The following is a 137554-nucleotide window of genomic DNA, read 5'->3' as shown; positions in this document are numbered from 1 at the left end:
AGGATATTGCAATGTCAGCCACAAATCAGTATATTTAACAAGGCAAAAGAAACAGAACATTAAAATGTGATTTTAGATTAAAGTACACCATTGTTAGAAGTGCCATATGTTTTTCTGGAAGCGTTTCTCAGAAAACAGTCTTTATCGCAACGTGAAATAAGCATAATTTACAACGTTCTTCAGATAAGAGTCAATCACAGCTAATAACGCTTATCACTTTCTGTCAGTACAGTATTTTAGTCAGGCAGGAATTTGCGTTTGTAACTTTTGCGTTTGTACACTTCATCTGGGCAATCTCGTTTAATACTCCAGCAGTAGTCGGCCATCATACATAGCGACCTTGGTAGCGTTCTTCCATGATCTTTAGGTCTTGGTGGAACCGCTCTCCTTGTTCGTCACTCACAGCCCCCAGGTTTTCAGGGAACTGGTCAAGGTGGCTGTTCAAGAAATGAAGCTTGATGCTCATGTTGCACCTGAGAGCACGAAAAGCGAGGAGCATTCTGTTCACAAGTTCATTGTAGTTCTCTGCCTTGTTGTTTCCAAGGAAGTTCTAAGCGACTGCCACAAAGGATAACCATGCTGCCCTCTCCAAGGCGGTCATCTTGGCAACAAACTGATCATCACGAATGAGGGTTCGAATCTGTGGGCCATCAAACACACCTGCTTTGATCTTGTCGAACGACAACATTCACCTTCGGTATCCAGTGCCTTGACAAATTGTTTCATCAAACCTAGTTTGATGTGCAGAGGAGGAAAGATGATCCTATCTCTGTCAACAATTGGGTCATGTGTGATATTTGGCATGCCTGCTTCAAGGGTTTCACGAACAGGCCAGTCCTTCTGGACCCAGTGTCTGTCTCGTGCTCGACTGTCCCACATGCAGAGGAAACATGGAAACTTGGTGAAACCTTTCTGTTGACCAAGAAGGAAGTTTACCATTTTCAAGTCTACACAAATGATCCAGTTGTGCTCACGATATTTTAAGAATTCCATGACCATTCTGATGTCATCATAGTCTTCCCGCAGATGAACTGAATGACCTACAGGCACTGCCCCGTAAACATTGCCATTATGCAAAAGAACACACTTGAGACTGCGTTTAGAACTGTCTATAAAGAGCCGCCATTCAGTTGGATCATAGTGAGGAACACCCAGTTCTTTGAGAAGACCTGGGATATCATGGCAGTAAACAAACTGTCTGTCTTCAGAAAAGAAGGTCACAAAAAGCTGGTCGCGCTTTCTGTAATATGACACTTTAACAGTGTGATCAACAAGATTTTTGCCTTGTAATCTTGATGCCAAAAGCTCAGCTGCTTTCTTTGAAAGACCTAAATCCCGAACTAAGTCATTCAGTTCAGTTTGGTGAAGAGGCTTGGGGACTGGGGGAGATTCAGTCTCTGAAGAACATTCCTCGGATTGTTCCCACTCAGTTTCTGGCAATTCATTGTCACAACTGTCTTCCTCGTTCGTATCATGTCCAATGTCTTTATCGTTTAATGAAGGCAAACCTTTGAAAACTGGAACAGGAATGGAATCTATGTATATAATCTCAAAACGCATAGATTTGGGTTACGTAAGTTCATATATTTAGACTATTTCATCTATCTCAAATTGCATGAAAACTAGAGCTTATGGAGAAAAACTAATTTCAGATTTGAAATCAGCACCTAAAAATCATTCAGAATCAGTTAAAAAATCCAATGCAACAGAAAGTTGAAAAAATATTGTTCCCCAGTGTAGTCTGTCTGCGTCCATGACAAAATATTACAGGTGTGCATTACAGTAAAAACAGACTTGTTCACTATTTAACAGACTACACCTTGAATGGAAATGATACACCTCGGCGCGATGATGCTGCAAAAACGGCAAGGTTTTCTATTCCCAGAATAACAGGTCAGAGGGTTAGCGTCTAACGTGAGTGACGACACGAGCCCAGGGAAGCAGCAAGGGTCCAGTCATTCCCATCTGGTGTGGTGGCCGGGCTCTCGTGTCTGAGGAATGCTCAGCTGCAGACGTTGGCGAGAGTGAGGAATGTTCACAATTACGGCTTGGTCCACCTCCAGTGTGTGTGATGTTTTTTTTCACAGCGCTGAAACTATTCAGGGACAACAGAGGGAAAACTGTGTGTGTGTGTGTGTGTGTGTGTGTGTGTGTGTGTGTGTGTGTGTGTGTGGATGCAGGGATTACATAAGACTACGACTGATTGGCTCCTTGTAAACGAGACAACTGGGCTAGGTTGGATTATGGGTAGTATTGGGAGGCTGCAGCGAGGACAGTCTGTCTGTGTTGTCAGGCTTTATTGATAATAATATTCCTGCTAATACCACAGCTTAAGCTATGTTTGTGCAGCCAACTTCAACATAACAGTCCGTCACTGGTTCAGGGTTTTTGGTTATTTTCACGACACCCCCCTGACATGACTGGCTGTATTTACCTCATCCCACCCACAACTCAGAACCATGACCCCGGTGATAGTTTCCTCTTTTTTCCCCAACAATCAACAACACAGGCGAACCCAAACAGCGTGCCTTGGGACTCATGCAAATCTGTAGATCAACTCGTTTGAGTCACAGCCATCGATTCCGACAGCCATCTGCTCCTTTCTGGCTGTGATGGCCGTTTCCATGACAACCCCATGTTGATAAATAGAGAATTTTATTTAACCCTGTGCTGAAGTTCGCATCACTCTCGTGTACTTGCATCATCTCTGTTGCAGAAAATGGCTGCAACGCTATAGGACCTGTCTTGTCGTTGCTTTCCCCACTTACTGTTTTGTCAAATGAACAACTCCGGTTGTGCATTTCCCATGAAAGCCGCAGATCTTTTTTCCTGTGACCTTTAACCACAAGCTTTTCATTCCTCAGGGTTGGGTTGCTTTCCGACTATAACCCTCAGCCACCTGTAATTGTGTCACACACACCAAACTGGAATTGTTAGATGTTGTTTATCCGGAGGGAAGACCCCCCAGAAAGACTTGAAAATACTGCATTTGTGTTCATTGGTTCATGCAGGTCATATTGGTGAGCTGCCAGTCTGGTATATGCGTTTGACCTTATGAGTGACAGTTTCACTAAAATGTTCATGTCTTCTATGCTGCTTATCCTTGCGGGTATGTCGGAGCCTATCCCAGCTAACTTGTGACGAGAGGGAGGCTACACCCTGGACTGGTCCCCAGCCAATCACAGGGCACATATAGCTTTCACACGCACATTCATACCTATGGATAATCTGGAGTGTCCAATTAACCCAACATGCGTATTTTTGGGACAATGGAACACGCACGCGGAGAACAAGCACTCCACAGGATGTCCAAATGGCGATTCGAACCCTTCCTGATTTTTAATTTTTTTCTACAAAGTGTCACAGGCCAATAAAAAAATGAACTGCGGCCTGCACTTAGACCGTCCATTCATGAACCCATCTGTGTGACAGCCTGTCAGTTACATAAGCGGCTGTCTGACATGGACACACACACACAAGCCCCCCCCCCGGCCTGTCTGGACCTGCACATATATGTGAAGCATCTTACAACACTCCCGTCTATCTGATCAGCATCCTGTCACTAATGTTTCTATGCACGTGTGTTTTTATTATAGCCCTTGATGCTTCATGATTACACAGCATCACTCATCATACTCAATAAAGCCATGTTTTTACGCTAGTCTGTTGAGCTCAGAAATATGCATTAGCGCGTCCCTCCTCCTGAGAGCAATGAGGGCAAGATCCCCAAAGATCCCAGATTGCGCTAGCCAGGAGCTCACGTCATCCTGCTTATCAGCACCGAGCCCAGACTTGCACTCCAACCATTTTCACGCCCATGGCAGCACTTGTACAATGACATACATTCATTAATCAATTGAGCAGTGCTCTCCTGTCACCATGCTATTTGATTCTCTTCTAATGGCTCTGACTCGCTCCTGTGTTTGGCGGATGCAGGAATGCGGTGTTCCGAACATCGTGTCTATTGTTCCCGTATGGAACCCTGCTGGGAATCATAAAGCAGGAAAACTTGTGGTTTGACTCAACTACTATCTAATCTCATCACCCTGTCAGTCTGAATGGAATGTAATTAGCTGCAGGCGACATCTATTCTGCTCTGTTTTGACTAAAAAAGGCCTGCTTGTACTGCAACTATGTCTATTTTTTTTAATTGTTGTCTTGTTTTAATTAGTGAGTGTAATGCCATTCATCTCTGTGTTTGCTAGCCTTCAGCAAAGCTGAAAGTCATGTTAAAGGTTTAAGGTTTCATGTATTTCAAGAATTTTGCATGTAAACCTATAAGTAGTCTATGGAAGCCTGTTTCCGCCACTGAAAGTAAACAAATGTTCCATTGGTAAGTCAAGATTTTTGAGATGAAAAGTCAAAATGATGTGCCACAAACTGCACCGAGTGCCGTCCGACGAACATTGCACAGGCATAGTTTCTGTTTCGTAATTCCAACTTTTACTTCTCATGAATTGACATTGTTGTTTCAACTTTTTTCATAATTTCGATTTCGAATTATGACTTACCATATTTTTTAATGTTCAGTGGCAGAAACAGGCTTTCCATAGTTTTCTGCATGTAATAGTAAAATGAAAGCCGGCGAGGTGTTAGCATGCTAATGTTAGCATGTTATCATTACTAGCATGCCTACATTAGCATACTAGGATTTTTTTATATTCATGGGTAGACACATATACAAACGCTTGCCACTATCATGCTCGGTGTTAGTATGCCCTTAGTATGTTAGCATTGCTAGCATGCTAATATTATCATAGTAGCATTTTCAGGCGTTGGTTCTCATACCTTACCTTTTGGAACATATTAATGACCAGAACCGTTTCAGATGTGTATGGTGTGTATGTACATCAATTGCATTTGCATTCCATGAGTATCAGAGCTCACACAAAACAATGCTAGAAATGCAAAAAGGGCGTGTCATATCGGCTGATGGTGATGAAAGACGTACAGCTGCAGAGTGATTATGGCTGCATTATAGATCCACTACTTTTTATGCCATGCTCGGAACAGAAACAACAGGTGTCACCCAGGAGACAATTTGAATGAAAGAAAAGTAAGAAACATTAAACATGTCCAAGTAATTACCATGACAAGCCAGGACCACACACACAGAAAAGCACATGAGAGTTGTGTGCCTCTTGAGTTTGGGAGATTTGTTATGGCAAGGGAGCGATTGTTTCTGGGAAATAGCCCCGCTCTGACCTCTGAGATGGAGAAGCAGGAGGAGGAAGGGGGAGGAGGTTGGGCTTTTTTGGTGGATAGAGGCAGCCATTCTTTCATCACAACAAGCTTTCTACTAACAGTCCTGATGTGTTCTGTCTCCCGAATAACATTCATAATGCTGCCTTTTCATCACATAAAAACCGATTGAGCTCACCTGACCACCCCCCCCCCCCCCTCCACTTCACATATTCCCACCTACAGACATCAAGGAACATCCCAGCAACATCCCAACATTGACGCATTGCACGGGCAGGAAGCGGGATGTAACTTGGATAAAACGCATTGCTAATGTAAACAGGCGAGCATGTTATTGCTGAGGCTTGCAGGACTCGTCCGCATCAGGATTGTAATGTTTGTTTCTTATCAGACGATAAAAAGAACCACTGCAGTGTGCAAAGTGCTAATGAAGGGATTTGGGGGGTTATTTAATTCTTAGAGATAAAGCATGTTGGAATAAAATCCTGCACACCTGCTTGGAGCACAGAAACTTCAGGTCAAATACCTCAAGAGGTCATACAAGTTGGATTTTGACCAAGATATACATGGGGTGTAATGTTACATTACAGTATTTGTTGTTAGCATACAATGTATAGGTACTCAACACGAATGAATGACAATGCAAGATGCAGATGGAATCGGGGTCACTAATTAATCCATTTTAAAAAATAATATTTTATAGTCATCCATCCATTTGTCATCACTAGGGTTGCAGGTTATTTTCTATAGTAGGAAAGCTTCATTAGTCTTAATTCCTCCATGCTGTGAAAGCAACGCCATGCCAAAGCGTGCCCGTCTGCCTTGTGCCCGCCTGTGCACACTCATTACACGGCCATTCTTGTGACGGTGCCCGCCTTGGCGCCGTGCCTACGCTGGGGTCCAAAATGGGGCAGAGGAACAATGACGGCGTGAGGGAAGTCCTTTGCCAGTTTTGCAGACAAAGATGTTGTGTTGCTGCTCGACCGCCGCTTTAGCCCGATTTGAATTGGGATGCTGCAGATGGAGGGGTGGCGAGGGAATGTCGGCACACGTCAAACCAAAGCTTTTATATAAGGGGGGGGGGGGGGGGGGGGGGTTCTCGGTGGACACAAAGACACAGAGACCGTTTGTCTCCCGTTGCAAAGACAGCAGGGCATTCAGGCATCTGGGACTCTATTCATCCAGCGACAGTTGAAATCTTTTGAGTGTACAGGCCGACTTGTGGCTAGACGCTGATTGGCCATAAAGAAATAAAGAAGCGTACTTGTACAGCTTCGTCGTTGTGTAACTTTCCACGGGCCACAAGTATACGCTGCGGCTGTAAACCCTCTATAATTCATTAATCCAACATATCGTCACCTTTGACACTTGGCAGAAAAAAGACAAAGCTTGAAACCCAAAAACAGGAAGCGCCTTGACTTCCTTGTGCAGCAGCTGAAATAGACTAGCAGGTTTTTTACTGCAGCACTGAAGAGATTACTATTACGCTATTAATGTTGAACCAGGTTACGGCGAGTATCAGACTGAGAAGTCCAATACAATACTAGCAACTATACTACATGTCATTGGATCAATAAGTAACTTGACCTGCATATGATAACTGCAAGCTTCCCCTTGAATGAACACATTAGGTGCAATGCTGCAGAGTTTTCCGTTTGTTGCCATGGAGACAGCTTACTACAAGGTGCGCACACTGGAGCTGCATGTTAAACTGTCATATATAAGACACTTCTGAACTTAGATTTTACACTCAATCACCTTTCACATCTCTGTTTCTGGTCAATTAAGAAGTGAAACGTTCCTCGTTTTTCCCCACTTACAACTGATTCTGAAACTTTGATGCAGTGTGAGAGGAAGTCCAGTCAGACTTCTCCTTTTGAGCCGAGAACACATGAAATGGCTTTTATGGTTTACGGTGCAAATGCATGCTGGGAGGCACGTGGACCAACTCACCCCAGCCTGACACTGTTGATGTGTTCAAGCTCTTGTAGCATGTACACTATTTAGATAGCATGCAACTTTTTTAGGTAATGAAGATATAATGGTAACAAGATATATATAATAACATCAGAAGTGTAAGTTGGGCTCAAAGAAGTGGTGTGCTTAATGAAAACTCAAAGACGGTATCCGAGTGCAAAACAGTGAATGTATTACATGATCCCCATAATCATATAATATATACAATATATACAAATGTGCACATTCAAAATTATTGCCGATAATTGTGACAAAATGAAGGAAGTTATACACTTGGCAGCTGTCCCATCGTCCACATAAAGTTCAAGGAAGTCTGACTGGCATTGAACGTGTGGGCGGTTGCTCCTACCTCACCCAGATCCCTCCTTTCCACCTTGTGGCCTAGCGGCATTTCAACAGGACTTCCAACTTGAGCGGAACTTAACCCGGGACCTGCATGAGATGGGCCACCTGGCCTACATTAACAGGACCAAGAAATCAATCATCATTTTGTAATAAAACAGCATTATATGACAGCATAAATATTTCTACATGTGATATTTTATAAAAACAAGAGTACTCTATAGAAACTGCATAAAAAGGAAATACCATTTCAATACTTCATAACAATCTGCATAAGAACAGATCATTACTGCAGCTAAATACAAATGTCCACACATCACTTGTTGCTCTCGGCATAGCAATGGTTAATACTCATCGACGTAAACATGACTGAACGTGTACAAACAATATGAACGGACGCCAGCGCCGACAGGCTAGCTGACGCCATCCATCATCTACCCAAAAAAGTTCCCCGTCTCAGAAATATTTGCAACCAAGTCCTCCACAAACGCGGCAATTCGGGGTCTGTTGGACATAACTGGTGCCGACATGGACCACCGCGAACCCGGAAGTAGCCATCGAACTCTTTTACGCAAATCTCGCGTTTTTTATACCACAGACGTCACGTGGGAACGACGTGAGGTCTCCCGATGGTAAACGGTTTTATATTGACAAGAATTACAATAAATATACTATAGAGAATATACATATGAAATGTGCAATATAGAAATGTAAATATAACATAAGTGTATCATGAATAAATACCCCTGGGTTACAGTCTAATTTTCTTATTTTTTTACTATGTATGTTCAAACAGCACGTCGCCGAGCGGTTAGCATGCAGGTCTCACAGCTAGGCCTTCGCTAAGGCTGCCCTTTGTCACCGATTCTGTTAATAACATTTCAGGACAGAATTTCAAGTGGGTCCAGTTGGGGGGCCTTAGGAGGTCTTCTGTGCTATTCACAGACAATGTGGTCCTGGAGGCTTCGTCAGGCTGTGACCTTCAGCGTTTACTGGGGTGGTTTGCAGCTGAGTGTGAAGCTTCTGGGATGAGACTCAACACCTCCAAATCAGAGGCCATGGTTTTCAGTCATAAAAGGGTGGATTGGACCCTCTGGGTTGGGAGCGAGGCCTTGGCCCAGTTGGAGGAGTTGGAGTATTATGGGGTTATGTTCACGATTGGTACAGCGTCTGCAGTAATGTGGTCACTGTACCGGAACGTCGTGGTGAGGAGAGAGCTGAGCCGGAAGGCAAAGCTCTCAATTCACCGGTCGCTCTACGGCCCCACCGTCACCCATGGTCATGAGCATCGGGTCGTGACCGAAAGAACGAGATCGTGGATACAAATACAAGCAGCTGAAAGAGGTTGAGGGGCTCGGAGTAGATCTGCTGCGCCTTCACATCGAGAGGAGCCAGTTGAGGTGGTTCGGGCGTCTAGCCCAGGTGCCTCCCGGATACCTCGCTGGTGAGGTGTTCCAGGCATGCCCAGCCCGGAGAAGACCCTGGGAAAGACCTACGACATGCTAGAGGGATGATGTCTCACAGCTGGCCTGGGAATGCCTTGGGGTCCTCCTTGTGGAACTGGAAGAGGTGGCAGGGGACCGGGAAGTCTGTACTTCCCTACTGAGACAGCTGCCCCCGCGACCTGGGCCCATTTATGTGGAAGAAAATGGAATGGACGGACCATATGGAACCTCTGATGAATCAGCGACACTATAACACACATAAAGATACACAAATGCATAAGTAATAGGCTTATAGGCCTAGTATAGTTGTCCCAGTTAGTGTACTAAGTATGTACTTGGTTATTGCTAATCCGTTCCAGAAAGAAGTTGTAGTTTTACATGCACAAAACACTTTGGGAATGCATATAAACACGTATAAATGATGAGTGAAAGGGATAAATTAATATTTAAGGTGACATGATTGTTGCCAAAGACAGAGAGCGAGAGAGAGAGAGAGAGAGAGAGAGAGAGAGAGAGATCGCCACCTTCATGTTTTGCCATGAGTTATTTTTGGAATTCAGTAGTTTCTCACCTCCAGTTGAAGTGATTTTGATTTGGATGTATTTGGTGTATCATGTATCCCTTTCATTCCTTATTTGTTTAGAGTTGTTTCATGCATCTAAAACTGTAAAAATGTTCCTTTTGGGTTTGATTCCCGACCAGGGTCCCGACCCCAAGCTGAACGGTGCCCAGCAGCGGTCCCAAGACTGGATGAATGGGAGGTTTCTGTCAGGAAGGGCAATCCAAACTGGGATGAAAATAAAAAATGGCCCCCAAGTTGAAGGATCCCTGCTGTTCTAACACAAACATCCAGATGCTATTGAAAGAATGTGGACACTAAAGGGTTACTCATCTTAACCGGCACCATAACATTTGTGTTTTGCCAAATGTGGGAAGACTGTGTGTTGTGGACTGGAGTATTGAGTTCCTGAGACAAAACAACATGTGGTCCTGAATTTGGCGTCAGCTGCGACGTCCTTGACTGTGCTGGAGTTTTGACAGGCGAAAAAACAAAAAGAGCTGTTCTCCAAAGGTCACGTCATGACTTTTTGCTGCTTCTTTCACATCAACTTCACTACTGGAGAGAAAACACGGCTATCTCAACCGTTTCTTTTAGTCGAGCTTCCTTGTTGTCTTCCCTGTAACCTTGGCCCGAGTCTTTCTATGTGGCCTTATCAGCGCTGCACCAGCCACACCCACAGGATACATAAAAAAATTATATTTGATGATGATGGTGAAGGGGCGTTAAAAACAAAAGTATGTACTGTATGTGTATGATCTCTCCATCAAACATGGTTTTTATCACCTCGGGCTCAAGTCCAGCTGATTAACTCATGACTTGTTTAAGCGGTGTCTGGCGCATTTAAGGTCCCAGAGGCGTGTTGCACAATGATGCTCTTGAGTAGTGTTGCAATTGGTCATACATCTCATATGCAGAGACAGAGGGGGGGTCTGGTAGTATTTGAATCATATAATAAGTCAGAAATGAGGGAATATTTTCCTCATAAAGCACATCTTATTCTCATTCAAATTGATAATAATTTACAAGGATGTGATAATACAGGTAAAATGTCCATATGCATGTCCTACTGTTAAAAGAATGTTTAGGCTTCCCTTTTTCGCCAAGCGTCTTTGAATGCACCGTAGTCGTGAGCACAAGTTAAGTCGTTACTGAAATGACACCAGGCGAGCAGCAACCAGGCTCAAGGCCACACCGTGACTCCAATTCCATCTGCTTATATACATTACATAATCATTCATTAGTGGGGAGTACCAACATATTTTTGTACTTTAAATGTGTTTAAGATGTGTAGGATGCATATTTAGGCCTTAAACAAGGATTGTGTTACGAGTGAATAACAATTGCAGTCACTTTTATTGCAAATGCCGATCCGAAATGAGAACAAAAATGAAAAAAAAAAAATTTGTATGAGACAAAAAATATATACATTTATATAAACATTTCGACTTTCTTCATCTAATATTTTCTCGTTATTCTGATAAAATGACTTTTAGAACATTCATTCATTCATTTTGTACCGCTTTTCCTCACGAGGGTCGCGGGGGTGCTGGAGCCTATCCCAGCTGTCTTCGTACACCCTGGATTGGTCGCCAGCCAATCACAGGGCACATATAGACAAACAACCATTCACACTCACATTCATACCTATGGACAATTTGGAGTTGCCAACTAACCTAGCATGTTTTTGGAATGTGGGAGGAAACCGGAGTACCCGGAGAAAACCCACGCATGCACGGGAGAACCTGCAAACTCCACACAGAGATGGCCGAGGGTGGAATTGACCCTGGTCTCCTGGCTGTGAGGTCTGCGCGCTAACCACTAGACCGCCGTGCCGCCACTTTAAGAACATAATAATAAAAAATGTAAGTTGAAGCATGCTGTTAGCCTCCAGGACTAAACACATTCCTGTCAGTCGTTTCAAACAGAAGAGAGGAAATTAAAGGGACCGTATGAAAATAAGTGCAGATGCAAACATTTGTGAGGAAACCTGGGTACTTCCTGGTTTCATCTGTTAGGGCGCATGCGACCCGCCACATGCTGTATGTTGCCAGAAAGTCTTGGCGTCCCATTAGCATTTATAAACATAAGCCTAGTATTAATTATTCTATTATCAAGAAATCTCAGACATGCACAGGTCCACACTGGCATGGATCAGTCCATCAAAGAGACGCTAATGTTGATGCATTGATTGTGAGCAGTGCATCAGCTAGTGTAAGCGCCTTTTAAATGATATCGATCCAAACCCACCTGAGCCAGAACTAAGAGAGCACGTCTGGGCTAATCAGCACAAGCACTGTGTAGGGCGACGCCCACTTCCTTGTTTTACAAGTTGGTGGCTCAGTGCATTTATCGCAATTAGCGATCTGTGTAACAAGCTTTCACCTGTCTGTCATATTTTATAGCTCGTTTTTTCCTGTTTGTTGCTTGGCTAAGAGCAGGGGTGATTCAGCCATCGGGAGTAGCGAGATTCTTGGGGGTGGGTGATCAATAATGGGCCGACTGATGACTGTTTTTTGCATGAAGGGCCGCATTCTGGGCCCAGGCCAAATGTTTATCCGGGTTCACCCTGAGTGCTTTGCTTGCTGTACTCTGACCTCATGAAAAAATGCTTTAGAAGTATTCTCTGACATAGCCAGTACTGGAAACTCCCACCGTTACACAAACATTTTGTATTGGTATAAGTATTAGTGCTGGGTGGGCAGCAGGCACATCCTGATTCACTGCTTGTGACTGGGTGGGTGGTTGTCATGGTGATGCACAGCAGAACCGGTGTTTGTCTCAGCATCCAGCGACCTAATCGACTCTGTGTACACGCGGATAATTTTATAACATGCTGACTGCTTGTGCAATCGTCTCGCCTCTTTTCACAAAATAGAGTCTTCTCTCCATGGCAGAGAATCCCCCCCTACCCCCGCCTACCCCGCCCCCCTCCAGAAGACAACTGAGCCGCATGTGCTGCATTCCTAATCTCCTGAGTATTCAAACCATCCCATCCAGCGCCCGAGACAAAGACGTGACTCAGCAGCAGTTGTTGCCACGGGTTACCAGGCCGACATGTGTGACCCATCAGGCCCGGCCTAAGTGCCCTTGAGTACCGTCGGCCTCGGTGGAAGCCACGCCTGGGAGGCGTTAATCCGGGCGGTGAGGCTCAGGCCACACATGCTTACTGCCCCCCCGCCAACCCCCTCCTCTTAGATGCAGATTAATAGCTTATCAAGAGAAACTGACTTAACTGCAATCCACTTACACTGACAAATAAGACAACATCAGAACGGGGGGGACAGTCCGCTGTCGGTGGCGCTTTTGCTGAGCTAACAGGCGTTTCCTTCCTGTTGCCACATGATTGCGACACGGCTAGGCTACGCTGTTATGCTAATGACATTAAGGCTTTGTAGGCGGTGGCTAATTTAGGACGAAGGCCGTTTTAGGAAGGCGGAGCATGGGTCACGGCGGCCTGGAAGATGGAGAGATGAGTTGTTCATGAACGATCCAGGCTCTCAGTGTTGGCCGGCTCTTTGAAGTGAAGGTGACGGCTCCCCCCTAATTAAAGCTGCACACGATTGGTCGGTGACACTGAACAGAAAAGGGGATGTAGGGGGGCCTTTTTCCACCAAGGGTGGCATACTGAAAAAAAAAAAAAATTTTTTAATGTCTTATCATAATATTCTAACTTAATCATAATATAACATTGATCCAAGCTAATGTTCCAAAAATGTTTATTCTCATAAAAATGATTTTTGCTATTCTTATGTTTCACTCTGAATAGTTGGAGATTTATCGTCAAAGTGAGATAGGTCTGTTTAGCGTTCTTGTAGAAATCTGCTCAATTTTTAGATTCAAAATTCATTTTATGAATCATTTGGATTTGAGATTGTCACATTTGGGACATCTTAGCTTGGATCATTTATGAAACTCCCACCCTCCGTGATGATCAAGAGGTGGATGAAAGCATCCAGATAGTCTATGATATATTCAGCACGGAGGTTGCTTTGAGATGTTCGGTGGAAGGATAGCAAACACTTTACAGCAGACAACTTAGTAACAAATCTTTTTTTATTACAACATTTCACGGTTTTCCATTTCTTGCAATGGTTTGTGGCAAAGAAGTGTGATTCAAACGCCAAAGACCAATCAATCTAAACGCACATGGAACCAATTGACTTTTCTTTTGACTCGCCTCGACACCAAACCCTGACTCAGACAAAAGGGGCCAAAGTGCAATTTAACCGCCAACAAGGTCCATTGTTGCCACATCGAGTTGGAATCCATTTTTAATCCTCACGTTTATACAAAAAAAATTAAGAAAACATACAACTATCATTTTTCAGGGGGTTCAATCACATTTTTGGCCGGCATGTTTCCGAAAAGACAATATAACAAGAAAAAGCTCATCAGCTTCCACACCAAAGCAGCCACGCAGGAAGTTGTGGTGTTGGGTCAACGTGGGGCGGGGTGGTTGAGACAGACACTTCCTGGGACGCAGCCCGGGCCCCGCCCCTCTCTGTTTCGGCCTCATTGGTGGGTCAAACAAGTGCCTTCTTTATCCCACCAAACAGGAAGGTGGTGCGTGTCGACGGGACCGGGGGTGGGTGGGGGGGGAAGCCATCATCCACCCGTGAGAGAGACTGTGCAGCTTGGTTACCGTTGTCGTTTCATCGTTTCGGTTACAGAGTTAAACAGCGAGAAGTGACTGAAAACAAGGCAATGCAGGAGGAGGGGGTGTGTGGTGTGTGGGGGGGTCAGGAGGGGTGGGGTCGCAGAGGTCATGGCAAGGGGCTTCACGACGTTGCCGCCGCCGCCTTCTCCTGTTCGATGGCTGTAGAAGAGAAAAGATGTAGCGTTGGTCAACACAACAAAACCCATATAATTGTTTTTATTTTTAGATTAAGCATTTTTTTAAATGATTTTCAGTGTTGCCCAAACCATTCTTATTCTTATTACAGGATATACGAAAACACCCTTACTTTCTTTTGAGGGCAGGGGATTCTTCTCCTGCGTCTCAGTCTTCTTCAGCTTGTTCTTGTCAAAGCTGGTCACCTCCGAGATGTCGGGTTTGTCGCTCATGATGACGGAAGGTCTGCAGGATTCCAAAAACAAGAAGTGCATCAAAAAAAACGCAAGGGTTTGTGATCTCATACAGTCTTACAGTCATTGTTTTGCACACTTCAGTGCAAAGGAAAAGCACCTGAGCATGAAGATTGTACCCCCCCCCCCACCCCCCCACTGTCAAATCAGGGCGTTGTCTCATTGTGTTGGCCAAATATCATTACGCACATTACTTTTCCCTCTTCTGGGCACGTCTGCCTTCTTTGTTCGCCTCAGGCTGTGCCCGCTGTGATTTGACTGACATCCATCTTCATCATCCACCATGATGAAGTCCAGGCGGTGAAGGCGTACATTTACATAACAATGGCGGTGCTCAAGCAGACGCGGAGGATCAATGCACGTTTGCGTGCCACTGCGACTTTAAACATCTGATTCAACTGTTTGTTAATCATCGACTGTCCTCTTTTGTTTGCACTCATGGCCAAATTCACGTTGTCACTTCCTCCCTTTGCTGCCCCCCCCCCTCACTCTTCCCCCTGCGGTGCAACATGAAGGAACCACCGCCCATGTCGCTCATTTCTTAAGTCCAAATCGCCGTGTGCTACACATATGCGTGGACGCCGAACACGAACGCCAACAAAGGAAACACACTTGGTCGTGTGTGCGTGCGCCATTCGGACAAAGGACAGAGCGCGCGCGCGCACACACACACACAAAAGCCTGCCATGCTGACTCTCCCCTATTGGCCATTCGAGTCAAATTAATTATTCTATTGTTCTACTTATAAAACACAACTAGTGGAAACGTGTGTGTTTAATGCGCATAGCACCCACGACACAAACGTGAATAAACGTGCCTCAGAGATTAAGTTATGGTCTTACCGAGGAGTGGTCTGATGCAGACAAGAGTTCTGGTCAATTGCGTTGCAGCAGTAAAAGGCGCGTCCCGGCGCAAGCATTACATATAGTCACCAATATGCTAATGAGCTCATGACATCACCGACTCGTGCTCTGCGTGTCCCCCTGCTGGTGAATCAACAAAACTACACTTTTCCGCCCAAATCGACCTGGCCGAAATTCACGAAGCAGAACGACGTTCCTCAAACGTCTTTATATTTCTCACACATGTGTTAACATTCACTTCGTCCTTGTGTTACTTGAGTGTGTCAGGCAGGGTTTCAGTAGGCGCACTTTACACTTACCTCCCGAGGGCGCGAATTTTGAGTGTTTTGGACTGACCGGAAATGACGATCCCAATATATATCGCTTCCGCTTCATCTTTCTTTTTATTGGTGAATTGGACGCTCAAGTCCCTCCTTTCCGCTACCTAGCTAACATGGTGATGATTGAGTTTGGTTAGCTAACCACTTACCATTCGGGGCATCTATTCATCTTCTTTCCATCCCTTTGTCATGTCTTTGGTATTCGTACTTCCTGTGCATTTATTGTCCTGATGTGTTATATGTTTGGAGTGTATTGTTGATTTCAATAAAAATACTTAAAATTTTAGCAACATCCGGCCACTGATACACTGCCACTCAAAACGTTATGACCGCGTTTATGTGAGGTAAGCGCCCTCTGGTGGTGATAGTCGCAGCGTAATACAACTTCTCTCGGAAAGTCACATACTGTACCTTTTTCTGAAATTGTAGAAATATTGTAAAAATGTTATATTATACATAATATTATAAAAAGTTTCACTCTAGTTTTGCCTTCTCTGTAAAAAAACCCACTTAGCTAAAATGGGGCTAAAATTTAGCACATCGTTTCAAGATTCCTGCCAGTTTTTAACACACAACTGACTGACACAAAGGTGGACAAGGCAGTTTGAAAGCAGTTGTCAAAGCTTTATTGTCAAAAGAAACTGAATTGTTACGATACAAAAAACAAACAAACAAAGGGACCAATTACTGGTGCAAAAAATAATTGTGACAAGATTATTATTAACACCATCACAAAATTGTGGATTCAATTCGATTCCATGACCTTTTGGAGCATTTTGACACACAAGTAATGTGTGTGGATTGTTGGAACGAGGAGGTTTTAGCAGCAACTTAGGTGAATTGTTGGGGGTGGGGGGGTTTGCTGATGGGGGCAAAGGTGCACATTCATATTTTTCTGTACAATTTCTTTCTTCTTTAAGTAAAAAGCCCAACAAATGTTTCAAATGGTGTGACATAGTGGAATGCTTCATCGAACATGAGGTACAAGACATGACAGGAACACTGTTGAAAAAAAAAAGGGGGGGGGGGGGGGTGCAGAGAGGAAGTGATGTTTTGCTCCATCTCAGTGAAAACATTCAAAAGACAATCTTCTAGGTTTTAGCCAACTCGACCCTTTTGACACTTGGAAGCCTTTCGGGAAGACGTGTGCTGGCAGCAGATGGCTTTCATGGGGAGGACGGAAGGGGCCAAAGGGACCCCTCCCCAAGTCGCCTTTACAAGGGCACATGGCTAAACAGGTAGGACACCGATTCACCATTGTGGGTTCTCCTGATGGCCTCAGCTAGGATCATGGAAATGTCGATGACCTAGAAGATGGACAGGCGTCACGGTAGAAGTGTAAAGGATGCATTAACAACACATTCAACACTTTATAGTGTAGACTCAGTATGAGTACGTTCCATAGCACTGATTTACATGTATGTCCCCTTTTGGTGCAAGAGTACTTTCTGCCTCACTGTAACATCTCTGCGCCACCCACTGGCAACAGGAAATGGAATGCGCCTGCCTTCAGACTCAATTGAACCTGAGTTGCGTGGGGAGCGAAGACCCATTCAACGCTGCTTGCCGCTTTAATTATTTTATGCAGTTATTTTTCTTTTTTCCATGATGACCCATGATCACCAGTTGATGCTCACCTGTATTTTTGGGCACGCCTTCATCTTCTCTTCCTGCGGGATGGTGTTGGTCACCACCACCGCCTCAAACGGTGCGTTGTTGATACGCGAGATGGCGGGACCAGAGAAAATGCCGTGTGTGAGGATGGCGTAGACTTTCACGGCACCGGCATCAATCAGCCTAAAAAGAGGGGAAAGACTTGTCAGAATACTTTTCAAACAGAAATCCCTGGGGTGGGGTGAAGCGTACTTGTCAGCAGCATGGCAGATGGTGCCGCAGGTGTCGGCCATGTCGTCCACCAGGATGGCCACACGGTCCTTGACGTCGCCCACCAGAACCATGCGGTCCACTTCGTTGGCCTTCTTCCTCTCTTTGTGGATGAGGGCAAAGTCCACATTGAGTCGGTCGGCGATGGACGTCACGCTGCACGGACGACGGGGGAGCGTCACATGTCACGACTCCGGCAGCAAAACTTACCGGTTTGACCTCAGAAACTTACCGCTTTGCGCCGCCAGCGTCAGGAGACACAATGATGCAGTTTTTCCACTCTGGGATATTCTCCCGGATCCACTGCAGGACAGCAGGCTCTGCATAAAGATTGTCCACAGCGATGTCGAAAAAGCCCTTTAACGACAAAGACCTTGTTGGTTCACAATGACAAATTTAGCATGCAGTTACTGCTTCCAAAGCCACCGAGACCCAGACCAACATATTGTTTGTTTTGGTTCTCTTTTGCATGTTTGTGATGTCACTCAAGAGTCAATCTGATCCATTATCGGTTTCCGATACAAGCGTAATTCCCGTCTGGGAAATTTCTGGACAATTTCCAATCCGTGAGCCATGTCTGTGCGCCCTGTCAAAGTGTATCAGTGTATGATGTCAAAAGAGTGGCAGTGCTCTGCAAAACGAGTGGATATCACAAACTTTAGGGTCCGTGTTTTGATTCATTCTGTGTGCCTTGGAAAATCAGTCAAAATCGTCTAAAATGACCGGTACTGAATTTGTTAATATTTCATTGGTATTATTGTAACATTTTGTCCCATTCTTACTATTTTTTGTCTTTTAATCCTATTCTAATCCAATGAAAAAACACTTTGGACACAGTAACCATTGGAGAGGACAAGTGTGTGTGTTCACCTGGATTTGTGAAGCGTGAAGGTCCATGGTGATAATGTGGTCGGCGCCAGCCACAGACAACATGTTTGCCACCAGCTTGGCTGATATGGGGGCCCGGCTCTGGGACAAGCATGCACACACAGGCGCTTGAGGGAAATTGACATTTGAAAGCAAACAATCACAGGAAGCGTTCCTTGCACTTCTTGTGCAACAAATCATTCTGAGATTCCTACTTTAGCACGCAGACGCTGAGATGATTGATGTGCACACTTGATTCGCATGCCTAGCTAAACTGGAATGCTAAAAAGAACCCCTTGGTATTTGTTGCCAAAACACTGGAGTAGGTGCTGGTGACCACAACATTAAAACACACAGAGAGAAGCTTCGGCATGGATGCACTTGGAATAATGTGCATTTAGGGGAAATCAATTGTTGCAAAGACGTCCATATTGTTGCTGCTTCAGCATTGGTATATTCTACCTTGTCCTTCTTGTCCTGCCGGGCGTAGGGGAAGCAGGGGATGACGGCGGTGACACGAGACGACGATGCAATCTTGCAGGCGTTGATCATAATCAGCAGCTCCATCAGGTTGTCGTTTATCTCGCCGCAACCGCTCTGCACAATGTACACGTCCTCACCGCGGACGCTCTCCCCGATTTCCACGCTATCGAGGCAAACGGGTGGGAGAAAAAGAAAAAAACGTCATGTCACAGGCAATCCATAGGGTGGGACATATGATTCACAAGTTATGAGAAGAAAATTTACAAGGAGAAAGTTAAAATGAATCAAAAATGCATAAAGGGAAAACAGCTGCAATTTTTATGGGAATAAAGTCAAAATATTAAGACACAAAAGTCACAACTTTTACAAAAATAAACTCATAATATGAAGAGGAAAAAATATGAAACAAAAAGTCAAAAATCATTTTTCAAACACTTTAATAATATAAAAAAAATTAAATTTAGTTGGGGAAAAAATGATGAGGGAATAAAGAAGACAGCCGAGATAGGCTCCAGCATGCCCGCTACCCTCGTGGGGATAAACAGTACAGAAAATGGAGGGATGAAGTCACAACATTACAAGACGAAAATTTACAAAAATTATTGAGAAAGTGGGCTGCATGGCGGTCGAGTGGACCTCAAAGCTAGGAGACCAGGGTTCAATTCCACCCTCGGCCATCTCCGTGTGGAGTTTGCATGTTCTCCACGTGCATGCGTGGGTTTTCTCCGGGTACTCCGGTTTCCTACCACATTCCAAAAACATGCTAGGTTAATTGGTGACTCCAAATTGTCCATAGGTATGAATGTGAGTGTGAATGGTTGTTTTGTCTATATGTGCCCTGTGATTGGCTGGCGACCTGCCTCTCTCCCGAAGACACCCCAGCACCCCCTGCGACCCACGTGAGGATAAGCTGTAGAAAATGAATTAATTAATTATTGAGAAAGTAGTCAAAATGTAAAAAACGGGGGAAAAAGAAGAGAAGAAAAAAAATGCAGTTTTGTCTTGACATATACAGTATATAACTCTTAGCATACTGTACAAAATATCAAAGTGGCCCTTGCATCCTTTGTTTTTTCAATATATTTTAACACCCCCGGTGTAACCAGTGGTCATAACATTAGGAGTGTGTGAAAAATTCCTGCTTGGGACAAGACGATCCAGCCTCATGCCGCCGTGGCCTCAGTCGTGTGACCCACGCCTGCTTTTCACACTCACACACTGAAATCCGGATGCACGGAGTGGCGTCCAACCCGAACACGGTGCGTTTAAGTGTCTGTTGGCATACTACACTTGACTGGCATAGGTCAGCTGACAACAGCTTTTGCAGAAAGAAACTTCTCACATTTGTTGGCCAAGAAGCAACATGTACAGTACTGCTTAAAGACCCTCAGCAGCAATAAGTCAACCGCTGTAAGAGAAGCGTGCCTTCACTGATTCCATTAGTCAGGCCTACAAACCAAGTGCATGTGATTTCACCACCAGACTAAAGGGATGCTGCAAGTTACGCACTAAGCGCTGACCCAAAACCCAACAGTACATTGCCTATTACCATGATAGGGTGACTAAAGTTATCAAATTCCATGTGGAAGCGGTAGGGTTTTGCCTTCTAGTAAATTCAAGGCTCGCTAGCTTGTTTGCAAAGTGATGTAAACAATGAATAAAAGGAGTGTCAAGGTGACTATTTCGGCAGGCTATTCCATGTCTACATGGTTCTAATAATGTTATAACCCCCATATAGAAAGTCAAACCGGTTTTTCATGTTCCAACTACGAAAATATTCAATTTAACACTGAATTCTATACCGCGGATGTTCGTTTATAGCGGTCGGGCCTGGAACTAATTCGCCGCTGTAAACGAGGGACGACTGTGCAACCCTTTGAGCACGAAAGCGACCAAACTTCGACCAGAATACACAATAATATACCGAGAGTCGTATGAAAAGTTACTACACAATACCGTAACGACTGCTGTAGTAGTTTGGGGACACTTGGCACCTACCACCGGGAAACATGCTACCTAGCATCATTTGCATCCACACACGCGCTAACGTATTATACTATGTGTAATTCACAACCACGCGTGCGCCATCTTTTTTATTTGATCACCGTTAACAGCTGTGCTAAATTACTGTGGCGACAACAATAATGCGAAATCCAAACGACTAGCAACGTAGTGTCCGGTAATGGACGCACGAGCGTTAGCTTGCTAGCCCGGTGGTGTGTTTACATGAAGCTAGCTCGTCACGTGTGGAGCGCGTAGTGAACTATTGTTAGCTTCGAGCTAACGCTTCCGCGTGTGTTATTGCGGGGCAACCCTCCACTTCGCAACAAACATTTCCATGCGCTTAGTTGTCAAACAAAGTAGGACTATACTCGCCATGTTTCCTGATTGCTGAATTTCTTGGTTATCACTTTGCCCAGATCCAGTCCGAGCCGATCCGCCACTTTCTGGGACAGGTCGTGGTGTGAGCTCCCGCTGAAGAGGACGATGTTCGGCATGTTTGAGGAGGGGAGGAAAGAAAATTCGCAATTTAAAAAGGGAAGGAATAAAAGTTGCAGCACCAAAATGGTCGTAGTACGGGAGCTCGCTTAATGTTGCATTGCACTGTTGCAGTGGCGAGGGTCGACGGCAGGGGGGGTTGGGGGGGCGTCAGATGAGAGATTGCATGGAATGGGCGGATCGATCCAAATAACGGTGTCAGCGATACCATTGGTAGTAGCAGGATGAGGGCAATCCTGCTGAGATCCAGTTTTACAATGTTTTAAACATATTGTTTTATTGTCATATTGTTCCAATATTAAACATTGTATATTGACAATACAGTCTTTGCCTGGTATCAAATTAAAACAAAAATTTGCAGTATCACCGACCCCACAGCATGCTGGAAGGAAGTGACCCCTTCTGGCACATGTAGGCCATCATCCTGTTTTGTAGTCGAGCAATAAAAAAAAAGACGATTAGTTTTTTTGCACCCAAAAAATGGCCACCTGATATGAGCTCCATGCATCCGGACACATGTGATACCAAGTCTATAATTTGATTTTCCACTTATAAGAGTGGAAGTCAGCTGAGGTTTTTATTCTGCTCACGTGCCCCCCCGCTTCACCCCCAACATTTTGCGTCATCACAGTCATATGCCTGGGAGATACTAGTCCGGGGGTGTCCAAAGTGTGAAATATTGAAGAAATTTTTTTTTTAAAGCCAGAATATTATGAGCAGCAACATTTTGGAAAATTAGCTTGCAGAAGAAGTCATAATGTTATAAGAATAAGTCAGAATTACCAGAAGAAAATGTACACAACAAAAGTTGAAGAAAGTTAAAATATGTACGTACACAGCAGATAAAGAGCAAGCCAAAGTCAGTCGTATTTTTCAGAAATATATTTTATAGATGTCAGAGATGAAACTTCCAAAGCGTAGGTCCCCAAGAAATAACATTTTTCATTGTTAGAGACATAAACGGCAAACAAATAAAAAAAATAATCATCATAATAACGTCTTTCCCATGTACATGTAAACCAAGAATTGCTCTTGAGCCACAGTGGTTATTTGTAGGACTGGCCAAGGTGGGTGTGACAATCAAATGTCCTCCTCCAAACCTTTCCTCCGTTAAAAGCGCAGCATTTCTCCAGCGTGAGCAGTGCCTGTTTGAAACATCTTTGAAAGAGGAACATTCTTTGGGAGGGTCTTTTATGAACGTAGCAGAGGTTTGGCAGCGCAAACACAGTCCATCCATAGTCTAAGTGCTAAAATCACAACCAGAACCAAACGGTACCAAGCGGCGCCATTGGGACAGAGTCTTTTCAAATGTTTGCACACGGGACAGGGAGAAAGAGCATCTGGGCTCCTGTTTTCTTCTTCCTCTGTTGTGCAAATACATTTTCGTTACACAGACAAGCAGGCATGCTGACTCACAAACCATGCAAAGAGTTCAAAGTTGGTGCAAGCAGGTACTTCAAACAAAAAAAGCAACTTCCGAACGCCAAATTAATCAAATGGAATGTTTTTGTTAGATGTTAAAAAAAGTACATTTTACAAGTTTATAAAAAGACAACTTAGAATAAGTGTGATGGTGGTGACTAGGTGTTAATAGACAGATATGACTGGGGTCAAAATAGAGCAATACGCCCCAATAATAGATATTTACTTGCACCACTTGTTGAAATCAAAGAAGAGAACCTCTTCCGACACAGGTAGTGTAAACAAATTGTCTTGCAATACATCGATTATCGTCGTCCTGCAAAGAAACCAATCATCCTTTTCTAAAACAATAACAAAAAAGCAGCTCGCTACATAAAAACGGCCTTTGGACCTGCTGGCGGCGAGGTCACGGGCGTGTAAGTAAGTGCACGTCATCCGAGATATACCGCTTCAGGCAACAAAGTGATTGACTCTACCAGGAGAAATGGGGCCGCAGTGCCGCGTGATGATGTTCTAGCCAAACAGTGCAGTCCATGAGGAGCTAAATATGCTGCTTCTTGCTTGTTTTGTCTTTCTTTTTTTCCACACCATACCGTGTTTCGTTCACAATATCGTAGCTGTCATTAGTTAAGGGTACATATATAAATTTCCATATACAAATCTTCTATAAACAGTACGTTATAAATACACAATCGATGAAAATGCACAGCGGCCTGGCGAGCCATACAAAGAAAGAAAGTTTGATAAATACAAGAATCCTGTCACGGCAGCCCTATCGCTATCCCGAAAACGGATAAAAAAAAACAATATGGGGGAATGAAAAAAGCCAAAAAAAAAAAAAAAAAAAAAAAAACGATATGAAGGGGCCACGGCCCCAGAAAATATACTCAATTTTATATACAAGACTGGATTTTCAGGAGTTAAGTAGGTAGTTGCCAGCACAGCACGGGGGCAGCTCAGGAGAGTCAATTCTAATGTGCCGTAAAAATGTGATGCAGATTCATGCTTTGGCTTTCCGTCGCTTCACATTCCGAATGTCCCGCCCGCGCCTCCTTTTCCATGCTCGTTACACAGACGTCTGTTAAAGGGAAGCTACATGTTAATTCCACTACTGACGCTGGCAACTACCTGTACAAAGCACGTCCCTTTCCGCAGAAAAATAGATCCATCCAAGAAAAAAAAACCAAACAAAAAACGGAAAATAACTCTTCAAGAGAAGCGTGGCCACCTTCCAAGTAAACATGCTGAAAGATTGTTTGCTGTATTGTCCCTCCTCCCCCAAAGGAGAGAGCATCTTAAGGCAAACTTTTCCTGAAACAATCGTGAAATCCAGCGGACCCTCACCAAGGCACTCCTCTCAGAACCTCCCACGAAAAACTTTGTAAGAGCCGACCCGGGTCGACTAAAAGTCCACAGTGAACGCGTGTTGTAGAGTCGTTGGGAAAAGAATATCCCCCGTCGGGGGCGTGCGCTGTCCCTGGCAGCTTGCGCAAAGCACCGTTATGTTTCCGCTCCGCTTGTCACGGCGAGACCTCACCCCCCCACCCCAACTCCCCACCCCAAAACAACTGCATTGGGGTGCAAAGACCGGCAGAATAAAATAAAAAAAAGCCTCCTCAACAATGTTTTGTTTTCCTAGTCCGGTCCTCTTGTCTCCTGATTGGCTCCAAACTCTTGAGGCTGAGCCCGCCCCCTCTTCCTCCGCCAAGCGAGGTCTAAATGAAGGGATCAGTCGAGACTCTTTGCAGCTCAGGGAGGTCTTCTCCGAAGAGGTCAATGCTAACAGTGTGACACTGTTGTCTTTCTCGCCAGTTACAGTGGTTCCTCCTCTTCCATTGGTTCCTCCTCTTGTCTGATGGGGGGAGGGGAAGGGAGACATCATAAAAAACTTTGTCATTCCCAATATCACTCAAAATATTTAGCTTCACTCTATCACGTTTTTTCCAAAATACTTATACGTCTTTTAAGCGAGACGCACAAAGAGGTGATGATGCAACTCCACAATAGAAGGAATACAGTATCTTTGCCATAGGAATACAGTATCTTTCCCATAAAATTACAGTATTTTTGCCATAGGAATACAGTATCTTTCCCATAAAATTACAGTATCTTTGTCATGGGAATACAGTATCTTTGCCATAGGAATACAGTATATTTGCCATAGGAATACAGTATATTTGCCATAGGAATACAGTATCTTTGCCATAGGAATACAGTATATTTGCCATAGGAATACAGTATCTTTGCCATAGGAATACAGTACATTCACCTAGCAACCAGGAAGTCAAAGGGCATCTCGCTGTCTTGCGCAAAGGACAAGGTTCCCTCTAAATTAAACCTAGCATTTCAAGCTACAAGTGCCTAATTGAAGTAAGACACAAATATAAAGCATTCAGAAGAATTCTACACCGGTCACCGGAATAATTTCAATGATCTCAAAACAGGTACAACAATCCCAAATAAAAACATGGGCTACTTTTAGCCATGGGCTAAATGCCTTATTGTGTAATACGAGGGCAAAGGTGACTGTAGGGGTGTTATTTCATGTCTAGAGGGCTCTAATAACGTTAGAACCATATTCAGAAGGTTGTAAACAGATTAACCAGGATAACATACTGTCAATAAGGAATCCGACTTCACAGAAAATCGAGTGTGAAAGAAAGAAAGGATTGCTGTACTGTACGGCTGTCTTACCTGTGATCCATTGCGCCCGTGTTGGCCACGGACAGAGAGGCCATGGCGCTGACAGCCTCCGCTTCCTCCGAGTCTCCGCGCTTGGCCTCTGAATGAGAAAGGCCCAGCAACGGCGAGTGGCGATGCGCTGAACTCCAGTACTTACCTGAGAGGAGGTTGCAGAGTGGAGATGAGGAAGAAGGTACAAAGAATGACGAGATGGAGGATGGCGGAACTTACAGTGTGTCTCCAGAACGTTCTCCAGAGACCGGACAGCATTGGGGTTGGGTCTCTGCTCTAGTACAGCCTTGGGCAGTGGATCTAACTGCACACACACAAGATGTGAACACCTTTATACGTACATACTACGTCAACTCAGTCTCAGTGAAGAATGGGTAGTGGTTCTTTTAGAGTCGGGACACTATAGACAGATTCACTATAGACAGTTAGGTTTGTAAGGGACTAGAATGGAATAGCATTACATAGTAAATATATATTCTGCATGTAAGAGGATTATTCACTATAGAATGTGTTTTGGTTTATATTTATTAATATATATTCATTGGGTTTACATGATTTCTTGATCTGGTTTTCGTCTGATCTTTTGGATCAGATGAATGACAAATACAGAGGGTCCACTGTACTACAGTACATACAACACGCTGCATTGCCAAACCTTCCACTAGGGGGCGAGAGTGCCCCCTCGTTCGAGCCTCTTAGGTGAGCAAATGAAGCGCTCCATCAGTGCTTCACAGCTGTTAACAATAAACTCATTCCCTTTGGGTGAGAATGCATATTTTATTGTGCTTTAGTTTGTTTTTGAAAGACACATCAATTCATGCTTAATTATTGTGTTAAAATAAATGACTGCAGCAAAAAATAAAGAAATAAAAGGCTGCAAAAGCCTCCTTGGGCTGTTACAACACATTCAGCACTTTTAATAAGTGCCAGGGTATGCATGTTTACTTGAAATACATTTACGGGTAAATGCCTTCTGTGTGCATTCTTCTTGTGTGTCAACATTTCACTGTAAGATGAAGCAATGATGCCCAAAAGGCTTGTATTGTTAGAAGAGAAATACAATTCATTCTGAAGGAGCATTGACAGTTATCATTCAGATGCTCACCTCCTGTCCCAGCAGCGCAGCCACACATGCCTCGGAGGCATCGCAGATGGCCGTCAGATCATGACCCCCCTCCAGAGCCAGGACCAACCTGCCTCCAGCCAGGCTCATCAGCTGGCGGGTCAGGTACCCCAAACCTTTGATGACACAGAGTCAAAATACTGTACGCTGATCAACGCAGAGCACAATCTTGTACACACATTTGGACGACAGGGTGTAGCCTCCCAACGGTGGAGGGTGTCCTTCCACGGCGTCGAAGCCGGAGGACACGAGCACAATGTCTGGAGCAAACTCGTTGGCGATCGGCATCACCACTGATCTAAGAAAAGGAGCGGAAATGGAAGGAGATTATTTCAAAATTGTCTTATTTTTACAAACATCATCTCATACCTGAAGGCAGCCAGGTACTCGGCATCTCCCATAGGTGGGTCCAGGCCTCCAGTAAAGGCCACATTGACGTTGAACCCAACTCCAAGACCACTTCCCACCTACAGGTGAGACACATCAATCAAATTAAAAAACAGTTTTCATTGTCATTAGAATGTAAAAAGAAAACATGCGCTTACCTCCTCAGGTGCGCCACTACCCGGGAAGAAATTGCCATCGTCATAGCGATGGATAGACAGGTAAAGAACATTGGGGTCATCGTAGAAGGCTTGTTGAGTGCCGTTGCCGTGGTGAACGTCCTAAATGACGGGGAAGCAGCACCCATGCAGATGACAAATATCCTCTGTATGTCTTATAATCCTATGATCTTAAATATCTCATACCCAATCAACAATGAGGATCCTATTGATGTTCAGTCTCTGCTGCAGCAATTTGGCAGCGATGGCGACGGAGTTGAAGTAGCAGAAGCCCCTAGAAGGCAACAGTCAGAGATATAATAATTTAATAATGGCCTTCATTTTCATGTTTTTTTAAGGAGAAAAACTCAAGAAAAGGTGGAGGAATGTCTGAATTAAATAAGTGTTTATTTCCATGTCAAAGTACAGTATTTGTATGCAGTATTTGAGTGTGGCCATGGCCGTGCCCTTACATGGGAGTGCTTTCCTCTGCGTGGTGTCCGGGAGGTCGGACCACAGCAAAACCATTCTGGGAAGACGGACAAACATTCCATCAGTCACAGCAACACAGTTTCAAGTGTCCTTACAGAATGGTAGTATGCAGATTTACAGTGGTGTGAAAAAGTGTTTGCCCCCTTCTTGAGGTCTTTTTTTTTGCATGTTTGTCACAGATCATCAAAGAAATTTAATTAGTAGTCAATGACAACAATTGACAATTGTCAATTGTCAATGGCACAACTGAGCACAAAATCCAGTAAAAAAAGTCCAAACCTAAATGGCCTGACTGAGGTCAGTGTAGAAAAGGTTAGTATAAAGCCATTTCTAAAGCTTTGGGACTCCAGCCAAACACAGTGAGAGCAATTATCCACAAAAAATGCACAACTACAACCACAACTACATCCAAGACACAACATTTAGTGTTGGAATAAAATTTTTCTTTTCCGTGATGACATGTAGTGGTGATTGACTGAGGAGGACATGGCGACAGCGCATTGATAATCCATCCTAGGGTTAAATATAACGATAGTTCAATATAGTGATGCTTTGTCACAAACATACTCATTACCACCAATGTTACACGTATTTTCCAGAATATAAGTCGCTCCAGTCAGACTAAGTCGCATTTTGGGGGGAAAATGTATTTGATAAACTCAGAGACCAAGAACAGGCATTTCATCTTGAAAGGCAAGTTATAGAATGAAGAACAACAGGCCAAATAGGTGTCTGTTAACGTAACATGAATAGGTGGTAGGTTAACATCGCCTTGGCAACTACCGGGGTGTGGAGACATGCTTGCTTTTTTTTTTAAATTATCCTTCACTTTTCACCAGTCCCTCAACCCAAACTATCTTTCTGCTGCTCGATGAATATTTTCAGCTGCATATTTCGCTACTTGAAGATTGAAATCTGCAGAATATGATTCGTGTTCTGTCTTTCTCATTTTCAGTTGTCTTTATAAGTTTTGTTTACATTGTGAATTTTCAGTAGTACTGAAAATTACGAGTTACGATACGAGTTACGATACTGGCACATGAGCGTAGAGCGCACCCTCGTGTCTGTCAGTGTGAAAAAAAAAACATATACAGTATATGAGTCACTCTGGAGTACAAGGTGCAGCACCAGCCAAACCATGCAAAAAACTGTGACTTATGGTGTAAAAAATACTGTATTTTTGGTATATATGTATGGTCAATAGACAACATTTATATATAATTATACAAAACTTTCCACTAAAAACAAGCAGAAATTCAGAATTATCTACTGTTAAACTAATGTTTAACAGTAGATTAGTTTAACTACTGTTAAACTACTGTTGAACTAATGTTTAACAGTAGATTTTAACAGACAGTTTAACAGTCTACTGTTAAAACCAGAGGCATACATACAAAAGGATGGATTATTACAGTCTGGTATTTACGAAACTGTTTGGACATCTGACCACTGCCACCCAGTGGTGGGTGAGTCAAATTGGCCTGGGAATATCCCAAAAGTGGAGAAATTGGGGACGCCTGATCACACTAGGGCAAGAAACAGAAATTGAGGAGCTTGTGGGCGGCCCATAGGGGGACAGGCCTCGGCTGAAGCGACGGTACAAACTGCATGAGACCAAAACTGCCTTTGGAAAAAGTATTAAAGGTCATGTCACTGTCAAAGAGACACGTTGCCATGCTCACGTTACCTTCAGTTCCCCAGTGGCCACTTTGAAGACCAGCTCCACAACAGAGCCGACGGCGAGGCGAGCTGCACTGGAGGAGTGGACTTCATTCCAGATAGTGTCACTGTCCACCTAACACACACACGGTTTTAACTGTGTTCCTTTCAAGTATGTTTCACATTTCACAGTACGACACTTACTCCCACGCCGCCACATGGTAGCCGCACAAACATGGGAGTGATTGAACCTGACGAATAGAAAAAAACAAGGTCATGTCGAGCACCCGGACACCCTTAGCCACCCAGCGTGAGGACTTACAATCAAGTTTCTGTCGGAGAGGGTTGGTTCCATACAGCAAGACGTGGGCTTCAGAGTGAACGGTCTGCAGTTCCTCCAGAGTTGCCTTCCTCCCGCGGATGCACTGCACACAGACATACATGCCTTTACAACTTGGAGTGAGGACGAAATGCTGAGAGCCTACCTCGCACTGCGCCCTGAGTCCAGTCTCCTGCAAGCGGGACCAAATGCTCTGGATGCGTCCCGCATGCTCTGGGTGACTGTTGGTGTTTCCACACATGCACTGGTGCTTCTGCATGAGGGAATCATACACCAGGCCTGGGGGTAACACACACACACACGTACAGTCATTGGCTTTTATTTCTTCCAAGTAGAAACAGAGGCGCGTCTGACCTGTGGTGAAGCGTGGCTTGACGGGCGGATCGGTGGGTGGGACACTGATGGAAAATGAGGAGGCTGAGGCTGGAGACGACTGGGCCCGGGAAAGAGGGCGGTGTCCTGGGAAGGAGATAGATAGGCCGGCAGCCTCCATGGAAGCTTGATAGTTTCTCAACTGGTGAATGCGTTGCTGTTCCAACAACAGGGCCTGCTGCTCACATGTACAAAAATGAACACACGCACCAATCAGTTTTTCCTCTCCAACCATCCATCATATTACTTCTAGGGATGCTTCCATCTGGGTTTTACAGTATGTTGCCGATTCCGATATGCTCATCCATAAGTGAGATCGACGCATTCCCAGTGACTTCCCAACCCACATCCATACCTGTCTAAAGAGTAGTTCCTGTTCCGCCTGCCTCTCTCGCTCTCGGTGCTGCTGCAGTACCTCCTCCTCCAGCTCTTGCGGGTCGGGGGGCTCCTGCTTAATGGTGACCCCTAGCGGTAAAGCACCAACATCTTGGTGCTCTCTCAGCTCCTCCTCCGTTTCCTCAGGGTGGCTCTGGTGCTGTCGGCCCACAGGCGACTCACTGGGCTTGGCTATCATCTGCGGGGACACGCATGCGGGAGGGGTGTGAGAAAACAGCGGGATCTAGCAGATTTGTTTGAAAGTGCGAGGCTGATTTTGGAGAAGCTGCGCACAAACACCAACTTTTTTTTTTCTAATGAGTCTTTCCTCTGGAGCATTCTTCTTTTAACAAGCCTAATTTGGATTAGGCAGGCAGAGTGGTGTCTCTCTCATCTCAAGCATCTCAGCTCTAATTAAATGCTATTGGGCACTCGGCAGACTGTCCTCCTGAGTAAAATGTATTTAGTTGAAGGCAACTCGCTCCGGGGTGTGCTGTTAGCCGAGTAGCAGGTGGACTAATGACGAGAGTTTTTGCAGGTAATTTGGCAGTAGGGGTGCAGAACGCCTTGGACTCCCTTGACTGGGAGACGTCAGAGACCACCAACTACATACATCAACTCTTCTGTCAAACCAGATCCAAGTGTTCATGCACACAGCAAAGGACACACGGAGAAAAGAAAACCCCTCAATTCATTCACGTCCCCTGCATGTCGGTGGGCGCTCGAACAGGTAGCGCCATCAGAGCGACGTCTGCTCGCTTCCAACTCGGCCATAAAAGGCAAACGCTTCCACTCTGTTACCATGGCAGCCAACCATTACCTTGCAACCCATAGCAACTTGGCCATACGCGTATGAACGCGGACCACTGACGCACACGCAACACGTGCTCGACTCTGTGTGTTAGCCCAAATCTGCCACCACCTACTCATCGGCAAAAAAAAGGGAGGCGATGGGAGAAAAGTGAAAATCAAGGACATTGCACACACACAAACACGCATCCACAGGCGGCCGCCTACACAAACAATATGGTGTCTTCTCGCTGTAATTTACTATCGTTCTTTTTGAATTATTATTTTATATTATTTATTCATCTTTTGTCAGAGTACAGTTACTGATGCACCAACCAGGATTATTATGGCTTTAAAATAACCTTGTTTACATCACTGTACCGAACCCCCTCCCCCTCCCCAAAAAACCCCTGTAATCTGAACGACACTGCAATATTGTCAGTTTCACCAAGATCACATTTGGCACATCCGGTGTCAATTTTATTGGATTTTCAGGTTGTAATGTGAACTGGCCATGTAGATGGTAAAATGAAAATTGTAGGGTCCGGCAGTGGTTCCCAAAGTGGGGTGCGCGTCCCTTTAGTCGGTGACATCTTTTGTCTTTTGGCCTGCACTTGTGTCATCACCACAATATGTCTTTGGGATTGGCTGTTCAGGTTCAGGACCGGTATTGAATGAGTTAGAGAAAGAAGACTTTTTTTTCAAGTCAGAATATGGAAAACAAAACAAAATAAATTTGTGATTTTTTGAAAATTAGGTTGGGAAAAAACGTATCATATAATGGGAATAACATCAACATTACAAAATTAAAGAAGAAAATGGACAAGAAAGCTGAAATAATTTGAATTTAAAAAAAAGCTGATTAAAATCATAATATAACAAAAAAAAGAAAAACTCACAATTTTAATTAGAATAAACTTGTAATATTATGAGGAAAAATAATGTAATTATAGTTGCATACAGTTTAATTTTTCGAAAGTCGTAAAACTATGAGAAAGAAAACACAGCTGTAATTTTGGGGAAATTGTGTTGAGGGAAAAACTATAATATGGCAATGATGTCAAAATATTATTCAAATAATAGGTGAAAATCGACAAGTAAGACTGGATAATATACTGCATAATATAGTGAGGGGCGAGGTGCTGAATTAAGTGTTTAACCCGACTTAACTCACCACCGACAGGGGCTGCTCATCTTTTCTGTGCTAGCAAGTGACTTCTTGTCCTATTTTCCTCGGCAATATTCTTCATAAATTTTCTTTTCAAAATTCTTTTCAAAATATTACAAAAGCCGTAATATTTTGAGTTGATTCACGTGATGTTTTAGTCTATTTAGTCTATTTTAGACCATTACGTGGAGTAACATTTTCATTTTCAACAAATTACAACTTAATTTTAATCAGTATTTTTTCTAACATTGAGTTCTACTGACGTCAATGCGACCCAGACTTTAATGGGCTGTAAATTGCCAACACCCTGTCAATGCAGACCTATGTATCCAGAAGTCCTTGGGAGCACTTGGGATTGTGACCAATCATAGAGGAATGGGAGGAGGGCTGGGAGTGGAGTAAATTAAACAGACACTGCAGAAAGAGGCGCAGAATCTGGAAGATCTAGAAAGCTTTCTGTGCAGGTGATTGTGCGTAGCTGCTCTATAGGAGTCCACAACTCAATACAAAGTGCCGAAAATGAGCATAATAATGAGCATAATAGGTCCCCTTTAATAAAAGAAGCATTGAGTCCCATTCCTTACCTTGTTGAATTGCAGCTGCTGCTGCTGGAACTGTTGCTTGTGCTTCTCCAGGAACTGTTGGTGTTGCTGCTGGACCACCAGCTGCTGCAGGGCCAGCGCCTGTGCATGGGCCTGGGCAGCGCTCCCCTGGGGCAGCGGCGCCGACTGGGTGCGTCCCAGAGGTCGGTGCTGCCTCTGCAACTTGGCCATGGAGGCTGCTGACGACATGGCCAGGCCCCCGACACCTGAGGTGCAGTCGCAGGAGACGGGTGCATTAATACCAGAGTCTGGAATTGTGGTTGTTTTCGAAACAAACAGCAGCAGATTTGTGAAAGTTTTTCTTCACCAACACTATGAAAGTGCAAATGACCAGCTGTTGACCAAAGATGAGAAAAAGTAACACAAAAAAGTATTTTTCTGCTTCAACACATGGATTGGTCGGCTTCAAAGAGTCAGACCTAATACGAGTTAGCAGATGTATCCGTGAGCCAAATAAAACTACCATCTGTGCTGCCATACTGCTGCTCTTTTACAGCAAGGACATGATGAAAAAAATGAACAGCTTATTTCCTCAGCACACACACAAACTCAGACAAAGCTAAAATTATTTTCTTTTTCCCCAGCTCATTTGTTTTCATTGACATTATGTAAAGTAATCCCTTTGTGTAACTGAACTGAGAAGTTATTAATCTCACTTGCCCTGCTAAATTCTCTCTCTGCCCATCCCCCCCTCGGGCTTGTGGGCGTGCATGTGTCCTTGTCTGCTTGGAAGTTCCTATGCAAGCAGATACAAAGATATGTCTTTGTGTGCTTCGCTGCTAATGCCTGCAAATAGCAGTGTGTGTTCGTCAGTGCGGTTGTGCCGATCGGAAACGGAACATAATGTATCCATGTCCGTCGTCACTCAGTGCACACACTGACAGAAAAAGAGCAGCTCATCAATTCAGACTTATGAATGGACGTCTGTGTGAGCGTGAAAGGGCACCCAGTGGACCTCTGTAGCTTCTCCAAGAATGCAACACAGCCATTACTACTTTTTATGCACCTTAATTGACAGAGGGTGAAATTTCCTACCTGTCACCAGGGGGCTCTGTGCGGGATTCTGCTCCATGAGTACCATGTGCTGAAGTAGCGGACTGTGCGCGCCGTGTCCGCCTGTCCCTGCAGCCGCCTCAGCCAGGTAGGGTGTCAAGTGTCCACCAGAAAGGAAAGGAGGGCTGAGGGATAGCGCCGGCTGCAGACCGCCATCCTGCTGAGCGGACGTCACCTGTGTAATAAAAGTGTAATTGTTCGTACACGGCACATGCGGGAGATTCCGCTAGTGGCGACAGCGGGTTCTTACATTGGATGCGGCGGTAGCGGTGGCGGTGGCAGGCAAGCCCAGGGTGATGTTTGGCAGAGACGGTGAGGTGTAGAGGGACAGCTGGTTAATAGAGCCCCGCTCAGCACCGCTGCACAGCCTCTGGCTCATTGATGCCTGAAAACACATTAACACAAGCCCTCAGAGAAACCACTGCCAGGGCCAAAACATTTGTCACCTGGATTAGAAATTATTACCATCTTACAGTCTAGAGCAAGGGTTGGGAACCTTTTTACCCTTTTGGCTAAGGGAGCCATGGAAGCCACTTATTTTAAAATATTTCCAAGACAGCCATATCATATAATATATTACATAACACTGAATACCACCACATGTACGTTTTAAAGCTAGACCGGCAATTTTAGAATATAATAAGCCTCTGAATGTAATATTTTTATAAAGCTTTCCAATAATAAATAAAATACCTATAGTAGGTTCCCTACCCAGATCCCCTACCAGAAAACGTATTAATCGCAGTCCTCGTCCTCCTCCTGATAATTCATTCATTCATTCATTCATTTTCTACCGCTTTTTCCTCACGAGGGTTGCGGGGGTGCTGGAGCCTATCCCAGCTGTCTTCGGGCGAGACACACTGGACTGGTCGCCAGCCAATCACAGCACATATAGACAAACAACCATTCACACTCACATTCATACCTATGGACAATTTGGAGTCGCCAATTAACCTAGCATGTTTTTGGAATGTGGGAGGAAACCGGAGTACCCGGAGAAAACTCATGCATCCACGGGGAAAACATGCAAACTCCACACAGAGATGGCCGAGGGTGGAATTGAACCCTGGTCTCCTAGCTGTGAGGTCTGTGCGCTAACCACTAGACCGCCGTGTCCTCCTGAGAATTCATTCATTCATTCATTTTCTACCGCTTTTTCCTCACGAGGGTCGCGGGGGGTGCTGGAGCCTATCCCAGCTGTCTTCGGGCGAGAGGCGGGGTACACCCTGGACTGGTGGCCAGCCAATCACAGGGCACATATAGACAAACAACCATTCACACTCACATTCATACCTATGGACAATTTGGAGTGGCCAATTAACCTAGCATGTTTTTGGAATGTGGGAGGAAACCGGAGTACCCGAGAAAACCCACGCATGCACGGGGAGAACCTCCTGAGAATTAAAAATTAAAAGTTTCAAAACTTAAAATTGAAGTTATCTTTCATAAGAGTACACCAAAAACGATATTGATGGATTATGATCTGACAAGGCACACCCCCAAGTAGGTTCCACAGCAGTACAAAATATTTATACTAGATGATCTGCCAGAGCACGGAGCTGTATGAAGGTTAAATACTGCACTTTGATTGGCTACCCCATCTTACGCTTCAATATGTTACCTCAGTGCTGTTGGAGACTGACACAGTGATGCCGTTTTCGTTGGGGATATTGTTGGAACTGTTGTTCGGGGAGCTTGGGCCCGAGCCCGGGGCGCTGCTACACACGGAATCTGCACCGAACACATACATGAAACACTCTGAATGCATCCAGTCACCTGAAATAGAAACGCATCCAAACCCCGTAAAGCTACTATACCTGCTATGTCGAGGGAGCGCTTTTTTGCAGAAGTGATAGGACTGTCTCGTCGGCGAAGGAGTGGACTGCTCCTGCGCTCGCTGACCTTCTGCTTTAGCCTGGAGCGCAGCTTCAAGTTGGGTTCCGAGGCTAAAAGGAGAATTACTTCTTGAAAAGAACTTCAAATCTAAGTTAATAATTTTTTTTAATGTGACTTTTTTGGAAGGCTATGTTGGAGAAAAAATTCCAATGTTACGAGAATAAAGTCAAAATATGATGGTAATAAATAAAGTCAAAGTTGTATAAAAAGTGTCTAAAAAGTTGCCTCTCGTAATGTTCGGAGAAAAAATTGTGATTTTAGTAGCATACGGTTGACATATTAAAGAAAAAAATATTTTTTTGTTGTAATATTATAAGAAGCAACACAATTTTTTTTTTCATTAGGTTGGGGGAAAAAAGTTTTGGGAATAAAGTGATAATATTCCAAAAAACAAAAAGCAAGAGCAAAAATTGGACAAAAACAGCAAAGACCAAAATTCATACTAATAATACGCTTTTCTTGAAATACATCTAATATAGTATTGGTGTGTAAGCAGTCAGTTTGTATTCAATTCAGAGGATTGGATTTGTTGCCGAAACATCGATATGCCGATATTGTCCAACTCTCCAATATGGTCCAATATGGTACGGTAGATATTAATTAGAGAAAATAAGCCATTTTATTTCATTCAACATGGTCTGTTTTGGCAGAGTGGAATGTTTGCTTAGCGGGTCCGTGTCAACGCTGGCAGCACCAAAGCTCCGAGCCACGCTGGCTGTGGCCAACTGCATGCCGAATAAAGTGAATAATTGCAGCATGAGCTGGCCATTGCTTCATGGATACACCACCTGAACTTCAGACAGAAACACACAGTGTCGCTTTGAAGATGCCAAAGTGTGAGTGGATGTGTGGCACACCTGTTTTCCGCAGCGGAAAGTCATCGCGGGGATTGTAGACGCCCAGCACGGGGTGGTTGTAGGCGGACATGCCAGTCTGTGGAGGTGAGCTCTGGTCCAGAGAACTGTGCTGAGTTTTTCTATGACAATAAACCAGGTAGGAGACTGACCATGCAGGGAGAGGAAACAGCTCAATGTGCACATCCCCTACGGCCTACAGCAGGGGTGGGCAAATATTTTGACTGGTGGGCCGCATTGAGTTAACAAAATTGTTCGGGGGGCCAGAACATATATTTAACACATACACATGCACACACACACTATTTTATGCTTATAATTTTATTTGTCTAATTTTATTATTTGTCTAATTTTATCTGTAAAAGTGTTGTACTATTAGGTGTATGTTCTCATTTTTTCAGGAGCATTTTAAATATCAGACCACATCAAACTATGTCATTTAATTTAATTTTATTTATCTATTTTTACTAAATAAGAAATCCGACTTGCAAGTCATGTTGCCAGTTTGTATGTTAAAAGTTGAAATACTTAAAAAAAAAAGCAACTGGCGGACCGGATTCAAACACTTGTTGGGCCGTATTTGGCCCCCGGGCTGTAGTTTGCCCACCCCTGTGCTAGAGCAATTAGTTTGGGTAAAGGTACTTTTACATAATTCTTATATAATTCAATAATTAGGGCTGTCAGCGGGAATTTCCTTTAATTTTTTTGGAAGTGTGGTGAACGTCTCCACGTCCTGTTTGACCCTCGACCCACACCGTAGTTTAGGGGTGGGCAAATATTTTGACTGGTGGGCAGCATTGAGTTAACAAAATTGTCGGGGGGGCCAGAACATATATTTAACACACACACACTATTTCATGCTTATAATTTTCCTTGAATTATTTGTCTAATTTTATCTGTAAAATGACATATTTTAAATATCAGACCACATCAAACTATGTCATTTAATTTAATTATTTTATATATATTTTTTTACTAAATAAGACATCCGTCTTGCAAGTCATGTTGCCAGTTTGTATGTTAAAAGTTGAAATACTTAAAAAGCAACTGGCGGGCCGGATTCAAACGCTTGGTGGGCCGCATGTGGCCCCCGGGCCGTAGTTTGCCCACCCCTGGCCTACAGTAAGGCCTCAAGGACGTACGCCGTATCATCAGGTTCCAATAACCTGCTCTGTTTGTTCACAGCAAGGCTTGGGAGTCCACTAGCAAACATTGGCAACAACTGCCATCTTTCCAGGACGGTGATTTTATACTGTGCCGCTGTTAAGTGATGGCTACTCACCTGTACCAGTAGGGGGCATCGTTGGGGGGACCACCCTGGTTGAGGCTGCGCTGGGCCAGCGCCTTTTTCTTGTTTAGGACAAACTCCTGGAGACGCATCTTAACCTCAGTACTGGCCACAGCACCTGAAGAGCCACAACAAGCCATAAAACAACGTGGAGGACATTTTCACACAATTAAACCCTTCCGTCCACCCTTTTCCTATGCCGCTTGTCCTAACTAGGGTGGTAGGGGTATGCTGTGGAGCCTATACTTTCACAAACCCCAAGAAAAAAAAATCTATTTTATGTTGCATGATGTTGTTGATGATGGTTGCTTCCTGTCACCAAGCTGTGTGTGTGGGGGTTGTTTTTTTATTTGTAGCACAGTAGCATTTTTAGCCATTTTCATAGGCAGAATTAGCTCCATCATGCTAGGTGTTCGCATTTTAACTTTAGCACGTTAGCCTTGCTAGCATAATAACATTAGCATAATAGCATTTTATATACACACTTGCCACTATTATGTTACTTGTTAGAAATGCTAACCTTTAATGTTAGCAGCGCTAGCATGCTAATATTAATATGTAATATGTAGGAAAAAATTAATATAGGAGCGGCACAGCAGTCACAATATTACAAGACAAAAATTGACAAAAATTATTGAGAAAGTGGGCTGCATGGCGGTCGAGTGAACCTCAAAGCTAGGAGACCAGTGTTCAATTCCACCCTCGGCCATCTCTGTGTGGAGTTTGCATGTTCCCCCCGTGCATGCGTGGGTTTTCTCCGGGTACTCCGGTTTCCTCCCACATTCCAAAAACATGCTAGGTTAATTAGCCACTCCAAATTGTCCATAGGTATGAATGTGTTGTTTGTCTATATGTGCCCTGTGATTGGCTGGCGACCGGTCCAGGGTGTACCCCGCCTCATGCCCGAAGACAGCTGGGATAGGCTCCAGCACCCCCGCGACCCTCGTGAGGAAAAAGCGGTAGAAAATGAATGAATGAATGAAAATTAATATAGGACTAATATTTATGGTGTAAATCACAATATGGTAAGCACTATGGCGCTTGCCATCTGTGCTCTCCCCATTGCTTTTCTAGTTTGTAAAAGTAATAAACAATTTTTTTGAAGCAAAAAATACAATCGAAAAAGCAGAAAAAGATGTTAAAGCGCACCACTGCAAGCCATCTCTCACTCACAAACATAAGCAACACAAACAGTGTCACTGCAATCTTTAAGCACTTTCCATTCAGTCAGCCGGGTGTAAAGAGCTCTCAAGGACTCCTGGCTGCTATCAAAAGCCAGCAGAACCATTTGGATGAAGATTGTCAGGGTCACATACAGTATGTTCCTATACTTTATAATGTGGTGTGGAAAAAGTGTTTGCCCCCTTCCTGATTTCCTCTTTCATATCAACAGTCAAATATGGTGGTGGTAGTGTGATGGTCTGGGGCTGTTTTGCTGCTTTGGGACCTGGAAATATGATTAATGGAACCATGAATGCTGTCTGTTGTTGACCTCAAGCTGAAACCAACTTGGGTTGTGCAGCAGGACAATGATGGGTGGTCTTGTTGATAAAACAAGCAAAGCGTACTCTATAATTTTAATTCCTCCCCAAAGAACGGGCATTTTCTCAGGATGACTTACTCTCCTGTCCCCTCTCCTTGTTCTTCAGTAGCTGCAGTTTCTGCTCACGCTGCTGCTTCTCCAGCTCCTGCTCCAGACGGTGGTTCTCCATTTTCCTCTGATGCTCCAGAAGCTCCTGTTGGTGCTTTATGGCCAGCAGCTCCTGTTGCTGCTGCAGGAACACAAAAATAAAATACACAACAACCAAATTAACGATGACCAGTCCAGGCATTTTGTTCATGCATACCTACATTGCTGTGGATTATTCATTGTTTGGGTTTTTTCACATACTTGACAAGTTACATGAAGGAACATCAATCCAACATGTCTGGTAGGGAGCAGGAAGATGTAGGTGCCCAAAAATAATAACAAACAAATTGGAGGGAAAAGTTAAAAAGTAAGCATAAAAAGGAGATTCAAATGTAATAATAAGTGATAAAGTGATATGTAATAAGTGATAAAATAAGAAAAAAGTTAAATAAATATTTAATCATTCATAAATAAAATTACAAAGTATAATAAAATAATAGACATAGACTTTCTTTATTGTCAGGATGTGGTTGCTGCTGTATCTGGGGCGACAGTCATGGGTCATCAGGGTAAACAACAGGGGGCTGAGAACACATCCCTGGGGTGAGCCGGTGTTCAGGGAGACGACACTGGATGTGTTGTTGCCCTCTCTGACATACTGGGTTAATGATACATTATAAGTAGGGGTGCCCCATATCAACTGATATCGCATTATTATGCTGATATCAGGCCAATAATTATCAATATAGATAATTATCAATACCGATAATTATCCCTAATTATTAGACGATAATAAATACTAATACTGTATATATATAGTAAATGTAATACAATAATACAACCGTTAATAATAAATATGTTGGAATAAAGGGAGACGTTAAATAAGGCAAATAAATCAGCTGTTTATCTTGGTGACTGAGGGCGTTTCTTTAAAACACAACCACGGTGCACATGTGGTGTATTTTAGGTGTCATGCCAAATAATTATGTCTGGCAGCCGTAGCAACCATTTGGAAAAGCATAAAAACCTCCGGCCAAGACACGAAAGGCTGCAAATGGGTTCCAAGGCACTTTTATCAAAATGCTGGAATTCACTGTGGATACAAACATCACTTAGCCAAGGCATGAACTGACACCCAGTAGCAGGCATGGCTGGAACCAAGGCTACATGTGAGGGCTCATAAGAAAAGCCAAAGGCCATAAGAGCACATGGGAGGCCTTTTTCCAGCATCTCCCCCTGCAAATGAGTCACACTGCGCATGTGTTTGCAGACATTTGAGAGCAAGTGTATGCTTTAATGGCGCACTGCCGGTGTGTATGTGTGCGTGTGTGTGTGTGTATGTGTGTGTGTGTACACAGGAGCTGTGAATGGGGCTGATTGAGGCCGGGCCTCCCTGGCAGGGCTATGCGTCACTGGCTTCCACCCGAGTGATCATGCAGCCCTACCACAGGCTGAAGGACCCTCAGAAACATTGCCCGTCCCTCAGGAAAAAAAGGAAAGGAAGCAAGGTGAGAAAAGAGGAAAAGAAGATGCAGGAGAGAAGAAGGGAGAGCTGAAAAGGAAGGAATGAGAGAATAAGAAGAGAAGGGGTAAAGTAAAGGAGAGAGGGAAGAAAAGGAGGTAAAGACTTCCTAAATCATATAATCCTCCAAACAGCAATCTAATCTCCTGCCTCACAATCCATTTTCAGACGTTTTATTCATCGTTAGGAGCACATTACAAGTGTGCTATTGTAAAATGAGCACAGGAATATTTTGAAGACATCTGAGCCCCACAGGAGAGCGGCAGCAAGTGTGGGTGTGCTGATCGAGATTCACTTTCCAGTCCAATGAGCTTGATGTCTGCCATGCAGAGCGCCACCGTGGAAACAAACGCTGCTCATGTCAAGTCTCGCCTTCAATGTTCACCATCTTCAAAGAAATATCCTTCAGTATTATAGCCCTGTTAGCTTACGCAAGAGTTTCCATCCCCGTTTCAGTAAATGAAGCCAAAGTAAGTTAAAGAGGCAATTTGCAGCTGGTAAATGATGATGATTTACCTTTATGTGTTCCTGGAGCTGGGCCTCGTGCTGGCGGGAAAGCTGCTCGTGCTGCCGCTGGAACTCGGCGATGAGGATCTGCCTCTGGATCTGCTGCTTCTGCTTCAGGTTCAGCAACTCCTGCTGCAGCTGCTGCTCGCGCACAGGAGCCGAGGCCACGCCCCCGCCGGCCTGGAGCGGGGACTGCTGACGGGGAGGAGACAGCGGGGACACCTGCTGCTGCTGGTCCACGCGCAGATCCATGGGGATGGCGGCCGGAGGGAGGCGCAGGGGCAGTGCTGAGTTGATGTCCACTGTTGGGACAGAGACCAAAAGTGTGGTGAAATTCATGACACGCAAACCATACACGGATCAGAATACAGTTCAACGTGAAATTCTCGCTGCACGTCACACAGACACATTCATCTTCATCTTGTCTTTTTCGGGGGAACATCTTCCTTTTGTACAAATGATCACGTCTATTCATTACTTTTGTATGCAATGAGAATTAGAGCTGTTCATCTGTTCATGCATTTTAATACCATCTCCTCAAATGTCAGGTCTGTTTAGTGCAGCAGTCTCAAACACGTGGCCCGCGGGCCAAATGTGGCCCGCAGGACACTAGTTTGAGGCCCCCGCCTTGATATGAAAGTATAATGTTAGTGCGGCCCGCGCAAGTTTGATATGGATGCTGTATGGTATCATGTACCCAGAAAAAATTCTTATGTTTGATTAAATAACTGTTAATAGTTATCCTCCCCATCTGTGTGGAAGTGGTAAGTTTTTGGCTATTTAAGTTTAAAGGAAATAACTTAAAGGCTACCGTTTAGGTCGCTAGCTCTCTAGTTTGCGAGTTAGCATGTGTCTCAAGACCCTGCAGTTGCACAATATGTTGTAAATAAAAAGAGTATAAATGTGACTATAGTCGTGTTTTGTCATGTCTACAGGGCTCTAATAATTTGTTAATTTTAATCTGAAAAAAATAATTTGTCTACCCACCAACTATATGTGGTTTCTTAAGTTTTTATTATTTGCCGTTTAATTATTATTATTATATTTATTTATTTATTACTGATTGATTTTCTTTATTCTTGATTTGTTTATTTATTTTTCATCTTATTTTGTGTAGAAAAATAAAATGTAAGATATTTGAGAACAGTGGAATGTTTTATCAGAGCTTTTATTGTAGAAAATTGGAACCAAAGCGACGTTTTTTAATTTTTTTTGTTTTTAATAAATGCGTTTTTTTGTTTTTTTTTGGAATACCTGATGCGGCCCAGTCTCACCCAGACCCGAGCTCCAGTGGCCCCCAAGTAAATTGAGTTTGAGACCCCTGGTTTAGTGGAAGCCCCGGTGATGTGCATTGCACATAGGATGTGAGTGATGCAAAACCTGACCCTGCAACCCTGACGTATCCAAACGTTTTTCCACAGAGGGTCACACACTGAAATGAAAGGACTGAGGCGCTTCTTACTATCTGGGGATATGTGAGTGGAGCTCATTGTGGCTGGGCCTCCTATGCCCTTGCAAACTGTTTTAATAAAGCTTTTCACTCAGTACCTTCTTCTGTGATACAAAGAGTAGGCAGTGTGTGCCGGTGCCCTAACACAACAGGTCCCTCTGATCGCTAACAGATAAGTAAATGATCCCAGGTCGTTTCCAAGAGCAACTAACCGATGACAGAGAGGAAGCAGTCATAAAAGCAGAGGGTCCGGTGTCGTGTGCGACCAACCAGCGGTTACTCTGGTCATGCGTGGTCCGGATGCAGCGGAGCCACCTCTGCACTACTGTGGCTGTTAAAACTGATATCGGCATCAGCTTTTTTCCCCTATGGGTTTGTGTCCAAGTAAGATCACCATCACCAACTTTGCGGCCGTTATCATAAAGTACAATAATAACCTTATTCAAATGTTTTATACATTTCACCTTTCAGTCTGCATTTTTCTTTCCATTATTTCAAATTCCAGCATATTTAGTCTGATAAAAAAAAACGAGTGTCGAATTGGTGGAACTGTGGAAAAGTCATTTTGCAATTTTCATTATTGCAAAAATCCTTGCAAACTATTATTGCTCACTGTTTTCCAAAGTCAAAGGTGAATATCTATAATGTGAATATCTAGTTTTGCCAAAAACATAAAAAACAGGACTGATTTCATGGATGATAAAGGAAATTTAAAAAAATAATCACATTTGAGGGGCTGAAATCAGAGGACTTCTACATTTTTAATTTAAAAAAATGCATTATTGATTAACTGGATAATCGATAAGTCAACAATTAATTGTTGCAGCTCTAATTCCACCGTTTTTGTCCAGCCGATTATTTCCACATTTCTCAACCACCTCAAACCGTTACAACAAGAAAATGTTCACCTAATTGGGGATATGTAGGTTATCGACAGTTCGGGAAATTCCCACATTTTCCATAATTCACTATTTTCTGTGACATTTTTGCCATTGAAAATGAGTGGATCATTTCAATGTCGCCCCCTAATGGTGGAAATTCATAGGACATGTAACATTCCATGTAACATCCTGCTTAGTCTCTGCATGGTAGCTTGACTCAGGTTGTAGGGTGGTCTTCCCCCAACCTGGTGGCTGCTGGTTCGATCCATTCAGTAATCCTAATTGTCCAAGCAATCTCCTTACACCTTGAAGCATTGTACTGTGCAAATGGTTTCACGGGATGAAGAATGAAGAGCCAATACTGTTGTAAAATGTACTGTAGATCAATATATCATCTTGGTTATATTTTTCAGAAACATCTAAACAAAAATGCAAATATATAAAGAGATAGCGTATAAATAAATGTGTCTCTGAAACACAAAGCAAGCAGGAGCAACGGGAGAGCAACAGGTTTGATAATCAAAGAGAAGTGATTGTCTAAATCCATCTGCGCGTCTGACATTGATCCAAAGAGGCTCCTTCATGTTTCCCTCGCGCGTTGCAACAAGTGCATCTGAGCAGCATCAAATCAGAGTTGCTCGAAACATATTTGAAATCAGCTGCCTGCTGCGGGGAGGATTGAAAGCTGTGTGGAAAAATGCTTTATAAGGGATTCTTGTGACATTTGTAATCTCTGACATGTAGCATTTCTGGGTAGGTGTTGACAATAGACACTGCTAGGTTTCTTCTGCACGCCAGAGCCCCCATGGAGAGCATGAACAATGATGCCGCCACTACCCATGAGGCCCAGCTACTTTCGACAAGCAGGGCATTGACCCGGCTCGCTATGGTGTGAATGTGTGGCCGCTTCCCCCGTGTTTAATCCTAATAAATAAGAGCCGACTTGCTACTGTGAGGATGGATGCAATAAAAATGTATGCAGCAAGTAAGGTGTGTGAGAAGAAGCAAACGGCCTTTGAGGTCTTTGCTTCAAGGGGCTGAGGAAAAAAAACACACACAAGCGCTCCTATTTGCTTACATCTACACATCTCTCAGTGCTCCTCCTAAATTTGTGAATCTGACTCATGTGTTCCCGGTTATTTAATTAAACGCAGCACTGTTTTACTTCATGAGGCCGGAATGGCAGAAGGGTGACGCATCACAATTTTTCCAATAGATGACGACGTAGTAGAATTATTTACCTTCCATGTTCAACTTTTACCCTCTCTATAATGTTGCTTTGTACAAGGAGCCAATTAGAGCCAATCTTGGCTAATGCAAAACCATAAATCATACACCGCCACTTACTGTACTAAATGTTCCTCTGCGGGTGCCGAGTCCCTGACACAACCCCAAGCATTCACATGCTTTGGAAAGAGGCAACAAAGGCTCACATCACCAAAACAAGGAGATGCTATTACCCATCCGGGCTCCCTGCCTCACAGAGAACTCCCTGTCCTGCTCATCGGGCCACCCTTTTTCATCCAGCAGCTTCCTTAACCTGCGAGGCGTCCTTCTCTCCCTGGCATCCCCTTTTCGCAGGGTAGTCTCAGGCGTGCAGTCGCTTTATGACTTTGAAAAAAATCCTAAATTTCTTGTCAGTAGCGGAAAGGAATGAAATTATAGACCGGAATCTTGCCCGAATAAATAATTCATCGGTATGGTGAAGACATGTAAAGTAAAAAACAGAAACCAACTTGAACAGAATAGGAATGGGAACAAAAAAATGGGGTACCGATGAGATCGCAGAACCGCTGACCTTCATCAGTCATTTATCATTCGAAACCGGCAAATTCCCTAAGAAAATGACCACTTTTTAAAATGGAGACAAACTACCGACCGGTTTCCTTATTACCACAATTTCCAAAATCAGTGAAAAGCTATTCAACAACAGGTTGGATAAATGGCCGATAAGAATGAGTGACTCACTTTGAACTGGGTAAAAAAAATATGATATATGAAGCTCAGAGAATATATACCGGCGAGCTTGAATGCATCATGCGGCGTAACCCCAGAGGTCAATACTTTATATATAATATGTACATATTGAATGAATGAGGGGCTTTGCTTCTTCCAACTCCTTTTTGGAACTGTTCAGTGATGTGCTCCAGTGTGTGCGCATGTCCAATATGAATTAAACCGACTATTACCTTTATGAAGCCCCCCCACTTTTCCCCCGTCACACGGGCACCCTCTGAGATAAATACACACACATTTGCTGTCTTTCCTTTACCATTGTTCCCCAAGTCAAAGAATACAAGGTGCTATTAAATAAATCCAGGCCTCAGAGTCATCACTTTCTCTTCACCCCCCCCCCCACCCCCCACCGTGACATTTTCTTGCTTTTGCCAACAAGAAATAGACTGACAAAATGGTGTCACTTTGTGACATGGAAGGACTCCAAATGCCGAGAGAGTTCCACATGAGAAGACGTTCACGTAGTTAATTATTTAAGCTGCCGTACTGCCTTTCAGTGCCACCCCTCGCCTAAATCTCTTCAGGTGATGTTCAATGTACAGTAATCCCTCGTTTATCATGGCCAATTGGCCACAAAGTAGGATTCAATAGGAATTAATGAAATATCATCATAGATACAACATAAAAGACTTGTTCATGACTTTCTAAATACAATTTGTACCATTATTAGAGCCATCTGAACATGGAATAACATCCCTATAGTCACCTTTACACTCATATTACCCAATATACAGTAGTAGACATAATCAGAGAAAACAATACATTTTGTATGGACAGGAAGTACGGCCTTTCTGTCTATGGTGTCCCAACTTTAAAAGAACCACTATTTATTCTTCATAGAGACCAGATACTAGTTTGTTAGCCTAGGTTTGATTGGCCGGTTTGACAGATTTTTAGCAAGAGTTTTCGTTAAAACAAAGGTTCACCATAAAGTTCTTTCAGGTTATTTCCCACTTCATCTCAGTCCCTTTCAGTATCCTTGCATCCTTGCACCTACGTTGGGTTCTGTCATTTCCCTGCTACAAATCACTCAGTTTAAGGCCCCTCAGGCACACTCCACAACTCCTCAGGCTCCAATCTATTTATACCAGAGAATGCAAAAAGGCTGGCATCATTGATTTGAGATTCTGAGCGTATATCCCACGGTCTGACCACCAGAGCTTCATGCTCGTTAGGCGTAACAGATGCCATTGTGGGCCTTGTAGAGCTGTCCAGCCTCAGTAATATGTGGCAGACATATTTCCCTTAAAGACTCACAGAGATGCCAAAGATGAGAGGATCGAGCAAAACTTCAGATGTATAACTTGGATTTTTGTGACAATTTTTGCCAACATTTTTGACTAAAGTTGTTCCTCGCTAGATCATTCCCTCGCCCATCACGGTTTTGCAAACATCAGTTAATAAATGATTGCTGTTTCATGGTTTACTCCAGCCTAATATTAGTCGAAGAATATGCATATTAGGGTTGGGCGATATCACAATATTTTTTCAGATGTATCACCATCTGATGATATAAAACAATATGAAATTTAAATTAAGCAGAGTCTGGTATAAAAAGCTACAAACCTTAATGAAATACACAAATGATGAATATTCCATTTCATCTGCATTTCTGTATTACATTTTTTGGTGTCTGGAATGGATTTATTAGAGTTACACTAACGTTTCATCTGACTTTTTGGAAAAAGTGCATGTAGGATTTAGCAGCAGATAAAATAAAAGCATAAAAGGTAACATTTATGTGACGGACTGGTTGACTTTGCTTCCCAGCTGACTTCACCCAAGCACAGTTCTTGGAGATGGGAAAACCTCAACTCGGTCAAGGAAGTGTCAGGAAAGTCTGATTGTAATCACATCACAATCACGGCTGTGTCAAGCGGCACCATTCTGCCAAAAGCAAATTCCTAATGGCCACCAGCTTGATAGACCAGAAAGCAGCACCAAGTCAAAACAAAGAATTGATTGAATAATCCTACACCCTCATCTTTCTGTTTGACTGAGATCGACTTGTGGATAGACCAGGTCACATGGACCATCATACCAAGAAACCTTAGCTTTGCATCCAAGGCAACAGATGATGAGAATTCTTAAAGCGGTGACTCCCATGAATTTCAATATTTAATCAGCACCCCTGACAGCACGCAGGGCACATTGAAAGCCTGTGTAAGGTTGGGCACGAGATAAAGATGCTGACTGACACCTGACTACTTGATGCTCGGCTATGATATCGAAATGTAAACACTAGCATTTAGAGTCTGAGCTTGACCATGATGAGATTAGGAAATGCATAAACAACATGCGTCTTCTCATTTGCATCTATCTAGCACGGCTATGAAATGAACGCAGAAGCAAATGTGACTGGTTTCATGCAGCACGAGGACTTGTTTTACTAGTTTTAGAAAAATCCAAGACCATTTTATCCCGGCATCTTCATTTCCATTCCAAATAACAGAAGCAACCGAATCACATGTTAGAAAGCGTAAGTATGAATGCAAAGCTACACAGGATGTGGTTGATCAGTGCAATCATTTAAACACGCACGCACAAAAACAAACATGCACGGGTGTCCAACCTGTTGGGATGTGGTTGAGCGCCGACGTCTTCAGAACCTCCAGTGGTTGTTCCTTTCCCAGGATCCCCTCTGTGGGAGACAGAGAACACTCTGCTTCAAATATGGTCCGCAACATTGAGACGTGCTTGCAGCAACAGCCCTGCTAATCAGGCGCTTTAGTCCAAGCGAGCTGGATTTAAGTCATCTGCTTGGCAGCGGGCGCGTGTTCCGGTGCCGCTACCACTGCCCTGAGCATCTGGCTGTGACATGAAGAATTTTCAGAGGTGCCCAAAAACATGCTTGGATGTGAGGGATGGCGCGGGGAAGAGCAGCCTGCATCGCAGTGAGATCCGCGTGCGAATGGAGGGATGTTGGGGCTCGACTGATACTGCCTGTGCTCAGCATAGCAAACGTGGCTGGCAGCAGCAAAAAGAGGGATGGGGGGATGGAGGCAGGGGAGGGGGGCGTTGGAGGTAAAAATAGCTCACCCTTTTGTGTATAACAGCACATGCGGAGCACGCACGCACACACATGCAGACACAAAGACACACTGCTGGTGCACTCCTCTACGTGTGTGTGTGTGTGTGTGTGTGTACGCGTGTGTGTAGGCAGTAATTATAGTGGCAACATGAAAAGGCTTTTGTAGCTGCCGAGCCCTGGGAAGACATGGCTATAAAAAGCAGAGCGACAGAGAACGATGAAGGAGAAGAAGGAGGAGGCGTAGGGGGAGACGGGGAAGACAAGAGGTAAGCGGGAGGATGGGGAAAGAGAGGGATGGAAGAAAAACACGAAAGGAGTGTAAACAGGGAGGAGGGAATGAAACTGTGTACAAGCTTTCATACAAACACAAACATATATACTGTATATATATATACATATATATATATATATATGAACACACGTGTGTGTGCACATGTGTACAGTATATATAATACATCTGTATATAAATACTGTATATACAGTTAATGTTTTCATAGTTAAAACCTGTGTGAGACCTTGGAAAAACATTTTTAACATTATTAGAGCCCTCTAGACATGCATTAACACCCCCACAGTCATCTTTACACTTGTATTACCCATTCTAACTGACATAATAAGAGAAAATAAGCCATTTAAGACATAAACAGGATTCACGCTCGTGTGTGTTGTAAATGGGGAGCTGATGAGGGGCAGACAGGAAGTGACAACAAGTTACAAGTTACAACCTGCAATAAAAGCCTGTTGTTCTGGCAATCGAGTCTGGTGCTTGTGTGTCTCACCCGGCATTACAGTAACATTACTGACAGAGTGACGGGTGTAGAATACTACATATCATCATGACGTCTTTCAAAGTAACTTCTGAATGCTTTCGATTTGTATTTGAGCTCAATTAGCCGTTTTTATGTTTGTGATAAACAGGCTCTGTCCCGATCCATCCCAGAGTTGATTCAAACAGCAGGACGCGAGTCAAGTTTGCAGCTCTGGGGTCATACGAGGGAATCTGGCAAACAGGTGGGAGATCTGTCTCGCCCCGCTCCTCCAAAACAAACATCCCCTTTGAGGATATCTCTTGACAAGCGCATTCAAATCAAACGGACGGCACGGGGGTTTGCAATGCAAATGCGGCACATCTACATGCAATGGCACCTGTGGCTTGGTGGGGAATTTGACGCTGCGTTTGCACAAATTACGGCAAGCAGTTTTACATGCCTGGTCTGAATGAAGGGGGCAGACATCTCGTCTTTGGTTATTTAGACAAAACATATGAGCATTTAGTCAAAATCACACCGTTGATACCGGAGATGTGCGTGTGGAGCACAGGTGTGTGTTACGGCAACCAGACCCAATCATTTTGAAAGAGCGCCTTGTTATGCAGCACTCCCTTTCTCCTCATCCTCCACTCGTGTCCCCGATGGGAGAGCATCGAGAGAGACAGGGCGCTATAAATAGCCTCCGTTCGCCTCAAGCACACAGTCAGTCAACTCAAGCGAATGCAGCGCACGTTCGTCAGGGGGGCATGCATGTTATGGACTGTGGTGCTGGAGATGCTGTGTCGTATTGCTGCATGACCCTGTCCTCCAACATGGAGAGACAAGCTGACAACAGTTCCACAGGAGAAACAAACACACCAGCGTCTGTGACATTGGGCATTTCAAACAAAGACTGTGCCAGAGATGCTCCTGCCCCAAGCATGCACCCCAGCGGCGCTGCTCTGGCAGTCGTTCGTGTTGACTCCACAGCGATCAAGGTGAACCTGACAGGAAAATGCGATTAATCAAGTATGCCGTCTTTCCCTCAGGGCCGCCACTCTTCTTCTGGCTGACGTCCCCCTAACAGAGTAGGTGACCCCTGGGCAAGACTGATCCGAGTATAAGACGACCTCTCTTTTCCAACACTGGTCTTTGCAAAAATAGCAAGGGCATACATACGTATATACGTATTTCAATTCATTCATTCAATTCACACAACCCTTGTTCACACACAAAAACTGAGCTTTAGAAAACTCCAGTTTCAGCATGTGTGAGGATGAATAAAACCACCAACCTTTTGGGTTTGAGTCTTAAGAAATGTGTGACATTATCGCATGTTTTTAAATGTCATTTAACAACATTGACCTCAGGGTGTTGCTTTCAAATCGGGCTCTGTGGAAGTGAGCGCTGATTGCAAAGACACTGACACGCATCTTCACTATTTTAGGCTTCTGATTGACAGCTCTATTCATTGATTGATTAAGCAGTGCAATAGGGCACACCTGGAAAACAAAACAAACATGTCCCAATACTGTTGCTCACATGGAAAATCGTCTGCATTCAAACAAAAAGTGCCATCTTCTAAGTTGTGCATCCGATCCAGATGTAAATACAGTCGTCCCTCGCCACTTTGCGATTCAAACATAGCTCCCTCATTCTGTTTTTCAAAAATTAATGACACGTCATTAGTCATGTAGTATTCTGTAATGTTACATTGAAGAGACATTACCTTGGATTACATTACCTTAACACAGCGTGGAATTAGCCATACCATGCCATCTTTAATGCACAAAATGTACCTAAACGGCATCCCGCACCTGTCCCCATTTCCGTACGCCGCCCTTGGTGGAAATGGTTTGAGGATGTACACCAATGATGCTTGGTGATATGGGATAAGACTGCAAAGCTCACTTAGTTCAGCCAAATGCTTCACGACCTCAAACATCCAAAAGGCACGGAGAGCATTCATTCATTCATTCATTCGGGCACGGAGAGCATAAGAAGTAAAATTAGGATGTGATTCCCCAGCACGTAACCACTGCTTGGCATCTAAGTGAGCCCTTTAGGGTGTTTTCAAAAGGCATCTCATGCTGCAGTGTAAACCCTAATTGCTGCAGACAGTTCTTGGACAGAGTGCATCCCGTTTCTTGGAGACAAAAAGAGACAGGGACAATAGATGTGTCCTGCTCTTTTTCATTATCCCAATCCAGTATGTACCAAAATGAATTAAAAACAGAACTAAGACTGCCCGTCTTAGGTGAACGTCCTGAGTGATGGGCTCCAGTGAGGGCCAAAGTGTGCTACCACAGTCCTGTAATACTCGCACATGGGAGAACAGACTCATCCGCCTGACAGGAATCTCACGGCAAAAAGAGGGAGGGTGTGGCATTGTGGCTGCACGCCGCGTTTTGCAATCTGCCACAATTTCGTAATTTCTTGCCCAGACCAAAAAAACATGTCAGCACATGAGGACAGCAGCCGCAACGTGAAAAGAAGGCTGCAAATGATCCTTGACGAGGCTCACGCTCGCATCACGACGGTCACCGCATGGAAGAGGCGCGTGCATGCAGTTGTGTTCTTTTTTTTTTTGCACGGCACCAAACTGCTCAATCGTGAAGAGGGGAATAAACACGGGAGGCCAAAAATAATGTTCGCCATGCATGCACGTGCCTCATATCTTGTGTGTGTGCTTCTAAAAATAGACTCGGGGATAAGCCCTCTTTATTGCAGCAAGAGCTTTTAACCCCTTCACCCCGGGATTTAAGCAGTGCGATGAGCCATCGCGTGCATTTGGAGGATGAAAACGGGTCATTAAATGGAAAACAGCAAGTGGGATAAGCGAAACAGAAATTTAAAGCAGGGACCTTTGACCCTTTATGCACATCTCTGCGGACAATCACTGCAGACAAGCCATTACTTTTACACATGGATAGAATACCAGATCAAATCCAACATGGCCACTGCATTGATTTGTCTCTTTTCAGACTGCCATTCTCAGAATTGTGTCCGTGTTTGTTTCCACACCTGCCAGGGACAACTATACACTTGGGCAATAACGTGTGTGTTTACGTCTGCAGCGTCCCTGTAGACGATGCTGATGCTGCAGTGCACAATAACACACCACAGCTATCGTCAACCTGTCTCACAGGTAGGACCACAGACACCTCCGCTCACGGGACTCAGTCAGGAGCGTGATACCTTTTGTGCAGCCGGACACGCTGACATGGCACCTTGGCTCGGTTTGCAGGCACTCGTCCTCCTTCAGTTGCTTTTCTCTTATGTTGATGTTGTGGTGAAACAGGCATGTTCACTTTGTTTGGGTTGAAATGAACTATGAAAACATTTCATTTTGTAAGGGTAGCGCTCACACACAAAAAAAGAAAAAAACATTGGAAACCAGTGATATACATTATAACTCAATAGCGGCCACTTTCCCTCTTCTTGGTGTTTGGCTGCTTTCTTCCTCATTAGTGGCCAAACTAGCACAAATGAGCTTTACTGTCAACGTCTGGGCTGAAGTGTTTGTCAGCAAAAAAATATTCAATAATAATAAAATTAAATTAGCAGGTTGGCCATTGTCTTCCAAAATAGATAAGGGACACCTTGTTAGCAGGGCCAGCCAACCAGATTGTTTTTCCTGGTTTTTTTGCCTTTCACTCCGTGAAACATCTATGGGAAATTAATTGTTAGATTTTGGGGGGGGGGTGTTAAAAATAGCACAAAATAACAATTTAAATATCTTTCTCACCTGCTTAAATCATTCAATCCCAACTGTTTGTCAAAAGAAGACAATATGGTACCAGCCATACTGTGTTCTTGGGCTACATAGACCAAAATATATATATATATATATATATATATATATAAAATATTATATTATATATATATTATTATATTATATATATTACTGAACTGAACTGTGTGTGTAATCTCTTCAACACTTAAAATACAGTTAAAATACAGTCGTCCCTTGTTTACCGCAGTTAACTGATTCCAGATCCGATTGTGAAAAGTGAATTTCCTGGAAGTGGGATTCAATATCAATAAATGCGATATTTACATAGTTAGAGAATAGAAATCTGTTCATGCCTTTCTAAATGCAGTTGTTAGTGTTAGAGTCGTGTAGATGAAATAACACCCCTATAGTCACCTTTACACTCCTATTATTCTTTGTTTACACCACAATGCACACCAACGGGATCACTGCAGGGACACAAGACATAACCGCTGCCTTCAGGATTAGCATACTACCGAGTTAATTAACTAGCCTCCAATTTAATTATATGAAACTTAAGGAAGGGGTTCAGTGTACGGAAAAAGACAAAGTATGAAACCAAAAACCTACCACTTCCACATGAAATGGGAGGACTATGATCTATGCCATGGTGATGGTAACAAGCGTAAGTCAACGGACCTTCAGCACGAGTTTCTTTTCTTTTCTTCTTGGCGTGTCACGTGGTTCTGTCTGTGTGTCAGTTTACAACGCCACATGTAGATGTGACTTGTGTATTACATCCTTTTTACCCAGTGAATCTTTCCCCAAAAACTTCCAAACACAAACATAAAAAGTATTCCTGTGTGGACAGCGCCTCTGGGTCCATGTCTCTCAACTGGCCTGAGAGCGCCTTAGGATCCACCAGGAGGAGCTGGACCAAGCAGCAGGGAGAGGGAAGTCTGGGCTTCTAATCCAGGTAAGGTAATGATGATATGATACACACTACAGCACCGTTATTGTTATTGTAATAGAATACATACATGATTTACATTGTTTCTATCAATTTTGAATACAAAAATGAAGATTTGGTGTTAAAATGCTGCTATTTGACATGTCAGCGTTGATATTTAAGTCGTCTGCCAAAAACAAACAAGCCCCTCCCCCTCCGGCTTCGTCTTCTTCTCTTGTGAATTTAATGCTGTAAAGCACGTGCACAGAAAGCCTGCTCCGATGATGGATCAATGAAAGTGTATATGCAAGAGGGATCCGTTCTCCAATCATGTGTGGTGGCGCTAATGCATGCAACAGAGTGAAACTGAATTTTGCATTGTTGAAAGTGCATCGAATAAAAAGCATCGTCTCACATATCCCTTTCGAGCCTAGATGCCGCCAAGCCTTTGAGGAACCGATCGCTGAAAGTTAGGCGCTTGCGGTCACACGGAACAAACAAAATCTGAACTTTTTATGCCCTTCTGGTTTTCTGTCATGTACGAGGAGCGTGGATCCAGGCCTGCTCCAGAGACAGCTGTTGAACTGGCACTACAGGAACAAAACTGACTGATTAATGCTCTGCATATGCAAAGTTAAAGCCTCTCATTCACAAATAATCACAAAATACTTGCTACCAGCTGATTACGTATGGCCCCACGGTGTGACTCATGTGCAGACCCAGTATTTGCTATTGGCAGTGAGAGCGCAGACGTTCCTGGAAAGCCGACCAACTCTGACTGGCGTAAAACCAAATCACTGTCAGCTTGCGGCAAAACTATCTCTCATCAATAACAGCTGCTGACACCTGCCAAAGCTGACTGCTCATTTAAAGCACGTTTAATTTTCTCTGACAGGCTCACTTGTGCAGGACGTGCATGTAAGTCTGATGCCGCCACTCCACCAGCTTTGTTATTGTGAAAGACTTTCCAGTAAAGAGCGGGAAAGATAAAAGTGTTATCAATCAATTTAGCAGATTCCTGCTATTGCAGCTGTGGGAGCTGTGTGTTGTTTATTTACATGGACAGTTATCCAGAAGTGTGGACTCCAGTACCAATTCTAATGATTTTGGACTCGACTTGCTGTTGGCTGTAAGACTTGCAACTTGACTTGGACTTTGACATTAATGACTTTAGTGTGATTACTTGTAAATACTTGTCTTCACTTAACGGAAGTGGCCTGAATTAACCGAGACATATGATGAATATCCCATATCATGTACAGTCCATATACTAGGGATGTCTGATAATCGGCTTGATATCAGCATAAAAATGCAATATCGGTTGATATCGGCATCAGATTTTTTTCCCTGATCATGAAAACCGATATTTAAAAAATGCTGTATACAACCCATATGTGTTGCATTCTTATGTGTGCAGCAACATGTCACCTTTTCAATGACAAATAGCAATATTCTTAACCATGACAGAAATATAGCAGTCATGTTAGCTCACTGCTAAGCTCTAGTGTCAAATAAACGCCAGCAGCTCATGTGCTAAAGCTTTCAGCACACAGAGTAATCAGCCCTATGCAAACACTCCTGATACCAACGTAACAACGGCTGATGCGCACCGTACAGCCTTATCAGCGTGACCTGCTTTTGTTCTGGGAAATATAAACCCAACAAAGCGTTGTGCTTTTCCATGAAGAGATTTACGTTAAATGATATTTAATCTAAAAATCCCAAGGCTGCTGTAATAAAGAAAATGTCCGGGATCAAAAATGTGCGTGTTCCTAAGCTCATTTACATATTAGAAAAATGGCCCAACACAAGGCTGGCACGCAGACACTTGCTAACCCCCTGCTGAAACCCCGTGCACATGCACACAAACACAGACGCACACACAGGCTCCTAAAGGCCTGCTAGTTTGGGGGGGAAAACGTGTGAATTGAACTGAGAAAAATTGGCAGCTTTGGATCAAAATGCAACGTAGCCTGGCATGTGAAAGCTTCATTGTTCACACAAAGGACAAAGTTAATGTTGCATCATTCTACATAATCAAAAATGGGCTTAATGAAACATTGGCAGACACAACACAATAGAAAAAAAGACTGCTTCCCTTAACTGCAACTTAAACACAAAATAAAAAGGTGTGCATGACATCACCCGAGCCATGCAAGATTTTCATTCATTCATTCATTTTCTACCGCTTTTTCCTCAGGAGGGTCGCGGGGGTGCTGGAGCCTATCCCAGCTGTCTTCAGGCAAGAGGCTCTGGACTGGTCGCCAGCCAATCACAGGGCACATATAGACAAACAACCATTCACACTCACATTCATACCTATGGACAATTTGGAGTCACCAATTAACTGGCATGTTTTTGAATGTGGGAGGAAACCGGAGTACCCGGAGAAAACCCACGCATGCACGGGGAGAACATGCAAACTCCACACAGAGATGGCAGAGGGTGGAATTGAACCCTGGTCTCCTCGCTGTGAGGTCTGCGCGCTAACCACTCGTCCACCGTGCCAGCCCCATGCCATCCATCCATCCATTTTCCTCCGCTTATCCGGGTCCGGGTCGCGGGGGCAGCAGTCTTAGTAGGGAAGCCTAAACTTCCCGGTCCCCGGCCACCTCCTCCAGCTCCACCGGGAGGACACCAAGGCGTTCCCAGGCCAGCTGTGAGACATAGTCCCTCCAGCTCCAGCCCCATGCAAGATTTTAATTCAGAGATTTCAGGATAACGGCTTCAAAATGAATGGATGAATCAATGATTCAAGCTCCAAGATTGTGTGGGTCACACACTCACGCATCCAAAAACATCTGCGCATTCACCCTCAGATCCCTCCTCATCCAACGTCTTTGCCGCTGTAACCTTGTGTTCATGTTGTGTAAAAATGCGTTTACTTGTGCAAATGTCTACTGAGGTTTTTCGCGTGTTTGTAGTCTGACGTATCATTTCACTCCGTGAGAGCTAATGATGGCTCGGACATCTAGTAGACTGGACGCTTCCCTGGTGAGGTGTTCCGGGCCAGCCCAGGCATGTGACAGGCCTAGGACATGGAGGAATTATGTCTCACAGGGATCACATCTCTCAACTGGCCTGGGAACACCTCTGTGTCCTCCTGGTGAGACTGGAAGAGGTGGCCAAAGACCAGAAAGTCTGGACTTCCCTACTGACAGTGCTGCCTGTGCCACCCGAACGCAGATAAGCAGAGGAAAATGGATGGATGGAGTTAAGCTTGTTCAACAGTGTAATAATAAATGAAGTCTTGTGTGAGTGGGCGTGCCTTCTCCACTTACCCATAAGAGTCCATTATCAAAGGACCCATTTTGTAGTTCCTACCTCTTTTATATGAACAGCTTGTGTAACTGTTAAATAATATTAAAAATATACTTCCATGTACCGTTTGTAACATTATATGATACGATGTTACTTAACAGAGAAACATTATTTCTAATTCAACGATTGACATATGATGCAGATGATGTGATGTATGATGCGATGTGCTTGCTGGGTTACAATGTCGCTTGAAGCTGAGCAGAGGTATCACAGCATGCAGTCGTTACTTCTTCAGCCGCCATGACACAGTGTATAAAAACAGTCTTACCTTGATGACTGTGTGACGTCATCGCTGAGGGCGAGCACCTGTGTGCAGATGAGAAAGATCTGAAGCACAGCGGTCAGCAGGACGTATTTTACGCTTGGGTACTGCAATCAAACACTGGTGCCAACCTGTCAGGGAGAAAGAAAATACTCTCACTTGTACATAAAGAATAGAAACATGAAGAATTTACATCAGAGGGGGTCACATCCTAGAAATAAAATTCAACCATAACTGGGAAACATTTGGTAAAACATAAACAGAAAAGGCTGAAATGTCGATGCTGATAACTAATCGTCGCACAAAGCTTTGTTTTTAAATACCAGTTTAAATTCCAGTTGCAAAAAAATTGCAAGAATTTCTATTTTGTACTGTTGGATGTTAAAGAGTTTCTACGTTGAGCTTAAAATGCAGAAAGAAGAAATTCCACTGTCTGGAATTGATGTCCATTTTTGTAACCTTCCCTTGCTATCCATCCCCAAATGTTCTCAATTGGATTCATATCCGGGGAACAGGCAGGACGGTCCAAAAGACTGAGGTTATTCCTCTGGAAGAAGTCCTTTGTCAGGCCGGCGCTGTTCTGTTGAAAACCACTCAGACAAGGGCCTTCCGTTATGAGGAACGCCCCCCTGCAACATCACTACAACCTGAAGCTTTGTTGTTCCGCAGATGCCGTGTGATGGTTATTGGACTGCGGGTGGCACCAGTAACAACCTCCATTTGGACCGAGGCTCATCCCAGGTTTTGACAGACAGCCAATCAGATCCTCTGGCTCAGGGACACATTTTTGTGAGTCTAGATTTTTTTTTGATAACCCACATAATCTCTGAAGACATTTAAAGTGGTTGTCTTATTGCATCTAATAGTGTGTGAAACTTTGATCAGCTGTCTTTTCCCCTTCTTTTTTTTTGAAGGGGGCCAGACCTGACAACTGATCACCACCTGATGGTGAGTTGGCTCCGATGGAGGGGGAGGATGCCGGTCAGACCTGGCAGGCCCAAAACACACTGTGAAGGTCTGCTGGGCACATCTGGCAGAGTCCCCTCTCAGGAGTTTCAACTCCCATCTCTGGGACAGCTTCCACATGTTCCGTGGGTGGCAGCGGACATTAAGTCAGAGTGGGCCATGTTCCGTGCTTCCACTGTCAAGGTGGCTGTCATGGCGGTAATGCCAGAACCCGTTGGTGGACACCAGTTGTGAGGGATGCCCTCAATCTGAAGTTGACAGTTGACAGGCCAAGAGTTCTGCAGCTCTGGCGGTTGCTGAGACAAAACCCGGAACGACACATGGTGTCTTCTCAACCTTCCTGGCAAAGTCCATTCAGGGGTTCTGGAGAGGAGGATCGACCGGATAGTGGAATCCTGGATTCAGGAGGAGCAGTGTGGGACCATGGACCAGCTGTACACTCTTGGCTAGGTCCCTGAGGGTGTTCCTTGCATGTTCCTTGAGAACATGGTTGTGGAATTCTGTGGAAGTAAGCTGTGAATATGAGGTACAGGACCGTGTATGACCAGTGTCAGAGATTGGTTCACATTGTTGGCAATAAGTCGAACCTGAATTTCTAGGTGCAGCCTGAGCGTTGAGGGGTTCCAGTTTTTGGTGGCTGCAGGATTGGGTCTCTGCTTTTTGCAGATAATATGAGCCTGCTGGGTTCAGAGAGCCGTGACCTTCAACTCTCACTTGATAGGTTTACAGCAGTGTGAAGCGGGCTGGATGAGAATCAGCACTTCCAAGTATAAGTCCATGGTTCTCGCTCGGAAAAGGGTGGAGTCCCATCTCAGAGTTGGGGATGGGGGCTTGTTCATGAGTAGGGTGAGAAGGATGAACACGAGATCGACAGGCAAATTGGTGCATGTGGTGAAGAAGGAGCTGAGCCGAAAAACAAACCTCTCATTTTACCAGTGGATCTACGTACGTTCCTACCCTCAACTATGGGTAGTGACCAAAAGCACAAGATCACTGGTACAAGCGACCAAAATGTTTCCTCCACAGGGTGGCTGGGCTCCCCTTAGAGATAAGGTGAGAAACAATGTAATCCAGGAGGAACTCGGAGTAGAACCACTGCTCCTCCACATTGACAGGAGCAAGATGAAGTGGCTTGGGCATTTGGTCAGGACGCCTCCCTTGGGAGGTGTTCCGGGCACATCCAATCGGTAAGAGACCTTGGGGAAGACCCAGGACACTTGAGAGACACTATGTCTCTCGAAGGCCTCCGATGTGCCAGGAGGAGCTGGACAAAGTAGCCGGGGAGAGGGAAGTCTAGATTTCTCTGCTTAGACTGCTGCCCCCGCCACCTGATCTCCGACAAGTGGAAGAAGATAAATGGATGGATGGGAGCTTGTTTGCAATAATTTCTTTCTCACTACTATTACTTCTTTTTGTATTTGGAAGTTCTCCAAAGAAGCTCCTTAAGATCCAAAAGTATAAAATGTATGTACGTTACATGAAAGATAGTTGTGCGCTAGCGCCGATCGCACCATGAATTCATTTGCTTCACTTGTTTTTTTACAGTAGCAGAGAGATTGGCACAATGTTGTTTTGCAGCCATAGAGGCATGGCGGGCATTAAGCTTACGTACTGTATGTATTATGTACTGTGCTCTGATTGGCTTATCACTGCCAGTGTATGTACTGTACGTACTACGTACTGTTCTGTGATTGACTTATCACTGCCAGTGTACGTACTGTATGTATAACGTATTGTTCCCCGATTGGTTTATTGCCGCTGGCGTAGTATTACGTCCCTGTGTCAGCCAGAAATGTTTTTTACAGATTTTGGAAGTCAGTGCACATATACAGCAAGGATTATAATTATAATTGATTATAATTGTGTGTGGATGGCTACATGCAGACGACAGGTGAGTTTGCTGATGTTGTTTTGGTGAGATTTGGCCAACATTAATGTGTTTTCTTTTAGCAGTGAAGACACGGTTGCTTGACCACCTCCTCCTCGTCCTTAGAAGTGTTACTATAAGACTGTAACTACTGTAGTACTGAGTCTCAACTTTACAGGCTAAAATCCTGTTTTTCATTTATTTACAATCTTATTTACAAAAACTCGAAAATATTGGCCTTTTTACACGAGTGAAAAAATATCCAATACCAATATCAATGTGGCCCTGTCATGAACTTTGACCTTTCACAATGCAGACGATCCCTGACTTACATGTCACGTTATTAATGCGCCTTACTTAAAACCAGCGTTACATTCATGCAACATGAAAGAAACAATGAACATTTTGATGTTTTATATAAGAATCTAATGTTATAAATTATTGTTCCCGTTCCTGTTTGTTTTTACAGGGTAGCCTGAATTCCTAGCGCCCCGAGCAAAGGGTGTCAGATATAATCAAGAAGCGTGAATCGCCAAGTCCATACAAAAGGAAAGAGGGTAAAATTGCCCGGGGGCAAGGTGCATGGGGGGGGGGGGGTACTAGTCCGTTAAGGCCCTTATGTGTGTGTGTGTGTGTGTGTGTGCTGGCAGAGATCACTGGTGTCCTTTCAAGAGGGGTGTGTGTGTGTGTGTGTGTGATGGCAGGGTGGGGCAGGCTTGACGACAAGAAGGCCAGACAGTGGGGCAAATTGCTCCCCAAAAAAGTCGGTCACTGCGTCGTGCATGCTGGCTTTATTATAGATGGAGAAGGAGGGGTGTGTGTCATGGGATAGGAGTTGACGCTCTTGGGGGGGGGGACTCCTACAACATCACCCCCCCCCCCCCATTCTCATGTGCAAGCGAGTGTGTGGTTGGCTATTGTCCCCAAAAAGAGCTAGCTTGATGCAGGGTGACAGATCTGGGGAGCCCTCAAGTGAAATCAGCGCGTTGCTTCAACTGAAACTTGCACACTAGTTGCAACAAATACTCCCTAGTTCAGCCTTAACTCTTAACATTAAATGTATACCTGCACAATATAACAAGATGCAGAATGTAAATACACACATAACAATATGTTTATTCTACACGAGCAGGGCAAAGTATTGTAAACACATCTCGGTGTGATGCAGTGCAGTTCTACGCTCCACTGCTTGTTTCATGAATAGTACTGTTACTGATACTGCCTTTTACAGCCATTACCTTTGCTTGGCAGACATTCTGTGTATACAAACAGTGTTGCACCGGAGAGGAGTTGTACAAACAGCCGCGACGAGTTGCTTTAGTGTAGGAACAGCCATTCACAAAAAAAAAAAGATTGACGCATGCAGAGAATTACCACCGCCCATCCAGAAACCATTCTCATACTCCCGCAGGACCGGGGGGGGGTTGCTTTGCGCATTCTTCTTCTGGTCAAAACAGCGCTATAAGGCGAAAGTGGCGCAGTGAAGCTAAAGGTGCACTAAAGCAACTAGCACTAGCAACAATCCGTATAATAAACATCTTCTGCCCACCACCCCCACCCTTCTTATTGCCCGGACACTTCCCGCCCTCCCCGGTGCAAAGAAACGCAGGAACATGCTAAGAAGGAGGCCGATCTTTCCTGCAGGAACGCAAGGCGCGGATAGAAAGAAGAAGCAGAAGCAGGGCCAGAAGAAAAGTTGAGCCGGACATTGTTTACGCGCATCGCATCCTTGTCGGAGGCTCGACATCAAAGCGGCGACACGTTCGCCTACTCCTAAAAAACTCACCGGAAGCTCGACTCAACGGGCCAGGAGGCAACGAGGCGTCCGGACGTGTGTCCCGCGCGGCGGTTACTCCTCTGCCATGCTACACTCCAGGGCTTTTTCTCGGCTCGGCGAGAGGAGGAGGAGGATGGGGGGCCACGAAAAATTCATCTCCTGACAGATTCCGCCATACTGGATTTTTGTGTTCGGGCTCAGCGTCACATGGAGCGCCCCTGCATGCAGCGAGGGGCGGAGTCAGGTCGGCAGCTTGTGCGAGCGAAAACAAGCTGCGTGTAGACGTCACTGCATCTACATCCTCGATGTCTGGTTAAAAAGCATGTTTCATTCATATTTCAATGCTCCGAGTTTGTGGCGAGAGTCTTAAAAGGCCTCTACTTGGAGTAAAACACACACCAAATCTTCATTTTCTTATTTGCTTGTTCTCCCAATGAAGTGTCTTTTCTTTTGACTTGTCCTCATTATGTGCATATATGCGGATTTGTAACAAAGTTCGGAGACCCCAACACTAAACACAAAGTAAGCAAGTACAACCGAGCATCACTGCAGACAAAATAAAGGGCTGTGGCGTCGTCTGAGTGGCACAGTGGATCAATTTGGCGTCTTTCTGGTGTCATAACCCTCGGCCATCTCTATGTGGAGTTTGCATGTTCTCCTACGTTCTGCATGTGTGGGTTTTCTCCGGGTACTCCGGTTTCCTCACACATTCCAAAAACATGCTAGGTTAAGGTTATGTGCCCTGTGATTGGCTGGTCACCAGTCCTGTGTGTACCCCGCCTCTCCCCGGAAGACAGCTGGGATAGGCTCCAGCACCACCCGCCATCCAGAATGAATGAATGCTGTGTGATAGATGGTCAGACCTTATATGGGGGCACTGCTGGTGAGCAATCTGTGAAACCTGTGAAAGAACCAAGGAGGAAATGAGAATCGACAAAACAGGAAGTAAACAAAACACAAAAGGGGAGTATCCAAGAGTATAAATGTACGAATAAATGTCTGAAAAAAGGTTGAAAATGTGTTCCACATTTCAGTACACAATTGTCTACTTTGGATTTACGCAGCCGTGTTGGAGAAATGAAAGCTCTTTATTACAACATCCAACACCGCTCAGCTCTTCACGCAAAATGAGACAAGCGTTTTTATCAAATTGTTTGTCTTCCCCACGCCCTGCTCTAATATGATAAGTCTTCATTTCCAAGACTTCATATTGGATTTTGCCACCCACAGGCTGCACTGCAATGCTAACGCCTTGTTTAGCCGGTGTGATTGCTGTCATGTGCTAAACATGGCTTCTCTGCTGCCATTGAGGCCTTTATGCAGGGCCAGGAAGGTCAAAGGTATGCAGGTCAAGTCGTTTACTTTCTATATGAAGGAATAACCCCGTCCTTTATCATCGGCCTGCTTTATTATCTTTGGCTCAGCCTTCTGCTGCTTCATTCGCATTTATTAATCAAGGTCCTTCCTCTTTTGGAGCACAAGGGAGGCCTTTTGGGACAGCCGTAACTATAGCAACAGAGGATTGTGATTTCTGTTCAGCAACAGAGCATCTGTTACGTAAGGTGATCGGGTCTCCATGTCTGATGTTGTTGTGCTTCACTTGTGTGTAGGAAACAATGAACTCGGCTTGTGAGAGTCAACGTGTTGCAACCTTTCAGTCTGCTAAATAAAAAAGTGAACATGTACCACGCAGTGGCAGACCCGGACCTCTTAAAACCACCATTGTCACTTCACAATCATAGAAAGATCAATAACGTACAAACATGACACATTACAGTGCCTGACACTGCACACTTGGGTCTGACTGACATTATTACTAAAGCATAACACACATTTTCCACTGGTTAGTAGCTCACAGCCAATTTGGATTGTTTTACACTTTTATTTAAGTCATCTTTATTTGGATTTATCTTGGAATTGTTTTTGTACACTTTAAATTTGTATTTTTTACACTTGTATTTAGGGTATTTTTATTTATGTTGTTGTTACAGTTATTTAAGATATTTTTATTAATTGTATTAAATGGTTTACACATTCATTGAAGTTATTTTTTTTACACTTACACTAAGTCATTTGGATTTCTATACACGTTTATTTGGATTTATTTTTTAATTCTTTTTGCATACTTTGTCATTTTGATTTTGTTACACTTATATTCAAGTCATCTTTATTTGGATGGATTTTGGAAATATTTTTGTACACTTTTGCTTTAATTTTTTTACACTTTTATTTGAGTCATTTTTATTTTTAGACACTTTTATTTGCATTTATTTTTTTAATTTTGCATATTTTTAATATTTATTTATTATTATTTTAATTTTTATTACACTTATTTAAATGTTTTTGTTTGCATAAATGTTTTACATGTTCATTTGAGTTATTTTTATTTTTAACACTTTCAGTTATTTTATTTATTACACTTTTAATGCAGTCATTTTTAATTGTATTTTATCTTTTTTTACTTATTTGCATCATTCTTATTTGTATTATTATTATTTTGACATATTTAAGTCATATATTCTGTTATTTATTTACTTTACTTCATGTTTCTATTTATATTTGATATACTTTTGAGTCGAACCAAGCAAATGTATTTGGTTTTTTTTTTTAAAAACATCTTTCTTTGAAAACATGACTATGCATAATTACATGTCCAAAGTCATTTTATAGACATTTATCAAGGCGTTTTGTCAAGTAAGTGAGGAAGAACATACAAATAAAGCATAAAGTAAAATTAAACATCAAACAGACATCAAAATCAGATATTTCACTGACAAATGTGCAAAGTACATAGAGTATGTGAAGGAGAACAATGACTCAAATATTGCTCAGTTGTGCTTCGACCCACCCAGAATGGATCCGCAACCCACTTTTGGGTCCTGACCCACCAGTTGAGAATCACTGTTCTAATTCTGTACATCTTCTCTAAACAAATCATCTGGAGCCCCAGACCATCACACTACCACCACCATATTTTACTGTTGTTATGATGTTCTTTTACGTTACATTTACACCAGATGTAATGGGACTTTTTGACCTTCCAAAAAGTTCACCCTTTGTCTGGTCAGACCACAGAGTATTTTCCCAAAGGTCTTGGGGATCATCAAGATGTTTTCTGGCAAAATTGAGATAATTCGTAATGTTGCTTTTGTTGTTGGTTTTGGTCTTGAAACTCTGCTATTTGTTTCTTTCGGCTTCTGCACTGCGTTTTTGCCCAGTATCTTTCGTATGGTGGAGTCATGAACACTGATCTTAACTGAGGCCTGCAGTTCTTTGGATGTTGTTGTGGGGTCTTTGGTGACCTCTCAGATGAGTTGTTGCGTTTTTTAAAGCAACGATTTGCTTAAAAAATGTTGACGCTACTGTACGCCTGCTTGGCTGGCGCTGTGAGGCGAGGATGAAATCTGATTGGCTGAACAAACAGCCCCATTATTAATAGAGTTTAAGTGACTTACCGATATTTAATTACATGTTGAATAAAGGTTTAAAAGGACTGTTTGTTTCTCACTCTGGCATCAGTGTGCACACCCACTGCTGAAAAATGGCTCAGTTTATTGTTTTTACCACATATAAGCAATAAAAGGCCATAAAAGATAATCATTATCAGGCACACTCAGTAAAAAGGATTTATTCTAGCTTTGTCATAAAGCCCAGGTTGGTTATGGACATCTGCAGCTGTATTGTTATTCTAAGGGCTTTGGATGATGCAGACGCACGTAAAACACACAAGTGTGTACATGCATGTGCGTCTGGAGCCTGAGTGATGTCAAAGCAGGGATTAGGCTGGCTTATTTTGTCCAAAGCAGCACATTTGCGATGTAGTCAGCGTCACTTTCACGTTGCCAAGTAGCTGATTATGTCACTTTAACTGTTTGCATCCACTAGAACAAGGGGGTCACACACAGAGTTGATATCCTTTCAGCGTATTTTGAGCACCAAAAACCAGGTCACTCAGTCCGGCAATGAGATACTCATGCGACACTGGAAGTTTGCTCAAAGATGCCTTATGATTCCAGTACACTTCAAGTATGCCTCCTCTGAATGGATAGAAATGTGTTATACTTGGCTACAGCACATCGGCAGGTTTGCTTTTGTGACAGGTGAAATATGTCAACAAGTCCACCAACATGAACAACACCAAAATGGGTTGTTTCGCATGGTTTGGTTCCCAAATTGAAAATGACCAACCTCAAAGAGCTGCTTTGCCTTTGCTCTTGAAAGGGATTCAGTATTTGGGCTTGCAAAAACAAGCATACAAAAAGCGCTTGAACAATAGCAACAACCAACACAGCCCTGAGGGCATCGATGTTGTTTCTGATGTAAACACCGTACTTTGTCACAGGCAGTGAGGTTTGGAAGTGTAGATCTCAAAACCAGATTTTTCTCCAAATCCACACTTTGGCAGCAGGTTTTGAAAAACTTTGTTTTTAGTGGCAGATATGTGCGGGCTCGTGTGGATGATAGGCCAAATCGTGGAAAGATAACCGTCTATGTGTGGACAGGGTTCGGCAGTAGCGCGGAAGTCCTCAGGAGTGCTTGGTAGAGTGGGCGTGGAATAAATTAAAACAGACCATTTTGAAAATCCAAGTAAATACAGCTGGAGTAGGTGCAGATTCTGGATGATCTAGAAAGCTTTCTAGTTGTGTGTAGCTGCTCTATAGGAGTCCACAACTCAATAAAAAAGGCAGAAAATGAGCATAATAGGTCCCTTTTAAGCACTTTTTTGCTGTTCCCTGGGACCTTCGTTAATTTATTTTTCCATGAGACCAAGATATTCAGTCCTACAACCTTCCTCTCTGTACGTGTGTTCCTTCAAGACCTATCAAACATGACTAAAACCAAAAAATCCCGAGTCAGGCCGTTCCAAAAATACACCATGTTTTGGGCAAGATGCGGAGCGGCAATCAGGCCAGAAAGTCAACACTGGAGCGCAAACTACCAGCCTGCCGCCACAGCAGACACATCACACACGGGCTGCGGACCAGACCACTTGCAAGACACACACAACCGGCTGTTAGTGGTCAGCGAAGGGAAGCTGTCGTCTCACCCAGCTCGCTCAACACATGAGTCAGATCAGCTCAGCGTTGTAGGGAAACGAAAACCGTTCTCTGCACCAAACATGTGATCCAACAACTTCGATTTTTTTTATGTCACTAAAAATAAAGATGGCATGAAACTGCAGACTTTAAAAAAAAATAGCTGGCTCAGGTTTCTTATAGTTGAGCCAGTTAGTCTAACACTTTCCATCAAAGTCTGACTGAGCAGCATGGAGTAATTACTTCTCATCCAGGCCTTATTAATGTGTTTGAGCGGGTGGTTTGTGTCTATAAAGCAGCATCACCCCAAAGGTTCTTCCCTTCCCAGACATCATGTGAGAAAACTTCTATTATAATCAGATATTCAAAATCAGGCTGGCAAATGGATTGTGGTTGTGTGATAAGTGCTTTTAGTCTGCAGACTTGAGTGTCTCATGATGAGCGAACTGCTGTTTTAATTCCTGGGAAGAACAAACATCTACAAGCTTAACCTGGAAAACAGGAAAGTAAATTCCTGAAGGCTTACGATACGGCACATTTTACTATTGAGTCAATTCGGACTAAAGGGTTCCTCTTTTTCTTCCCTCAGATGAGCTTGTGATTTTGCATCATCAGTGAAAATATGCTCCTATGAGATGCTTTACATATGTCCACTAGATTGGGAAAGGAATATTAAGGCCTTCAGCTCCTGTGAAAGGAAGTGGCTGGGCAAGAATAAACTGCTGCAAACAGATATTTTCCAAAAATTGCAAGAATTGACATTTTGCACGGTTGGATCATAAGTAAATGAGAGTGAGGTCAGTCCTCTGGAAGAAGTCTTTTGTGAACTGCAGTGTTGTCCAGTCATTACCACACAAACGAGAGATGCCTCCTGCAACATCTCCACACAGACACCCCTGCACAACCTGAAGCGCCATTGTTCCATTGAAGGATCGTGAGGGCACCATCTTCACTGTGCCATGTGGACAAGGTGGGACAAGGGATTCATCAAGAGTGGGAAAACAATAACATCAATGAAAATGACATTGAATCTGTAGTTTTCCAAGATGTTGGCTTTTAACGACTGTTGTCTTAAGCTATTTTCTTATGTCTTTTCTTATATAGTCTTATTCTACTTGTGAGCAATACAAATACTTACTTCAAAAAATGTATCACTCCCATTTCTTCTTTTTGGATTTTGAAACTCTACTTAAAACCTCCTTAAGATCTAACAGTGAAAAATGTAAATTCTTGTCATTTTTCAACTGGTCTTAAGATTATGATGATATGAGTGTTGAATGTATCGTCTCATTTGCTCGTGTGTAACAATTGCGTAACAATTCATGCACTCAAGCCAGTTGAAATCAGAGGAACCAATTATTTTAATGCAGGCATGACCAAAATGTAATGCAATTCTTGTCCTGCGAGTATGCTATTTCACTTTTTTTTCTTGTAAGTGAGTATTGTGATTTGTAATCCATTTTTCAAGAGTTAACATAACCTAGGAAATGGAAACATAACATAGTTAAATCATTTCGGAGTAAAGACTGCCTGTATTCATTCTTGCCAAGACTGTCACCTAGTGGATACGACTAATATGACAAGGACGCGGCATTTGTGACGTCATTAACATGCGTCCGTCTTCTGATTTGGGAAAAGTTTACCTCTTTGATTTACCCAGGTAGTCTTTCTGTTGAAAGAAATAAGCTTACATAAATTTTACGTAATTGTTTATTTTGATTTAAATAACGATTTCAGCTGCAATCTAATAACCAAAAGAGTGGTCTTGTGAATCCCGAGTGTCAGTAAAATTGTAACTGAAAACACGCCAATCCCTTGCAGAAATAATTCAGAGAAAACTACTACACCTTAACAGCAACGTGGAACGACAACTAACAGATCATGTTATGTTATTTTTGACATACCGTACACTTAACGATTTTGTACTTTTGCGCTCAGCCATATACGAATTTCTTTTTTTAAAAAACAAAATATAGTGAGACTGTAAAGGCAGGCCTTCTGCTTGAGTGGTTGTTTTGCTCGCGTTAAGCTGGCTAACAGCATGGCCAACACGGAGCAAAATTCGTTGGATCTTCACGGAGACGAAGAAATAATTGAAGTCATTGACCTGAACGACACCGAGGCAACGCCAGGTTGGTGGAGAATAATGCACACAATCCTCCATTCACCTTATTGAGAATGACAGACGTTTCTAGCTGCAGTGTCATCATTTAACACAAAATGTACAATACTGAGAGCATACGGTACTTTATGAAAGTGCGTGCACCATTTATATCTCTACATCAGTAAATATTTGATTAGAGGTTTTCATGGGATAACATTAAAGAAACGACACTATTATACGATGTAAAGTAGTCAGTGTACAGCTTGTATAACAATATACATTTACTGTACCTTACACATTTGTATATTCACAAATGTGTGAATATACACCCCTAAGTGAAAATGTCCACATTGTGGCCAAAATGTTAATATTTTGTGTCGCTTCCATAATTTCTCAGCACCGCCTTAACTACGAATTCACTAGCACTGCACAGGTAGTGGCAGCGGTCATCTTGGAGGTGCATTTAGGGTCCTTATGTTCTAACTCAGCCCTGTGGCTTTGCTTCTGAAGGGCAGGTATCGTGTTGCAGTCTGTGACATTATGGTACTGTATGCTTGCATTCGTGTTTCCTTCAATGAACTGTAGCTCCCTAGTGACGGCAGCACTCATGCACCTCCATACCTTGATACGTCAACCATTATGCTGGCATGTAGGCAAGACACACTTGTTTTTGCACTCCTCACCTTGTTCACAGTTGATTGATAGACGCCATATAAATTTTTTTTTTGGTATTGATGTGACAGTAAAACAGTGAGCTCAAAGCCTGTTGCTCCTGAGTCATATCATTTCCGTGTCCTGCTGAGGTGGACTCTCAAATAACCAGTTCCAGTTTCTTTATTTATATACCGGGCCATCCTGTGCTTGTCCCCAAGCTGTTGCTGCTGCCGCTGCAGTATTCCTTGCTTTGCTATGATGACTATTTATGCCTGTTCGGTTAACGTTTAACATGTCATCAATTGGGTTCTTCTCTAACCTTTTGCTTCCACTCACAGACGACCTGGCAGACGACTTGGAGGATGTGGACTTTGAGGAGCCTTCTAACGCCGATGATGACCAGGGCTGGGAGACGGAGGATGAGATGGAGGTGGAGCAGGATGACAGCGAGATGACCTTCTCCAAGCACACCGGTATTAGTAGCGTTCCACCACGACCCCGCACTCCACGCAGAGGTAGTGCTTTGTTTTTTTAACTTGACCTTGGTCTGCTGTCACTGTTAAGGCTCTGTATTTTGCGTGAGCTTGGACCCGGCCACCAACAGCCTGGCAGTTACGGGAGGAGAAGATGATAAGGCATACGTGTGGAGAGTGAGCGACGGCGAAGTTATGTTTGAGTGCACGGGTGAGTCGCCACAGCTAGAATGCAGACACTCATTACAGGTGGTCCTCGGGTTATGTGCGAGTTCCATTCTTAGACTGTGATGCCAGGAGAGTTTTGGTGTAAGTTGGATCTTACACATGACGGACAATAAAATACTAATAAAAGGATAATACTACACTCGCTTTAGAGGATCAGTGGCTTGACAGTTATTTGTATCTCGCCAATTTGAATTTCGTGGCTTCACTCAATCATGATTTTTCAGTAATATGTTCGTTCATTAATAAATCAGACTGTTTCCTGGGTGGAATCAGCCTATTAACGTCATTTCCAGACTACAGTCGTCCTTCATTTATTGCGGTTAATTGGTTCCAGACCCAACCATCACAAGTGAATATTTAATATTAATTAAACAATTAAACAGAATATTTTCATACAGCATAGAAAACCTGTTTATGATTTTGAAAAGCTGCTTTAACATTATTAGAGCCCTCTAGACATGAAATAACACCCCTAGTCACATTTGCACTCCTATTATTCTTTGTTTTCGCCACATTGCGAGGCTATCAAGGTACCTTGTTAGCCTCTCCAGTTTACTTATTTGAAATGTAAGTGTTTGAAACGGAGCGGGGAAGGACTAAGAAGCCCAAAACCTACCACTTCTACAATGATTAGGAGAACTTTTTTCACTCCATCACGCCAAACATGCCATGGCTGACTATGCAGAGTGTTACAGTAATATAATATACTTACACACACACACATACAACTCCCCTAGCAATTGAACACATTTACAACAACACAAGCACAAGTCTTATTTATGTCTTAAATTGCTAATTTTCTCTTATTATGTCTCCTATATTGTATAATAGAACTGTAAATGTGACTATGGTGTGTTATTTCATGTCTAGCGGGCTCTAATACTGTTAAAATGCATGACACCACCTTTCTTTTCTCCTCCACAGGACACAAGGACTCGGTCACATGTGTCATGTTCAGCCATGACTCCTCCCTCGTGGCCTCGGGGGACATGAGTGGCATGATCAAAGTCTGGAAAGTGGAGACGAAAGAGGAGATCTGGTCTTTCGAAGTGGGAGATCTTGAGGTAAAGAGTGTATGGTCAACTGGAGGAAAGTGGTTGTTTGCCCCATTAACCCCCCCCCCTCCCCCCAACCCCCCAACCCGTAGTGGCTGGAGTGGCATCCTTGTGCTCCAGTGCTGCTTGCAGGAACTGATGATGGGAACATGTGGATGTGGAAGATCCCCAGCGGTGACTGTAAAACATTTCAGAGTTCTTCGTGCCAAGCCACGAGTGGAAAGATCCTTCCTGATGGTACACCATATAGACACTCCCCACAAAGTGAGGTACTTCTATCAGGGTTAAATTTCTTTCAATTTTATTTTCTCCTCAGGTAAACGCGCTGTGGTGGGTTATGAGGATGGAACGGTGCGCTTGTGGGACTTGAAGCAGGGCAACACCATCCATGTCATTAAAGGTGAGTTTTTACTTCAGCTTGGAACATGAGAAACTCAGCTACAACACACAGCTTTTACTCACTCAACAGGCAGTGTCTCAGGCCCCGTTTGAAGCCTTACAAAACAGTAGCATTTATTATATTTTATGATCTTAAAAACGGTGAGCGTGAAGCGGCAAGAATGTAAACATGAGGTGGTGGGGGATTACTGTAATAATATTAATCATAACACGCGCTACTGTTTGGACCATTACACACAAGCTAGAGCTCAACTCTGAACCTCCAACATCACTTCCTGTCCTCCACACGTCTGTTCGCCCACCACTAAGGTCCCCGGGAAACACAGTTTAATTTCTGTCTTAGATGGCTTATTCACTCTTATTGTGTGGACTATTTTGGGAAACACCAGTGTAAAGCCATATAAAGCCCCCACTATACGACATTGATGAGACTTTTGCCACTGCAGGAATAAACCATCTAGAAACAAACAATGGACTCATAACATGCGAGTCTGTTATCTTCATTTTGTCAACTATGTCTACTGTATTGGCTATTACAAGTGTAACAGTGACTATATGGTTGTTTCATGTATAGAGGTTAATGTTGCAGTATGTATGCAGATGGTAGATTGTGGAAATTCACTTATCACCAATTAACTGCGAGGGACAGGATCATGCCTTTGTTTTACAACAGGTCAGGATGGCCACAAGGGGGCGCTGACCTGTCTTGCATGCAACAAGGACGGATCTCTGGTACTCACTGGCTCAGTGGATGGCTGTGCAAAGCTCATCAACACTGCAACCGGCAAGGTGGGTACCATGGCAACACGGGGCGGATAGACGACACATTTTTGAGACTCCTAATGTGTGTTTTTGTTGATGGATTTCTGCAAGGTGGTGGGAGTGTTCTCTCTGGAGGGGCTCAAAGCCAAAGGGTCGAGGGACGAGGAAGAATCCAACTCTGTTGAATCTGTGGGATTGTGCAACATGTAACCATTGGATGTGATTTCTTTAGTTAATAAGAACGAGGCTTGTTTGTAAACAGTGTGGGCAATCTTGTCTTCTGCAGCCTTCCCCTCATCGCCGTGGCATACCTGGATGGCACCTTGGCCATCTATGATCTCTCCACACAGGTCCTGCGACACAGCTGCCGACATGAGGTGTGCATCCCGGTCAGAGCGTTTGCTTTTTTAAATGATGTCCAGCCCACCCCAATAACCCTGAAACTCTGTCCCCCCCCAGACAGGTATCGTTCACCTACAGTGGGAGGAGTCTTCTTCTGTGGTGTCTACATGCAGTTTAGATGGAGCGCTGCGTCAGTGGGACGCTCGCTCTGGCAACCTGGTGTCCGAGTACCGTGGCCACGCTGCAGAGATCCTAGACTTCACTGTTAACAGGTATGATGGAACATCTCCACCTAGCCCACATACAGTCGTCCCTTCGAGATAAGTAAATTTCTGTGAAGTAGGATTCAGTATTAATAAATTGAATATTTCTGTAGTTATGGCATAGAAAACCTGCTTGCGAGCTACATTACATTTTCTGAGACCTCTAGACATGCAATAACACCCCCAAAGTCACTTTTACACTTGCATTACCCAACATGGCTAATAGAAAAGAAGACATTTATTTATATAAAAACATTAACAAGACAACACACTCGCACATCAGCAGATCCTTGTTGTGGCTTATTGTCTCATCAATGTAATACAATGGCAGCTTCAAATGGATTTCCACTTTTTATTATTATTTTTTTATTACCAACAGCCAATTTTAACGGGTCCCATTGTTTACTCTGGTTTTCTTGCAGAGAGGCGACGCTGGCGGTCACTGCCTCAGGAGACAACAAAGCCAAAGTTTTCTGCCTCCAAAGACCCGATCGATAAAAAACTTTTAAAAAAAGGAGCCAATGAGAGAGAAGTTAGGAAAGACAACCTTCAATTCTCAGGAATAAGGACCGCATCTTTCGTTCCTATATCTTAGCCACATTCGTGACCCAGTGGAGGAAAAGATTTCCGCTTATTGCGTCTGTGCTCTATTCTTGTGGCTGAACAAGAATGCATTAAATTATCTTCCCTCTCCAACTTTTATCTTAATCTTCTGACCAGTCCACTCGTGTAAACATCAGAAAAATCTGAAAAGACTGCTTTTTCTGTTTATTCGCTTTCGGCTCCCCAACTGCAAACCTGCCAACATGTACTCAGCAAAACATAATTTCCTGTGTACAGCTCCGCAAACTCCAATGCATTGATTAGTTCCAGCTGCAACAAAACTCCCCTTCTCTCTTTAATTACCATCGTTCACCAGCTACAAAGGAAGCAAACACGTCACATCACACGCTCAAACCTGACAAAGCTCATTTTATGGGCCAGCAGCTCATAATTTATGGGCCTCACTATGAGCGACCCTGGGCCTCATAGTGAAAAATAAAAGGATGCAAGGGCCACTTTGATATTTTAGATGTGCTGAGATGCCATATTCAGTATATTTCACAAAAAAAAACCTGCAGCTCAGGCTTATTATTAGTATGAACATTTCTCCCCCACAATTCCTACTTTCTTTTAAATAATCGCTTTCTTCTTATGGTAGGACTTTATTCTCATATTTTTGATTTTTTTAAATATATATTTCAACACCACAGCATGCTATTAAAATGACATCATATTACAATATGGTGATGGTTTTTGACGATTTAGAATTTTATTCTTGTACAATTGAAGCTGCTTTTTTCTCTTCCTGCTCCTGCTTTTCATAAAAAGTTTCCAACTATTCCAATTTTCTTCTTATAATTATAACTTCAACCATAATGTTTTCAACTTGTTCACAATATAACTTTTTCCTTAACCTATTTGTTGTTTTTTTATATATTTTCTTGAATATTTCAACTTCATGCTACTAAAATGACTGTTTTCTCATATTACAATATTCTCGTACTTTTTCTTTTATTTTCACATTTTATTTTTTACTGTTGGACACCGCTAATGTAAACAGAACGTGCTGAAATGCTGTTCCTAATAACCAATTATAACACAAAACTTTGTTTTCAAATGTAGATGTAAATGATTGTCAAATGTAAAATAATATATCATTAATAATCTATAAAATGATGTTTAAAGTCATTTTACAAAATAAAAATATCTGAAAATGTCAAATTAGTCATAAAGTTCCCTTCTGGTTGGTGGGATTGAAATTATAGCGATAACATCGCACCACGCCAGCTGTGATTTCTTGTGGCGACATTTTACCAAACAAAAGCAAATGTTAAATCTGAGTCATGATGGAGACAAGAACTGATCTTAAGATTGTGTCCTTGTGTTTTATATCTCCTCGAGAAGTCCGCCAGGCTGGAAGCAAAGCGTATTTATGTTGGAAGCAGCCAGTCTAGTTGAGTTAGGTCTGCCATTTTGACGTACATGGACACAAATTTGAAACCATAAGAAGGATGACCTTCTGTTTCTGACCGGTTTCTGTTTCTTTTGTTTGCCAGCAAAAACATCCTGTGCATGAGTGTTTCTTCCTACCAACAGTAAAAACCTCCCTGTGCTCCCTCTGCTTGGTCGTTGTAATTCATCTGGACATCTGAACTTTTGAATTAGTTACACGCCTGCTGGAAGACGGTGAGGTGGGTTGGGTCTTGACGCGGGCGATGCCTGGCCTGATTAAATGTGCGCTGCCTGCCATGGCAACAGATGGGCGAGGAAGACATTACACAGCACTACGACTAGAATAACTAACCAGATATGGTTTTTCAACTGAAAACATGACCCGCTCATTGGAAAGACTTCACCCCCTGACACCCTGAAATTAAAAGTTAAGTTAAATACATTTCTTTTTTTTATTTTATTTTTTCTGGGTCTGATGAGGTTCTGATGTTCACTTTAATAGTGCAGGTTCTGGTGTTTCACTTCCTATCCAGCCTGCCCTCTCTGCGTTGTGTCTTTCTAGACACTTCTAGGCTGTGTTTAAAAGTGTTATCCACAGGGGCTCATCCATCCTGGCCGGCGAGCGGCTCTGCTCCAAACTATCGTGGAAGGAGGCTTCTGTGTTTGGCAAACAAAGAGGGCCCCCGCCGACCTTCCATCAGACACTGTGTTTAGATACGAGGCGGGCATGACAGCTGTTGTGAATTAAGACAGACATGGTATTGTGTGTTCCAGTATCTACTATCACATGCTGATATCATATGAAAATGAGGTGTCCTGCACCACATGCTCTTCTAAGGGATGTCGAGGAACCTGGCAGAGAGGATGCTATGAAAAGAAGGAACATTCTAACCTTATCATTGGGATTGGAGAACTGAGGTGAAGGGACTGAGAGTCCAAGTCAGTGGGTCAGGAGAGACTCCTCCTCTGTTGAGTGTGCACCTCCCCTTGGCAGCATGTCGACAGACGTAGAAGACGCTCTGGCTACATTTGTGGAGTGTCTGCTGATGTTTCCACAACCCAGGGACAACTGAAGAGAAGCGGCCATCAGACTGCATGTGTGACAGACAGGAGGGATGATATCAACATGACTTTCTGAACGGTAAATGTGCTTTATTCTGTAAATGTGTCATATTTCGGATACCAGGTCTTTTTTATGACCTGACCTGAGGAGACAGGTGGGGAGCAGAACACCATAAAGCGCATGGATGTCCTGTACATGCTTTTATTTGAATGCAAATATTGCTCCAGCTTAGCTGCCTTTCAGAAAAAATGTGTCAGGATTTTATGCAACATCCTTGTGATGTTCACTGAAAAACGGTGTGAATACTGGTCCCTCATTTATAGGGGGACAGGTTCCAAAAATAGCCCCTAATCAGTGAAAGTAGTTAGTTGTCATACTATGTTTTTAGGCTGTTACTTTTCTCAGACAGTCATAACATTTTCCACACATTTGAAACACTCTCAAAGTTGTAATTGTTGTGAATTCTAATGGGCAATCTACTGGATTGGACACAATAAGTTATTAAGTGATTCACCAAATTCACTGCTCTGACTGTGCTTCTATTCCTCCTGCCGTCTTCATCCTACTTGAACCGTAGAAGATTCGTTTAGTCGATTTAGCTTCTTTTATCGTTTATTGGCGGTTAGCTAGCAGACCAAGCAGTTAGCTAGCGACGGCGCGAAGGAGATTGATTGACAATCGTCTCCAGCCAATCAGGGCGCAGCTAGTAATCAGTGAAAGTAGCCAATTTTATCCGTTTACAATTATCATGTATGTTTAAAGGCTGTAACTTCCCTCACAATACACTTTATACACTTTTCTCAGAAAGGCATAACATTTTCCTCACATTTTAAACACTCTCAAAGTGCTATTTGGTTTTAATCTTAATGAGCAATCTAACAGATTAGACACAATAAGTCATTCAATGACTCACCATATTCACTGCTCTTACTGTGCTTCTATTCCTCCGGCCGTCTTCTTCCTTCGCGTCCTACTCCTGCAACGTAGAAGATTCATTTAATTGGTTTAGCTTCTTCTATTGATTATTGGCGATTAGCAAGCCGTCTTCTAGCGACAGCGCGAAGGAGATTGATTGACAAAAGTATACAGCCAATCGGGACGCAGAGCACAATGGGCGGCTTCTCCTTTAGCCAATAAGGACTCCTGCAGCTCTAAATTTGGCCAGCTATTGTCTGCTGTGTGTTCCTAATTGCTCGTACAGAAACTTAAATACACAGACGAGATGGAGCTGTATACAACCTTCAACGTGAGTATACAATACCCTCTACTGGTAGAGCAGTAAATCCCATAAGAAAACATACAACGGAGGACAGATAAATCGCTCTAATGCATCACAAGGACACAGAACACACACTGTTAAAAATATATTCACAATTACACTTGAGAAACCCGCGAAAGGTGAACCGCAATGTAGCGAGGGAACACTGTACTGCCTGGGGAACGCCTCTCACCTTTACAATGATTTACAATGCTTTGTAAAAGGTAGTAATAGGTAGTAAACTAACTGCTAAAAGCTGTCGTGATAGTGTTTTCGTCCAATGAAATGGCTGCCATACTGCCTGACATGCATTTTAAGGTAAAACAATAACAAAGTATTGTTTAAACAATTGCACAAAAGCAGCTGTATGACAGTATGTTGCATAAACCTCACTCCCCGACACCTGCAGAGCTGCGCTGGACATCAGGTTGACAGCCCGGGACTTTTGGGGTGCATGAATAACACGGTACGCCTGCACACAAACCTCAATGTGCCATTTGGGTGTTCCACAGGGTCACCGCTCATTGATGGGAGTGAAGCTGGTTCGTTCCTCACATTTTCACCCAGGATGGCCAGAGAGGAGGAGCACCTCATCTACGCCATCACGGTCCCGCTGTCCACTTCCATCATCCTTGCCAACCTGGTCATCATCTCGGGCATCTTGTGGAACCGCCAGCTTCACAACACGCCCAACTACTTCTTCCTGAGCTTGTTGGTGGCAGACATGTGCACGGGCGTGGCGCTGCCTTTCATTCCTCTCATGGCGCACAACCGAGAGCTGAGCTTCGGCTCTTGCCTCGTGGCACACATCTTCCCAAACTTCCTGTTCCTGGCGTTCCTTCTCAACCTGGTGATGGTGCACTACGAACGTTATATTTGCATCGTGGAACCCCTGCACTACAGCAACTTGTGGATGCATCGCAGTTTCCCTCTGGCCCTGCTGCTGGTGTGGGCGCCGCCGCTTCTGTACGCGTCCCTGCCGGCTTTTGGTTGGAACAACTGGACCGGTCCAGACTGGCATGGCTGCTGCGCTCATGGACAGAAGTGGACACCCGTGTCGAACTGCTCCACCAACGTGACCATTTGCTGTTCATACAGACGCGTGTTCCCCAACCCCTTCCTCTACCTGGAAGTGTACGGGCTCGTCTTGCCCGCCATTTTCACCATCGCTGCCATGACCGGCCGCGTCCTGTGGATCACCCGGGGCCAGCTTAGAGACATCTGCCGTCTCCATCGCTCTGTGGAGCGCGGGCAAGCCTCGGACAGGGAGCACAGGCTGAATCTGCGCTACACTCGCTGCGTGGTGGCAGTGTCGCTCACGTTCCTGGCGTGCTGGGTTCCGTACCTCATCTACATGCACGTGTGCATGTCCTTCCTGATGAGCGACACCAGGTGGACCTCCACCACTCATATCGTGCTCTCGTGCACCGGTATCGGCAGTATGGCGGTGGTGCCGCTGGTCTTGGGCCTCGCCAACAAGCAGTACACGGAACCCGCCCACAAGCTGCTTCTCAAACTTCGAGACAGGTTGAGGCAGACCACGCAGACACCACGCGGGTCAGTAGTCTGACGGCAGTTATATTATTGTGGCCGCTAGGTGTCAGTAATGTTCCATTATTGAGACATTTTCAAGATTGTTGGACCACGATCAAAACGTGTTCTAGCAACACATTTATTTGTGTACACATTGACAATATTTAATACAGGACCAGGTTCTTTCAACATCCTGAATCCCTGTGAACACGATTGGAGTCAGAATGAACATATTAAGATATTAGGTAATGCTGATACTTTTTACTTGAAAGTTTCACAAATTCTTCAGTTTAACTTTAAGAGAAAAAAGTTGTTGATTTACAAGAAAAAAAGTAATATTACAAGTATAAAGTTGTACATTGACGAGACAACATTGAAAAATGTACAAGGATAAAGTCGTAAGTTTACGAAATAAAGTTAAATAAAGTACATTTATGGCAAAAAAAATCATACATTTTACATTTAGAAAAAAATATGTAATATTAGGAGAATAAAGTTGTGAATTAATGAGGGAAAAAAATCATAAATTGAGGGGTAACAAGTTTACGATAAATAAATTTACGAGAAAGTTTCGAAGAAAAAAATTAAGAGAAAACAACAAGAATTTATAAGGAAAAAAACACAATGTTAGGACAATAAAGTCATAGGTTAATGAGAAAAAAGTCATGCATTTGAGAAAGAAAATCATACATTTCCGAGGAAACATTTGTAAATTTACAAGAACAAAAATATGAAATTATGAGAATAAAGTCATACGTTTACGAGAAAAAAATCTGAATGTGATGTAAGTCATACGTCATAAATTCACAAAAAAATAAGATGTAAAAATCATAAATTTACAAGAGTAAAGTCATAAGTTTACAAGAAAAAAATCATAAATTTATGAGAAAAAAAAGACATAATGTTACAAGCATAAAGTTGTAAATTTGTTACGAGAATAAACTCATGAGTTTATGAGGAAAAAAGAAAAATATTTAAGGCGATGCCGATACTGATATTTGATTGAACATTTTTAGGCTGTGCCGACAAAGATTCTTTCAACTTGAAATGTCAGTATTATCAACATAATAATACGGCATCTGATGCCACTTCTGTGGATATTTGGATCTGCCTGCCGAGTGCCGACCCTGTCCTGGTTGCCAAACGGAACATAAGCAGTAGGCTGTGTATAGTTTTGCTGCAAGATGCCTTTTTATTTTTGTCTGCTCTTGAAATGATGGTCGCCAGTTTTTGTGTCTACCTCCCGCCTGCAATGTTTATTCCGACTTTGCTCAGCGGTGTTTATCTATGTACTGGTATGCGCGCTGGGGAGGCGAGAGGGACGCGGCTCCCCAGACTAGTCCGATTCATCAAGAGTAAAAAGACACAGACAAGACGGGCCTTTTGTTGCATGAAGAAGGAATGAGAATTCACAGCACGGCAAACATGTGCTCTGTTGCTGTCATGTCTTCTCCTCCTTATTACGTATTGGTAAGGCCATGTCTGGCATGCCGCACGTGGGTGGAAAGGAGACAAACCGAGGAGGAAGAGCCAGCTTTAATGACATTAGGAGCAAACGAGGCCAAGTGATGCGTGCCGTGAGGAGAGATGGGATGCATGCTGTATGTTTGGTCCATGTACAAATATGTTTTCCACACTGCGAGACAGGTAATATTAGTCACAAAGAGGATGCTGTCCTTATTAAAACAACAAAGGCTTCGTCCTGCAGACATTTTGGTCGTGTTGCATCATTTATTTATTGCCATATCTGCAGGTGAGAGACAGACAAGATAATAAAAAGCGTATTTTTGACTCACTAAGAAAGGAAAAGTGGATGCATGGCATTGCGCTGATTCACAAAGAGACTAGATAAGACAGCTATTCGCTGAGGTTGGTGGTTGGTTTCTCAGGTGGCAGGCGAGCAAGCGCGTGGTCGGCTGCTTGCTTGTTAGAAAGCTGGGCAGAAGAAAGGTTTGGATTTAGTGGGACCCAACGTGGGTCAGCGTGGCCTTGGATTACATTTCATGTCCTGGCAATTCTACACTGATCTCTTTTCCATGTGTAAGCAGACCACTTCCTGGTCCGCTCTATTTGCCATTTTTACAACAATCTCGAAAACGGCATCTTGCAATGGCTAGTTATGTCGACAACCGCTTATGTTGACGTGAGTCAGTCCGATGGGCATCAACATAAACAGGTCCCACTGTGTTTTGCATTTTTGCTACAATGCTGAAAACTGAATCTTGCAGTGGCAGTTTTGCTTCTGGTTATGTCGACAACCTCTTATGTTGACATGATTCTTCCATTAATGTAAAAACGCTAGTTTGAGTCTCACCTGAGTGACACACAAGCTGGTTCATCCTGCAAAGAGAAGAAGCGTAAAGATCTACGTTCTTCCAAGGTTTCAATGAAGCCGCCCGTACGCACCTCTGCTCCTCGCCCTCCAGCAGCTTACGATAGGTGGCGATCTCAATGTCCAAGGCCAGCTTGAGGTTCATCAGTTCTTGGTGTTCCCGGATCTGACCGGCCAGGTCATGCTTGGCTCTCCTCGAGGCCTCCTCCAGCTGAGCAATGTCATGGCGGGCCCTCTCCAAGCTTACGTCGCCTTCTGTAGTTGCATCCTGGATGTCCTTCCTCACGGTGTCCTCCTGGGGTGGAGGTGATGAAGAGACCAGGTGGAGGAGGCGCATGAGCAGATGCAGCTGAGACTGCTTGAAAACAAACCTTCCTTTTGAGAGCATCCAGGTCGACGTTCAGTCTCCTGATGAGGCGTGCCGCGTCTGAGATCTCTCGCCTTACGTCCCGGACTTCCTGTTCACACTGTCCTACCTTCAGAAGCATGACATCCATCTGAGGGCAGGAGGAGGACCTTCAAGCAACATCAATGTCACTGCTGATCTCTTCCTGCTCCTCACCTTCTTCCGGTTCCACTGCTCTGCCTCCTCCCGGGTGCGAGCCGCCATGTCGGCGTACTGACTCTTGACGCTCTCCACAATCTCGTCCATGTCCAGCGACCGCGTGGCGTTCTCCCGTAAAATCACAGTCTCGTTGTGGATTTGAGATTCCAGCTCTTTAATCTCCTACAAAGGAGCGCTTTGGTTAACAGAAAAGTTGTTGAAGAAAATAAAAGTTGTCTTTACCTCATCATAGCCGACCCTGAGGAACTCCAACTGGCCAATGAGATCCTCCAACTCCAGCGTCAGATGTACAGCTTCCAGGTGACCTTCGTCTGCATCCTGTTGTCGCACACAGACGTTACGCATCGTCCTAAACATCACAAACGATACGCTTACCTTTTTGGTGATGATGAAGTCATTCTCCAGTTCCGCTTTCTTCAGCAACTCATCCTCATACCTGAAGCCAAAGCAGGAGTCAAACACCAGTCATGGTCGGCCCCCACGTCTCATGACAACTCCGACCCTGCTGACCTCTCCTTGGTGTTCTCCACCTCTTCCTGCTTCCCCCGCAGCTCATCCTCCAGCTTGGCGTGGTCATCCAGCAATTTGTCAATCTGCCGCCTCAGCTCCTCCTCCAGCTGCTTCGCCACGCCCTCCACCTTGCCCTGGTAGGCCTCCTGCTCCTTCAGGATCTTCAGCTTGGTGTCCAGCTTTCGGTTCTCGTCCTCCTGCTGTTTCACCTGAGACACAAAGATGGCCGCTTGCTCATGAATGATGATGACAGCTCGTCAGAATTGTCGACAGAATTGTTCACTTTGATGCTTGGATGGAAGAAATTGCTTCTCAAAAATGTTTTTGTTTCACTCCCATTTCTTCTTTTTGCATTTTGAAGGCCTACTTGGAACCTCCTTAAGATCCAATGTCCATTCTCCTTATATTTATACATTTTCAACATATGTACTGTATATATGCAATACCATATACCAATGCAGCAAAACACTAATATTAGACTGTAGGCTAACAAATTGTCCACACGGGGGCGCAATGAAATGTTTTTGAATACTGTACCTGCTGTACTATTAGCTTCATAGACATCATACTCATCATATCATGCATTCATAACTTTACTGATTGACACATATAAAGGTCCTACCTTTTCATGACAGCCATGACAGCCCCCCCATTTAATAATACTATTACAACTTTTAAAAAAATGCAGTTTTTCTTTAATATTTCAATTCTTTTGTTCTGTTTCTTTCAGCTTTTTTCCTTCTATTCTATTAAAAATGATATATTTTCCACATAATATTCAGCGTTTATTCTCGTAAAATTGCCACTTTTTTCTCTAAATATTCAGAGTTTAATTTCCTAAAACAGCTGTTTTTTTAATTTTCCAACCATTCCAACTCCTCAGATTTTTTCCTTCTTGTAATTCTGACTTTCTTATATATAATATATATATTTATATATATAAATATGACTTTATTGCCATAATATATGGACTTTATTCTCTTAACCTAATTTTCCCAAAAATATTTAATTCTTTAATTAGAACTTTGCCCCCCCCATGTAAATACATAACCGTGCAGCAGAATTTGCTATAACTCACCTTTTCAATCAGACTGACAAACTTGTCATTGAGTCCCACCATGTCGTCCCTCTCCCTGGACTTGCCGGCTGAGTCCAGGTTGCCTGTCGGGTAGCTTCTAGGCAGGGGCGGGCCGCCGGGCGTGTACGACTGGCTGCTGTAATCTCTGCCTTTGGACATCCTGAGGCGTGAAGGTGCAGGATGCAGGAAGTCAAGTGAAGGTACCCGAGACGCTCACCTGGATTTAAAGAGGCGGTGGACCACGAGGCTCCGCCCTCCTGCTCTGCTTGTGTCCAATCCTGAAAGCAAAGCGAAATGATGTAGGAGAACTTGCATCACTGGGTGTGGTTAAAAAGGGTATAAAACTCACCCGGAGCTGTCCTCCACCATCAAGTTCTACCTTGAGCGTGGTTGCTCTTCCGTCATGCCTTCTAACACGGCTGCGAGCATGTTCGGTGGTGCCGGCGGGAGAGGATCCAGGGCGTCGGTCTCCAGCCTGGAGGGTCTGCGCAACGTGCTGCGAAAGGACCACGTTGAGCGCGACTCCGGTGCGGTTCCGTCTGCTCCCGTGGTCCAAGCGGACGACAAACAGACCCTGCGAGGCCTCAACGACCGTCTGTCCGGATACTTGGACAGGGTGAAGCAGCTGAAGAAGGAGAACCAGCAGCTGAAGGATGAGATTGATGAGATCTTGGCCAAAAGGAAAGCCCCAAAAGGTCGCGACTGGGATGAGGTGGAGAAGCCGCTCAATGAACTCAAGGATAAGGTTGACCTCTTTCTCTTCATAAATATTCTTCATCCTCTCCTCTAATGAGCATATTCCCTCAGATTAAGGCCATCACCATGGACAATGCCAAGCTGCTGCTCCATATTGACAACACCAAGCTGGCCAACGCTGACTTCATGAACAAGTTTGTGCACAATCCGGTGAATAAGCATCAATTCCCACGGGAATAACACGTGTCTGTTCTTTCACAGACTTTATGACGAAACCAAGGCCCGGAAGGCCATTGAAAAGGACCTGGAGGAACTGAAGAAGAACATTGAGGACACCAAGCTGAACAACAAGCAGACGCAGAAGGAAATTGAGCTGGTGAAGGACGAGCTGGCCATCTCATCGGAGGACCACAAAAATGTGAGGCTGAAACATCACAGCCATGGACAGAGTTGTGTTAATAATGTGTGTGTGTGTGTGTGTGTGTGTGTAGGCCGTGGACAACCTGCGTGATAGGATCAAGACGTCGGAGGTGAACGTAGAGGTTGAAACCCCTAGCTCCAACTTGCCCAAGATTGTCTACAACATACGCGTGCAGTACGACAAACTAGCTGTGACCAACCTGAGGGAGACGGAGGATTGGTACCAGAGCAAGGTAGACCTCAACCTTCTCCTTCTTCCTGCCTTCCTTTGTGGACCTCACCATGTTCCTCATCTCTAGTTTGAGAACATCAAGGTGGAGGAGGCACAGAACACTGAGGTGCTGCAGATCGGAAAGACGGAGCTCAAAGATCTGCTCAGGGAGAAGCAATATCTGGAGATCAAGGTTCAGGGCGTGGAGAGCACGGTGAGACGTCCCAGACAGACACCTGCATTCCTTCACTGCCCCGTCATTACACCTTCAACCTGCACTCAAACCACACCTGGAAGAGTGGCAATAAACATTGGCGTCTCCACAGGTCCACAATCTGGAGGAGAACCTGAGGTTCACTAAGCTGGAGAACGGTCGGCGGCTGGCCCCCCTGAACCAGATGATCCTGGACTTGGAGGAGCAGCTAAAGAAGGTGAGGGCGCACGTGGAGAACCAGGCGGAGATGAACAAGGACTTGCTGTGCGTGAAAATGAGGCTGGAGGGCGAGATCAACAACTACCAGCGGCTCATGTGTGGCGACGAAGACAGGTGAAAAGCCAGTATTTATCAGAAAGATCTTGTACCCCATCCTGGGGTGTCCAAATGTTTTTCCGTGGAGTTGACCTTCTTGCTCAATGTAGCACCGTGCAGTTTGATTAGGTCTCACTCGCTCAGTATCATTTGGTTGCCAAAATATCGATAACGCTGGCTGTTAGAAACAAGCTCATATTTTGCATATCAGTAAACTATTTGGGCCATTAACACCCCCCCCACCCCCCAGTCATGACAGCAGACACCACCAGGAACGGTAGTGAATGTTTACATGCATGAATTGGCGTCTAACTAGCTTTTAAACACCTTAACACCTTAGCTTGTTTGTTTTTTTAAAGTCATATTGACATATATTTTTTCATAAATCTCAAATTTTTACCTATTACTTTAAACTCTTTTTCTCAAAATTATAACTTTTTATGTCATCTTATTATGAGTTTTTATTTCATAATTAGGACTTTTTATCTAATCAATCTGACAACCTGCACTTGCCACTTAAAAACAGTGCCACGGTTACAAATGTCCCCCGGGCCGCACTTTGGACACCCCTGCACTAGATGAACGGGCGTATCTGTATCACACAAGCACAAGTTAAACTTTCAGTGTGTTTTGTATCCTCTTCTTCCCTAACAGCTTGGAGTTTTCAATAGAAGATGCGCTGGCTGCCGGTAAGTCCCGGATGCGGCTGCCTAAACAAATCAAGAATGTGGAATTGAATTTGTGAAATTAAATCGGCCTATTTGGCGACCATAACTGCTAACTGCATGCTACGTAATTTGAGCCAATCAAAAGCAAGACAAGAGTCGGTTCTGAAGGATGGAGCGGAAGTCTGAACCTTGTATGTTTCCTTCCCAAGACTGGAACAAGCCTGATGGAGGGGCAGCTGAGGAGCAGGAAGAATCCAGCCATTTGAAAGCTCCTCAAGTCCAAGCGGACGAGGCAACCAAGCCAGCCAACGGCCCTGGTGGAAAGAAAAGTCCCAAAAATAAGAGGAGCTCGTCTTCGTCTTCCTCCTCGTCCTCATCTTCCTCCTCTGAATCTGAAGAGGAAAAATCCAAGAATGAGAGCAAAGAGGAAGAAGCTTGAGGCAACACTTTTCTCCTGTGTCTAAATAAAGAATGAGAAATAAAATCCTTGGTCCTCTCATCCATCTTTATGACTAATCTAATTAGCATAGTGGTCCTACACCTTTTTTTTTTTTAACTGTGCGTAGGTGACATCTGTCACTAGATCCCACCTACAATTGTTACCTACTTTTTAACATTAGTACAGTTTTAAATATAAATTTTAAGGCCTTAAATTCAGATTATTGGATGTGTATGTTACAGGCCACAAATGGCCCACAGGATGAACTTCGGACACACAAAGGAAAAATAACTTTGGTCGCTACCTGCACTTTTTTGTATGAGTGTTTTATTTTTTTCCTCAAATGACAATGACACGACAGAGGGGAGGGTAGAAAGCAACTCATGAATATTAGATGGTGAGGGTCAAGTAAGAGTACCAAATGGAGTCAAAGATATTGTATCAAAAATGTTTTTTTTTCATATATATATTTATATAGGACTAATAATTCTCTTTAACTATGCAAAGCAAGGGAATGCCCTGTTTTCTTTATGTTGAGCCTTGGCTTTTCTGACCAATTCTATTATTCATTATAAAGAAATCAAACAACAAAAACAAGACAGGACTGTTTTGGATGGGCTGTGTGGGGCATTTTAGAGGCTTCCTGGAGGCCTGTCCAGCGAGGCGCCGAGTCGAAGCGTGGTGCGTTCGGGTGTGGCCAGGATGGCTTCAGAGCTCTCTTGGGGCTCCACCTCAGCGGGAGAAGGTCTTTCCACTGACAAAGAGAGGAGGAATTAACACACTGGGGCCGTGCGGGCATTTATCTGTTGATGACTTGAGAATGAGTGGACATTCTTGGTGGAGTTACACATTAACTGCAGAACAACCATGCTCTGTGCTTGGGGTGGTTACATTTGCAGTACTTAAATGATGTATTTGCAAAGGTCTGAAGGTTTTCCCAGTAAAAACTCCTTCTAGGCTAACTTGTAATACACTCTTGAAATACACAAGATGAGCAGAAAAAGGCTATACAGTAATCCCTCCTTTATCATGGCTCATTGCTTCAACACCCGACGGTGATAAGTGCATACCTGGGAAGTAGGATTCCTTATATAAAAATGGAATACTATCAATAGAAAACCTTTTAAAAATGTCACCTTCACACTCATATTAATATAGTAGACATAATTGGTGTGTTGCTGTGAATGTGTTACGGTGCTGGAGGAGCTGAGTGGTGAGCGGACATGAAGTGACGTCAGGAGTTGAGTTTTATCTTGACATGAGTTATGTGTAAGGAATTATTGTGCCTGTTGTGCGATAATACAAAGTTGCCATAGAAGTCTGGTGCTTGTTTATCTCAACGAAGAGTACAGTGACATGACTGACACAGAGTGACCAGCGTAGGATACGACATACGTATCATCACTGTCTGAATGAGTCGTCTGAATGCCTTGTATTTTAGTCTTAATGCTAGCATGTGGTTGGTCATTTCCCCCACTCCCATTTTGATCAGCAGAGACGAAGAGAAGCTACGTACGAGATGGTCTTCATCTCCTTCTTCTCAGCATCGGGTCGGGCACGGTTCAGAACCTTGAGGAAGTCTGACGTCTTGGCCCTCATGCGTGTGTGAATGTAGGCCTGCAGAGGAATGAGTGGATAGAAGATGTTCATCATCATTTATTGCTACAAGACTTTACAGAGGATACTATTGTTTGTTCTCTTGTCTTCTTGAGACACAACCGCCCGTCCATAAATCTGTAAATCCGCCCACACAGACTCCTGTCTCCTGAAAACATCTGACTTCATTATCTAGCGGCGGAACACATAACGTTGCACAAGTCAAACAAACACGTTTGTCATTAAAGTGGCTCAAAAAATGCATTTACAATGGACAGGTCCATTAAGGAAGTAGGAGTCATGTGTACCCAAACGCCCACCGTCAGCTCTAAAACCAGTGTGATGACTCCACGTATCGTGCCTGCTATTGAGGAGGATGGAGGGTGGAACTAAAATGACAGTGACTCTTTAAAAGCCTGTTATTAAAGCAGAATGTATGCCCTTATGACAACAGGTGCAGAAATGTGAAACTAACTCAAACTCTTATCAGATGATGCAACAGAAACAACAAGTCCAGCAAAACCGCCTCCCAGCTTACCTTGGAGCACTTTATGTGGTAATGCAGGTAGTCCCTGAAGGTGTGGATGAGGTTGATGGTGTTGTCTCTGGCGTTGGCGTTGGTGTGACGTGGAAAGAGGACTGCAAACAGCACAGCATGCCTTCAGTAGTATCATGACAGTCGTGTCGGAAAATGATAAATTAGCAGCGCAGGAACCCACCAAAGGTGATGTACCCAATGTTGTCCCCAACGGCCGCGTCCGTGTCCTTGAGTTCCAGAGGCGGCTCCCTGTGGCTGAACAGCACCTGGGGGGCTGTGTGGCTGGCTCGCCGACCCTCCTTGAACTCCTACATTCATCAACAGTTTTGTCACTTTGCAACATTAACTCGTCAGCGATGAGACCCTCCTGGATTCAGATAATGGACACTTCATACTGAACACCAGCATCAGTGCTGAGCTAGCTTTATCTTAGAATGGTGCATTAATGTGCATCACGTAACTCCTCGGGTACAAGTTGCCCCTTGTATTTACTGAAACTTACACTTTTTCCTGCAAAAAAAAACTTTTTTCACAATTTTTGCAAAAAACTCAGGCCTATTTGAGGCTGCAACAATCTCCAAAAATGGCTGGCATTACTACATTTCTCTTGAGCCGAGCCTTATTGATACATGAAATTTAAAATTGGTGTGTACAGTAAATTAGCCATAAAGTAATGACAGAGTTTTCCGTGTAAAATATCACTACACATTTTCATAACACGACCAATACAATTTAGTACACAATTACAACATTTTTCCCCCCTACACACACCTGCATGAAGACTTTTCCGATGATGACATCGTCGTCATCTTTGAAGACCGTGCTGAATACCACTGTCACCCGGTCCTTCTTGGCCTCCACGTACCTGAGAGCATCAAAGAGTTAACGCTTAAACCACTGGAAAAAAGGGGGCACATCATTCAACTCTTGCACATACATGGACTCATCATCTCTGTAGTGGACAACGGCCCTCCTCTCGCCCTCTTTGCCCTCCTCCTGGAACTTGAAGTACTTTTCAAAAACGGAGGCAAAGCAGTTCCTTTTCAGCATCCCGGCTTGGTGCACCACCTGGTCTTTGTTGCCTGGTAGAGTGTCCAGGTCATATAGGAGCGACACGTTGTAGCCTGCAAGGAACAACAGCAGGACTTACTGTCAAACCATCACTTTCTGGGACAAACGTTGGGAAACAGATGTGAAGCAGCAGGTAGAGACTGGAAAGAGATAGCAGACATTCACATAAACATACCAGACTCTGGTGAAACCAGGAAACTGCCGTACACTCGCTTCAGCAGCTGAAAACAACAGAGGTATTTGCATGTTAGTTAGTGAATAGTCCATCCAATAGTCCAATCACTGAGAAATGGCATTTTGGTATGTCTCCACTGGGTATCTTTAGGAAAGCCATCATAAAGTAACAGTAGTAATTACACCTGGCGGCACAACCATGTCCGCAAGTCCCTTGGAGCTATTTGGGGACCAGGTGCACAAAGATCAACGCCCTGCCTCCTCCACAACTCCATTCTGCAGCTGCAAGAGCTTCAACCGAAAAGGTGCAACACCAGCTGAAGTCCACAGGTGGCAGATCTGAGCCAAAGGCTGACTGATGCATACTTTGTAAAACATAACTAGTGTTTTTTTTTTTTTTAAATTGAACAAAAAAAAAAGAAAAAGGGAGGCAGTCAAACGACATTTCCATACCACAACTAAATAACCAGGCTGGGAGGGTGGTATCGTCTGGAGCTAATTAAAGGGGTCAGGCTGGAAGGCGGACCTTGTCTCTAATAGTCACTTGTCATTTTGGAAATCAGGTATTTGAATAAGCTGCTTCTTCTATCAGCCTAAAGAATAAAAAGATGCCTTGACGTATGCCAAAGCATTCGTACAGTGGCTGCAACTTCCTTGCCTGTGGCGAGCGCGCCTCAGACACATTTCCTGTTTCTACTGGAGGCCTCCGCAGCTGCGTGTTTTTTTTTTCCCCTTACATGGCAGTAAAAGTAATGCAGACCTCATTCCCCTATTTTCCGCTTACTTGAAAGTAGGACAAGTGTGTGTGTCATACCTCATCGGCCCCATGCTCCTGGAGCTCCTTGTAGAACTTGAGGGAGATGCTGACCATCACTTTGGTCTTATCTCCATTGGGATTGGAGATGTGGTACAAGACACCATCAAAGTCTACAAGAGAAGGACAGCATGTACAGACCACATGTTCTACTTTTAACAATGTGTAGACTCAGCTCTCATTTCTACACCTCGACAAACGACACCAAACATAATTCAAAGTCAAGACCAACAGCCATAGCATTAACCAAGGGTGACCAAAGTGCCTTTTTTATTGACATATTCTAAAAATCAGGAATGCTCCAATGAGGGTTTTAACACTAACATGTGCAGATTACATGACTTTTCATGGAAATCGTCTTTGAAAAGTCCTCGTCCAGTCAAAAAGTACAACAAAACTACTGCAGTCACTTATTTACAATCATTTTGGAGTCTGATTGTAACCACAGTACTTGATGACATGTCCTGTCTTACCTGCAAACGTCACATCAACAGCCTCTGGCTTTGTTCTGCAAGGAAGACATCAAAGGTAAGCTTTTACCAACAGATTTTATAACACAAATAATAACCTTGTACTTGTCTCAACAGATTATTGCACCTTATACTCTATAACCTGCAAAATACTACTGAGGCTTTTGTTCATAAACTAGGACTTTAAGAGGTGGATGCTGCTGCAGCTTGCCTAAGTTGAATTCTATGCATGTTCTAATAGAGTGCATCTCTAAGTGCAGCTCAGACTTGACTCAGCTTGACTTCTGGAATGCGGAAGCTGTTAGCTAGCGAGCTAGCGAGCTATCCAACTCCGACTGTCGGGCTCTGTGGTGCTTTAAGAGGCAAATAAAAATAGTTTTAAATAAATATTGTACAGGGACTGCTGTAAAAGCTATCAAATTACATCTATTTGAGACAAATATAATATGATAATATCTATTACAAAACGACCCAAACATCAAAGACGGGAACAGAAAACGTTTGCCTATTACAAAGAAGCAAGTTAGCTTGCTATAACAGTTTTATTTAAACTAGTAATTCTGATGCAGCTACTTTTTTTTTTTTTTTTAATAGCATTTATCAAGCCAAATGTGTCAAGCGAACGTTCAGGGGAAACATCATGAACTGGGGTTGACAACACGGATCGTTGAGACACACCCCAGCTAGAGGCGAAGCAGTCGTAGCCGACAGTCAAGCGCATTCGATCTTTCCCCCCCACATACATATTACTACAACTTTACTGACTCTCTCGGTTCTGTAAACCTTCACCGGTCCCGGTAAACGATCCCACACAACATTAACGACTGCACGCATAAGCAGAGAAGCGCTAAAGGGGGAAGCTAGCCGCAGTTAGCAACGCTAGCCAGGTGTAACAATGATTCTCACCCGTTTGATGCGCTATCGAACTTCAACGACAGCGTCTCCTCTATGATGCGGTTATTGATTTCTAACAGGATCATCGCAGTGGATTTGTGGAGTCAAACAAGACGGGGGCTAATCGCTGCAGTTCTGATAAGGTTATTCTATTTGTGTCAAATTCTGCTAAATGTTTCCTCCTTTGACAGACCAGACCGCTTCCGCCGAGGCTTCTTCCGCCTGTCACTTCCGCGTATTTTACACTCGGGACCCCAAAAGACTTGGTCGTCCGCAGTGTTGCCTGTAAGAAATTCGTAATAACCAATAAATAGCCACAGTAATGTATTTTCTTTGCTGTTGATTTATGGTTTATTTATTTTCCGGCGTGCTAATGAGTTACATAGAGGAACATGGCGTGTTTACACTTCAGCATGCCCGAAATGAAAAGGAATAGGGCGAAGGATCAGTATAAATTATGAAATAACAATAACAATCAAGTACATTGCTTAGAATTGTTGGAAATCATGCTTCTCCTGTTGTGGTGAATAATTAATCATTTATTGTCATTGTGTATGTGTTGTCTTTGCATCTCATCTGTCAGTCAAAGCAGACAAGAAAGCACTCAAGTCATAAATTATCCTTCTGAAAAAAACATGAGCAAATACATCTTTGTCCACGGTGTACGTAATTATAAGGCACAGAGAGCATCGTTTTAGCAACACAGAAGGTCAATAACTACAGTACAGGATGTATGACAAAGCCTTGTGACAACTCTTACGATTTAGGGTAGGCTTGACTTATTCCGTTTGTTTTCTTTGATATATACTGTAAATACGTTTTATCAAAACTCCCAGGGAAACAGACAGGAAAAGGTTAAATGTGTTTTTTTAAACAAAATAAACAATATTAGTTATATTAGTATTCATTTTACTTATTTTAATTAAGCGTCAACACTCCTTACATTCGCGCACGTCCATACTTGTGCAGAAGTAAATGCTAAATGCAAATATTTGAAGCGTTTGAATTGACAAAATGTAATTTAAAAAAATCAAATATTCAAAAACATTTTAAAAACATGAATATTGATAAATTTCTTAATTATTATGACTTTATTAAATATTCATTACGTATTTATAATTTCTTAATTACGTATTTATAATTTCTTAAACACGTTATGTAGTGTGTTTCTCTCGGTACACTGCTGCCACCTCTGGAAGGTCCCTGTAATGCTGCCATTTTCCACTGGCAAACTGCATTTCACAGAATGCCTTGCGACGAAAACAAAACGGACTCATCCAATGAACGCCGAAGACACTATGCCAATACACGAGGTATGTAATGTTAAGTAAGTTAAATGCGCATTAAATTTACTGTTACAGCACCCCGTTCAAATGTAAACGGCAATAGAGAGTGTTGCGACGTCATTTTCCTACCGTCAGGAATGTGTCGTGAGTTTTGCGCCGGCAAACTTCCTGTCCTATTTATTTGCATCGTTAGCTAGTTAGCTGCAATGTGTTGCATTTACTGCTTATTCCCTTTCAAACGGACTGCTGGAACGGAAAGGTATTTTTCAAATCACACGGCGATTTAGCAAAGTAGCAGGTTATTGTATTTCATTTGCAAATTGTTAATATTGTACTCGGGCTTGTTGACAGTTGACTTAGACACGCACGGTGACTGGTGGTCTGGTTTCCATTTGATTTTAAATCCACTTAATAATAAGCTACGTTACTGTGTTATCCTACGGTTGATTCATTAACCCCAAAAATAAATAAATGAATCACGTTTTGTCCTTTAAAGTGGTTGCCATATTGCCATATGCTAATGTTTGACCAATGTAGCCCCGTTTGTATTTCGGCTGTAGTATACGTGTGTGTTTCCATGGAAAGCAGCAGTATTCCCAATTAACTGAATGTTTTTCTGTTTCAGGTGAACAATGAAACCAACCCGGCGGCTACGTAAGCTTGCTGTAACACATTGTTGCAGCGCCTAACAAAGCAAAGGTCAACATCTTCTCTTATGTGTGTGAGGGTGACGGCATGTAGCATTTTAACCTCACACACACACACACACACACACACACACACCATTCCAACTGTTGTTTGGAACGAAAACAAGGTTCAAGAGTTGACCGAGTTGCGTTTTCACTGTGCCACATCAGCTGACACAATGGTTGCAGAGGGAACAGCAGAGCAAGAGACCGAGATGGAGCAGAAGGTGCCTGCAGCTCGAGACGCTGGAGGACATGAAAACGGAGAGCTGGAGATGGCGGTCTGTACTTTGGAGGAGCCGGCTGCTTCTAATCATCTCCCGGAGAAGCCCGAGGAGCCCCGAAAGTGGATGTGTGCCATTATGTTTTTGTGTTTCTATGGATTTATGGCATCCATCAAGCCGGGGGAACCCTTCATTACGCCATATCTGCTCAGCACTGAAAAGAACTTTACCAAGCAGCAGGTCAGTGGTGCCCTCAGGCCTACTGTATGTTTGTTTCAGTTTGCCACATCATACTCTTCTACCTTAAGACTACTCTACTACTGCTATACGGGTCATAATTAAGGAAGGAAAATAGATTTATTGATGCAGGCTTTTTTTCTGGGTGAGCTATTGGCAATAATGAGTGTCCTGTGAGGCGATCACTGATCCATCTTACTGCGGTGAAAGCTCACATTCCTCCTCTGAAAGTGGGTCAGTGTTGAGTGTTTGCATTAGGAATGACTATGATTAACTCTTATTGGAAGGGGAATATTTGTTTGAATAAGAAAAAATGTGAATAACTATTTTTGTTGGGTTGTCATTGATGAATATTTACATTTGTAAACAAACATGTTAATTTTCATTATTTGTTCCGAATGAGAAATAATGCAAGATCTAAGAATCCTCGTTGATTGAATTTCCCTGTCATTTCTGCAATTTCAGGTGACCAATGAGATCACACCGGTGCTGACGTACTCCTACATGGCAGTGCTGGTTCCAACCTTCCTGCTGACCGACCTTCTGCGCTATAAGCCAGTTCTGGTCATCCAGGGTATCAGTCAGGTGGTGATCTGGCTCATTCTGCTCTTGGGTACATCACTCATTCAGATGCAATTCATGGAATTCTTCTATGGCGTGACAATGGCATGCCGTGTGGCGTATTCCTCCTACATCTTCTCCCTGGTCACCCCTGGGCTCTACCAGCGCGTGGCCAGCTACTCGCGCTCCTCCGTCCTCTTGGGAGTGTTCACCAGCTCCGTGCTGGGACAGCTTTTTATCTCCGTGGGCAAAATCACATACACCACCCTCAGCGCTATTTCTTTGGGTTTTGTCAGCTTTGGTCTGGTGCTGTCGCTGTGCCTGCCCTGGCCAAAGCGCTCATTGTTTTTCAACCAGGCGTGGAATCAGGAGCACAGAGAAGCGGCCGCTCAAGTAGCCACCAAGGCAGAACTGGACAAGATGAACCCGAAGGATGGCGGGTTGACCACAGCCCTTGCGCCATGCTCTGCATCCCGCTGGAAGGATTCCATCTTTGTGCAGATGCTGATGGAGTTGAGAACCGTGGTGAAAAGACCCAACCTGCGACTGTGGTCGCTGTGGTGGGTGTTCAACTCCACGGGGTACTACCTGGTGTTGTTCTACGTCCACATCCTGTGGAGCAACTTCTCCATATCCAGTGAGAACAAAAACGTTTACAACGGAGGCGTGGAGGCTGCTTCTACCTTACTGAGTAAGCCATTTCTCCAGCTTCAGTGTTACGTGTGCACCTTCTTCAAGTTGATGATCATTCTGTTGCAGGCGCTTTGACCGCCTTCACCGCAGGCTTTGTGAAAATCCGATGGAATATCTGGTCAGAGCTGGTCATCGCCGTGATCACGGCCTTGCAAGCTGGGCTGCTGCTGCTCATGGGCACCACTGACAACCTCTGGGTCTGTTACATGTCCTACGTCCTTTTCAGAGGCTTCTACCAGTTCCTGGTGCCCATTGCCACGTGAGTGCAGACTTATTTGCCCATAACCAGGCTAAAACCAGGTCCAGCTAAAATCTTTTGGACGATTATTGCGTGGGTCTCCTCAGTAGCGTTGTTGTTAAAGCTGCTGTTGGGCAAGCAGAAGTGGAGGGAATAATCTTGCATCGAACTGGTGCAAAGGGCGATCCTAATAAACGTGACTAATTGCCAGGTGGCAACGGGTGTGGTTCGTCCCAGGAGGAACAGGAAGGCTCCATTTACATATAATGTGACCTGCATATTAACCAAGCTGCATATTAACCAAGCTACAGCGACAAAGAACTACATTACTGGTGCATTGACACCTTGTATGCCAATGTAAAATATGACTAAATACTGTAAGTCATTGATTGTACCCGTTACTACACGGTCACAGCACGGATATAAAACCTTGTTGGAGGTTTTTGGAGATGTTTTAATAGCGGGCTTTCTAGGTGGGATACGTGTGTCCCATCTTAGTTGCCTCTTTAGAGTGCACAGAAAAGAGAAAGACGTGTTGTCTCACATCAGGGTTGTGGATGATAGGCATCTGTAACATCCTGATGTTTAGTTTTCAGATAGCGTCGTCGCTCACCAAGGAGCTCTGTGCCCTGGTGTTTGGCATCAACACCTTCTTGGGAACCATCCTGAAGACCATCATCAACCTGATATTTGCCGACAAGCGGGGCCTGGCTTTGGATGTCCACAGTCAGGTAAAGTGTGACCTTCAGTCGCGCTATATTACAACAAAAACGTGTATTGATGAGCTCCATTCTGATACGGGCCGGGTGTCTTCTCTTCTAGTTCCTGGTGTACTTCATTTACTTCACCGTGCTCACCGTCATCTACTTCATAAGCGCTGCCGTCGTTATCATCCGTCACTACAGGAACCAAGGCGGAGCCGGCCAGCAATCTGAGCTGCCCGAGCTGCCCGAGCTCACCAACGTCGCCGCTGAGGCAGAACCTTTATCCAGCAGCAACAATGCCAAGACATAATAGTCCTCCTCCTCTTAGGAACCTCTGACTCATTTGAATGAGCCGTCATCATGCCTAAGTGCCTCACCCGCTGGCTGATACAAGCATCAGGAGTGAAAAGTTTCACATTTTTAAAAATCCAATGCACTTTTAATGACACTAAGCATCAGTGTTGCGGGACCCCCTCGTTCACGATGGCCAGGATGAGCTGCTTTTGTGTCTCCAGCGGCAAAGGAAAGATTCCAGCGTCATCATGAGGACACCATGCTAAACCTTTTTTTTTCTTAGTATGGATAATCACATTGTAAATAACTTTAAACGCTTTAAAATGACTAGTATGGATGTCATGTTGACTCTTGTGAATAATTTTAGTTCCAAATGCAATGAAACAGATGGGATTTGCATTTGAAGGAAGGATCTTAAGTTTTATAGATTATTTCCCTTGCGGTACAAATCCCTCAATTAGACCATACGGGACATTTTTCCATTTTGGGTGGAGCGGATGGCTGCTGGATCATTATGGGAAGTAGTGTTACGAATGTATGCAATAGGAACATTTTGTAGCTTTTGATAAAAGCGATTACTTTTTTTTTTTGGAGTAGGATGATATACTTCATCTGGAATGTGAAAATGTACATTTATGCTAGAATAATGCTGAAAAAGCTGTGAACTTGTCCAATTGCTGTAAAACAACAAGATTAACCACATTTTTTGTTTAAATTTACAGAATAAATTGATTAACATGTAGCTGGTCTCTTTTAAAGGGAAAACTTTGCCTCAGTCTTTGTGTTGTTTGGTCAGCTGTACCGTACTCATTTGTTTTTCATGCCGTGTTTTGGTCAGCACCTCTCAGCAGATGATGGCTTTTTCAAAATTGAAGAGTCAGGGATATTTTTGCAGCTGCAGGCGCCTGCCTGGATGTGTTCACAGAACACTGACATTGTTTGGATAATGAAAAAAGCTTGTAAATTGTTGAATTGAAAAATGAAATATAGACATTCAAAAAATTGTTAATTTGGTTTAATATTTTGAATTCAACATTTTTCAATGCCAATACTTATTTTGAGTCAATGCTCTGACAGTGTATTAGGGCCACATTTGGGGGGAGGGGGATCTCAGATTTCGAAAATACATTTATAAATTTAAAAGAAGTCATAAATGTACAACTTTTTCTTTGAATTTCAGATTATTTTTTTTAAATATTTAAGTCATAAATTTTACGAGAAAATAAGCATAAACAAATTATTAGCATTAGCCCATCTCACTTCCTTACCTTCACGTCACGTAAGCCCCTATAGCTGTCGCAGGCAATGCCTGTTACATAAGGTTCGGACTGGTGACTCGTACATTTACGATTTTATTTATATATTCGGTTTATATTTATTCTCAAAATCTCCATTATTTCAATACTCCATCATACCTTCTCCATTATTTTAATAATCTGTGTGACAGGCATTGCTTGAGACTGCTATGAAAAGATGGGACTTATGTTACACTTTTTCTCGTAAATTTACGACTTTGTCATTGTTTTCCTACTCGTACAATGCAAACATTTTTCGCCAATATTCAAACTTCATGTCAGCGTTCTGGCTCCATACGTGAGGAACAAGCATTCACACATCTTTCTACAAGTTTACCGTGTATAAGGTTATTTGTGTGTGTCTTTACAAGTGGTTCCTTTTCCCACCCAGAAAATATACAGAACTTATTTGGCGTCAAACATTTCAACTTGGTGCTTCCGAATGGTTGCATTTGAAAGTGATACTTTTTTTGTCTTGGTTTATTTTATTTGACTATTTAAAACACTGCTTAAAAACAAAACAGATGTTGTACAAAACAAACTATTACACAACCTTTTAAATGGGGAGGGAACTTTGTGCAATAATGAAGTTGACATATAAACATGCAGTGCATTAAAAGAGAAAACACGAGGCCCTGCCAACCTTGTTTAAAGTAAGAACATGTCAGTGTTCAAATGAGGACAGGTGCACGGGAATAATGTATTCAATTAAAATGCATCAAAAGTGCACAATGATGCCATTGTTGATTGACAATGGCCACTTGCCCATACCCGCCCCCTCCCTCTATGTCATCAGTGCATTCCCTCCCCACACTGATGTTGGTGCCAGCCTGTGTCAGGTATGCTGGCCCACACTGCAGGATTTCCTGCTATTGTCTGAAGTTGAGGTTGCAATGAGGAACTACGTGTGCTTTCCCTTGTTTTGTGGTTGCTCTGTGCACGCTCTCATCCACACTCTCGCTGCTTAAATCAACTGTTAATAGACTCATGAAAAGTGAATGGCCGTCTAGGTCATTGGTGTTTCTTCTGCCAAAGACAAAAAAAGTGCAAGAAAAGTTGGGATACTGCCCAAAGTGTTTTTCTCAAGTAATACCTTCCACTTGTGTGTTCTCTTGATGATGAGTTGTTCTGCCGTTTGATTCCAGAGCGCTTCCGCCTACAGATGTGATTGTCACATTTTAAAAGCTTCAAAATAAAGAAAAAGGACACAGCAGCTGGTACTTACTTTGCGTCTCCCGTCGTTTCCAGAAGTCTGAAAAAAACAACAAATCATAACTCAGATTAATTAAAAAATGAGTTTTGCTTGGATTAGCAAGTGTTATATTAGATACCAACCTGCTTCCCATGGATTGGAATCTATAGGAATTGGGAGATTAAGCAAAAAAATAAAAAGATCATTAAAAAAATTGAGATCACCAGTTAGCAAGATAATCACTGATTGTACAATATTTTATTTATGCTTACCTTTTTGGAAGAACCACAAGCCTGTGTACAATGAAGACATACAGAATTAAAAAAAAAAACAAGTAAGTCAAATAGAGTGTTCTGGTACAAAGGGCCCCACACTGATGAGTCCACATTGAGACTATAGTTTTCCCCATAGGAAAATAATAATGTTGGCAAGCCCAAACCCCAAAAGTCACCCAGCAGCGCCCCATATTTCACAAATCGTCACCAAATTTGGCGGCTGTGTCTCAACCCATGTTCACAAACGTACAAGAAATCAGCCATTTTGATTTGGACTGGCCATTTTAGGCCAAAACCAGGGGTGGTATTTTGACAAACTCCTCCTCGGTACGAGCCCAAATCCATGTCACGGCGACTCGACGGTTGTATGAAGCATTTTAGCCTACGCCATTGGCTGTGGGCGTGGCATGTAGACAAACCTTGATGGTAATGTAAACATTAACTCTGCTCCACATGGTCAGAGCTGGATAAGAAGTTCCTGCCATAAGGTATGATGGTGGCCCCCTGTTTCCTGACGGTTTTGACGTCTCACCTGTTCTGCATTTGTGTAAGAGCACCAGCAGCGCCACTGCAGTCACCAGACAGATGAAGACGGTCACTCCGACATTTAACTTCATGCCATCTCCGCTCGCTGTGAAAACACAGGCAAGTTTTCTGCTTGTTCTGGTGAGTCCTCGAACAGGACTTGTGTGTGATAGCTCACCAGTGACGAATGGGTTTCGAGTTGACTGGCTAGCCTTTTTACTGACTGGATTCTCCAGCTCGCAGCTGATGTCGCCTGAACTTGAGCTGTCCTGAGAGGTTTTCGTGTTCAGTATTTTTAACGTGACATAGTTTCATTTACAGCAAAGCACCTTCTGAATCCTGTGATCCTTAGATGAGTTTGTTTCCACCGAATCGCCAAACGTCCAAGTGTAAGTGACGGGCTCTGCACCTGCGGTGTTGGCGGCACATGTCAAAGTGCACGTTGTCACCTCAGCATCACAGGACGTGAAGACGGTGGGCTCGGGGACAGACGCTAATGAAGAAACAAAGACAGTGTCATCTTCTGTTTCTCCTTGATGTTCTCCAACAAGGAACACGGGATGTATGGCTTATCCACTTACAGAGAACTCTGAGATGAGTTGGTGTGGAGGTGACGTAGTTGATCTCAGGCGTGTATCTGCCGCTGTCATCCTGCGTCAGCCCCATGATGGTCAGCTCCCCGCTAGCGTGGTTCAGCCTCGTGCGAGCTTTCCAAACAATAAGTTGAGCGTTCCTCCTCAATGCCCGTCTGTGGCTTCAAATGTGAACCCATACCTTTGAACTGACGATACACCTCTGTGCTTTCACCGTCCCACTGGATCGCAATGTCATCTCCGTGCTTCCACATGATGCTGACAAAGGGGCCGGTCTTAGAGGCCGCAACTGGCCTGAGGATGACTTCATCGCCCACCTTTTTGTAAATGGTTGACCCTGAAAGGAGGTAGAAGAGTCTCAAATGGAATACTTCCATTATTACTGATACTGTGTACTTACTTCCCAAGGGCACCAAATTTGACATAGAGCTGTCCCAGATTCATAACACACTAAGCAGACATGACGGTATTTATCCGCTTCCTCTTTTTCATTATTTATTATGAATTGCAACCCCTCCCCTTCCACTAGTCATTGACGGTGGTTATGGTCCATATGCACACCCGCCATTTGGGGCGTGTTGAGTGCATCATCCGGGTACTAACGCTGCCCCACATTTGGCAGAACAGCACAGGAACACTCATGCACTCCCAAAGTACGCGAAATGGGACACAGCCAGGTTCACGACCTTTTCACAAAATGCTAGCGTCATGTCAAGCCTGCACAGGTTTGAAGATTCCCGTCCCTTTTTGTGCTCTGCTCTTCTTTAAATACAAGTGTTCAACTTCAGTTAAGCTCCCATTGTTACATTTCCAGTTAGCCAAGTTGTCATTGAGACGTGTCTAAAACTAGCGTTGTCCGTGACATTATAATGTCATAAATCATTTGAAAGAAACTACAGTAAACACGTTGGTTCCGCAAGCCTGGTGTTTCCAGTAGGGCTAAAACTGTTTAAAAGAGATGTACTTTACCAGCACAGCAACCGGTTAAAACGACGGAGATGACCGCCAGCCACGCCTGCATCTTCCTTGTCACTTCGGCCAAACTGGGGGACATTAAAGCAATAGATTAAAGCAATAGATTTAACACTTAAAACAAGTCATTTGTAATGTTTTAGATAGTCACCTTGGAAGTGATGAGAAACTTTTTGTTTCCGGAAACGGCGGTGCAGTGGCAAAAAACGCCCCGCCCAACAACACTCAAAAAAAAAAAAAAAAGAAACTCCTGCAGTAAAGTTAAAAAGATACTCACAGATTCGAACCTCCGAGCTCAATAGCTCCAAAACAAAAGGTTGTTATATAGCAAAACATACAAATGTACATAAACTAACCAGTGTAAAACATCCAGTGTCAAAAAAACTAACCAAAAGGGCAAACATTCAAAAAAAAACTAAAAGAAAAAGGTGACAGTCAAATGAATTGAACTACTCTAACACACCTGAGTATGGAGAAGTCCAAAACCACACTACAATATCCTGATAATTAATAATAATAATCTCCTTTCATTGAAAGCAGCGGGTGTGATTACATTAGAGTACATTTGTTTCACCCTTTTTGGCCAATTCTTTGAGTGTCTTGTACCCAAACAATCACATCAAACATACTTGAACATACTGTACATGTTACAGAATTGGATTTATTCATGATTATTATGATAAGTAATCTCCAAAATAATTATGAAGCACAATAAAAAATTACCAAAATGGAAAAATAACCAATTACGTGATCCAGCGATTTCTTGTACAGCCATTAGCTACGTCTTTTACTGAGGAGTGGGCAACATTGAATTAGTGCAATAATACCAAAGAAGAAGAGGAAAACATTTATAGATGGTCCCTGAGCTGCTGACTCGCTGCCGGCTTCTCATAGAGATCAATTTTAGTCAGACTGCACACAAGACGGCTCGTTTTTTTCAATTTTGGATATGTGAAAAGGTGTGATAGGAGATGTATTTTGCTTTCATGAAGGTGACATCAGTGGCATTTTCATGACTTGGGCGGGGTCAGAGGCTCCAGCTGCAGCCACAGGCCGCCCTCGGCACGCAGCACAAGCTGGGGAAGACGGCGAACCTCTTCAGAGCCAGATTTGGGGTTCACCCCCAGGCTCAGGCGGAACCTGTGCAGGGTCAATGCCACGACAACACGGAGCTCTGCTAGAGCAAACTTCTGACCGATGCAGTTCCTGCAAACACACGTCATTAGCACACAACTGGAGGTTGGTGTAGGTACTGTAGATACTGAAGAAGCAGCACCTGGGGCCTGAGGAGAAGGGAATAAAGGCGTGAGAAGAGCGGCTCTCGTGGTGAATGCCTTCAAATCGCTGAGGATCAAACTCCTGGTCCAGAGTGCACAGCCTCAGTCAAAGACCGCACATTTACAACTGAGTGACAATGAAAAGCGTTTCCGTGCGTACATGTGGATTTGTCCATACGTCAGGGTTGTGGTGGGTCCCGTAAATGCTCACTAAGCAGATAGCACCTGGTGGAGGTAGAAGGAGGACATGATACAGTATAACAAACTTTTTTTGTTTAATGTGGTCTCACCCTTTGGTACGGTCCGGTTCCCCGGCAGCGGCATGTCTTGGGTGTAGGTCCTGGTTACGGCCTGCACCGGCGAGTGGAGCCTGAGCGCCTCCCTGATGCACATGGTGGTGAAAGGAAGGTTGGACAGATCTTCCCTGTGCAAGAACACCTGTGTAAGTACGTGCTTGTAACGTTTGGTGTGTGCGTGCCTGTTTTTCTAACCACTCTATTCCTCGACCCTGGCGTCCACACATCAGCTCCAGCACCTCCGTCCTGCATTTGTCTTGAAAGTGTGTGTGGCGTGCTAAATTGTACAACGTCCAGCAAATGGCGCTGGCCGTGGTGTCGTGACCTGCAGAAGAAGACGCTCACGGTCTGTTCTGACGGACTCTTGATTCTGTGCGCGTCTCACCTGCAAACATGAAGGTGTTGGCCTCCGCTTCGATCTCCTCGTCTGTTAAACCGTGCCCGTCTCCATCCTGAGATAAGCATCAGCGTCATTTCATCATGCTCTTTGCTTCTGTGTGCCATCGTGCAAACCTTGGATAACAGGATGATGTCCACAAAATCCCTTTTCCGATGCGGGGTGGAGGTGGACTCAGACTGGTCGATGAGCGCATGGCGCCTCTGAACCACTTCTCTTGTGAACCTGCATGAGGTCACGACGTCACCGTGCTGTATTTGTACCACCTGCACGTGTGTGTTACCTGTGCACAACGTTCAAAGCCTTCTTGAACCGTTTCCCCTGCCGCGTCTTCCAGTAAACCCAGTCCCAGTGATGCAGAATGTTCTGGCGCCGCTCGATGAGGAGGTCACTCAACTCCACGATGGCTGACACGTACTCACTGCGGGACCTGCAGAGACATGGAGGTTTCAAGAAAAAAAAAAGGCAGCGGGGATGAGTCGAGGGCGGGTCCTCACTCCTGACAGTTGCTGCTGTAACTGAAGGCGCATTTCAGCAAACTGTCCAAAGTCATCAACGTGACGTGGTCGAACATCTCGATGGTGGTGCGCCCCTCCGCCACCAGACGCTGCCACTTTTCCTGTGCACACAAGACGGCTTGTTTTTTCATGGGGAAGGGAACCACACTTTTCAAGATCCTTCTGGTCAACACATTCAGACATTCTGGCTGCGTCTCAAATGGAAAACACGGATCCCCACACAGTCGCAATTTTTTCTCTGTGTATAACTCGATACAATGTATATGTTGTTCATATCCATCCATCCGTCTTCTTTTGCTGGGTCAACAGCCTAAGCAGTGAAGGTCAGACTTCCCTCTCCCTAGCTACTCGCGGTGGATTCCGAGGCGTTCCCGGTCCAGTGGAGAGACATAGTCTCGCCAACGTGTCCTGGGTCTTCCCCAAGGCCTCCTACCGAGTGCACTCAGTATGGAAGTGCGCCAGTTTAGACACAGCCTCTGATTCCGCCTCGGCGTCTTTTTGCCTTACGTGCATGGTGTCTGCTGAAGCGTTAAATGTGGCAACGTAGTTCCTCAGTATGTCAAAATGAAACGCTGGGGTGAGGAGGCGCCTCCTGCGGGCCCACGCCTCCCCGTTGCTCAGTAACAGACTCTGGCCTGCACGGGAGTCAAGAGGATAGAAAATGTCAATTTTTTCATAAGGTTTACTTTGTTCTGATGATTTTTATGGTAATATTTAAAAAAATGTTTGTGAAAATATGTTTTTCTCAGTGTTGTGGCATTTTTTTATATACTTCATTCTAACATTTGTACTTTTTTCTATAAAATAACTGCTCTTTTCACGGTCCATTACTAAGACTCACCAAGCCAAGGACGGAGATGACCGTAGATGAGCTCGTCTTTCAGCGTGATGCTGGCTGCTCGGCGAGAGGAATAAGCACCATTGAAGGGGGAATGAAATAAACAATCCTGTAATGAGGCTGTGACTTTACCGGGTGCTAAAAGCAGAGGTTTGGTAAAGTCGGGGTGGAAGAGTCTGACCAAATGGTAGAATGGTCCGAGGAACCAGCTGCAGGAATGTTTGTACATCTGCACTAACTCATCCACCTGGAGGAGACCTTCCTCTGTGCTCTGCATCTGATACACACATTTAGAGACGGGACACATGTTGTGACGTGTGTGCAAGTGGCCTACCTGGCCCAGGTGACCTATCAGCCAAGAGTGTGCACGAGGCTTGCTGAAGCAGGACAGTCGGTGAGTGAACCAAGCATGTTGAAGCAACAGCCTGGCCGTCCAGACCGTAACCATGGCAACCAGTCCAGCACCGGCGACTAGCAGGACTTGACAGGGGCCAGCCCAGCAAAGGGCAGACAAGAGGAGTGACATTCTGGCACGGACTGACAGAAAGATGGCAGGTTGATAGCTACCGTATCTACAATGACAAGCCGCTGGTGTTGAAACACGCGTTGCAAACCAGACCAGCTCTGCCTGTTTGATGCAATTATTTCAGCAGCACTTCCTGTTGGGCTTTTCTCTAGCTTTCTCTAGCAAATCACTCTATAGGTTATTCACTTTTCACAGTATGGGTGGGCGGATTGACCCAAATACTGATACTACCAATATGAAAGACAGTATCAGTATCGGCCCAGTGTGTGGAAGAAGTAGCTTGTCGTAGTATTACTAATAAAACGTAATTTTAGAAGCATTCAGTTGAAATATTAAAAGGATAAATAATCAAAACAGTACATCCTGCATTGCATTGATGTTGTGCTTTGTCGTGTCTCTTTGCAGCCAGGTGGGGGCACTGTTCTGCCAGTAGCAGTTTTTCTCCGACAGTGCTGCTAGTTTATTTAGAGGCAAAACTACAACATAAGCTTCAGGGTCAGGGTTTACTGTATCCGACGGTCGAATAGAGCATGTAGGGTGCTTTAATCAAATTACCACAATTTGTCATTTTCCATCTGGCGTCACTGTACCGCCCCCCAATGGGGAGCAAATGAAGAGGATAAAATGTTCGGTTTTTACGAGCTGATTGTGAAGGCCACACTGATTAGCGCTTTCGTGCACCTGAGCACCATTGAGACAGAAAATGCTTTTAACAGTTAATTTGAGCTCTACTAGAAAATGAAACTAATTTAACCGCGCATACTCACAGATGTAATGTTTATACCTGTTCAAATCAGGTGAGTTTGGCTCAACCCACATAATTGACGTAGCTAGCTAATGTGTTGGTCAATTTAGATCAGCTAGTTTTGACACAGCAGTTTCGTCAGTGTCTTCAAATAAATTCCCCAAAAATGTGTGGCATTGGAATAGAAACTGTTTTAGTGTTTCAGTATTTAATACAATGTTTTGATTTGAGACATAGTTATGATATATCCAGTTATGATGAAGGACTTTTTAGATGTATTGTGTTAACTCACTCCTGTCTGTGACGGTGCAGGTTTCCCTCTGGACATGAAGGAGACGGTTGACCGGCACAAGAGAAGAGCTTCCAGCTCCGAGCAAATGTGGTCCTCCTGCAGTGAGGGTGAGACCCAGATCAGAGCTGGCGAGCCGGACCGTCATGTAGGAGGGCTGGCCCTCTACCGCAACAGCCGAGCCTCCATCCCTCTGGTGGGAACCCTGATGAGCTCCTGTGGGCAGCAGAGCGATGTGGTCAAACAAGGCTACCTGGGGAAGCTTGAGAGGAACCACAGAAGATATTTTGTCCTCAGAGCGGGTAGTCACACTGGCCCGAGTCGGCTGGAGTGGTACAAGTCTCTGGAGAAGTTTGCAGCCATGGAAAAGTCTTCTGGAAAAGCTGTGCTGTTTGGGCCCAGCAAGCAAGGGTTTGTAAATGAAGTACCTTTTTGTTAGATGTTTGTCTCTCGAATGAGCATTTAAAGGAATTCAATGGCTTCCTCTTTCCCAGAGTGATTTACCTGAGGTGCTGCATTGGTGTCGGCTGCCTGGGCAGCTCCAGGAAAGGCCTCACGGTGGCGCTGTATGCTCAGGACCAGACCGTGGTGCTGGTGGCAGAGGACCAGCAGGACCAAGAAGGCTGGTATCGGGCCCTCAAGAAGATGTTGACGGAGGAGCGTGAGGATGAAGAGCAAGGGTGCGATGATGAGGATGATGGCTACTGCACGCTGCCGCCTGCCAGCTTCTTCACTGAGGTGACTTATGTCCAGCCAGGATGCTAGTTCATAAATACATTTTTATTTGTATCATTTATATTGTATTTTAAACAATGTAAAAAAAATACATTATATTTAATGTATACATTTTTAATAAGTATTTTTATTGTCATTTATACATTTATTGATATTAAAATGATTAAATATTTTATATTAAAAATGCTGAGTTGTGCTTTCTGCTTACCATATGCAAGAATCTAGTGTTTTTGAGACATTTATTGAAGTTGAATAAATGCAACCACTTTTTCTGTTCAAGGTTTGGCAGGTCTCGGTGAAGCCTCGAGGTCTGGGTCGCTCCAAGTGTCTTGCAGGGGAGCTCCGTCTCTGCCTCACTGCGACCTCTCTCATCCTGGCCCAAGTGGGAGCGTGCTGCGATTTGCCCTCCATCACAATACCCCTGCTCAGCGTGCGTCGCTTTGGCCATTTGGACGGATCCTTTTTTTTTGAGCTTGGTCGGTCGGTGCCCATCGGTCCCGGAGAGATCTGGGTGGAAGCGAAGGACCAAGGTGATTACCAGCTTTATGCTGCCTCATCACAGGACCGTGATTCCACTGCTTTTGCTTTGACAGGAAACCCCGCCGTGGCTCAGCACATTCACGAAGCGGTCCGAGACGCCGTCCGAGCGCTTCGGGTTCTTCCGGATTTCAGCCGATCCCCCACCACAAACCACAGTCAGCTCCTGGTCCCTAAACGCTGCAGACCCAAATACAGAGACAAGTCCTCAAAAGGGAGACCAGTTGATCCTCTCCTGACGCAAGCACATGCACATAGTGACACAACAGAACCTGACTCTTCCCCCAGCAAACACGACAACACCACGCCCGAGCGTGACGGCTACATGGACATGATGATGCACACTGGCAGTGAAGGGACTTGTGCCGCACCAGGTGAGGAAGCGGGTCAAGGATACATGATGATGTCACCGCAGGCCAGTCGCAGTTCCTCCGCTGCCCCTTGGGATGAATATGTTGCCATGGCGAGCCCGCAAAAAGACGACCGGCCAGCTTTCATTTCCCCGCAGACATCACGGAACAGGTACTTTAAACCCAGTACCTTGACGTTCACTTGTCCAGCCATTCCACCATCTCCTGCCTCTGACAGGCATCATCCATCCAACCACCAGCTACAGCTGCCACCACCCTTTGGGCCCACTTGTTCTCCTTGGTCGCCTATTGTCTTAAGTGCTGCATTCCCATCCATGCAAACCCAGGCTTGGCCCCTCGCTGTGGCAAGCCGCTCTCCTCGTCTCCAAGCACAAGCTGCACAGCTTGCTGGTAGAAGATCTCGACTCTCATCATGTCTGCTGTCTTGTCTGCAAGCAGACCGCTGATCCAGAAAATGACTTTGTCTACTTAGAGGTGAAGAGTATGCGTATTAACCTGGTTGCTTACTGTTTTTGTATGAGTGATAAATGAAATCATGGATATTTCACTGTATAAATTAATAAAAGACATTTGAAAGCAAGTTTATCTGCCTTTCTCTGTAAAGTGGAGAAAAAATAGCAAGGATAAAACCCAGGTACTGCTGTCATTCATTGGGGTTTAATAATCATCCACATTCAAAAAAATAACCCCCAGCACACATGACATTTAGACAAGAAACTGCAATAAATACATAGTGTGGTACTCATGGCTTCATGTAGAAAGCAGAAAAACGGTAGGAAACGTATAAAACTGACATAGTGGACCTTGTGTCGTTTCACCTGGAAAGTGAAGAGAGACCCGGTGAGACTACAACCTATGAAAAAGATGGACTTAATATGTCCGATGTAGTACCAAATGCACCTGACTGGTCTCAGTCTTCCTTCAAGTTGTCAATGAGCTCTTGTGTCCGCTGAGCCAACTTCCTCCTCTCAGCTTGCTGCTGCTTCAGCGCCGCCTCAGCCTTCTTACTTTGGTAGATCTTCACCCCAGCAAAGCCCAAACACAGAATCAGCGTTTTCAGGGCCAAGATGTACAAGAGTATGGGTACGTTGTCCAAAGCCTGACAACAAACAGACAAATTAAGTGACAAGAAGAGAAAGAAGAGATCCTCATGGTATAGATGTTTCTCCTCATACGATATTTTACACCCACAAAGGCCTGGGAAATCTGGGCGGGATGCTAAATCTGTCCCAGTGTCAAAAGGAGGGATGGGCTTGGTTGAGAAAGCCTGGCAGCTGCACACTCGTGGTGGGCGATACTTCATGTTTTGATATCGTTCCCATAAAAAGTAAAAACATTGCTAGTATTTCTTGATTTATTTTTTAAATTCTTGAATAGTTTTACGATTTTGGACAAACACGTCAGACAGACAACAAAATAATTTGTGACAAACGAACAAGTCTTCCTAATCCTAATGCAACCCTATGAGCTACACAACAATCAGGCTATTTGTCAAAAATGAACAGACTGCACTCCAAAATATCACTTTGGTATGGATCCTATACGGATATTACCCTTGGCATCGATGATATCGATATTTGGCTCGATGCGCCTGCCCTGACTACACACCGAGTGACACAATCATTCATGCGGTGTAACTGTACGCTTTAGCTGGGGTCACACACGTTCATCATCGTCTAGCTAGGCTCGCATTCACGACAAGGACATAAACCAATAACATCCTAGTGTTGTTATTAGTAGGAACATAGCATTAGCACGACGCTCGCGCAGCTCAGACAAGCAGTTCACGGCTTGTAGAAATGAACACAACCCGGTCGACGAGTTACAATAAGCACATAATTAACCGTTCCTGTAACACGATATATCTGAGATCATTTACCTTCCAGTTAATCATTTTCGCTTATGAGTTGTTGGTGAACTACACTGGAGGACAACTTCCCATTAAGAAGGCGGGGCCTAAAGTAGCCAATCATAATGTAATTCCTCTAGTGCTGCATTCTGGGCCCGTGGGACAAAACGCGAGCTGGTTATTTGCACTGATTTTGTCTGTTGATAGCGATGCGTAGAAATCATTTTGGTCAATTGTTAAGGACCCAGATAAAACAACCAGAAGCCCACAGCCACCCATAAGTTACCATTGCATTAGAATGCAATACAACGCCGTTAGTGACAGCAGGAAATCTATTATATGTATGCAGTATCCAAGTGTACACTATAAGTTACTTCCCAAAATGGCGATTAATGTACGCTGTAAACGGATCAGACTAATAGTAAAAGGGACGGAACTGGGTGGCCATAACCCTTATGGTTTGTCTCATTATGTTGGTCATGCATGGACACACGAGTCTAGATTTAAGATCAAAAATCCTCCTTTAGGTTGCGTAGTCACGGTGGCCGAGAGGTTAAGGCGTTGGACTCGAAATCCAATGGGGTTTCCCCGCACAGGTTCGAATCCTGTTCGTGACGAATTTTTTTTCTTCCAGCCTCAAAAAGCGAACGTCTCAGACGTCAGTCAATCTGCAAATTTAACAGACGATACATCACCCAGAAAGACAATCGTGTCAAAACATTGTGCATCGCAAACTCTCAACCACTCGATGGCGCTGGAGGATCACGCTGTTGGAATTTGGAAGCCGAGTGAATAAAATATGAATGGTATGATGTTATGACCCTCACAAGCCACAGTATAAAAACACAATTATTCAGTTTTTCTAATGTCTGCATAAAAACAAGATATCATTTCACTTCAATACAATATTTTTATACAATGTCAAAACGGAATGGCAGAGTTGCGGCTCCATAGATTAGTGTACTACAGAATGGAGGACAACAATGGTTTCTCCATATTCATACTGAAAATCTAGGTACCTCTATAGTGAACTGTTACTCAGTTTGCACTGTGCACTCACACATTAAGCACTGAGAAGTAAACAAAAACCAACAACAACTGGTGTGACTGCATTGTACAAAAAGCCTAGTAGTAATAATGATAACAATGTGAGGTCATGAGGAAATCTGCATGATTTAGACTACTCGTGTTTGACTTGGGCAGTACTTCTACTACACAAGATATCAGATGGGAAGAAGTATACACTATAAACCTACTATAAACATTGACAGTAACTATATCAATACTGGAGTACAAATTTTGACTGAATCCAATAATCTTACAAATGGTGCGTGGACACAGACAGCGTCGCTCGCTACATTGCAAAATAAATGTAACCATTCAATACGGGTATATGGCATACATTTTAAACAACATATGTACAGGCAACTTCTGTGTCAAGCTTGTGTGGCTCACACCAGTACACTCTCCTTGGGTACCTGGGTACCTTCTAGTGGTTCAAATGTGAATGAAACATTGATTATCAATGATAATTTGTAGCACGGCGGTCTAGTGGTTAGCGCGCAGACCTCACAGGAGACCAATTCCACCCTCGGCCATCTCTGTGTGGAGTTTGCATGTTCTCCCCGTGCATGCGTGGGTTTTCCCCGGCTACTCCGGTTTCCTCCCACATTCCAAAAACATGCTAGGTTAATTGGCGACTTCAAAATTGTCCATAGGTATGAATGTTGTTTGTCTATATGTGCCCTGTGATTGGCTGGCGACCAGTCCAGGGTGTACCCCGCCTCTCGCCCGAAGACAGCTGGGATAGGCTCCAGCACCCCCCGCAACCCTCGTGAGGAAAAGTGGTAGAAAATGAATGAATTTGTAGCACAATGATCAAAATGTGGGCGGCACGGCGGACGAGTGGTTAGCGAGCAGACCTCACAGCTAGGAGACCAGGGTTCAATTCCACCCTCGGCCATCTCTGTGTGGAGTTTGCATGTTCTCCCCGTGCATGCATGGGTTTTCTCCTGGTACTCAGGTTTCATACATTCCAAAAACATGCTAGGTTAATTGGCGAGTCCAAATTGTCCATAGGTATGAATGTGAGTGTGAATGGTTGTTTGTCTATATGTGCCCTGTGATTGGCTGGCGACCAGTCCAGGGTGTACCCTGCCTCTCGCCCAAAGACAGTTGGGATTGGCTCCAGCACCCCCGCGACCCTTGTGAGGATAAGCGGTAGAAAATGAATGAATTTGTAGCACAATGATGAAAATGTGTTATGGTGACAGGCCTGCGTGTGGGGTTGCTTGTCAGCAAAGGAGCCATGAATAAAGGATGGTACTAGAACATCGCCTTCTTCCAACCATTCATGCTTTTTCCAGCATGGTGGAGCAGCTGGCCTTGAGGCAAAAGTGATAACTAACTGGCTCGGGGAACAAAACATAACAAAAATGTTGGGTCCATGGCCAGGAAACTCCACAAACCTTAGTCCCATTGAGGACTTGTCCTTAACTATTCCATAAACTAAATGTAACTTTCAATCACATCCTTTGACACGTATGAAATGCTAGGAATTATACTTCAGTATATCATAGTTACATCTGAGAGAAATATATGAAATGTGAGTTTTCTGTTTGGGTGATGATATCATCTTCGATATTTCTCCAGTTCCTTGATGCCTTTGACAAGTACTTTGGTTTCCTTCACCCCCCACCTTGCTTCCTTAAGTCACATGCTTTCTCTGTGTTTTCTTTTGTCAAATGCCACAATTGAAAGCACAGGAAGGGGTTGTTCATACTTCTGTATTATTACACCGGGGGAGCACCAGGAATGTCATCAAACAAATAAAGAAGACAACAAGTTCAACCAATTTGTAATCACATTTGTCCACAAACTTCTAAACACAACAAACGCAAGGCCATCATTATATAAAAAACACATCTATCATATCTAATTCTCTGCCGTGAGCTCACATGATAAGATGGAGACAGCAATGACTGGAATGTGGAGTTTGGCTTGCACAGATTTCAACACATAAAGCGTACCTGCATGCAGACACTTGCCACCGTGTGCGTGCATGTGCGTCTCTAATCCTTCAGAAGGCTGCCAAAGAGAGAGAGAGGGGGGGGAATCGGATGTTTTTTTTCCCCCAGCCAAGCAGTTCCCAGACACTCCCCTTTCTCACAGCTTGGCTCCATCCTCTCGTCTTTGTCTGTTTCAAGTCTCGTCTGTCCTTATAATGTATTCCGCCGTCCCGCTTCACCTTGGGAGGGCGGGGGTGGGGCGGACTGGGGGGTGTAAGATAATAACTCAAAGTCGGGTTTCTGCTGATCACCTTTCCTCCTCCTCCTCCTCCTTTGACACACATGCCCTCAGCCTTGGGGCTCTCATGGAAGTATGCAAAGCTTGACCTTGGGCACTAAAAGCATCGTGGGGAGGAGAAGTGCATGACAGGAAAAAGGTGTCATTTCATTTTTCATTAGCGGAAGAAGCGCAGCAGAATGATGTAAAGCAGAAACCGTGCAGCAGACAGCTAACAGCCAATAAAAAGGCACTTAGAAGCAGAGGTGAGCATGCACTCCTTCAACATGTGAATGGAAGAAAGATGGCTGGGGGTTGAGGAACGTGTGATGGACGGGGATGAGGAATGTGGAGTAAAAATAGTCAATGGCATTAGGGGAAAAAAAGCCTGCAATTTCTGTGAAAAAAGGAAAAGAACGAGTGCCAGTATAACCAGTTATAATGCATAAATCATCCCCCAGATACTGGGCTCCACCCACAATCTCCCATTCTGGTGTTCTTTCTCCTTTACTCCACCAGGACGTTTGCCTGCAGCCGCGCTTCTTTCTCACATGAGAGTTTCCAACCCTGCAAAAACCAGACTCGCTTCGCTTTCTGCATTTTTGACAGGATTTTGGAATTCATTTTCCCGCCTTTTAACTCTCTCGGATGCTCTGCGTGTTCGTTTGCACGTCACATTTTAAGGTTTTTTGCCCTGAAGGTTTCTGGAGGAAGAGACGGATAGTCTGAGCAGGAGACAAGAGGGACGGAAGAGTGCAGCTGCTGCCGTGTGAGGAGAAAAGAAAAATAAAGAGATAAAGAAGGCAAGTGTGAAGGGCGAGAAGAAGCAACAAAAAAAAGAGGGCAGAGGGCCACCTCGCCTGACGTCCCACCTGAGACACACATGCGGCGAGACGAGACGTCACACATCCTCTGAGGTGACGCACACCGACATAGGAGGCGCGCCGTGACCCAGAGTAGACCTTTTTCTCCATCATGCTGGATTCCGCTGGCTTCCCAGATTCTAACAACCTGTGCCGGAAGAGCAACTTTGTCCCCGGATAGAAATGACCACCGGACACAATCGCAGCCTGTGACAAACCTCCATCTCCTTCTTCTTCTTCTTCTTCTTCTTCCTCCACCCTTACTTTCACTTCAGCTCGACTCTCATCCACCTCCTCACCTCCTCCTCACTATGTTGATACCAGCCGTGCTCCTATGGATTCTTAATGTTAGCAACTTGTGCTCAGGACAAGACTACATGGACTACTACCCAGCCAAGGACATGGGAACCCAGGTGAGAACTTCCACAAACATGGACGTACCACAGTACACAGCACACATACAGCACGTACCGTTTAACAGCCACCGTGTACCATTCCTATTCCCATGTTGCTCCAAGATGGTGATACCTTGATTTTGTGTCAAAAGGTCAGTGAATGATACAAAGACTGGGGTGTACTAGAACCGACGTTAGAATGCATGTTACCTCAACTTGGCCAACAGGAACTACCGTAAGGAAGCTCAACAACAGCAACCTACAAGGAAAATGGCAAAAAGCTAGGTGTGGCCAAATTACAGTTGGATACTTGCTACTGGTAATCTCCATATTAACCAAATGGTAGAAAACAGGATTGCAATCTACCAACCAGGACAGCAAAACTAGATTATACTCCTGTGCTTTACAACTTCCCTCTATCACGCTTCTTCAAAAATATAACACATATATAAGCAGATTTTACATTTTTTTTACCCAAATTATTCATTTTCAAGTGTAAAAAATTGTTAAATGAAGTGAATGAATACAAAAATAAGGCATTCTGAAGACTATGAAGATGATATGTAGTATCACACATTGGTCACTAGGTGTCAGTAATGTTACTGTAATGTTCGGTGAGACACACAAGCCCTGGAACAAGAGACTTTTATTGGAGGTCCCACAAGAGGCTAAATAATCCCTAACGCTGGCTGCTGTTGCGGCCGTAACCCAAGCCAAGCTCAAACTCAACTCTGACGTCACCAGCTCCCCAAGCACTGGAACACATTTACATATCTAGAAGGCTCTAATATTTACATTTTGATGGTTGTAAACACTCGATATACAAATATATTGGATTAATAAATAAGGACTCCTACTGTTCATTTATCACGGTTGGGTCTGAACTAAATTCACCGTAAGAGACGGATTACTATAACTTCTACAATGTGACTCTGGGACCATAAGAAGTGGAGGATGTCATGTAGCTTGGAACGTGACCAAGAAATTGGTGAACATCTCACTTTTCACAAGGAAAGGTAGTCAAGGACGCTACAAACATTGGCATCAGTTTACCGTTTTTCCCCGTTTCTCTTCAACAAAGAGCAGAGACAAACGAAGGAACTATGAAGTCATTGCATAGTGAAAACAACAGGCCGCACGTTGCTTAAAGCGGACACACCCCACAGTACTGGACTGGTCATTGGTACAACATGACCTCACACTCCCACAGCGATGACCTCATGTCGGCATTGCAAAGACATGAGGGAAAGAGAGGAAATGAATGAATGAAAAGAAAGTTTGAACACAACCCAATTTGCAATAGCAAACAGCAGCCACCGGCAACATGTTACGACACACTGGCAATTGACAACTTCAAAAGGAGAATTCGGTTTGATTCTCTTCATCGGAATTTCCTGCTGACGTTAGTGATGAACACAGTATGTGGTGCGACACAACTTTAACCCATAAGAACCCAGCCCCATCTCCGTTTAAAGGAAATGATGGGGAATATAGCCCCAGATCACACAGGTTATCGATTCACTTATCACCGAGCGTATTCACAGAAACCTGTGTGAATCGGGTTCTCAACTCACTCGAATCACCCATCACAGAGCGTATGCGCATAAAATTCAGCCACCTCCCACGACTTGGCCTGCATTAATCATGTCCTGACATGTTTGAACATTTTTGTACATTTTTGAATGTAGCTAGCACTAGCAGGAGTGAGTAATTGAAAGAGTTAACAAATCAAGTACCCGTGAGTCCCAATTCAGTAAAATACTCGCAATTTATGAACGACTCATTCTATACTTGTACATCTCTCAAAACGAGATTCTTTTTACTAATTTGACTTATTATAAGTCACCCCCCAAAGTGAACTGAGTACTTGAATCAAGCTGTCGAACAATTCACAAATGTTGTGAATTTGTTACTCGATTCACTCGAATTACCCATCATGGAGGAATCACATAAGGCTTCACTGCCTCCACCAACATTTAATGACATGTTGCCATCTCATGTTGTCTGATTTTCTTTTTTAAATTCAGATAGCGGTAGCAGGGGTGAGGAATTGAACAAGTTAACAGAGACGAGTTTCTGGATTCAGTGGAACACTCGCGAGTTCTGAACGACTAAGTCAATACATGTCAACCTGTGATACACATATTTAAACTTGTGACGCTAAAAAAAACACTAATTCATGTATGTCATGTTACATATATCTCACATTGGGTGCTCATGGTAAATGTATTCCTTTAAATATTCATTATATATAATTGAAACCGTGAAATTTACAGAGAGACTATAAGCTATAAGCATGTTTGCTATTGTGGCTTTGTATAGCAATTCAAAGAGGACAAGCTAGATATATTTATGGATCGTTTTACATAAATCAATTCAAGAAATGTAAGAACAGTTGATGTGTAATGTTTGATACCCATTTTATGCATGTTGAGTTCAAAAGGAGCAGAAAATACACTTTCTGAAACGAGCTAGCTTACCTGACACACAATGCCATTTTGGGGAGGCTGTATCCAATCCACTTTATTTATATAGCACATTTTATAAACAGAGTTTCCAAAGTGCTGCACAGACTAGTAAAAATAAAAAGTAATAATCCAAAACTAAAAGATCATTTAAGAAATGAAATTGTAAAATAGATATTAAAATATTAAAAACAAGAAACAAAGCAATAAAAGTATAAATAAAAACGAAGAACTAAAAGACACAGGACCATACGACTCACTCCGAGTTAAAAGCCAGAATAGTCACATGACCGTCGCGTGACAACCAATGTTTAAACGTAAAATGTATGTATCATAAATTTGAATCACTGTAAATTATTATTTTTTCATAAAGTCGCGACTTCTTCCTTCCTGTCCTCCAGGCTCCAGTGTTGTCAGATGACCACACTAGCCTACAGAGCGTGACGAGCATGGATCAGCTACTCCAGCTTCTCTACCCTGGATATAATCTGCTTCATCACTGCCTGAGGAAGAAGTCGTGGCCTGGCACTTCCTCCTCTTTTCCCACCTCCTCGGCAAGCCCGGCCATGCACCCTAACCGTGACAATCAGTGGGTGCAGCTAAGGGAGGATGCTCTCTATAAGGTGGACGGCACTCTCGGAGGTATAAATACCGCACACGTTGTCGCTTCTGAAAGCGTCGCCGCTCACTAACGCAGTTACGCACACACCACCAGTCATCCTAGAAGAGATCCAACGCACCTCATGCCAGCCCAGAGAGGTGTGCATCGAGGTCACCAAAGAGTACCCAGAATCCACCAGTCAGTTCTACCTCCCCCGCTGTGTGGCGCTGCATCGCTGCGGGGGGTGCTGCACCAACGAAGCCTTTTATTGCGCAAACACCAGTCACGCGCTCGTCAACAAGACTGTGAGTATGACTGCTGCTTGCGCTGCTGCTCGCGCTCATCGTCGTCATCAACTCTTACCGCCTTTCGTCCTCCCAGCTGATGGAGCTATCTCCACCCAGGATGGAGCGCTCCGTTGTCATGGTAACATTTGTCAACCACACGGCGTGCGAGTGCCTCCCAAAGCGGCCGCTTCACTCCATCATCAGACGGGCCGCAACAGATCACCTGTGAGCGGGCAGATCACGCTCATGGTCGGTCATAGGCGTGCGCACTTATTCTGTGTGTGTCCGTCCAGGTGTTCCCCTCCCAGCGTCCCCTGTGTTTCAGGGTTCTTGTGGGACCCGGTGAACTGCATGTGCGTGTCTGCAGATGCCATTATCTACTCGGAAAAAGACACGGGTGAGTGCAAAGGATGTGCATGCATACAGATTATTGGTTATTTTGCAGTAAAATACATACATGTAAGGGTAAGTTGCATCCCGGGTCCTGGCGTGATTTTTTGGGGGGGGCAATAAGTCAAGCAATACTTTCATACGGTCATTCAATACCAAAGACACATTTTTATAATCCCAACACTCTTCATTCTATTCGCCTTAAAGTGTTGATTTTTCTCTGTTGGCTTCCAGAGGCTTTGGACGCGGGGCTGCTAGCTCTCTGCGGTCCCAACAGGGTCCTGAAGGAGACCAGCTGCGAGTGCATCTGTCGAAATGGGCTCACCGAGGCCAGCTGCGGTCCAGGCTGGAAACTGGACCACAACACATGTAAGTGGGTGCAGCGTATTCAGTGAGCAGGAGATGCATCATGAAGGCGTCCGTTCCCCTGCAGGTGAATGTCAGTGTGAAGGTCAGGGTGATGGGAAGTGGTGCCCCGTCGGCCAGCGGTGGGACGAGGACCTGTGCGGCTGCGTGTGTGCCGCACAGTGTCCTGGGAATCAACCCCTCAACCCAGACACCTGCCTGTGTCAGTGCAGGGAGAGCCCACAGTCATGTCTCCGGCAGGGCAAACGCTTCAACCCCAACACCTGCAGGTAAGGTTGAGGACACATACGAGCGCTTATGGATATTCATCTGCTGCTTTGTCAAATAAGAGGCCGTGGTCCACCCCTCCGCGATACCAAATATGAGCCGCTGTAAACGGACGTCAAACATTCCTCGCGCGAAACACTCTCCATTGACTTTTGTTTCGATGCTTCCTTTTATGGACATGAGATATCCCCAGCATCCAACCACGGTCTTCGCTGCGAGCGTGCGTTGCGGTTCCCACAGCTCGCATGCGAGAGGCCTCTGACCCGAGAGGCCTGAACTCGCTGACAGTGAGCAGAGCAGCTATCATGCCGCCGGGCAGCCGCAGATGGATGGAGTGACAGGGCCCAAAGAAAAACACACAAGCAGACATGAGCTGAGCCGTGAGGGAAAAGTTCAGATGTGCAAGTCATCTTTCAAATCTTCTTTTTTGGGGTGGGGGGGTCAGGAATGGCCAGAAAAAAAGGGCCACTTTGCTATTTTATAAAGTATATACTAACATGATAGAAACATCAGTATATTACAATAAAGCTGATTATTTTTATAGTCTTTTCTCATTTCCCCCAATTTTTGCTTGTGTTTAAAAATAAATACATAATTTCTGAATATTCCAAATTTCTTCTGGGAAATGTTTTTTTCCATAAAATTATGAAATTCCATAATATTATTCTCATAATATGGTGTCGTTTTGCACGGCGGTCGAGTGGTTAGCGCGTAGACCTCACAGCTAGGAGGACCAGGGTTCGATTCCACCCTCGGCCATCTCTGTGTGGAGTTTGCATGTTCTCCCCGTGCATGCGTGGGTTTTCTCCGGTACTCCGGTTTCCTCCCACATTCCAAAAACATGCTAGACACCTGCCACTCCAAATTGTCCATAGGTATGAATGTGAGTGTGAATGGTTGTTTGTCTATATGTGCCCTGTGATTGGCTGGCGACCAGTCCAGGGTGTACCCCGCCTCTGGCCCAAAGACAGCTGGGATAGGCTCCAGCACCCCTTGACCCTCGTGAGGAAAAAGCAGTAGAAAATGAATGAATAAATGAATGGTGTTGTTTTCCCCAACCAATCTTTGCTGTTGGGTAATTTTCTTTATTTAATTTATTTTTCTGCATAATATTACAAGTTTATTCTCATAAAATGGTCCCCATGCCAGTGTCTTTATTCAATTATGAACGGTGCTGGTGCCAGCAACTCATGCAGTGGTTTGTACAGATGGATACATATTAGCTTCTTCAGGTAATGGAATGTTTTCTCCTCTTTCAGTTGCTACAGGTTACCTTGCAGGACGCCCAGACGTGCGTGCCTGACAGGCTTTTACTACAGCCACCAAGTCTGCCAGTGTATCCCCAACTATATGAAGCCCGAGTGGAATTAGCCGTGGAAAGAGCCCTTAAAACCCTGGGAAACTTGTGGCCTGATTACAAGAACGAGACAAGGTGGAGCATAACAACAAATGAGCACTTACTGGATTACAACACAACTGACAATGCTTCCAAAGAAATGTATTGTGTCATGGGTGGACCGAGATATGCGACTCACAGTGTCCACGTGCGGCTCCTTGTCCAATCACGCCACGGTGGAACATGTCAGCAGGACAGATCAGGATCAATCGGCTTCCCCGGCCAGCGTTGATACTGTACCTGCTGTAACGTGCCGGAGCAAGCACGCCCTCAATGCTCTCCTTGAAATGGAAAGTGGAAGAAGATAATGACAGAGCAAACTGAAGAGGAAATAAGCTCAAGGCAACGGCGAGCTGGGAGATGGAAGCATTTGGGTTCGCATGCAGAGATGAACATGTATCCTGCATGCCTTACCAGAGTGTATAAACTCTCCATCCATCTCATTTACAATCATATTAAATGCTCTTTCACCCCAAAAAGGTCGTATAGTTTCTGCTGTAGTACTTTTCATTTAAATTATCCAAAGCAATGTTACATGTAAATATCCCATTTCTCAATATTTAAAGCATTGGTATGTTCACAAATACTGCATTTAAGTCCAATAATCCCCCCCCCCCCCCAGTCAATGTCTGTTGCTGCCAACATTGCGAAACAGAAGGGCTGATGTCAGGGGTGTCCAAAGTGCTACTCGGAGCACGTTCTAAAAATATAAAACCAACATGATACAAATAATAAAATATGGTGGTGGTAGTGTGATGGTCTGGGGCTGTTTTGAAGAACAGTTCCGAGGAAGAAAAAGTTGTAATTTTACAAGAATAACAATATGAGGGGAAAAGTGTCATTTCAGTAGCATAAAGCTGAAATATTAAAGTTGTTAAAAGTAATAATAATACTAATAATACATTTTATTTAAAAGCGCCTTTCAGGACACCCAAGGTCGCTGTACAGGAGATAAAAAACACCAATATAAAATACAAGATAAAAGACAACAAACAATAAATAAGAGCATACAATAAATCGGGAGAGGGGGGACCGTGAAAGTGGTAATATCGTGACAAATAAAGTTGTAATTTTTGGAAAATTACTTTGAGAAAGTTATGTTATGAGACTGACGTCCCTTTACAAAAATAAAACTTACCAAGGTATATAAAATTAGATTTTAAGACCAGTGCAATACACGGGAACCCATCATTTTGCACAAGGGGGCGCATTCTCTGCAAATATGCAAATGATGTGCATGATTGACCCAGACAATTAAAAAAAATCTGTTAATTATTTTGCACTAAAATAAATTAACGTATCCTCAATGTGACATTTGTCAAGGGGCAAGACCATTTTGATAGCATTTTGTATTTTTACTTTTAATGTAAAAATATATGTCAACCTATGAATATAATTTCTACTACATTACACTCTTCTGCAGTGTGTGTGTATGCTAGCTGCCCCGCCTCCACCCATTAAGACCAAGACACTGTATGACTGGCAAAAGGGCTCTCAGACTGTCCATGTTCAGAAAAAAAAACCCCAGCAAAAATGGGGGGAATCCATATAAAGACTCAAGTAATATACATAACGTCTATAATATACATAAACATATACATCTGGACACCCCTGGCTTAAGTCCACCACGAGACGTTAATATTGTTCTTTATACACTATTCAATATTTACGTCGTATTACTTTCTAGTACATTTTTTTAAAAACCTTCAATTAAATGATCTACTGATGATGTGTGTGGCCATTGTTTATAATTAAACCATAAGCGTTAATCTTGGTGCAATTATACGACACCAACTGACATGCAAAGGCATGCAGTCTGAGCGAGCCTCGGGCTACACTTAGTAGTCCGTGCTCTGCCTTTCATTCAAACATCCCAATAGTTATGAGCCACAAGAAATACACTGCAAGTTAGTGGCAATAGAAAGCCAGAGAGCATCAATAAAATGTGAAATAAGTTTATTCTCTCTCCAAGAACAAATATAAACCAAATTTCAACAGCCCCTTATATAAGCAATTGAAACTCTCCTAATATTTACAATATAGAAAATAAAATAAATATCACCCACTTCCTGCAAACAGTACTTTGTGACTGCAATGTATCTTCTCATCAAGAGGGACATGTCTCCAGCTTGGACAGGCTTGTGAAAACAACAAAACTCAATGATGTGATGTTTAGGAAATGACCTGTGCAGTGGAACAAATCCTGTATATAAAAAAAGAGAGAACAATCTCTTATACTTGAGCTGAGGAGAGGGTAGAGAGGTTGAGTGCACACTGACCCCTAGTGGCAGCATCAGAAGTTAACTCATGTTAGTAGCTTCAATTAAAACCAAAGCCGATTACAGCAACTTAGACTCAATCTAAGCAACGCGTTTCACTGGAACATTGTTCAAACAGCATGACAGGGTTATGAGAAGAGTGCAAAACTAAAAAAAAGCATATTTTATGGCTTACTGATGGAGGAAAAAGTGGCAGTTCTGTCAAAAGTCCAACACTGCTCCACAGGTGAAGCATCTGGAATCAGTGCTGTGGTTCCAGAGCAGGCACTTCAGTACAAACTGCTCTGCAAAAATTGACTGGAGTTCTGTTTTGCAGGCCTTTAATGGACTGGCTATTTTCCGTTATCCAAAAAAAAAAAGTGTCACCATCTGGCAAGTCCAAGTCCCTCAAGAGAGGAGGCTTGATGAGTCAGGATCCAACCAGCCTTCATCCAGGTCCAGTCTGTTCTGCAGCCACTCACGCGGACTGGAGGCCAATAATTCAACTATTCCCTGCAACACAAAGACGACATGCAAACGTAAAGTCTAGTGGGCTAAGTTGGTTTAATTTAGCTGAAACACTCACCCTCGTCATCAGAGTCGAAGCCAAAGAGGCTGGAGCAGCGCTGGAGTCGGAGGTGACCCTGTAGCTCCTCTGCGCTGCTGAACGTCGTGAAGCAATTGACGCACCGTTGCCTCTGCGACACGCCGGCGACGCTAGCCTCTACCGGCACGGTGTTCAAGTCATACGACTGGACGGACGATACCTCCTTCCTTCGTTTGGGCATTGTGATGTACTTCTCGTCGAGGTAGACCGTGGGAGGCGCCCGCATGTGCTTCTTTCCGTACTCTGCCAACGTGTCCATGCATAGCGTTGACATTTCATCCTGATTTGGTTTCTGGGAGTGATGGCGCCTGCTTACGGCACACTTTCTGTGTACGTGTCCATGTTCACCGGCGGTGCTGTCCAATAGCTCAGGCTTTTCTTCACTTTTTGGCTCAGTGGCTATTTGAGCGGAAATGCTTTGGACCGGATGCAGATTTTCTTCCTTAGCAGTCTTTCTTTCACATTCTTTCTTAAGTCCCTTGTCCACTTTGTTTCTCCTAACCTGGGTAGCAGTTGACTTCTTTTTGGAGGCTAGGGGTGACGGTTTTGTGGATTCATCTTGACTGGTGGAAGCAGGGCCTCCGCTGGTCGCATTCTTCAACTTACTTTTCAAATTGAGGCCGTCTGTGGCATCGGCTTTCTTTTGACCACCTTTCTTCCGATTAAGTCTTTCTTCCGAAGAAAGAGATTTCTTCTTTTTAATAACACACTGCTTGGTATTCCCAGGAAGACAATCGGCAGGGCTACATTGGCTTGAAAGTGTTTTGTCCACCATTGTCATGTTATCAACCGCTAATGTTGGCAGGGCTAATTCCTTTGAACCTACCGAGACTGCAGACTCCTTCAAAGGACTTTTTCTTGATGTAACCTTTTGCTTCTTTGCCTTGCTGGCCCCTGAAGAGTCAGTGTCTTTTGAAGCACAGCGCTTCTTCACGTTCTGCGATTTCTCAGTAGTGAGGACTGAATTGTGAGATGCAGCAGTAGAGCCTTGGTCAGATGCTTTGTTTTGTTCTACTTGAACACTCTCTGTCTTGTCGCTTAGTGATTTTTTGGACTTTGCCTTATGCTGCAGCATCTCTGTCTTGGCAGCATCGCTGTCGTGCTTTTCCTTCATTTCCAGCTTCCCAACAGTGGGAGACCCTGTGGCCTCCAGGCAGGCTGCAGGGATCTGGGAGGATTTGGTCTTTAGACTTTCACCGTTTCTACCTGCAGTGGTGTTTTCATCGTGGGTTGCTTTCCTTGACTTTGGCGGACGCCCTCTTCTTCGAGGAACTATCGTGTTTACATTAACCTGGCTTTTCTTGAACCTGTGTCTCAACTTGCCCCAGCGGCCAAAGAACGGCGTCGTTAAGGTTTTCGCCGCCATGAGGTTAGCCTTTCTTGTTTGCCATTTCCTTAACCTCAAACTTAGACTGTGATTTCTTGATGGTGGGGTGCTGTCCTTGTTGGAAAGATTTGTTAAAACATTTAAATCCTTGGACTCTTTTCTCGCTTTCAGCTCTTGTTTTATCACAGATGTTTTGACATCGGGAGGAGGAACGCCGGTATTTGCTTCCATCGAGGCCTGCCCCCTTAATGTACGAGCGGCCTGGCTCAAATTCCCTTCTACAGTTGCAGCAACAGCTTTTGGTTTATCCTCATCTATTTTCTTCATCATTGTGCTGTTAGGTTTATTTTCCGTCTCTAGGTCCACACTCTTTATTGGCTTGGCAGGTTTGGAAGCGAAGTGCTCTTTTTCATGGAGGTTCAGTGCCCACAGACAAATAAATAGTTTGGAGCAACCTGGTAAGCAGCACACTGCCTGCAGTGGACTGTGCTTTCTGGCGTGTCGTCTCATTTCCATTCCCGTTTTGAATCTGGCGGTGCAACCCAGATGGAGGCAAGGATGCCGAGGGCTGAGTCGATGTCTTTCCACGTGATGCTGAAAATGTTCAAAACTCCATAGAACCCGCATGCATATACTGCATTTATTGTTTGCGACTTGGAATGACAGCTCTAGCGGTTTGATGTCACCGCGGTGACGCTCCAGGGCGTGGTAGAGGAGTGCAACACGGTTTTTGGCGAGGTCTGTAAACCAACTGCATCCATCTGCTGGGCAATAAACTTTTTCTACAGGCTCTGCCTTCTTCTTTTTCATTACCTTTGTCGTGTTCTTCTTTACGCTATTCTTTGAACATTCCAGAGGTTTCTTCTTCGGAACCGTTGACACAAAATAGTCCAAGGTTTCTGCCACTTTATGGTTCCCCTTGCGCTCACCTGCTTTGTCTTCTGCGGCCTGTGGTGGATGCGGATGCTTTCCTTCAGCTTTTGAGGTTGCCCGTTTAATTTGGTCAGGTTGATTCTTTGTGTCAATGTGGCCATTTACTTTGTGGGCGGGAGATTTGCCGGCTGCGTGTTCATTTTGTTTGTCGCCTGGTTTTGTCATTGATCGCAGACACCTGGATTCCGATAAATGTGCATCCGGTTGGGTGACAGATTTGCTACGGAGAGAAGACTTCCTCAGTCTCCTGCTACTGTGACTGCCTGATGTTCTGCTGGGAGCCTTAGCTTTGGCAGAGCTCTTCGGTGCAGAGGAATCTTTGGTCTCGGACACGCAGTCTTGTTCAGCTTTACTTCTTTTCAGCTTTTCGATATGATCAGACAGGTGCATCATGGCCAGGAGGTCGTCTTTAAAGATGGTTCCACAAAACATACACTCATCCTTGCGGAAATGGAACATTGCGTGCACAACTACATGTCTACCCTTGAAAACCTTCTGGCAAAACGTACAGCAGTACTCCAACTTGGATTCCTCCGATTCGACTTCTTCAAAGTCATCATCGTCGTCTTCTTCAACATACACTGACCTTTCTTCTTTTTCTTTATGTTGCATAGATGCACAGGTTGCTGGTTCTGGCATTGTTCGACTGGAGGCATCGGGAACATTGTATTTATTTTGAAGCACTGATGTTGATGCCTTGGTGGGGGAGACTGGAGGACATTTGTGATTATCCATGTCTTGAGGAAGTTTAACAGGCGGACGCTTGGAGGCCATCTTTGTTTGTAAGGCAGACACCGATGTTGATGTCGGACGTTTGTCACCCTGTGTGTCTTGAAGAACTTCAGCAGGCACAAGCTTGGGGGCCATCTCTGTTTCTAAGGTAGACACAGATGTTGATGCCTCGGCGGGAGAGGCTCTGGGAAGTTTGTGATTTTCCGTGTCTTGAGGAATTTTAACAGGCAGATGTTTGGTTTCTACGGTAGATACAGATGTTGATGCCTTGTGAGGAGAGGATGTAGGACGTTGGTGATTCTCCTTGTCTTGTGGAAGCTTAACAGGCAAAAGCTTGGTGGCTGTCTCTGTTTCTAAGGCAGAGATGTCATTTAGATGAGTAGAATGCTGAGGAGGTGCATTCATCTGAGGATCTTTGGCCTTGTCGGTACATTTTTTGCCATTTTCCAAATGAGAATGAAGTGATCTTAGCTGTTGTTGCCCATCTATGTTGTCAAAAGCCTCTCCATCTCCAGTGTTTGGAATATTGATTTTAGTGGAAACCACTGAGGTGTATTCAGGACTGCTTTGTGCATTACTGGAAGCTTGGGTTGGCTGCTGGGTGGCTTTCCCTACTGCTGAGCTTTGTGAAGCAAATGTCACCTTCATCTCAACAGAGGCTTCTTCAGAGAGTTCTTGGCATGTAGCCGCAGTGTGTGGGATTTTATCTGTGCTTTGAGAGTTTGCAGTATTACAAGAAAATATAGAATCCGTTATTCCAACCAACTTGTGAGAAGGAGAATCTTCTTGAATCACCCTCTCTTCTGTGAGCTCTTTTGCTGACATGTTATTTTGTTCCAAACTTGTGCCATCCCTCGTTTCCGCATTACCTTTCTCACAAAGCCCTCTCTGTGGTTGTTTGGGTGGACTGCCTTGCGCAGAAGAGCGTGTAATTGTTGATACGGATCCATGAGTATTGGACCCATTACCTTTTCCTTTGTGCCTCTGCGCATAGCAGTGCAAATGTTGCACAAACATGGTAGCGTCCCTTGCTCTGAGGATGACCTCTTTACCACAGGGCACCTTCGCCGGCTGCAAAGTGTCAGGAAGCTTTACTGTGGGTTTATAAAGGAGCATCTGAGGGTAGCCTTTCTGTCTGTTGCAACTATCTTCATTGAATGTTCCCAGCAGCTCATTGTCGGGTAAGGACAGCTCCAGGATGACCTGCGGAGCTGATGCTGGTTCATCACATTCCTGCTCGTGCGTGGTACAGGAGTTTACCGTTACTTTGGGTTTTGTGTTGTTCTTGAGTTGACCAGATTCAGGTCTCCTTGGGGCAGATGACTGGTTCTGTTTTTTACGCTTTGACTCTTGCAAAGTACCAGAGTCTTCCATGAGCCATTTGGGTTTCTGAATTGTCCGTTTGGGGGGATTTTTTTCAGATAGTCGGGTCGCTGGTCGCAACTGTTCATACCCAACGTCATGGATCCTGTCAAGCTGCCAAAATGAACGTCTCAAAGGTTGAGAGGGTTTCTTTGCATACTGTGACGCATGGCTGCTCTTCTTTTTTGCAGCACCGTCAACAGTCAATTGGCCCAACTTTAGTCTTTTGGACGTCTCCTCAGCGCTACCTTCTTTATTGTGACCGTCTTTATGATTGCGTTTCTTTGCTGCTCTGTTGTGATCTTTCTCTCCTGTTGAGGCGCAGGACAACTCTTTGGCACAATAGTTTGTGACCCATGTTTCCGCCATAATTTCTTCAAGGGCGGCATCAAGCACCTTCTTGCTCATCAGCTTCAAACAATTGGTCCGCAAAGTAATGAGGTTCCAAAACTCGGGGTCAAAGTAAAGGTCCTTCTTCAAGACCTGCATGCAAAAAAACCCCAAACACAATTGACTTTTAATGTGACATTGAAATATCCGAAAAAAGAAGCACTGCAAATGTTGTACATCTTTGCACCTGCAGGGTTTCAAAGCGGATCTGGTTTCTGATGGGGCTGTGCTCAACATGGTACTCCTGGTCTGGAAGCACATAGAGCAAATACACCATCTTGTAGGCCTCCACGCTGCGCTCCACAAAGAAGACCAAGAGCGCACATGCCCGGCAGACTTCCAGATCGTTGGGGAGGAGGCCAGCGATTGTTTTATAGATCAGCGACTTGGTGATTGCGTTGCACGGGAGGCAAGACTTCAAGGAATTGGCGCAAAGCTCCACACAAAACTGGATGCCCTCTTCACCCAGCTGGCAAAACAAACACAAACGTCTACAGATGGTCCAAAATATGAAACGACCATACACCCCATATACCTGTTCCATTCTCACCTCTTGCAGTACAACTCTGATGAAGGGGAAGATGGAGTTGACGTTGGAGGCAGATAGCATAAGCTGACGACTTTCCTCAAGAAAAGCTTGCTTGGAAGTTTTCAGTCGATTGTGAAGGTTGCTCCACACAAAAACAAGCTCGCTGCACAGGGCACAAGTGGTGATCTATACGTTATTGCTTCATGGTAATGCACTATAAATAAAAGGAAGCCATTTCAAATTGACTCACCAAATGTAGTACATGTCACCCCGAGAGAGCTGCTGGGAGAGGAACACCTGGCACAGGGCGAGCAGCAGCTCATTTGTTTCCTCGTACTCCAAACTACAGATGATGTGCACTGCATCTTTACCGCTGAGGTCGCCCAGCTAAAAGAAAGCGAATACAATGCAATTCCAGCACACCGCATACTGACACCATTCTCTGCACCCACCTCTTTACGCAGGCGATCATGCTGCGATGACTTGTAAAGCCACGTGAGGTAGACCTGGAGGAAGAACAAGTGTTGCCCTGCCGTCGGATGTCGAATGCAAGACTTAGCCAACGCTAAAGCCTCGCTGACTCGCTCACAGGATAAAAGGTAGCGCACCCTGAGCTCGAAGAACACTGGCAGCTCAGAGCTGAGGCATGCGTCCACTGAGGGACATCAAAATCACATGTGAGTAGGTCTGTCATGATCACAAACTTTGCTGGATGATTATTGTCTCACAAGTTATTGCCAATGACCGATATTGTCAATGTTGATCCTGTAGCTCATTTTTAAGCCAATATTGGTCAATATCGGTCAGACATACCTAATGAGAATCACTCACCTTCATCCTGAGGTGAACTGGACTCACTGAGTATTGCCTGCAAGGTTGGACTGGCCCAGGCGCCTCCAGCCCGCATCAGTCGGTCCACCTGAAGTAAGTGAACATTCTGATACCTCGCAAGGGCCAAATTACATTCCTAAAAAGAGCCAAAGGACATTATCAGTGGCATATATTGACAGCACACAGAAATGTGCTCCTCCAAAGTTGACACAAACAAGATACTTCAACACACTTAGATGATGCATTTTCCTAATTTCACGCACAAACCCGCAGAATGATTTTGTATTCACCTGGAATGTACTGCGGAAGCCGAGCAGTGGCTCTTGGGGGAAATCTTTTTCAGCAAAGAAAAGCAGCAACTCAAACACACTCCTGTGGGCAAATAAATATTTACAAACAAATAAGCAACGTTTTTGAGAGAAATAAAAGTGAATAATGTGAATAATAAACGTGAATAATATGTGCATTATGACCGGTGAGGATATTTCCATGGTCAAAAAAAAAAAGACACTGCAGTTTTGAAACAATGGTATCCAAAGTTGATATGTAAAGAAAGGCACCCTCTGCGAGGTTGACTTTGTACTTACAAGGCCAAACTACTGAGTGTGTGAATCACGTGATCGCAGCTTGACGTGAAGGAGGATGAGGCCCGAGTGAAGTGGCAGAGAGCCTTCTCCAGGATCCTGAGCCGAGGGAGTGGCATCTGCCATCGCGAGGCATACTCTTCCACCAGCTACATGGAGGACACAACAAAACAGGACGTGTGGCCACCTGCTTATCAAGTGTGTGTTTTTTGAAGTCGGCGATGCACTAAACTTTCATGAAACCATTCCGATACGCTCCTGCTAAGGTGATGTACACACGGCAGCCGCTTTGAATGGCTATTGAGTGTTTTAAGTTAACTTTCAGGTTCAATGTGTCATTTAAATATACCGTATCATGCCGATACATTTATATTTACTACACAAGTGTAGTACATGAGGTAAAATCCACGTGATTCAAGTAATTCATAAACCACTATTCTTAAAACGAAACCGATGACTTGGCCGGATGTCAAACTTTGGCTAATTGATGAGTTGATTATAATAATTACTCATTTATAAACAATCACCTTTTTTGATGGGGGGTTTGAACCTATTGGTCACCTCGGTTAATCAGCAAATACAAATACAACAAAATAGAAAAAAATAAACAGTCTTTCGAAGTTTACTGGTAAATTCGTGCGAGCTGGCTCAGGCGAAAAGCAGCATTAGCAAGCTAGCTGATCAAGCCAGTCGTTACCGGAACAATGATTGACATCTTTCTGATTATCTTTGGATGTAAATACTCGTTTTGAGACAATGTTCATTTTTAAATCAGGTACATGCTCAATCTTACCAGCCAATGCTAACAAGCATAGCCGCTAATGCTAGCCTTCCAGTTCTGGGGGAGGGGAGTAAGCTAATGCTAACACCATCGACAACACGACAATGTCGGCTTCGGCTCCCTACCTTGCAAAAGTCGAGGCAGAATCGGTTGCCGTTTCCCCGCAACTCGTCGCTTGAGTAACGACTTATCAATGTCTGCAACTGTTTCTCAAGCCCCTCCAACTCGAACACACTGCCCTCCTCCGCCATACTGGCTGCCTAGCCTCGCTCGTAGCAGCCCAGCCACACAACACACAGCGACTGCAATGTTGCCATATCTTGCGAAAGAATCACACAGCCACCTCTATGAATAGCAGCCCAAGAAAAGAAGCCCAACTGGCAACTTGTATAAAACAGAACAGAGGCCACTTTGTTAACGGTATCAGTATGTACGTTTATTATTGTATTTTGCACAAGCAACAGCTAAATTATATTAAACACACGTCAAAAACCGGATAAAAGACGTGTATTTTGCATATGCAACCGCAAAACAAGTAAACAAAGCCAACAAAAACTGTTTAAAAGGACAAACGTGAGCCATCTCAAATAGGCTTAGTGTAAAACCTCTTATATCCTTGTCCTTCTTGTTCCTCTTTAACACATAACTCACATACCTAGAAATTTGCAGTAGAGTTGGGTATCGTTCACATATCCAGTATCTGTTCCTAAATTGGTACTCGCGGGGCTTAACAGTGCCCAAACTGGTATGAAAGCATGTAGATTATGTCCAAATACTTGCTAATTTTATGGAGTTTTGTGATATGCAAGTTGGACATAGTGTTTTAAGTAAATGCACCAATATGAAATAAAATCCACATTTCCCATCTCAGTACAGATCCAATGCTTCTGTGCTCTTTTTTCTCCCATTCTTTCTTATATTTGTTCAATTTTTTATTCTTCGGTTCCATTCTCTGGCGTAGTAGTGCATAAACCATGTGAGTGTTTGGGGGCGTGCCCTTGTCAGCACTCATTACAGCAACATCAATTATTGCGCTTCATTCTAGTGCTGGCGTGTGCCGCGGGGCACAAGCATAAAAGCATAAGAAATCAAATAAGCCTCAGAAATGTAGCTTACGCTTTTTCTATTTTGCCCACATTTTTGTCACGTGCATTACTGTATTTAAATAATTTTAACAAATGAAATACAAAAATCACATTCACATTCAAAAACCCATTGAATGTGAATGGGAATGGGAAAACCCATTTATGTTAATCACTTTATATTAATATTACAATGCATACCTTAAACTGTTGGTGAGCTATAACAGATTAATTATTTGAGTGGTGTTCTCGCTGCTTTCAGGGAAAAGACACTGGTATATTTGCTCCAGGGCCACCAGACTGGTAGACAGCCTGTATCCTCAAAACAACTGTAACTGCTAAAGGGACACCATTTGTCAGATTGTTTTCACTGTCCCCATCTCATGTCCTGCACTGCCCTTTACAGCTGCTGAACTTTGGGTTACTGTGTTATTACTTTCTGCACAAATTATTGCTGGAGTATTAAAAAGCAGTATATTAATTTTATCTGTGAAGTTTGGGTGTTATACGAGTGCTATGCTGCATAAAAAGTCATTGACAAATGTATTGATTGAATTATTGGGCTAATATTTTGAATTACTTACAATAAATCCATTTCATATGAAAACTGGCCTCGTAGTACGATGCACACCTTTTTGTTTTTCAAATAATGTTTAATCTGATTTAATATGAATTTGTTACACAAGTCATTATAAATACTGTCCAGGTCATATGACCTTTGACCTCCCAACCACCTTGTATCAGTAGGAATTGTCTGCTAGTACCATACATGCCTTATTGCTTTGCTACTCAACTTTGCTAGGATTTTATATAATTTTTTTTACACAAATTATTACCAATAGCTTCCAGGTCATGTGGCCTTTGATCTCCAAACCACTTTGTATCAGTAGAAATTGTCTGCTAGTACTATACACGTCTTTTTGCTTTGCTACTCAACTTTGCTAGGATTTTTGATGATTTTTTTCCACAAATCATTATCAATAGCTTCCAGGTCATATGACCCTTGACCTCCAAACCACTTTGTATCAGTTGGACTTGTCTGTTAGTACCATAAAAGCCTTATTGCATTGCTACACAACTTTGCTGGGATTTTATATATTTTTTTTACACAAATCATTACCAATATTTTCCAGGTCATGTGACCTTTGACCTCCAAACCCCCTTGTATCAGTAGGACTTGTCTGCTAGTACCATACACGCCTTTTTACTTTTATACTTAGCTTTGCTAGGATTTTAAATGAATTTTTTACACAAATCATTACCAATAGCTTCCAGGTCATATGACCTTTGACCTCCAACCCACCTTGTATCAGTAGGACTTGTCTGCTCGTATCATAGACGCCTTATTGCTTTGCTACTCAACTTTGCTAGGATTTTATATAATTTTTTTTACACAAATTATTACCAATAGCTTCCAGGTCATGTGGCCTTTGATCTCCAAACCACTTTGTATCAGTAGAAATTGTCTGCGAGTACTATACACGTCTTTTTGCTTTGCTACTTAACTTTGCTAGGATTTTTGATGATTTTTTTTCACAAATCATTATCAATAGCTTCCAGGTCATATGACCCTTGACCTCCAAACCACTTTGTATCAGTTGGACTTGTCTGTTAGTACCATAAAAGCTTTATTGCATTGCTACACAACTTTGCTGGGATTTTATATAATTTTTTTACACAAATCATTACCAATATTTTCCAGGTCATGTGACCTTTGACCTCCAAACCACCTTGTATCAGTAGGACTTGTCTGCTCGTACCATACACGCCTTTTTACTTTTGTACTTAGCTTTGCTAGGATTTTAAATGAATTTTTTACACAAATCATTACCAATAGCTTCCAGGTCATATGACCTTTGACCTCTAAACCACCTTGTATCAGTAGGACGTGTCTGCTCGTATCATACAGGCCTTATTGCTTTGCTACTCAACTTTGCTGGGATTTTATATAATTTTTAAAAATTAAATTCTATCAATAGCTTCCAGGTCATATGACCTTTGACCTCCAAACTACTTTGTGTCAGTAGGACTTGTCGACTTGTATCATACACGCCTTATTGCTTTGCTACTCAACTTTGCTGGGATTTTATATAATTTTTTTAAATTAAATTCTATCAATAGCTTCCAGGTCATGTGACCTTTGACCTCCACACTACTTTGTATCAGTGGGCCTTGTCTGCTAGTACTATACATGTCTTATTACTTTGCTACTTAACTTTGCTAGGATTTTATATGAATTTTTTACACAAATTTTACCAATATTTTCCAGGTCATGTGACCTTTGACCTCTAAACCACCTTGTATCAGTAGGACTTGTCTGCTCGTATCATACACGCCTTATTGCTTTGCTGCTCAACTTTGCTGGGATTTTATATAATTTTTTAAAATTAAATTCTATCAATAGCTTCCAGGTCATGTGATCTTTGACCTCCAAACTACTTTGTGTCAGTAGGACTTGTCTGCTTGTATCATACACGCCTTATTGCTTTGCTACTCAACTTTGCTGGGATTTTATATAATTTTTTGAAATTAAATTCTATCAATAGCTTCCAGGTCATGTGACCTTTGACCTCTAAACTACTTTGTATCAGTGGGCCTTGTCTGCTAGTACTATACACGTCTTTTTACTTTGCTACTTAACTTTCCTAGGATTTTTGATGAATTTTTTACTCAAATCATTACCAATATTTTCCAGGTCATGTGACCTTTGACCTCCAAACCACTTTATATCAGTAGGACTTGTCTGCTCTTATCATACACGCCTTATTGCTTTGCTACTCAACTTTGCTGGGATTTTATATAATTTTTTGAAATTAAATTCTATCAATAGCTTCCAGGTCATGTAACCTTTGACCTCCAAACTACTTTTTATCAGTAGGACTTGTCTGCTAGTGCTATACACGCCTTATTGCTTTGCTACTCAACTTTGCTGGGATTTTATATAATTTTTTGACATTAAATTCTATCAATACCTTCCAGGTCATGTGACATTTGACCTCCAAACTACTTTGTATCAGTGGGCCTTGTCTGCTAGTACCATACACGTCTTTTTGCTTTGCTACTTAACTTTGCTAGGATTTTTGATGAATTTTTTACACAAATCATTACCAATATTTTCCAGGTCATGTGACCTTTGACTTCCAAACCACCTTGTATCAGTCGGACTTGTCTGCTAGTACCATACACGCCTTTTTGCTTTGCTGCTTAACTTTGCTAGGATTTTATATGATTTTTTACACAAATCATTACCAATAGCCTCTAGGTCATGTGACCTTTGACCTCCAAACCACTTTGGATCAGTAGGACTTGTCTGCTAGTATCATACACGCCTTATTGCTTTGTTACTCAACTTTGCTGAGATTTTATATATTTTTTTAAAATGAACTATGATCAATAGCTTCCAGGTCATGTGACCTTTGACCTCCAAACTACTTTGTATCAGTAGGACTTGTTTACTAGTACTATACACGTCTTTTTGCTTGGGTACGTAACTTTGCTAGGATTTTTGACAAGTCCTACTGATACAAAGTAGTTTGGCGGTCAAAGGTCACATGACCTGGAAGCTATTAATAGAATTTAAATTCAAAAAATTATATAAAATCCCAGCAAAGTTGAGTAGCAAAGCAATAAAGCGTGTATGATACTAGCAGACAAGTCCTACTGATACAAAGTGGTTTGGAGGTCAAAGGTCACATGAGCTGGAAGCTATTAATAGAATTTAATTTCAAAAAATTATATAAAATCCCAGCAAAGTTGAGTAGCAAAGCAATAAGGCGTGTATGGTACTAGCAGACAAGTCCGACTGATACAAGGTGGTTTGGAGGTCAAAGGTCAAATGACCTGGAAAATATTGGTAATGATTTGTGTAAAAAATTTATATAAAATCCTAGGAAAATTAGGTAGCAAAGCAAAAAGGCGTGTATGGTACTAGCAGACAAGTCCTACTGATACAAGGTGATTTGGAGGTCAAAGGTCACATGACCTGGAAAATATTGGTAATGATTTGTGTAAAAATTTCATTAAAATCCTAGCAAAGTTAAGTAGCAAAGCAATAAGGCGTGTATGATACAAGCCGACAAGTCCTACTGACACAAAGTGGTTTGGAGGTCAAAGGTCACATGACCTGGAAGCTATTAATAGAATTTAATTTTAAAAAATTGTATAAAATCCCAGCAAAGTTGAGTAGCAAAGCAATAAGGCGTGTATGATACAAGCCGACAAGTCCTACTGATACAAAGTGGTTTGGAGGTCAAAGGTCACATGACCTGGAAGCTATTAATAGAATTTAATTTCAAAAAATTATATAAAATCCCAGCAAAGTTGAGTAGCACAGCAATAAGCCGTGTATGATAAGAGCAGACAAGTCCTACTGATACAAAGTAGTTTGGCGGTCAAAGGTCACATGACCTGGAAGCTATTAATAGAATTTAATTTCAAAAAATTATATAAAATCCCAGCAAAGTTGAGTAGCAAAGCAATAAAGCGTGTATGATACTAGCAGACAAGTCCTACTGATACAAAGTGGTTTGGAGGTCAAAGGTCACATGAGCTGGAAGCTATTAATAGAATTTAATTTCAAAAAATTATATAAAATCCCAGCAAAGTTGAGTAGCAAAGCAATAAAGCGTGTATGGTACTAGCAGACAAGTCTGACTGATA

General features: G+C 43.7%; 15 protein-coding genes, 2 long non-coding RNA genes and 1 other non-coding gene across 41 annotated transcripts; 8 read left to right on the top strand and 10 right to left on the bottom strand.

Annotated features, from left to right (window-relative positions):
- Positions 1 to 13563: 13563 nt before the first annotated feature.
- On the bottom strand, positions 13564 to 15831 carry LOC131104610 (thymosin beta-12). 2 transcript variants are annotated; one of them, XM_058051967.1, is made up of 3 exons: positions 15776 to 15831; positions 14493 to 14605; positions 13564 to 14344 (listed from the first exon to the last, which is right to left on the bottom strand). In XM_058051967.1, the coding sequence occupies exons 2-3, from the start codon at positions 14590 to 14592 to the stop codon at positions 14307 to 14309; spliced, it is 138 nt and encodes a 45-aa protein (XP_057907950.1). In that variant the 5' UTR covers positions 14593 to 14605; positions 15776 to 15831; the 3' UTR covers positions 13564 to 14306. The 2 variants fall into 2 exon arrangements, with proteins under 2 accessions (XP_057907950.1, XP_057907949.1); XM_058051966.1 differs by lacking the exon at positions 15776 to 15831 and adding an exon at positions 15456 to 15619.
- A 574-nt stretch (positions 15832 to 16405) lies between these two features.
- Positions 16406 to 21652, bottom strand: LOC131104609 (ribose-phosphate pyrophosphokinase 2). 2 transcript variants are annotated; one of them, XM_058051963.1, is made up of 7 exons: positions 21407 to 21652; positions 19010 to 19193; positions 18551 to 18649; positions 17913 to 18037; positions 17663 to 17836; positions 17434 to 17593; positions 16406 to 17103 (listed from the first exon to the last, which is right to left on the bottom strand). In XM_058051963.1, exons 1-7 carry the CDS (start codon positions 21526 to 21528, stop codon positions 17011 to 17013), a joined length of 957 nt encoding a protein of 318 aa, XP_057907946.1. In that variant the 5' UTR covers positions 21529 to 21652; the 3' UTR covers positions 16406 to 17010. The 2 variants fall into 2 exon arrangements, with proteins under 2 accessions (XP_057907946.1, XP_057907948.1); XM_058051965.1 differs by lacking the exon at positions 21407 to 21652 and adding an exon at positions 20987 to 21284.
- Positions 21653 to 22379: 727 nt separating this feature from the next.
- LOC131104255 (histone deacetylase 4-like) lies at positions 22380 to 63062 on the bottom strand. 3 transcript variants are annotated; one of them, XM_058051246.1, is made up of 27 exons: positions 62851 to 63062; positions 58238 to 58362; positions 48777 to 48845; positions 41867 to 42159; positions 39820 to 39970; positions 38193 to 38316; positions 36914 to 37032; positions 35978 to 36106; positions 35782 to 35891; positions 34411 to 34545; positions 34143 to 34335; positions 33090 to 33313; positions 30529 to 30747; positions 30156 to 30351; positions 29947 to 30080; positions 29784 to 29886; positions 29666 to 29712; positions 29490 to 29597; positions 27784 to 27839; positions 27518 to 27605; positions 27314 to 27433; positions 27138 to 27235; positions 26948 to 27066; positions 26751 to 26884; positions 25865 to 25949; positions 25646 to 25790; positions 22380 to 24803 (listed from the first exon to the last, which is right to left on the bottom strand). In XM_058051246.1, exons 2-27 carry the CDS (start codon positions 58257 to 58259, stop codon positions 24764 to 24766), a joined length of 3261 nt encoding a protein of 1086 aa, XP_057907229.1. In that variant the 5' UTR covers positions 58260 to 58362; positions 62851 to 63062; the 3' UTR covers positions 22380 to 24763. The 3 variants fall into 3 exon arrangements, with proteins under 3 accessions (XP_057907229.1, XP_057907228.1, XP_057907230.1); XM_058051245.1 differs by lacking the exons at positions 58238 to 58362; positions 62851 to 63062 and having other exon boundaries at positions 48777 to 49458; XM_058051247.1 differs by lacking the exons at positions 39820 to 39970; positions 41867 to 42159; positions 48777 to 48845; positions 58238 to 58362; positions 62851 to 63062 and adding an exon at positions 38867 to 38988 and having other exon boundaries at positions 22381 to 24803.
- A 6444-nt stretch (positions 63063 to 69506) lies between these two features.
- aamp (angio-associated, migratory cell protein) lies at positions 69507 to 76289 on the top strand. Its single transcript, XM_058052227.1, has 11 exons — positions 69507 to 70009; positions 70974 to 71108; positions 71200 to 71319; positions 72261 to 72400; positions 72484 to 72628; positions 72708 to 72791; positions 73464 to 73579; positions 73664 to 73758; positions 73839 to 73929; positions 74012 to 74166; positions 74580 to 76289. Exons 1-11 carry the CDS (start codon positions 69919 to 69921, stop codon positions 74653 to 74655), a joined length of 1248 nt encoding a protein of 415 aa, XP_057908210.1. The 5' UTR covers positions 69507 to 69918; the 3' UTR covers positions 74656 to 76289.
- LOC131104732 (uncharacterized) lies at positions 74537 to 78310 on the bottom strand. 2 transcript variants are annotated; one of them, XR_009119821.1, is made up of 3 exons: positions 78129 to 78310; positions 77045 to 77243; positions 74537 to 76886 (listed from the first exon to the last, which is right to left on the bottom strand). It is a non-coding gene; the product is annotated as an uncharacterized LOC131104732 (long non-coding RNA). The 2 variants fall into 2 exon arrangements; XR_009119822.1 differs by lacking the exon at positions 78129 to 78310 and adding an exon at positions 77730 to 77830.
- Positions 77145 to 84212, top strand: gpbar1 (G protein-coupled bile acid receptor 1). Of its 2 annotated transcripts, none has more exons than XM_058052229.1 (2): positions 77145 to 77293; positions 78986 to 84212. In XM_058052229.1, the coding sequence occupies exon 2, from the start codon at positions 79042 to 79044 to the stop codon at positions 80041 to 80043; it is 1002 nt and encodes a 333-aa protein (XP_057908212.1). In that variant the 5' UTR covers positions 77145 to 77293; positions 78986 to 79041; the 3' UTR covers positions 80044 to 84212. The 2 variants fall into 2 exon arrangements, with proteins under 2 accessions (XP_057908212.1, XP_057908213.1); XM_058052230.1 differs by lacking the exon at positions 77145 to 77293 and adding an exon at positions 77944 to 78461.
- LOC131104712 (intermediate filament protein ON3-like) lies at positions 81934 to 84650 on the bottom strand. Its single transcript, XM_058052200.1, has 8 exons — positions 84492 to 84650; positions 83414 to 83622; positions 83126 to 83339; positions 82901 to 83065; positions 82710 to 82835; positions 82413 to 82633; positions 82321 to 82346; positions 81934 to 81941 (listed from the first exon to the last, which is right to left on the bottom strand). Exons 1-8 carry the CDS (start codon positions 84648 to 84650, stop codon positions 81934 to 81936), a joined length of 1128 nt encoding a protein of 375 aa, XP_057908183.1.
- Positions 84651 to 84894: 244 nt separating this feature from the next.
- On the top strand, positions 84895 to 87468 carry LOC131104579 (keratin, type I cytoskeletal 18-like). The gene is made up of 8 exons (XM_058051898.1): positions 84895 to 85236; positions 85299 to 85381; positions 85449 to 85605; positions 85679 to 85840; positions 85907 to 86032; positions 86145 to 86365; positions 87002 to 87036; positions 87225 to 87468. The coding sequence occupies exons 1-8, from the start codon at positions 84895 to 84897 to the stop codon at positions 87452 to 87454; spliced, it is 1356 nt and encodes a 451-aa protein (XP_057907881.1). The 3' UTR covers positions 87455 to 87468.
- Positions 87469 to 87762: 294 nt separating this feature from the next.
- arpc2 (actin related protein 2/3 complex, subunit 2) lies at positions 87763 to 93260 on the bottom strand. Of its 2 annotated transcripts, none has more exons than XM_058051239.1 (10): positions 92883 to 92963; positions 92121 to 92155; positions 91648 to 91760; positions 90835 to 90880; positions 90526 to 90712; positions 90360 to 90453; positions 89770 to 89896; positions 89589 to 89689; positions 88971 to 89071; positions 87763 to 88208 (listed from the first exon to the last, which is right to left on the bottom strand). In XM_058051239.1, the coding sequence occupies exons 3-10, from the start codon at positions 91702 to 91704 to the stop codon at positions 88187 to 88189; spliced, it is 735 nt and encodes a 244-aa protein (XP_057907222.1). In that variant the 5' UTR covers positions 91705 to 91760; positions 92121 to 92155; positions 92883 to 92963; the 3' UTR covers positions 87763 to 88186. The 2 variants fall into 2 exon arrangements, with proteins under 2 accessions (XP_057907222.1, XP_057907221.1); XM_058051238.1 differs by lacking the exon at positions 92883 to 92963 and adding an exon at positions 93024 to 93260 and having other exon boundaries at positions 87764 to 88208.
- A 1001-nt stretch (positions 93261 to 94261) lies between these two features.
- Positions 94262 to 98676, top strand: slc19a1 (solute carrier family 19 member 1). 14 transcript variants are annotated; one of them, XM_058051939.1, is made up of 7 exons: positions 94262 to 94324; positions 94923 to 95014; positions 95155 to 95447; positions 95910 to 96696; positions 96765 to 96957; positions 97526 to 97667; positions 97759 to 98676. In XM_058051939.1, exons 3-7 carry the CDS (start codon positions 95163 to 95165, stop codon positions 97948 to 97950), a joined length of 1599 nt encoding a protein of 532 aa, XP_057907922.1. In that variant the 5' UTR covers positions 94262 to 94324; positions 94923 to 95014; positions 95155 to 95162; the 3' UTR covers positions 97951 to 98676. The 14 variants fall into 14 exon arrangements, with proteins under 14 accessions (XP_057907922.1, XP_057907915.1, XP_057907921.1 ...); XM_058051938.1 differs by having other exon boundaries at positions 94269 to 94324; positions 94923 to 94996; XM_058051945.1 differs by having other exon boundaries at positions 94269 to 94324; positions 94923 to 95018.
- Positions 98677 to 98789: 113 nt separating this feature from the next.
- On the bottom strand, positions 98790 to 103020 carry LOC131104600 (uncharacterized). Of its 2 annotated transcripts, XM_058051949.1 has the most exons (12): positions 102938 to 103020; positions 102784 to 102857; positions 101996 to 102151; positions 101803 to 101928; positions 101551 to 101714; positions 101400 to 101490; positions 101229 to 101327; positions 100694 to 100714; positions 100565 to 100585; positions 100455 to 100481; positions 100323 to 100385; positions 98794 to 100255 (listed from the first exon to the last, which is right to left on the bottom strand). In XM_058051949.1, the coding sequence occupies exons 2-12, from the start codon at positions 102833 to 102835 to the stop codon at positions 100236 to 100238; spliced, it is 840 nt and encodes a 279-aa protein (XP_057907932.1). In that variant the 5' UTR covers positions 102836 to 102857; positions 102938 to 103020; the 3' UTR covers positions 98794 to 100235. The 2 variants fall into 2 exon arrangements, with proteins under 2 accessions (XP_057907933.1, XP_057907932.1); XM_058051950.1 differs by lacking the exons at positions 102784 to 102857; positions 102938 to 103020 and adding an exon at positions 102215 to 102717 and having other exon boundaries at positions 98790 to 100255.
- On the top strand, positions 102418 to 105849 carry LOC131104601 (uncharacterized). Its single transcript, XR_009119804.1, has 3 exons — positions 102418 to 102539; positions 104382 to 104505; positions 104590 to 105849. It is a non-coding gene; the product is annotated as an uncharacterized LOC131104601 (long non-coding RNA).
- LOC131104599 (cytochrome P450 4F3) lies at positions 103340 to 106877 on the bottom strand. Its single transcript, XM_058051947.1, has 13 exons — positions 106447 to 106877; positions 106245 to 106389; positions 106116 to 106169; positions 105782 to 105909; positions 105254 to 105375; positions 105040 to 105186; positions 104873 to 104981; positions 104745 to 104811; positions 104555 to 104684; positions 104354 to 104487; positions 104224 to 104288; positions 104063 to 104145; positions 103340 to 103992 (listed from the first exon to the last, which is right to left on the bottom strand). Exons 1-13 carry the CDS (start codon positions 106636 to 106638, stop codon positions 103797 to 103799), a joined length of 1572 nt encoding a protein of 523 aa, XP_057907930.1. The 5' UTR covers positions 106639 to 106877; the 3' UTR covers positions 103340 to 103796.
- Positions 106878 to 107269: 392 nt separating this feature from the next.
- Positions 107270 to 109899, top strand: LOC131104383 (insulin receptor substrate 2-like). Of its 2 annotated transcripts, XM_058051490.1 has the most exons (6): positions 107270 to 107435; positions 107696 to 108083; positions 108167 to 108410; positions 108688 to 108937; positions 109001 to 109466; positions 109533 to 109899. In XM_058051490.1, exons 2-6 carry the CDS (start codon positions 107710 to 107712, stop codon positions 109759 to 109761), a joined length of 1563 nt encoding a protein of 520 aa, XP_057907473.1. In that variant the 5' UTR covers positions 107270 to 107435; positions 107696 to 107709; the 3' UTR covers positions 109762 to 109899. The 2 variants fall into 2 exon arrangements, with proteins under 2 accessions (XP_057907473.1, XP_057907472.1); XM_058051489.1 differs by having other exon boundaries at positions 109001 to 109899.
- A 51-nt stretch (positions 109900 to 109950) lies between these two features.
- Positions 109951 to 111286, bottom strand: LOC131104384 (small integral membrane protein 11-like). Of its 2 annotated transcripts, none has more exons than XM_058051492.1 (3): positions 111195 to 111286; positions 110207 to 110414; positions 109951 to 110133 (listed from the first exon to the last, which is right to left on the bottom strand). In XM_058051492.1, the coding sequence occupies exons 1-2, from the start codon at positions 111207 to 111209 to the stop codon at positions 110226 to 110228; spliced, it is 204 nt and encodes a 67-aa protein (XP_057907475.1). In that variant the 5' UTR covers positions 111210 to 111286; the 3' UTR covers positions 109951 to 110133; positions 110207 to 110225. The 2 variants fall into 2 exon arrangements, with proteins under 2 accessions (XP_057907475.1, XP_057907474.1); XM_058051491.1 differs by having other exon boundaries at positions 110216 to 110414.
- A 413-nt stretch (positions 111287 to 111699) lies between these two features.
- trnas-cga (transfer RNA serine (anticodon CGA)) lies at positions 111700 to 111781 on the top strand. Its single transcript has one exon. It is a non-coding gene; the product is annotated as a tRNA-Ser (tRNA).
- Positions 111782 to 114415: 2634 nt separating this feature from the next.
- LOC131104445 (vascular endothelial growth factor C-like) lies at positions 114416 to 121975 on the top strand. Its single transcript, XM_058051623.1, has 8 exons — positions 114416 to 115725; positions 118574 to 118814; positions 118888 to 119078; positions 119155 to 119285; positions 119354 to 119457; positions 119685 to 119819; positions 119884 to 120085; positions 121343 to 121975. Exons 1-8 carry the CDS (start codon positions 115624 to 115626, stop codon positions 121452 to 121454), a joined length of 1218 nt encoding a protein of 405 aa, XP_057907606.1. The 5' UTR covers positions 114416 to 115623; the 3' UTR covers positions 121455 to 121975.
- Positions 121976 to 123418: 1443 nt separating this feature from the next.
- On the bottom strand, positions 123419 to 132123 carry LOC131104674 (uncharacterized). Its single transcript, XM_058052121.1, has 10 exons — positions 131939 to 132123; positions 131036 to 131181; positions 130739 to 130820; positions 130449 to 130584; positions 130070 to 130272; positions 129868 to 130004; positions 129639 to 129780; positions 129276 to 129557; positions 124324 to 129181; positions 123419 to 124250 (listed from the first exon to the last, which is right to left on the bottom strand). The coding sequence occupies exons 1-10, from the start codon at positions 132062 to 132064 to the stop codon at positions 124240 to 124242; spliced, it is 6123 nt and encodes a 2040-aa protein (XP_057908104.1). The 5' UTR covers positions 132065 to 132123; the 3' UTR covers positions 123419 to 124239.
- Between the last annotated feature and the right edge of the window lie 5431 nt (positions 132124 to 137554).

The sequence above is a fragment of the Doryrhamphus excisus genome, chromosome 16 (genome assembly GCF_030265055.1).
Source record: "Doryrhamphus excisus isolate RoL2022-K1 chromosome 16, RoL_Dexc_1.0, whole genome shotgun sequence".
NCBI classification, from domain to species: Eukaryota; Metazoa; Chordata; class Actinopteri; order Syngnathiformes; family Syngnathidae; genus Doryrhamphus; species Doryrhamphus excisus.
The sequence above is the reverse complement of the archived record's forward strand: the minus strand, read 5'-3'. Positions and strand labels throughout refer to the sequence as shown.

Coding starts and splice junctions, on each gene's coding strand:
- LOC131104610 (XM_058051966.1), bottom strand. CDS start 15,532: ATGCTTGCGCCGGGACGCGCCTTTTACTGCTGCAACGCAATTGACCAG. Junction 14,606..15,455: donor CTGCATCAGACCACTCCTCG/GTAAGACCATAA, acceptor GGAATCCTGCAG/ACCTTCCGTCATCATGAGCG. Junction 14,345..14,492: donor TCCCCTGCCCTCAAAAGAAA/GTAAGGGTGTTT, acceptor TCTCTTCTACAG/CCATCGAACAGGAGAAGGCG.
- LOC131104609 (XM_058051963.1), bottom strand. CDS start 21,528: ATGCCGAACATCGTCCTCTTCAGCGGGAGCTCACACCACGACCTGTCC. Junction 19,194..21,406: donor TTCAGCAATCAGGAAACATG/GCGAGTATAGTC, acceptor TTGCCTCGATAG/CGTGGAAATCGGGGAGAGCG. Junction 18,650..19,009: donor GGCAGGACAAGAAGGACAAG/GTAGAATATACC, acceptor TGCTTGTCCCAG/AGCCGGGCCCCCATATCAGC.
- LOC131104255 (XM_058051245.1), bottom strand. CDS start 48,891: ATGTTGCGGACCATATTTGAAGCAGAGTGTTCTCTGTCTCCCACAGAG. Junction 35,892..35,977: donor GCGCTCCCTCGACATAGCAG/GTATAGTAGCTT, acceptor TGTTCGGTGCAG/ATTCCGTGTGTAGCAGCGCC. Junction 34,546..35,781: donor CAGTCTCCAACAGCACTGAG/GTAACATATTGA, acceptor ATGTGTTTTCAG/GCATCAATGAGCCAGAGGCT.
- aamp (XM_058052227.1), top strand. CDS start 69,919: ATGGCCAACACGGAGCAAAATTCGTTGGATCTTCACGGAGACGAAGAA. Junction 71,320..72,260: donor AGTTATGTTTGAGTGCACGG/GTGAGTCGCCAC, acceptor TCTCCTCCACAG/GACACAAGGACTCGGTCACA. Junction 73,759..73,838: donor TCTGTGGGATTGTGCAACAT/GTAACCATTGGA, acceptor TGTCTTCTGCAG/CCTTCCCCTCATCGCCGTGG.
- gpbar1 (XM_058052229.1), top strand. CDS start 79,042: ATGGCCAGAGAGGAGGAGCACCTCATCTACGCCATCACGGTCCCGCTG.
- LOC131104712 (XM_058052200.1), bottom strand. CDS start 84,650: ATGTCCAAAGGCAGAGATTACAGCAGCCAGTCGTACACGCCCGGCGGC. Junction 83,066..83,125: donor TCAGGGTCGGCTATGATGAG/GTAAAGACAACT, acceptor GCTCCTTTGTAG/GAGATTAAAGAGCTGGAATC. Junction 82,634..82,709: donor TGGATGCTCTCAAAAGGAAG/GTTTGTTTTCAA, acceptor CCTCCACCCCAG/GAGGACACCGTGAGGAAGGA.
- LOC131104579 (XM_058051898.1), top strand. CDS start 84,895: ATGCCTTCTAACACGGCTGCGAGCATGTTCGGTGGTGCCGGCGGGAGA. Junction 86,366..87,001: donor ATGTGTGGCGACGAAGACAG/GTGAAAAGCCAG, acceptor CTTCCCTAACAG/CTTGGAGTTTTCAATAGAAG. Junction 87,037..87,224: donor AGAAGATGCGCTGGCTGCCG/GTAAGTCCCGGA, acceptor TTCCTTCCCAAG/ACTGGAACAAGCCTGATGGA.
- arpc2 (XM_058051238.1), bottom strand. CDS start 93,097: ATGATCCTGTTAGAAATCAATAACCGCATCATAGAGGAGACGCTGTCG. Junction 90,713..90,834: donor CCTGGTTTCACCAGAGTCTG/GTATGTTTATGT, acceptor TGTTCCTTGCAG/GCTACAACGTGTCGCTCCTA. Junction 89,690..89,769: donor CATTGGGTACATCACCTTTG/GTGGGTTCCTGC, acceptor TGCTGTTTGCAG/TCCTCTTTCCACGTCACACC.
- slc19a1 (XM_058051932.1), top strand. CDS start 95,013: ATGTGTGTGAGGGTGACGGCATGTAGCATTTTAACCTCACACACACAC. Junction 96,958..97,525: donor TTCCTGGTGCCCATTGCCAC/GTGAGTGCAGAC, acceptor CCTGATGTTTAG/TTTTCAGATAGCGTCGTCGC. Junction 97,668..97,758: donor CTTTGGATGTCCACAGTCAG/GTAAAGTGTGAC, acceptor CTTCTCTTCTAG/TTCCTGGTGTACTTCATTTA.
- LOC131104600 (XM_058051949.1), bottom strand. CDS start 102,835: ATGCAGGCGTGGCTGGCGGTCATCTCCGTCGTTTTAACCGGTTGCTGT. Junction 101,491..101,550: donor AGGATCACAGGATTCAGAAG/GTGCTTTGCTGT, acceptor AAAACCTCTCAG/GACAGCTCAAGTTCAGGCGA. Junction 100,715..101,228: donor CTTACACAAATGCAGAACAG/GTGAGACGTCAA, acceptor CATTGTACACAG/GCTTGTGGTTCTTCCAAAAA.
- LOC131104599 (XM_058051947.1), bottom strand. CDS start 106,638: ATGTCACTCCTCTTGTCTGCCCTTTGCTGGGCTGGCCCCTGTCAAGTC. Junction 106,390..106,446: donor TGATAGGTCACCTGGGCCAG/GTAGGCCACTTG, acceptor TGTGTGTATCAG/ATGCAGAGCACAGAGGAAGG. Junction 103,993..104,062: donor CCCTTCTCCTCAGGCCCCAG/GTGCTGCTTCTT, acceptor GTGTGTTTGCAG/GAACTGCATCGGTCAGAAGT.
- LOC131104383 (XM_058051489.1), top strand. CDS start 107,710: ATGAAGGAGACGGTTGACCGGCACAAGAGAAGAGCTTCCAGCTCCGAG. Junction 108,411..108,687: donor CTGCCAGCTTCTTCACTGAG/GTGACTTATGTC, acceptor TTTCTGTTCAAG/GTTTGGCAGGTCTCGGTGAA. Junction 108,938..109,000: donor GGTGGAAGCGAAGGACCAAG/GTGATTACCAGC, acceptor TTGCTTTGACAG/GAAACCCCGCCGTGGCTCAG.
- LOC131104445 (XM_058051623.1), top strand. CDS start 115,624: ATGTTGATACCAGCCGTGCTCCTATGGATTCTTAATGTTAGCAACTTG. Junction 119,286..119,353: donor CGGGCCGCAACAGATCACCT/GTGAGCGGGCAG, acceptor GTGTCCGTCCAG/GTGTTCCCCTCCCAGCGTCC. Junction 120,086..121,342: donor TTCAACCCCAACACCTGCAG/GTAAGGTTGAGG, acceptor CTCCTCTTTCAG/TTGCTACAGGTTACCTTGCA.
- LOC131104674 (XM_058052121.1), bottom strand. CDS start 132,064: ATGGCGGAGGAGGGCAGTGTGTTCGAGTTGGAGGGGCTTGAGAAACAG. Junction 131,182..131,938: donor TCTGCCTCGACTTTTGCAAG/GTAGGGAGCCGA, acceptor TCCTCCATGTAG/CTGGTGGAAGAGTATGCCTC. Junction 129,182..129,275: donor TCCGCTTTGAAACCCTGCAG/GTGCAAAGATGT, acceptor TTTTGCATGCAG/GTCTTGAAGAAGGACCTTTA.